General features: G+C 40.3%; 2 protein-coding genes across 2 annotated transcripts; one reads left to right on the top strand and one right to left on the bottom strand.

Moving 5' to 3' along the window:
* Nucleotides 1-19,879: 19,879 nt before the first annotated feature.
* On the bottom strand, nucleotides 19,880-20,453 carry LOC101600600 (proteasome subunit alpha type-7-like). Its single transcript, XM_045140871.1, is given in 2 exon segments — nucleotides 19,880-20,008; nucleotides 20,010-20,453. Coding segments are annotated over 2 exon segments (519 nt in total). The 5' UTR covers nucleotides 20,400-20,453.
* A 12,462-nt stretch (nucleotides 20,454-32,915) lies between these two features.
* On the top strand, nucleotides 32,916-130,776 carry Pdk3 (pyruvate dehydrogenase kinase 3). The gene is made up of 12 exons (XM_004669996.2): nucleotides 32,916-33,152; nucleotides 61,550-61,691; nucleotides 69,880-69,951; nucleotides 77,299-77,483; nucleotides 78,409-78,498; nucleotides 102,511-102,588; nucleotides 114,050-114,126; nucleotides 115,477-115,578; nucleotides 116,137-116,247; nucleotides 121,582-121,695; nucleotides 123,757-123,896; nucleotides 130,099-130,776. The coding sequence occupies exons 1-12, from the start codon at nucleotides 33,047-33,049 to the stop codon at nucleotides 130,127-130,129; spliced, it is 1,248 nt and encodes a 415-aa protein (XP_004670053.1). The 5' UTR covers nucleotides 32,916-33,046; the 3' UTR covers nucleotides 130,130-130,776.
* Nucleotides 130,777-131,495: the final 719 nt, after the last annotated feature.

Here is a 131,495-nt window from a genome sequence, read left to right as displayed (position 1 = left end):
CCTGGTGCCCTTACCTGTAAAATGGGTTAATAAAAAGTACTTATATCATGAGGCCTGGCACCAAATAAACCAATAAGTGCTAGCTTTTACATAGTGTTATCATTTTGATAATGTCCAAGGATATGGAAAGAAACAGATGTGAATTCTCTATGCCAACCTGAGGTCATCAGAGAGAATTCCACCCTCTCCCCAGGCCAGGTTTGACTCTTAAATAATGCATAGAAATTGGCAAGAAGGAGACAATATTCCCATCTGAGGTAGAAAAGAAGTCTGTGGCTCACAAGCTAGGTGTAAGGAAAGTTCTTAAATGATTTGTATTTTTATCATAATCGCTTCCATGTCAGAAAAATAGACAATACATTTTGGGATATATTGGTAACATATTTGAAACATACATGGAAAGCACAATTTTGTTTTAAGTATGACCAGAGTGCAAAGAAGTTACAAAGAGATTATGATGTCTTCAAGTCTCTCCAGGAGGCTAGAGACCACACTTTGGAAATTGTAGTAGTCTATTATAACAAGATACTCAAGGCCATGAGAGCTGGAAAGATGGCTTTATGGTTATGGCACTTGGCTGCAAAGCCTAAGGGCACACGTTCAATTCCCAGTACCCACAAAATATTAAAAAATGCTGGGTGTGGTGGCACACGCCTTTAATCCCAGCACTCGAGAGGCAGAGGTAGGAGGATCACCATGAATTCAAGCCCACCCTGAGACTACATAGTGAATTCCAGGTCAGCCTGGGCTAGAGCGAGACCCTACCTTGAAAAAATCAAATCAAATCAAATCAAATAAAAATAAAAAAAAATAAGTCATGAGCTGGCAAGCTGGCCCAGCCCTTAAGTGCACAAGGGCCTGAAACCACCTGAGTTAGAATCTCCAGAACCCATATAAACCGCTGGGAGTGGCCATGCGGTCCTGAACCCCAGTCTGGTGAGGAGCAAAGACTGGATACTTACTCTGGCTTGTGAATGAGAAGCTTGGGATTCAGTAAGAGATTTGTTACAAGAAAAGAAAAAGCAGGTAGTGGACTGTTGAAGGGTATTAATACAGAAAATCTGGGGTTCCTCACCAATATACCAATATATGCCATTGCATTGATATGAAATGAGAATTTTGGGGTGTCCCTGGATTATTATCTCATGAATTCAATGAATTGAAATCCACAGACTAGACTGTAAAGTTTACAGACTATTAGATTAAGAGAAGGAACGAGGAGAACATGTAGAGCTCCTGCCCATCAGCAGGCAGGAAGGGGTAAAGCACACAGAGAGACCCAAATTGAGGTCACTTATAGATTATGAATGGAGACTGAGCTAACCAAATACAATGCCAGGTTCAGGTTTAATCATTCTAGGAATCTTAATTCTAGGAAAGGGGGCCTCCTGCTTAAGGAGGGATCAAGTTAAGTTTATGGAAAAACAGATCTAGGGAACTTCTTTAGGCAAGAGATAAGGAGAAACCAGAATCTTCTCTGACCTCTAGCAAAGCAGAGACTGCAAGAGCAGGCTCAAGGACACTCCCTGCTTTTACTTTTGGGGCTCAGTCATCCTAAATTGCCTCATTATGTTTTCCTCCTGCTGCAGGCGAGTGCACAGGGCACCACATTAGCACATACATATGCATATTCAATGTACACTAAAAATAATAAAAAGAAATCATTACAAAAATCATTGCTGAGTTGGCTATATCCTAGACTCTGGCCTCACTTGCCTTCAACAGTGCCATCTAATAGACACTCAAGTATGTCAAACAAGGCAATCCTGATAGATATGTTTATTCAGGGCTAGAGAAATGGCTTAGTGGTTAAGGTACTTGCCTTCAAAATCTAAGTACACAGGTTCAATTTCCCAGTACCCACATAAAGCCAGATGCACAAGGTGGCACATGCTTTTGGAGGTCATTGGCAGTGGCTAGAGGCCCTAGCATGTCCATTCTCTCTCTCCCTCACTCCCTCTCTTTTTCTTTCTCATAAATAAAATATCAAATATTGAGCTGAAATATTGACTTACTGGTTAAGGCACTTGCCTGCGAAATCTAAGGACCCAGGTTTGATTCCCCATACCCACATAAGCCAGATGCACAAAGTGGTGCATAGGTCTAGAGTTCTTTTTCTCTCTCAAATAAATAAAAATAAATTAATATTAAAACAGAAATGTTTATTCAGCACGTTGTTCAACTTCCTTTCAGTGTATTCTGATGTATGTCCAGCTAGAAATAGGAAAAACTACATTTCCCAGAATCCCTTGGAACTGTGTAATTTAAGTTCCACCAATCAGATGTGGTCACATGAAGGAAATTGAGAACCCACTAACTGGAGTGGGGAAAGAGGCAAGGTGGGAAGCTTTTGTTTTGAGAGTACAGGTTTTGACAAGTCCCAAGTGTTTCTGAAGCCAGTGTTTCTAGCAGTGGCTTCCAGATTTTTCACAACTACATCTGAGGGCAGCAATGCTGGGGCCAGATGCTGAGAGGGCACCTTTCTGATTTGCTTACACAACTCCTTCCTGAGGGTGGTGGCTTGGTGTCAGGAGAAATAAGTTCACATTTTTTTGGTGTTTGCCTGTGGTGTTCTACACCCAGATCGCACTAACTTTTCTTCAACAGCACTATCTAGTGTAGTGGCCAGCCCCAATTTCCCTGTGGTTTTTCTCCCTTCCTCTGGCCCTTTGTTAGTCATCTGGTTCCCTGAATTGAATTACAGAACTGGAGTCTTTCTTACCTTCCTTCCTGGAGGCACTTGGAAAATTTGCTTGACATGCAGATTTCCTGCCCTCTCCACACTTAAGCAAATCTGTTCATTCTGCCTGTAAGCTCTTTGGTTTCTGTTTCTTTAATTTAAAGGGAATTTACCTCCTCAGACACCTCACCACCATAAAGTGATGCCTCAGGTCAAATGATCTAGGTGAACTAACTGCAATGGAAAGACAAGAATTTCTAGGTAAATTACTAAGGAAGCCAACTGAGTTAAAAGTTAGCAGGTGTCTTTTAAAGTGGAAAAATACACACACACACACACACACACACACACACACACACACACACACACACGGATACAGAGTAAACTGTATGTTTGAGTGGCCTTTGATGTGCTGGGACAGAGCAGTGGCACGTACTGCAGTCCTAGACAGTCACCCGATCTGCAGTAATGTGGCCTAGTCCCCCTGTACACAGAAGTCTGAAATATAGCCCATGGCCCACTTGCTGAGCTTCCACTCTGCCCAGGAGTGCAGGTACTTCTCTGTAATCCCAGCACTTAGGAGACTGAGGTAGGAGGACCACAAGTATGAGGGTCTAGCCTGGACTACATTTCAAATTCCAGGCCAAACTGGGCTACCTAATAAGACCCTGTCTCACAAATGGAAGAATTGTCATGTGGTGGTTTGAATGCAAATGTATGTCCCCCAGAGTCTTATGTGCTTTTGATTAAGATTAAGTTTCCTGGGCTGGAGGGATGGCTTAGAGGTTAAAGGACTCAGGTTCAATTCCTCAGGACCCACGTTAGCCAGATAGATGCACAAGGGGGTGCATGTGTCTGGAGTTCGTTTTCAGTTGCTGGAGGCCCTGGCGCACCCATTCTATCTCTCTCTTTCTCTGTCAAATAAATAAATAAAAAGATTAAGCTTCCTATTTGGTCTTCAGTGGGTGGAGTTCTGCTGCAGGAGGAATGTCACTGGGCCAGAGGGTTGCTTGCTGGCTGTTGGTAGTACATCTCTGCTATGGATGTACAGAATTGAGCCAGCTTCCTCCACCATGATGAAGCTTCCCCTGGAATCAGTCAACATGAAATAAACCCTTTCCTCCAAGAAGCTACATCCAGTCTGGTGTTTGTCTCAGCAATGAGACAGAAACTGCAACACCTCACTGATGATTCATAGGGACAGCCCTAGTTCCAGGTGATGGGGCAGAAAGGAGCTGGAATGTAGCCAATATCCAAGCCTCCTGACACTCAGAGGGTGTGTTCCCCACTCCCTCCAAGCAACAAAGGGCACAGGTGTGTGCAGAGCTGTTAGCCTGCCCTCTCTCAGCTCTGCATGAGACAGCAGTTTGACCTCATGTTACCAAATCACACAGAACAGGCAAGACGACAATGGGCTCTGTTATTGTTTCCTCTGCCAAATGTTTGCATGCCATAAACTACACCATACGAGCTCTGCAATTATTTCTCGAATTTTAAAAATTGCTTGAGAAAGACTATTTAATCCCTAGAGAAGCTGTGTGGAGAGAAGGAGAGGGAGAAGACAAAGTCCTCTGAGAAGACAAACCACGAGTTTCCCTTCTCAAGTGACTAACTTCATTGGGTCTTTTGTTCCTTGCCCAGGAAACATGTTGAACAAGTATAAAACTAGATCAGGTTCTTTGTAGAAATGCTTTGAAGGTACCAAACCCTATTGTTATAATAGCAACCCACACAGTTTTTTATCCATAAAGAACAGATAACGTTAAAATTGGGTGTACTGGTGCATGTCTGTAATTCTAGCACTCTGGAGGTGGAGGCAGAAGGATCAAAAGTACAAGGTCATTCTCATCTATACACAGTGAATTTAAGGCCAATATGGGTTACATGAGACTCCTTTTTAAAATAAAAAAGTTAATTACTCATGCCAGAAGCTTCCGGGGGCATTGAGCCCTTCATCATGCTGTTAAATAAACAGCGTGGAAAGGGGTGTGGAGAAGCCTGTGTTGACAACAGCACCAGCTCAGCTCCCGTGCATTAGAAGGCAAGAACAAGAGCAATGAAGGGGATGGCGAGATGGCTTAGCAGTTAAGGTGCTTGCCTGTGAAGCCTAAAGACCCGGGTTCAATTCTCCAGGTCCCACGTAAGCCAGATGCACATGGTGGCACATGCATCTGGAGTTCACTTGCAGTGGCTAGAGGCTGTGGTGCACCCATTCTCACTCTATCTCTCTTTCTCTCCCTCTCTCTGTCCCTAATTAAAAAATCTTAAAAAAAATAAAAGAGCAGGCTGGAGGGATAGCTTAGTGGTTAAGGTGTTTGCCTGCAAAGCCAAAGGACCTAGGTTCGATTCCTCAGGACCCACGTTAGCCAGATGCACAAGGGGACACACGCATCTGGAGTTCGTTTGCAGTGGCTGGAAGCCCTGGTGTGCCCATTCTCTCCCCCTCTCTTCCTCTTTCCCTATCAAATAAATTAATTAATTAAAAAAATAAAAGAGCAATGAATGTCCACTCAAGAGAAGATAATAGCGGCTGGAGAGATTGCTTAGTGGTTATGGCACTTGCCTGCAAAGCCTAAGGACCCATGTTTGACTCCCGAGGTCTCATGTAAGCCAGACACACAAGGTGACACATGCACAAGGTCACACATGCACACAAGGTGGTGCATACATCTGGAGTTTGATTCTCTCTCTTTGTTTCTTTCTGTCTCACTTGCTCGTGCTCTTTCTCATAATAAAAGGGTAGTCTGTTGTTGGGCTGGCCTCCAAAAAATAAAGAGGATAGGTAAAACATGAGTCTATATTATTTTTTTTTGAGATAGGGTCTCATTATGCAGCCTCAGTTGATCTTGCACTCCCAATCCTCCTGCCTCAGGCTCCAGAGTGCTGAGATTATAGGCAAGTGCCACGAAAAATCACCTTGATGGAAATTCAGGCATAATTGTGAGTCAAGCAGTGCATCTGGGCTGATGAGATGACTCAGTGGTTAAAAATGTTTGCTTGGGCCAGGGGGTCTGTATTAGTGAATATTGGTGGATTAATATGTTTCTTTAGTTTAAACTGCTTGCTTATCATATTTTGCTGCAATTTGATCAAGTATTAGAGAGCCTCACTTGGACTCATCCTTTCCAAAGAGTTTGCAACCATGTCAGTATGCTGGGGCAGATTTTTTTCTTTTTTGAGGTAGGGTCTCACTCTAGCTCAGACTGACCTGGAATTCACTATGTAGTCTCAGGGTGGCCTCAAACTCATGGCGATCCTCCTACCTCTGCCTCCCAAGTGCTGGGATTAAAGGCTTGTGCCACCATGCACACCTGGCTCCATAGTTATTTTTTTGAAAAAAATCTATATCAGATCATCTAAATGTGAAGTAATTATCATCCACAGTGGAGGGAATTTTAGAAATCCATGTTTGTAGGCCTGCAGAGATAGCTAAGTTGTAATGTCCATGCCTTGCAAGCAGGAGGGCCTGAGTTTGACTCCCCAGAACCCACCATGGCTCAGGAAACATTGCGAAAGAAGGAGCAGAAAGATTGTAAGAGCCACAGAGTGCGTAGATATACCCTGAGGCACAGTCTTCTGCTACCACATAGGGACTGACTGAAGCCTTCATGAACCCACAGTGAATACCATAATCCCCCTATGAAAGGATCCAAGGGTAATGAGAGTTGGAGCAAGGGGACAAAATTGTACAACCCAAGCTGGGTGTGGTGGCTCACACCTTTAATCCCAGCACTCGGGATGCAGAGGTAGGAGGATTGCCATGAGTTCGAGGCCACCTTGAGACTTCATAGTGAATTCCAGATCAGCCTGGACTAAAGTGAGACCCTACCTCAAAAAGTGTACAACCTGTTATATATTAAATATTTCTTTAAAAAACTAAGGGCTGGAGAGATGGCTTAGTGGTTGAGGTGTTTGCCTGCAAAGCTAAAGGACCCAGGTTTGACTCCTCAGGACCCACATAAGCCAGATGCACAAGGGGGTGCACACATCTGGAGTTTGTTACAGTGGCTGGAGGCCCTGGCATGCCCATTCTCATTTTTTTTTCTCTCTCTCCCTGTCTATTTCTATATATTCCCCCCCCTCTCTGTCTCTCTCTCATAAATAAAAGTAAAATATTTCTTTAATTTAAGGGCTGGAAAGAAGGCTTAGCAGTTAAGGCACTTGCCTGCCAAGCCTAAGGACTCAGGTTTGATTCCCCAGGACCCCCATAAGCCATATATACAAGGTGGTGCATACGTCTGAAGTTCTTTTGCAGTGGCTAGAGGCCCTGGTGTGCCAATTCTCTCTTATTTGCCTCTCTCTCTCATATAAGTAAGTAATTTTTTTTTTTAAATTTGGGCATGGCGTTGGTAGCAATACAAGCTTGTAATTATGATGCTCATGAGGCAGAGAGAAATAGGTGAATTCCTGGGGGTTTGCTGGTCAGCCAGTCTAGCCTAATTGGTGAGCTTCAGGCCAATGGAAGATCCCATTTCAAAATATTGAGGTAAATGGCATTACTGAGGAATGATAAACAAGGTTGTCCTCTGGCCTCCATGTACACACATTCATGCCTGCACATACACACACACATAAAGAAATTTATGGTGATATTTTTTTTGCTTATAAGAATAATGGGAGAGGACTTCTGACATTCAAGGGTAGGGCTCAGAAATTTTAGGAAATGAAGTTGTCTTATGTTCTAAATAACTTTGACATATCCTATTTAAACAACACAGGCCTTGTAGAAATTGAAATATGGGACTGGAGAGATGGCTTAGCGGTTAAGCGCTTGCCTGTGAAGCCTAAGGACCCCGGTTCGAGGCTCGGTTCCCCAGGTCCCACGTTAGCCAGATGCACAAGGGGGCGCACGCGTCTGGAGTTCGTTTGCAGAGGCTGGAAGCCCTGGCGCGCCCATTCTCTCTCTCTCCCTCTATCTGTCTTTCTCTCTGTGTCTGTCGCTCTCAAATAAAAAATTTTAAAATTAAAAAAAAAGAAAAGAAATTGAAATATGTTTGCATTTAGTTTTGCTTAAAATTTTCTAAGAGTTGTTCAGTATGTTGGGAAGTCAAGGCAACATGAGCAGCAGTTTTTTTTTTGTGATTGGACTTACAGAGATGCTATGATTAAGCTCTTGACTGCTTTTTTACATTTTATTTATTTATTTTTGCTTTTTTAAAATTTTTTTATTTATTTATTTGAGAGCGACAGACACAGAGAGAAAGACAGATAGAGGGAGAGAGAGAGAATGGGCGCGCCAGGGCTTCCAGCCTCTGCAAACGAACTCCAGACGCGTGCGCCCCCTTGTGCATCTGGCTAACGTGGGACCTGGGGAACCGAGCCTCGAACTGGGGTCCTTTAGGCTTCACAGGCAAGCGCTTAACCGCTGAGCCATCTCTCCAGCCCTTTTTTGCTTTTGTTTTGTTGGTGGGGTTTCACTCTAGCCCAGGCTGACCTGGAATTCACTATGGAGTCTCAGGATGGCTTCAAACTCATGGCGATCCTTTTACCTCGGCCTCCCAAGTGCTGGGATTAAAGGCATGCGCCACCATGCCTGGCAGTCCCTTTCATAACACATATTTAGTAGGTCCATGCACAAACTCCAAAATGAAATTCATAGGCGAAAATACATGTCCTTATACATAATTGTGAAAAGCCACCAGGCATGGTGGCGCACGGCTTTAATCCCAGCACTCAGGAGGCAGAGGTAGGAGGATCGCCGTGAGTTCGAGGCCACCCTGAGACTACATAGTGACTTCTAGGTCAACCGGGCTAGAGTGAAACCCTGCCTCGAAAATTAAAAAAAAAAAAAAAAGGATCATCAGGTCTGAGACTACTAATCTAAATAACTAATCCTTAGAATATGACAATACCCATCCTGTCCCCAAACTCCTAGCCTATCTGCTTACTATGTGATGTAAAAATATTGTTCAACCATGCCCTAGTCCATACTGTTTATGATCTACAATAACAGTTTTATCCATTTTCTTGATCATAATCCTTATAGCATTGCCATTTGTTCTTTGGAACATTTGGTGCCCTCTTTGCAAGGCACATAATCAAAAAGTCCAGCGAATCAAATCTTTAAGGCAGTTTTATAATGAAGTGAGCACAAGTTTCCTTGAGTTTAGAATTTTCTCCTGAGGAATTTGGAAGCAAGCATTAACAAGCACATCTATTTGCTGTTATGCCATACACATTGGCAATAAACACCCTGGAAGGAAAATAAGCAGTTCATGTTATGTACATAGTAACAAAAAAATAATATATAGTTTGGGCTGGATTCAAATATGAACCTACAGATCATGTTGTCAACACCGTGAAAGAGAAAAAAATGTGTATCAGTGAACAAGCCTGTAATAAATATGCAGGTTTGACCTTTGACAAGATTGAAAAGTAGCTAGTATTTGTTTCCAGCACGTTCTTTCTCTAGTAGCCTTTCCTCTTCATACCACCCCTCACATCCACAAGCCAGAGACCTTCAGTCAACATAAAATAACAGGCATTTTTTGAGCTACTTTGGTATGCTAGGCACTGTGGTAGACACCATGAAGTTCTTTTTGGATTTAGTGGAGTGTGGTTGTACATACTGATAATTCTAGTATTTGCAATGTTCAGGCAGGAAGGCTGCAAGTTCCTGGCCAGTTTGGGCTACAGAGCAAGACCCTGACACAGACAGACAGACAGACAGACAGACAGACAGACACAAACCAACCAACCAACCAACAAACCAACCAAACAGTACCAATTCTCTGTGGATTTGAAGCTGTCTTCCTGTCTGAAAGGATTTTGTGTGCATGTGTATGTGTGTGTATTCATGTGTGTGCAAGCGTACATGTGTGTACACCTGTGTTATGGAGATTAGAGTATAACCTCAAATATTTTTTAATTTAATTTATTAGTTTTCTTTTCAGCAAATACAGGCAGTTTGGTACCATTGTTTAGGCTCATCTATGATCTACCCCCTCCCATTGGACCCTCCTTGTTGATGTAAATGGGTTGTGCATTGTGGAGTTAGCCCCCAGTTATTGGTATGATAAATGTCTCTGCAAATCATGACCCAACATGTGACTCTGACATTCTTTCCGCCCCCTCTTCCGCAAAATTTCCCTGAGCCATGTTGGGTTCATTTTTGGTCTGCTTCAGTGCTGAGGTGTTGGGGGCATCTGAGGCTCTGGCTCTCTGATTTGGTAGGAGTTCATTTTTCTCTGCATTGGTCTCCTTCCCCTTTGTGCTGGTATTCGGTTCACAGGAAAACATCACCCTTGCTTGTTTCGCCAATTGTCCTTAGTTTCAGTTGGGCCCCTTTTGAGGTATGTTGGGGCAGCTCTCTTCTTAGGATCTTCATCTATCTGAAAAAGAGAAGCAGATTCTCCAACGGAGAGTAAGTTAGCACCCGGAAAATTGAGATAACATTTACTTTTTTGATAGACAGTTTGATAGGTGTAGGCCCTCTTGTACCCCATGATTGATGGTAGCTTGATATTGGAGAGTGGGCTTGTGTTTGGGTATGGTTCTGACTTGTTTCCCAGCTCCAGCTATGGGTCTAGTACCACTGAGTGGATCAGTTAGCCAAATCAAGAGCAGTTTAACCTCAAATATTGTTCCTCAGACACCAAGTACCTTTCTTGAGAAAGTGTATCTCATTGGCCTGAGACTCACCAAGTTGGCTAGACAGGCTGACCAACAAGCCCCAGAGATCTTGTCTGCCTTCCAAGTCCTGGGCATACAAGTGAACCACCATGTTTGTTTGTTTGTTTGTTTTTAACATGGGTTCTCATCTCCTCATGCTTACAAGGCAAACACTTTACTGACTGAGGTGTCTCCCTGTCCTATAAAGGATTTTAATAAACCTCTTCTCTTCTTAGTAACTATAGAATATCTTAAAAGCAGAGGAGCTATTTTGTTTGTTTGTATGTATGCGTGTATGTATGTATGTATTTGTGTGGTGTGTATGTCTGTGTGTGCAGGTACACTTGCCTATGTGCGCATATGAAGACCAGAGGTTGATGCCAGTATTTCCCCAATTGCTCCTCACCTTAACTTTGAGACAGAGTCTCACTGAACCTAGAGATGACAGATTTGGTGAGACTAGCAGAATAGTCAGTAGTTAAAGGCAGGTTCCACCATGCTGGACATTCACATGGGTACTCGGCATCTGAAATTAGGTCCTCATGCTTATGTGGCAACCATTTTATCCACCAAGCAACCTCATCTCCCCAGGTCAAGTGAGTGACTTTTAGAAATCAACATAGGATTTACACAAGGGATAGTGACTGGGAAGGGACACAGGACCTTCTGGGGAACTAGCAATGTTGTATTTATCTTTTTTTTATTATATTATAAAAAATATCTAACATGGAGCCGGGCGTGGTGGCACATGCCTTTAATCCCAGCACTCGGGAGGCAGAGGTAGGAGGATCACTGTGAGTTTGAGACCACCCTGAGATTACATAGTGAATTCCAGGTCAGCCTGAGCTAGAGTGAGACCCTACCTCGAAAATAAAACAAAACAAAATCTAACATGAAATTTACCATCTTAAAATTTTTGATGCTGTTTCAGATGGAACTGAGGGCTTCTTGCTAGGCAAATGCCCTACTACTTAGCTATATCCCCGGCCTTTACCATCCTAACCTTTCAAAAGTAATCAATGTAGCAATATTAAATATATTCAAATTGTTGTGAAACAGATCTCCAGAACTTTTCCATTGTAAAAATAAGTGTTGAAGTTTTATACCCTTCTAGTTGGCACTACTGATGGCCTGCTTAACTACCTCATAGTATGATAGAGAAGTTGAGAGGGAAATGACTATATTCAGAAGAAGCCAGGTGGAGGAGGTGGCCTCCCTTTATAACAACCCACTCTGAGAGGCCAGCATCCCCAATGTCCTCATTATTTTCTACTAGGCCCTGTCTCTTTTTTTCCCCCTTAGGACATACTGTTTTATTGGCAATTTTAAAAAAAATTACAGGCCCTACCTTTTAAAGGTCCCCCCCACACCACCAATTTAAGAGTTCTGCTCTAGCCGGATGTGGTGGCACACGCCTTTAATCCCAGCACTCCGGAGGCTGAGGTAGGAGGGTTGCCGAGAGTTCGTTCCACTCTGAGACTACATAGAGAATTCCAGATCAGCCTGAGCCAGAGTGAGACCCTACCTCGAAAAACAAAACAAAACAAGCAAGCAAACAAACAAACAAAAAGAAGATTTCTGCTCTAAGAACTATGCTTCTAGCACATGAGCATTTCAAGGATACACCTGGACCATATCCAAACCATAGCAACTAGGAATTAATTTTGTTTTACAATGAGACCAGCTGCCTCATGCTCCTGCTGTCATGCCTTCCCGGCCATGGTGGACTGTATTCCCATGAACTGTAAGCAAAAATAAACTCCTCCTCCATTAAAAAAAATACAAGGCTTGCTGGGCGTGGTGGCGCACGCCTTTAATCCCAGCACTCGGGAGGCAGAAGTAGGATGACAGCCATGAGTTCGAGGCTACTCTGAGACTACATAGTTAATTCCAGGTCAGCCTGGGCTAGAGTGAAACCCTACCTTGAAAAAACCAAAAAAAAAAAAAAAAAAAAAATAGAAGGCTTTCCTGAATATCTTGCTAGGGGCTCAGAGGTTCACTTCAATCTTGTTACAGTTAGTTTTCTGGAGACATGGGTAATAGAACCTGCTCAGGCTAATAGTGCATGGACTACAGACAGGAAGGACAAAGGACTTCTGAAAGGCTTTATAGTGACTTGTCCTGTTTTCAGTATTCATCTGTAGAAACTCTTGATATATGTAAATATGGGTTACCATTGAAACTACAACATTAATGCTACTGGGGAAAACAAATTACTCAACACTCTGCCCTTCATCCATCAAAGCAAAGGTGCCCAAGATTCACTGGAGGTGAATGGGGGCAGAAGCTCTGACAGTCTATCAAATCACACAATTCCAGAGGCCCTGTTAAAGCCCTGCAGTTAATTCCAAGTCAGTGGAAGGCATGCCCAGCCAGATCAGTGAAAAGTTGAAGGTCATGGTTTAAAAATCACAAATTTAATTGAAAGTATATAATAAGGATGATTCTAGAAAAAATAAAGTTTTACAAGGCATATTTAAGAGTTTATTTTTAAAATCAGAAGAAAAAAGCTAGGTGTTGCCGTGCACATCTATAATCCTAGTACTTGGGAGGCTGAGAAAGGAGGGTTGTTGCATGTTTGAGGCTAGCCAGGGCTAGGTAGTGAGCATGTAGGCAGCTTGAGCTGTGAAGCAAGACCATGCCTCAAAAAGTCAGCATAGTTGCATATAGTTAAAGGCAAATGACCTTTAAACATTTTGCTCTTAGACATAGGCAAACTGTATATTCTCTATTCTATGTTCTTTTTATACCATTTTTTAGTAAGCTTATCATTTATAGAAGGTTTCATATAAGCTTTGGTCTATCTTAGGTCAGATAATCACAAAACCTTAAAACAGTTTACTCTGTGGAAGCTGTAAATGTTATTGGCTGGATATGCAGACAGCCAATATGCTCAATTGCAACAGCCTTGACTTATGCATTCCTTGGATGGCTTACTAGCTATGTAGGCTTTCACTTACTCATCTACAAAGACAGACCAGATGATCTCTAAGTTTCCTCCAAGTTCTAAAACATCATGAATGCATTATATTCTAGGTATGTTTCTCTCTCAGAGTTAAGAGGGCTCATAACAACCAGCCTAGAACTTTTCTCAAAAGTAATGAAAGCATTTTAATAAATATTAGGAGGCAAAGTAAAGAAAATGTTCCCGTTTTTATTCTTGCCCCCTTAGAAATGTTTTGTTGAAATAATCAGGATGTGGATAAACACTGGAATAACTATGCATTCATAACCTCTGGGTGGGTGCAAGAGTTAAAGAATTGACAGTCAGGCTGGAGAGATGGCTTAACAGTTAAGGTGCTTGCCTGTGAAGCCTAAGGACCCAAGTTCAATTCTCCAGGTCCCATGTAAGCCAGATGCATAAAGTGGTACATGTGTCTGGAGTTTGTTTGCAGTGGCTAGAGGCCCTGGCACACCCATTCTCTCTCTCTCCCTTTCTCTCTGTCACAGATAAACATAAATAAATTTTTTTTTAAAAGAATTGACAGTAGGTTATTGTAAGGAAAGTAGATGCCATGAGAATAAAAAAGCACATGTCTTAGCTTCTACAAATATCTAGAATGTGTCTGTTGGGAACAAGAGATTAATCTCCAATTAGCTCATTCAGTGCTACCAGAAGTGATGTCTTCTGTTTGATTTCCCTCATCGTCAGGAAAGTGTGTAATGAGAATTGTAATGAGATGAGAATGAGGGTTCCCACTCTTCTCAACTCTGAGGTGGATGTGCATTGTGGTGCATAGGTAGTATTTTGATGATCAAGGTACATTAGTATTCATGCCAGCTAGGGAAGTTTTTATGATACAAATTATTTACATAAATGAATCTCATTTTTTAAAGTAATTGTACCCTTTCTAAACATTGTCCCACAAATTATAGATGTATCTAAAAATGTTCAACCATAGATTCTTGATAAAAATTTCAGATAAAGACACCTTGTGATTATCCCCTTAGCCAGGTTTTCAAAAGAATGTGACAGGCTAGACAGGAGACTTAAAGTTAGGAAGCTAGACATGAATGTCACTTCAGCTGCTTGGCTGGGTCTCATTCCTTTCCTATGGCTCTGCCTCCCCGTCTCTGCCCATTTTCTATTTTCATAACAAAATACCTGAGACCTGGTAATTTATAAGGAATGGAAATTTCATTAGTTCACAGTTCTGGAGGCTCATCTTTATGAACTCACTCTTCTGCGTGTTCTTCTTTTTATTCTCCTAGTGTTGGAGAGACATTGTGTCTCCAGGAAGACTGAGTAAATTAAAATGTCATTGCAACTGATTCTTGTACAATGAATATGCAGTGGCACTTCATTGGGAATGCAGCCAGTCCTGTGAGCAGACAAAGGACAATGAGATAGAGTTAGACAGGCTAGTTGATGGAAAAGCGTGAGAAAGGTTACAGGTAAGTCACCTACCTATAAGAAGCTGAGAAGGCTCTTAGAAAAGCCAAGAGTTGCCCTGGGTAAAAGGTTAAGGGGAAGGGAGGAAGGTTCCTCTATCTTTAAATTTACTACTAAAATCCAGCTTGCACTTAATCCAAATAGAATTCCTTGACCATGTGACTGGGAGCTATATGTAGGAGTGAAACTTTCTCTATGCTATGAAACCACATAGGAATGGGAATGGGCACTTGGGTTATGCTGTCAAACAAAACTTACCTGAGACTAAAGTGATTCTCTTACTGTAACTAGTGACAACATGAATGTTGAGAAGAAGAAAAATGCACTGAGAGAATGAAGCCATTTTCAGGACAAGGAATAAGGGGGTTTATACAAGGAGTTATACCCAGCGAAACAAAATGCAATCCTTTAAGTTGGTGAATAAAAAATTGGAGTGATTGGAGAATAATCCCAGTGTTCTGAACTTGGTTTTGAATAAAAACATAGCTTTTATTTGTAGATTTTGAAGCAGTTATTTTACACTTTTCTATTTCCTTTATCCCTCAGATTTTGAATTTTTTCTCTCAAGTAAAGTAAAGTAAAATAAAATAAAATAAAATAAAATAAAATAAAATAAAATAAAATAAAAGATTCTTCTTGTTATTGGGAAAGTACTTGTCCTAACTAGTCTAGCTGCAGGTGACTGTTGACATCAGTAAGTAATTTATTCTTGCAGTCAGTGCTCTTCTCTTAGACTCATGTCCTCCTTTTCAGAGATCAGCAGAAGCCCAGGCTTCTTGCTTTACATGTGAAGAACAGGGTGAAGAAAGGTGAAGCAATTGTCCTAAACTCAGAACCAGTGAGTGGCAGATCTGGACCTGGCACTTCAAGGTCAGATGTTTACTTACACTATGCTGTCATGCTGAAATATATTGGAATAACAGCAGTGGCCCTCTGTAACTGAAATATGACTTAATCCTCACAACAATCTTATAATGGAAGCTCTGCTACTCCAATTTCCTATTTTTCAGATGCGATATATTAAAGTTCAGAGATGTTAGATAATGCAGCTATTAGAGTGAATAAATGATGACATTGCCTAACCTTGAGGGATGGCCATGCAGGGATTACTGGTACCCAGTGGCCCAAAAAGTGCCAAAAGGTCCACCCAACTATGATCATCAACCTGACTTCTTTGTTGTAGTAGCTAAAGGTAACAGTGTAAGGCACTGCCAGAGAAGAGCAAAGCCTTCTTTGTTGTCTTTTTGATCCGTGGGAAGGGAAATTATCAGAAGCAAGGATAGTATTTTGATTCGATAGGATGACACTGGTCAGCTAGAGACAATGTGAAGTGGTCTCTGGAGGGATAAAATGAAAGCAGGTACCACTTAGCTTATACCTGTCTATAGAATGAGTCTGAATTTCTGAACCACTGATTGGGCTGTTGTATTTATGGAACTTGATCAGTATGCACTTACAGACCTTGATGTTATAACTATTATTTGGAAAGGGAGGCTGCACAGAACTGAATTAGTAGTAATCCTGGACTCAGAATACATAGGCCTATGGCTGGTCTGCTTTTAAAATAATTGCATAAATATGAGCACTCATGAAAATCCAAACTAAGTATTAGAGCATTTGCTGAGGCATTCTGATACCAGAGTTTGATAAAGAAGGCACAAATGAACAGGATGTCTCATTTAGCCACCAGAGAAGGAGTTAGTAATTCTATAGATTTAAACACTCTCATGCTTTTCTTTTGGTTTTCGAGGTAGGGTCTCACTCTAGCCCAGGCTGACCTGGAATTCACTATGTAGTCTCAGGTGGGCCTCTAACTCACAATGATCCTCCTACCTCAGCCTCCTGAGTGCTGGGATTAAAGATGTGCACCACCATGTCTGGCTCATACTTTTTGTGTGTGTAATGTGAGGTGGTGTATGGGTATGTGTGGTGTGATGTATGTACATGTATTTGCTCATGCAGCGTCCCATGCACTTACCTGTGGTGGGGTGTGTTCATCTGCAGTGGCCAGAGAGGGACATTTCCATTGCTCTTCCACCAGTTCTTACTTGAGCAAGAGTCTCTTACAGACCCTGGGGCTTGCTGTTTTTATTTTTCCCCAAGAGCTCTGGTCTCTGCTCCCAACAGGTATGACTAGTGTCACATGCATGGCCATGCCCAGCTGTTTGTGTAGGTCTTGGGAATAGAACTCAAGTGGTCTCTTAGGCACCCTTGGGTCCTCATGCTTGCACAGGAGGTGCCCTTAACTACTAGCAATATCTCCAGCCCTCTTGTAACTTTTGCTCCAACCATTCCAATTATTTATTTACAAAGAAAGGTATATAGATCAATTGAATGATATGTAGAAAGGAAGGAAGGAACGAAGAAGGAAAGAAAAAGGAAGGAAGGAAAGGTGAGAAATAAGAAAATTTAAAAAAAAAGGACAGAGCCAGAAGCCACCTAAAATGTCTCTATGACACGTAACCATGACATACGTCTTTGTAATTCTGAGTGCAAAAGTTAGTTCCATAAATCTCACAGTACTCTTCTTGGCTCAGTGCTAGAGATTGAACCTAGGGTGTTATAGATGCCAGACTCTACCACTAAGCTACATTCCAAGTCCTTTCTTAAGCTTAATTAAATTAAATTAAATTAAGCTTAATTTAAAAAAATTTTTTTGAATTTTTGAGGTAGGGTCTTGCTCTAGCCTAGACTTACCTGGAATTCACTGTGTAGTCTCAGGCTGGGCTAGAATTCATAGTGATCCTCCTACCTCTGCCTCCCAAGTGCTGGGATTAAAGGTGTGCACCACCATGCCTGGCTTAAAAAATATTTTAAAATTGTGGGCTAGAGGGATGGCTTAGCTGTTAAGGTATTGGTCTGCAAAGCCAAAGGACCCAGGTTTGATTCCCCAGGACCCATGTTAACCAGATGCATAAGGGGGCGCACATGTCTGGAGTTTGTTTGCAATGACTAGAGGCCCTGGCATGCCCATTCTCTCTCTCTCCCTCATCCTCTGTCAAATAAATAAATAAATAAAAATAAAATATTTAAAAATATTTTTAAATTGTTTTTATTTATTTTAGAAAAAGACATACGGAGAAAGAAGCAGACACACAGACAGAATATGGGTGTGCCACGGCTTCCTGCCACTACAAACAAGCTCCAGACGCATGAGCCATTTTGTGCACCTGGCTTTACATAGGGATTAGGGAATAAAACCCAGAAGGCCAGGCTTTGCTAGCAAGTATCTTTAACCACTAAGCCATCTCTCCAGCCCTTAATTTAAAAAAAAATTATCTATTATATTTTTAGCATACAAAGAATTAAGTTTCATTATAGTATTTTTTCAGATATTTTTGTTTCCCTTCTCCCATAGTCTCCTTGCTCCCTGCTTGAAGATGGAACTGGAGTCCATATTCCCACAAGACATGCACTGTTCTAAGCCCATAAACACTTTGATATAAGGATGGATGAGGACAAGAAGAATAAGACAACAAAACGGAGGAAGGACTACCTTGAAAGAGGAGGGTTTTCAGTGGAATAGGGGCAGGGAAGATGGTACAAAAGATAACTGGATGGGAATATGACCAAATTACAGCATCTTCATATATTATAGTTCCCACTATAATTTTTAAAAAAGGAAGAGAAAACTCATATATAGATACTATTTCCTTTTCAATGTGTAACTTTGAGACAGTCTCAGTATGTTGTCCAGGCTGGCCTTGAATTTACTGTGTAGTGCAGGAAGACCTTAAATTTGTGATTCTTTTGCCTTAACCTCCTGGAGTAGCTGGGATTATAGGCCTGTGCCACAGTATTCTTTTTATTAAATTCCAACCAACTGACATTAAATCATATAAGCATTCATATGTGTATGATAAAATTATATTTCATAAAATTTAGTGTTATGTATCATTGAAATGTTAGCTACCTGTCTCTCTTGCTCTGAGGGACTGAAGTGAATCCTGCTCGTGCTCCTATGCTCTTCCCCACCCTCTCTTAAATCCCAGAGCCCATCACGTTTGTAAAATGGTATCCTCTTAGGCCCCTCTGCTGGGTGACTCTAACTCCCATGCTTCTGCTGAGCTCTTCTTAAAGCCACCCCGAGTTTTCATCCAGCCTCTCCTTCTCTCCCTGCCACAATTACTCTGCGGGGTTCCAGATTCTTTTGTTCACAGCTCCAACTCTAACTTGTGTCTTAAAATATATCAAGTTACTCTTTGGGTATGAAAAGCATTAGAGGATAAGCTAGTAAGATCATCCTACTGCACCTAAAACTTTTTGCACATAGCTGTCTTTTCCTCTTCTTCCTTCTCCTCCTCCTCTTCCACTTCCTCTTTTTTTAATTTGTTTTTTGGTTTTTATTTTTATTTATGTATTTGAGAGCGACAGACACAGAGAGAAAGACAGAGAGAGAGAGAGAGAATGGGCGCGCCAGGGCTTCCCGCCTCTGCAGACGAATTCCAGACGCGTGCGCCCCCTTGTGCATCTGGCTAACGTGGGACCTGGGGAACTGAGCCTCGAACCGGGGTCCTTAGGCTTCACAGGCAAGCGCTTAACTGCTAAGCCATCTCTCCAGCCCAACATCCCCATTTTTTATCCTTAAAAAAAAAAGAGGGGATGGACCCAACATCCCCATTTTTTATCCTTAAAAAAAAAAGAGGGGATGGACCCAACATCCCCATTTTTTATCCTTAAAAAAAAAAGAGGGGATGGACCCAACATCCCCATTTTTTATCCTTAAAAAAAAAGAGGGGATGGACCCAACATCCCCATTTTTTATCCTTAAAAAAAAAAGAGGGGATGGAGAGATGGCTTAGCGGTTAAGCGCTTGCCTGTGAAGCCTAAGGACCCCGGTTCGAGGCTCGGTTCCCCAGGTCCCACGTTAGCCAGATGCACAAGGGGGCGCACGCGTCTGGAATTCGTCTGCAGAGGCGGGAAGCCCTGGCGCGCCCATTCTCTCTCTCTCTCTCTGTCTTTCTCTCTGTGTCTGTCGCTCTCAAATAAATAATAAATAAAAAATTAAAAAACTATAAAATTGCTGATGCAGAAAGACAATGCGACATAAATTCTCTAAAAAAAAAAAAAAAGAAATGGGGATGTTTATTGGGCACTCAGGGATGGGCAAGAGGATGGGAAGGAAGGCCTACATGTCACCACAACTGGTTCATGATTGAGTTTAAAAGCTGCTCCAATCTTATTTCATCATGATGCTACTTCTGTTTCTTCTTTTCATTTTCTTCTTTTTCTTTTTCAATCCCAGCAACATATTTCTTAATTTCTTCAGAATTTAGAATCTTGAGGGGCTTATCTCACCTCATAACAGTAAGTACAATGTTTTTTGCCACCTGACTGGACCACTTCCAGGAGTGCCTTGATCACCAGCTTGATGGTCAGGTCATCTGTCTCGATGGCTTCATCAGTGTAGTTCTTTTCCAGGAACTCACATACTGACTTGGTCCCCCGGCCTATGGCATTGGCCTTCCATGCATGATATGTGCCTGAGGGGTCTGTCTGATAGAGCCTGGGAGTGCCGTCAAAGTCAAACCCCACAATAAGGGCAGAGATGCCAAATGGTCTGCGCCCGTTGCTCTGTGTGTAATGCTGCTTCAGACTGCTGATGTAGCGGGTGATGTCATCCCCTGTGACCGGGTCCTCCAGGTGACTCTGGCACTCTACCCGGGCCTTGTTGATGACTATCCTTGCATCTGCAGTGAGGCCTGCAAAGGCCATGCAGACATTGTCATCCAGAGCACAGATCTTCCGCCCTGTTCTTTCATCTTGTAGTTTGGCCACTGATTTTTTTTTTCCACACCAAGAACAACAATGTCCCTTCCTGGAACACCAACATCGCTGCAAAGCCAGGTGAGTGTGTCCGGAAGACGACACCACCTATTCCAAGCATCGCTAAGGTCCCTGAACAACAGCCCAGGCTAGTTGACAGGGGCCTGCCGGGAACAAGAACCCAGGGTCTGAGGGACAGGCCGACCCAGAAGCGGCCCGTCACCGGCGCAGGGCCGACGGGCCGAGCCGCCCTTTATGCAGGACGCCAACCCAGGGCCCGGCCGGGGAGACAGGCACGCGGGTTCACTTCCTCTTTCTTCTCCTGCTTTTAGGTTTTTTCCTTCATAAAACAGAATGTCAGTGCTGGAGAGATTGCTCAGTGGTTAAAACTCTTACCTGCAAAGCCTACCAACCCAGGTTTGATTCCCAAGTATCCATGTAAAGCCAGATGTACAAAGTGGCACATACATCTGGCGTTTGTTTGCAGCGGCTAGAGGACATGATATGTCCATTCTTTCTTTCTCCCTCCCTTTCTTTCTCTACTTGCAAATAAATAAATATAAATATTTAAATATAAAATAAAACACAGACTCTTATAGCCCAGGCTGGCCTGGAACTACTGATGCTCTTGCCTCTAAGTGCTGGGATTATAGGCATGCACCACCATGCGCAGCTCAGGAATCTTTCTTTAATGGAAAAAGTACTAATCTTCAACAGCATCTACTCCAAGTTTGGTTAGATAAAAGGAAAGTAGTGTCGTATCACAGATCCTGTGTTTGTTAATGTAACACCAAGCACTAGCAAAGTGTAGTAATACATTTTTTTCAGTAACCCTCATCTATAAAAATCAACTTCATTTTTATAGAACATGCCCATGCTCATTTTTATTGACAACTGCATATATGCATATAATGTATTTTGATCATAATCCCTTCCCACTACCCTCTCTTTTTTTCTTTTGAGGTAGGGTCTCACTCTAGCTCAGACTGACCTGAAATTCACTATGTAGTCTCAGGGTGGCCTTGAACTCATGGCAATCCTCCTACCTCTGCCTCTCAAGTGCTGGGATTAAAGGTGTGCTCCGCCACACCCTGGACCCGACCCCACTATCCTCTCTTAACTTCCATCCCTGTCCACCCTCCATGAAATGCCTTCCTCTTCCCAACCTATTCCTCCTCTACCTGATGTCTCTTTTTTCTTGTGTCCACGTGGGTGTGACTACTGAGTTTAATTAGGGATGTATGGTGGGGGATTACTGACAAGAGAGCATGGCTATACATTGCAAAAAAAAAAAAAAAAAAAAAGGTCTCTCTCTCTCTCCCTCTCCCTCCCCCAACAACCATTGACTCCTCAGGGAGAGATGGGAGCCTCATGTTCTCCTGCATCATCCATGAAAGAATGTTTATGGATCCAGTACTGTTTGAGTCTTGTGCAGGTTATGATAGTTACTGTGAGGTCATGAATGTAACTGCTGTGTTATGTCTGGACAACAGCGTTCCACAGCATTCCTCTCAATCCTCTGGCTCTTACACTCTTTCCCTTCCCTCTTTTGTGCTATTACCTGAACCTTGGAGGGGGTGATAGAGATCTGTTAGTGATGAGCACTCCAGAGTCAGTTATTCTCAGCATTTTCATGAGCTTTGAGTCTCCTCCATAGTCACTGCCATCTGCAAAAAGAAACATTGGTTTGGTGTCATTTCCCCTGCTTATATAGCTCTTCAAGAGGAAGGCCCTGGCAACTGAATAACACTGAACAATGCTCCAGTGTTGAATTTACTGGCATGATTACTGCGAGGATTAAAACTGCACCCAACACAGCTTTGGCACAGAGAAGCCCTGTGCAAATGCTAGGATTAGAAGGAACACTGTAGTGTGTCTATTATAGAACTGTCCCATAGAAACATACTACGTGAGGCACAAATGTGAGGCATACATGTAAATGGACATTTTCTAGCAGACAAATTTTAAAACATGTAAAATAAACAGATGAAATCAAAGCTAATGTTATCATTTCAACATGTGGCCAATATAAAAATAAGAACCTTATTACAAATAAGTTTCTATTCTTTTTCATAGTAAGTCTTTGAAATTGGTGTGAATTTTCTTTTCTTTGGTTTTTCAAGGTAGGGTCTCACTCTAGCTCAGGCTGACCTGGAATTCACTATGGAGTCTCAGGGTGGCCTTGAACTCACGATGATCCTCCTACCTCGGCCTCTCAAGTGCTGTGATTAAAGCGTGCACCACCACGCCCGGTGTATTTAGTACCTGAAATGTGGCTGGTCAGAAATGAGATGTATTAAAGGTATAAAATTCACACCAATAGCCGGGCATGGTGGGCAGAGGTAGGAGGATTGCCGTGAGTTCGAGGCCACCCTGAGACTCCATAGTGAATTCCAGGTCAGCCTGGGCTAGAGTGAGACCTTACCTCAAAAAAAAAACAAAACAAAAAAACCCAAACAAACAAACAAACAAAAATCAAGTACTAAATACTCCATGTAGACAGTGGCATTGTATTGGTAAGTATAGTTCTAATCAGATTAAACCTTAACTTTTGAATTCTGTCTTTTTATGGTTTGTTCTACAGCACATCTCAAACTGTGGGAGATACTCAGACCTAGTCCTGTTCCCTTAATATCAGTAATTTATAGTTGTTTCATGCATCAGATGATACAATGGAAAAATTATTGTAGAGCAGGAAAGAATGGCTTTTTTCTTTTTCTCAAAGCTTTCAAATGTCGAGAAATTTAAAGTATAGGACTGAGAAATTTAAAGTACAGGACTGGGCCATGTGAAAAGACTTGAGGCTGACAATGAGTCTCCAGTCTCCAGAAGCCCTCCTGGTAGCCACATAGCCATCCCTGATAGAAATCATAGCATCTTGAAAACTCACCTAAGGTCATTTTCAATAGCAGTGGTTATGAGGATCAAGGGCAGGAGTGGAGCTGTACCTTAACAAACAGCTTGAGTAGGTCAAGACTTTGTTAGCATTTCATTCTGTTTTCTTGTACACCTTACTCATGAAAAAGTTGATGTGCTCTTTTCATAGCTGAAAAGAAACTTGATGCACAATTTGGCATCTTGCTTTGCCTCAATTGTTAGTGGTTTCATTTTCTATGTTCTCATGTGGACCTCATACAGTGAATCTTTAATGACAAAATAAGTATCCATTCAATATGTGTGCCCTGGTTTTAACCATTTTCCTTTATTGTTTTCCTTCTTCTGACTATTATAGAGTATAATTTTTGTTTCAAAACAGGCACAAGAAGCATTATATTACTTTATTTTTTAATATTTATTTATTTGAGAGAGAGAAAAAGAGGCAGAGAAAGAGAGTGAATGGGTGCGTTAGGGCCTCTAGCCACCACAATGAACTCCAGACGCATGTGCCACCTTGTGCATCCGGCTTTAAGTGGGCCTTGGGGAATCAACCCTAGGCCCTTTGGCTTTGCAGGTGTTGCAGTCAGGTTCACATTGCTGGCAGCAATCACCCGACCAAGAGCAGCTTTTGGGAAAAAAGGGTTTATTTTGGCTTATAGACTTGAGGGGAAGCTCCACAATGGCAGGGGAAAATGATGGCATGAGCAGAGAGTGGACATCACTCTCTGGCCAACATCAGGTGGGCAACTGGAAGAGGAGAGTATGCCAAACACAGGCATGGGGAAACTGGTTATAATACCCATAAACCTGTCCCGACAATACACTGCCTCCAGGAGGCGTTAATTTCCAAATATCCATCAGCTGAGATACCTAGCATTCAGAACACCCAAGTTTATGGGGGCACCTGAATCAAACCACCACATTCTGCCCCTGGCCCCCATAAATTGATATCCATATGTGATATAAAATTCAATGCATTCAGTCCAACTTTAAAGTCCCCATAGTTTTTAATCAATCCCAACAATGTTCAAACATCCCCATATCCAAGGTCTTTTAACAGAGACATAATACCAAAAAAATCCCCCCAAAACCCATAATGGCACAGAATAAACACTCATACTGCAAAAGATGGCACTGAGCATAGCACAGAAATACTCAAGCAATACAAAATTTAAACAGGGCAAACACCAAACTCTCTAGCTCAAAGTCCAACAACTCTAGTCAGTGACAAGTCTCCAAATCTGACAATTCTAATTAGTAACACATCTCTGGAGTTCCAATTCCATCCCTCCAGCTAGGCTAGTCACAGTCCTGGAAAACTTCATCTTTGACAGTCATCTCGTGGTCCCAGCATCTCACTGGGTTTCCACTGCAATCCATGGTTCATCCTCATGGCTCCATGGGGTCTCCAAGCAGGCATCCAGCAAAACTGGTTCACATTGCTCATGGCCATTTCCAAACCACAAGATCATGTTGCAAATTCAATGATTCTTTCCTGCATTTCTTATACTCCATAATACCAGGTGGGGTGCCAATTTTTAATCCAGGGGTTAATAAAGCAGACTTTGAAGAACAGGACACTCTTTGAGCACTCAGATCCCTTCAAAAGAGTCTACATTCTTCCTGTTGCCCCAGTGCAGGTCAGCTGGCCCAGTCTCAAAGTTATAATCTCTCATACAATTGCAGCTGAACAGGCAGAAGTTTCACCCCAAAGCAGCTTTTGGGGAAAAAAAGGTTTATTTTGGCTTACAGACTCGCTCCATGATGGCAGGAGAATATGATGGCATGAGCAGAGGGTGAACATCATCCCCTGGCCAACATAAGGCTGACAATAGCAACAGAAGAGTGTGCCAAACACTGCATGGGGAAGCTGGCTATAACACCCATAAGCCCGCCCCCAACAATACACTCCCTTCAGGAGGTATGAATTCCCAAATCTCCATCAGCTGGGAACCTAGCATTCAGAACACCTAAGTTTATGGGTGATACCTGAATCAAACCACTACAGCAGGCAAGCACCTTAAGTGCTGAGCCATCTCCCCAGCCCTACTTTTTTTTAAATCAAACTAAACTTGAATTGAAATGTCCATGTCAAGAGCTAGCAAGACACTCAATGACAAACATTAGTGGGGGGCTTGTCCTGGTGTATATGTGACATAGTGTCTGGAAAATGCTTGGTTTGAGAATTAGGACTTTGATTTTAAGCAATGTATATCTAGTAGGGCTGGCCTAAACTACAAAGGAAATGTACCAGCCAATCATGGTGGTGCACATCTTTAATCCCAGCACTTGAGAGGCAGAGGTAGGAGAATCGCTATTAGTTTGAGGCCAGCATAGAACTACAGAGTGAATTCTAGGTCATCCTGGGCTAGAATGAGACAGTGCATCAAAACAAATGAAAAAAATATGGAGGTCTTGGGATTTGTTCGATTTAGTAATCTCACATAATTGAGAACCTGTTTCTTCCTACTTCTCTGCTTTACACAGGTAGCCTCCCCTTGGTCTCAAGATGGTTGTCAAGTAGTGCTATATGCTTTCTGTGTTCAGAAATGGGAAGGAGGGAGAAAGAGGGGAGGAGAGATGAAGAAAGCCACTTCCAAACTGGGTGTGGTGGCACATGCATTTAATCCCAGCACTCGGGATGCAGAGGTAGGAGGATCGCCTTGAGCTCAAGGCCATCTTGAGAATACATAGTGAATTCCAGGTCAGCCTGGGCTAGAGTGAGACCCTACCCCAAAAACCTAAAAACCACTTCCACAAGTTTCAAGCCCCTAGGAAATATCTTCTTTCCTACTGGCCTAAATATTTCATCATGTGTCAATACTTGAACTAAGAGCCATGTCCAGCAGTGAGAATTAAGGTCATTAGTTTTCCGGTTGACCCAGATACCTTTTCATTGTTAAGGACAAACAACCCGACCAGAAGAAGTCCATAGAAGGAAAGGGCTCATCTCCCCCTACAGTTTTCTTTTATTATTAATTTTTTTCCGTTTATTTTGTGAGCAACAGAGAGAGAAAGAGGCAGATAGATAGAGAGAGAATGGGCGTGCCAGGGCCTCCAGCCACTGCAAACGAACTCCAGATGCGTGCGCCCCCTTGTGCATCTGGCTAACATGGGTCCTGGAGAATTGAGCCTTGAACCGGGGTCCTTAGGCTTCATAGGCAAGTGCTTAACCACTAAGCCATCTCTCCAGCCCTCCCCCTACAGTTTTGAAGGGAAGCCCTGCTACAGTAAGAAAAACACTGCACAAGCAGAAAGCTGGCCTACATCATCACATTTCAGTACGGTGACAGTAGAGAGAGTGGGCCAGGCTAGCTCTGGCAAGGGTTGCTCGCCTATAGAACTCCAAGGCTTGTTCCCAGCAACATAACTCCTGCAAGGCTCTAGATTCCAAAGACTTCACCAGCTGCAGATTAAGTATGAGGCTTAGTCATATTCACATGAGATTATGGGAATACTCTACGGTCAAACTACCACACTCATATATATCTTTATTACAACTAAACTGGGCATTTTTCTCCCTAAAGCACATATAATCCATGGAGAAGTGAACAAAGGTTCCAATAGTTACCAATAGAAGACACAATGAATGATAGAGATTACCAACATGTCTCATATATCTTCTAATTTCTGTTTTCAGCCCTTGAAACCAAAACATTGCCACACAAAAAAGAGCTTATGAAACTTGCAAGTCACAGGATCTCATAGCCCACAGCCCAGGCTGTGCTGTCTTTTAGTTTGGGTAAGACAAGCCACTCTTTTATTTTGCACCTCCCAGAATAGCATAAAACAAAAAATTTTGCTCCTCAATAAGTTATCCTATCACACCATTCCTGTAGTTAAAATATTTGAGAAGAGAAAGACTACTATTGTAGTTACCTTCTCATTGCTGGCACAAAGCACCCAACCAAAATACGATGATTGGAGGAAAGTTATTTATTTGGCCTTACAGTCTCTAGGGGAAGCTTCATGATGGCAGAGACTTTACATCACCTCTGCTGCAGGTGGAAACAGTAGCAAGAGAACAAGCTGAATTATAGCAAAGGGAAACAGGCTATAACATCCCTAAGCAGGCCACCAACAGCATACCTCCTCCAGCAAGGCTTCACCTCCACAGTTGCCATTGGCTGGGGACCAAATATTCAAAACACATGAGTTTATGGGGGCACCTAAATAAAACCACCACAGCTATTAAGGCTGAAGATCCTTCCTAGTTAGATAAAAGGGTTAAGCATGAATGGACTTCAAGATTTCAACAATCCAAATTCCTTTGTTAAGAAAATTTAGAGTCTAAGCTAGGCATGGGGACCACATCCCCATAAACCCAGCACTCAGGAGTTTGAGACTGGAAGCTTTTTAGTTCAAGGCCAACCTGGGCCACATAGAAAGACCCTGTCTTGAAGAAAATCAGAATCAGGAATGGTGGTGCACACATATAATCTTAGCATTCAGTAGACCACAGCAAGAGGATCCAAGTTCAAGGCTTTTGGGGGGCAACTTGGTAATACCTTGTTTTATCAAGGCTTTTTTTGGGGTGTCAAAATAAAAATAAAAAAGGGCTGGGGATATAGTTCAGTAGTACATATGTTGCTTGCCCAGGACATGCAAAGTTCTGGGTTCAATCCCAAGCACTGCAAAAAAAAAAAAAAAAAAAAAATTCTAGAATCTAGACCCATAGAAGGAAAAAGCTGCTGGCTTCCCATCATGCACATATTTGATTCAAGATTTCAATTTAGTACAATGTTATTAATTAATTCTATCATTAATTCATTTTCAAGATCTCACTTGCCATTCTTCTTTATGAATGTGTGTGTATGTATGTCCATGTGTGTGGGTGCATGTATGCATGTGCATGTGCTTATGAATGCACATAAGAGGACAGAGGACAACCTCAGGGGTCATCTTCAGGAATGCCATACACCTCCTTATAGACAGGATCTCTCACTGGCCTGGAACTTATCAATCACTGTAAATTGGCCAGTGAGCTCCAGGGATCCCCTAAGTCTCCACTTTTCCAGTGCTGGAATTGCAGGTGTGTGCCACCACATCTGGCATTGTTTTTTTTTTTTTTTTCTTTTACTTTCTCCCCTCCTTCCACCACCCCACCACCACACCTGCCATTTAAAAACTAATTTATTTGGGCTGGAGAGATGGCTTAGCGGTTAAGTGCTTGCCTGTGAAGCCTAAGGACCCCGGTTCAAGGCTCGGTTCCCCAGGTCCCACGTTAGCCAGATGCACAAGGGGACGCACGCGTCTGGAGTTCGTTTGCAGAGGCCAGAAGCTCTGGCGCGCCCATTCTCTCTCTCTCCCTCTATCTGTCTTTCTCTCTGTGTCTGTCGCTCTCAAATAAATAAATAAAACATTAAAAAAATTTTTAAAAAAACTAATTTATTTGAGAGGGGGGAGAGGCAGATAGAATGGGTATGCCAGGGCCTTTAGCAACTGCAAACAAACTCCAGATACATGCTCCACTTTGTGCATCTGGCTTACGTGGGTAAGGGGGTATTGAACCTGGGGCCATAAGCTTTGTAAGCAAGCGCATTAACCAGTAAACCATCTCTCCAGCCCCACTTGCCATTTTTCTAACGTAGGTTATTGGGATCAAACTGTGGCCCTCATTTTTGTGTGTGTGTGTGTATGAAGGAAATACTTTGCCAACTGACCCAGTCTTCACTTCCTACTCTTAAAATTGAAAGACAAGCTGGAGAATCTTGAAAGCATCAAGATGCCCTTCAATAGGTGAATTGATAAGCAAACTGTGGTATATCAATGCAGTAGAAATTCCATCCCTGAGCCTTGGCAAGAACTGAACTATCAAGCCACAAAAAGATACAGAGGAGACTTTTGTAATACAATTTTTTGTTTTGTGTGTGCATATGTGGTGTGTTGTGTTGTGTGTGTGGTGTATCCACATGTATGTTCTGATGCATATGTCCCTTGTACATGTCTGTGGAAGCCATAAAATATCAAGTGTCCCTATTCTGTTGTTTATTAGCTTGTTTCCTTGAGAAGTCTTCAAGTAGCACATGTGCCGAATGTTTTTGCAGTGGCTAGAGGCCCTGGTGTTCCTTCTCATTCTCTCTCTCTAGTTGTCTCTCTCTCTCTCAAATAAATAAATATGTAAATAAAACACTTTAAAAGATGTCAGTTGAGAGTGAAGAGGAGGAAAGGGCGAGCAGGCTTTCATATTTCAGGGAAGTGATGCTGGAAGTATTCTGTACTAAATCCACCAACTAGATGATGAGATAATCAGGGTTCTTTTTTCTCACCAATATCATGCTACTTTAAATTTTGGGTTTGGTTTGTATCATATTATGATTTCACAAGTGCCCATTATTGCATGAAATCTTCAAAAAAGCCTCCATTACCCTTGTTCCCCACTTAGAGATGCTGAGAAGGAATGTAATTTGAAGTAGGTTTAAATTTTATTGGTCTTTATTTATTTGATAAATATCTGTTGCAAATTTAAATCATGACTGGTACTTCTATTTGACACTAAATCTAGTGTGGAAGATGTGTATCAAGGCATTTCTCAATGTTTGGAGGGCTAAAGTGGGAAGCTACGTAGTGGTGGGAATGGTTGGACTTCCCAGCCAGGGAAGACTTCCCTTGGTATTTGAGTGACTACCTGAGATCTGAGGCACTTGCTAGGAGGAATAGGGAGTTGGGTTAGATGGTGGTTCTCACACTAGGAACAGACATGTCAGAATCACCTGGACAGCTTATATAGTAAACTATTTTTGCATAACAAATAATCCCAAACTTAAGCAGCTCAAAACAACAAACATTTATTAGAATAAATAGTGAGAATTTCCGAGGCCCAAGAGTCCAGAGGTTACTAGCTAAGTGGTTTTAACAGATGGTCTTTTAGAGGTTAAAGTGAGATCTGAATTAAGGCATTGACCAAGGCTATGCCATCACTAGGCTGCACAGTAGAAAGATCTGCTTCCAAGGTGAGGTATGGGAGAAAGGGTTTAGGGAGCACTAGTATGATACGTTTATTATAATTCATGAACCAATATTTATATAATTATTACATAAACATGGCCCAAACTCTAGAATGCCCTAGTCCTTAATATCTCTTTTTCTCTTCTAGACTTCCATCCATGAGAGCATAATGCATTTATTACCATGTATTTCAGTGGCCTTCCCTTGTGTGACATTTGCTCATATTTTCCTTGTTTTTATTCAACTTGATAGTTGTGAGTCATATTAGTCAAGTATTCTGTGGGACTTCATAGTTTCCTAAACCTGAGTGTGACCTCATCACTTCTGGCCAGAATCTGTTAGAAGATAGTACTAAGCCTAGTCCACGCTCAGGGCGAGGGTATTAAGCTCCCTCTCTTAAAAACAAAAAAACACAAAAACAAAAAACCTATTTATTTGAGGGAGGTGGGGAGAGAGGAAGAGGCAGATAGGAAAAGAGAGAGAGAATGGGTACACCAGGGCCTCTAGCCACTGCAAATGAACTCCAGAGGCACGTGCAAACTTGTGTATCTGGCTTACGTGAGTACTGGGGAATGAAACCCTTGTCCTTAGGCTTCGCAGGCAAGTGCCTTAACCACTAAACCATATCTGTAGCCCTAAGCTCCATCTCTTGAAGGCAGGAATATCAAAGAATTTGTGTCCATGTCTTTACACCTTCCAATGCTTGCTGAAACACAGAGCCCTGGGCCCCACCCCCAGACTGTTGGATTCAGTAGGACTGCAGCAAGGTTTACGAGCTTCCAGATGCTGTTGTTGCTTCTGGTCCAGGGATTTCACTTCAAGAACCACAGGAAGGCCTGTATAAGGCCTTGTTGTATGTAAGGAATTTGAAAAAAAAAATCAAGATGTTTTTCTTTCAAGAGATCCAATGATAACCACAACTGAAACCACTGTTAGTTTCTGGTCTTTGTGAGTATCATGTACAAAAGTGATGAATGCCTTATGTCTATTCAGATCTGATTTTATTTGATTGTCATAAACATCAGGGAGAGAAATATTCAATCTCTATCTGACATTAAAATAACTGGGACACAGAAAGACTAAGAGATTTGCCTTAGATCACACAGCTAGTTAATGACAGAACCAAGTTTAGGGCTAGGTTATTTGAGCCCTGTGCCAACCCAGTTTCCATTATACAGGGCTCTTTCATATTGTTCTACCTTTTAGGACTGTGCCACCTTTTGAAGCAAGGAAATGCATGTATAAACATAATGCAGGCATAAAACCTAAATTGCCACACACTAGTAATCTCAGTGATAAATCCAGTCCCATCAGACCAAATGAGTGGTTTCTAGTTGCCTTTTTACATATCCTTAGCAAGTAGTCTACTTTTTTAAGCTCGTGTTTATACATTATTGAAAATTAAATGAATGAAGCCTGGTGTGGTGGCGCACACCTTTGATCTCAGCACTCGGGAGGCAGAGGTGGGAGGATTGCCATGCGTTCAAGGCCACCCTGAGACTACATAGTTAAGATTCAGGTCAGCCTGAGCTACACTGAGACCCTACCTCAAAAAAAAAAAAGTGAGTCATGGTGGAAATGGGGAAATGGTTAAAGCAAGCAATATTCACATATGTATTAGGAAATAATGATTTTCATAATACTGAGCCTGAATTCAAGTTGACCCTTATGTATAGAACACCTAATAGTATAAGCATAGACTTCTGTCCAAAAGTGGTGGTAGTGGTGATGAAACTGAGTCAGGGTATTACAATGGTAAGGAGGGTGTGAAATCAGTCATTTCCATTGGTGGTGGTGGACATGAAAGTTAATTTACAATTCATTCTGTTCAACTGCGTTGGAGGTGGAGGGCAGGGCGGCAGGAAATAGTGTTAATGACTGTGCAGTGGATCCTATCCAGGGTTGGAAATGTTGGGAGGGGCATGGAACAGAAGTAGTGACTTCAGGATCTTGTAGTTATTGACTTAAATACAAAGAGGTCCAGGAAACCGATAGCAATCTGGTTCAAAGGTGTTCAGTAGAGTGAGGGTAAGAGGACAGGGGGCGGGGCTCCTGATGTCATGAAACAGAGGTGTGATATCACAATGCAACTTGTCCAGTGGCGCTGGAGAGGGTAGACTCAGTAGTTTACATCTAATTGTGTCTGAAGGGAGGCAGCAGGGCTGGAGGGCGCCCCTATCGTTAAGGCGGTCGGGGCAGGGGCAAAAGAATACGAAAATGAAAGTGTAAAGATGCAAAGAACCATCTAAAGTGTTCCAATCAGCTGATCCGGGTAAGGCTTTCCGGAAGGGGGGGGGAAGAGCCTGAGAAGGGCCCAGGACAGCAAGGTCCCGAGCGTGGGCTCCCAGCATCCTCCAGGTCTCGGAGCACCTCGGTTACCTTTCGGCCTTTGGAAGAGCTGATCTGGGGCGTGACCGGCGGGTTTAAGAAAGCCTGGGCGTTGGAGGTGACCAATCAGCAGCGCGCGCGTGCGGTCGCATGCCTTCAGCGCCCCCAGAAGCCCCAGAGCCTAATGTACGTGCGGAGGCCGACCCCTCCTCCTTTGGGCGGGGCTTAAGAAGCCGCGGGCAGCAGGCGGCCCGGATGCTGCGGCTGCTAGTGCTGCTGCTGGTGCTGTTGCGGCGGCGGCGGCGGCACTGGTGGCGCCGAGGCCGAGACCGAGGCTGAGGTAAAGCCTCGGCCGGCGCGTCCCCTCCACGCGGCTCAGGTGTGCGGGCCCTCGCGGCGCGCGTCTGGACGTCTCGGCGGGCTCGCGCGCTGTTCCGGCGAGGATGCGGCTGTTCTACTGGCTGCTCAAGCAGCCCGTGCCCAAGCAGATCGAGCACTACTCACGCTTCTCGCCGTCGCCACTCTCCATCAAACAGTTCCTGGACTTTGGTGAGTGTGGCGCCTCGGGCCCCCCATAGCCCCCGGGTTTGTGAGGGCGCCGCCATCCCGGCCCGCCGGCGGGCTCTCTTTAACCCCTGGGCAAAGTCCGTGGGAACCCCAGGCGGCGCCGGAGGGGTGTCTGGGAACCCTCTTCTGAGCTGGGATTTGGGGAAGCCGAAGGCCAGGGCCTGGCACCCTCACATGCCGCCGAGGGTTAACCCGAGACACAGAAACTGCATCTAAGCACCCTCATCCCAGACAGGACTCCCCAAACCTACCATTTCCGCATTGGCTTCAAATGTACTTGACTGAAACCTCACGTCCTTAAAACTTTAGAGCGAATGTGAGGGGCTTCTAAACATTTTTATTTTTAGTAGTGCTTTTTTTTTTTTAAACAAGTGGCTAAGATGTGTTTAGAAACACCTTGAGATTAAATAAATCATGCAATAGAATTTTGATCCTTTTCTGCTGTTAAAGTGTCCTGTAGCCAAGAGTGGCAAGACTGGAACTGTAGTCTTCATAATGTTAAATGAAAGCAGTCAGAGGCCTGGGCTGCAGTTGCATAAGATGTTGGCCAGGAGTTGTCCTGTGGGTTCCTGGCATCACAGCAGGATTCTAGGACAACTTTAGCCTGAGTATGAGCACCTTTTGCTGCTCCTGTTCTTTGGCATCCTGTCCAATCTACTCCTACCCCCGTGGGATGGGCTGATAGGCAACATCCACCAGTTGAAATGGGAACACAGAACACCCAGGCTCCCATCCTGCCTGAGGCCTAGCTTAGATGGGAATCGATTCTACCGCCTTCTGTTAACTGAATGGATCTGGTTTCCCCAAAGGATGTCTTTCCAACTCCTGCTGGCTGAATGCTGCTGGGAAAACACCTGAGAGTGAAACAAAAACTGGAATTCAGCATCTCTGAAGAGCAGCAAAGATGTTCTAGACTGTCAAGAGACATCGGTTTATATAAATGAAATTTATATAAATATCAAGGCATGGTGTCATTTGGGCTTACAAAGTACAGAGTAAGGTAGAACATTCTGGGATGATCTGGTATACAAAATGTGATGTCCATACTTAGAAACGACAACAATTAGGATTGGAAGAGAGATTTAAAAAATATATTTAAAATTTATTTACTTATTTATTTGAATGAGGAACAGAGAGAGTGAGGGGGAGAGAGAGAGAATGGGCGCGCCAGGGCCTCCAGCCTCTGGAAATGGACTTATGTGGGTCCTGGGGAATCAAATCTCAGTCCTTAGGCTTTGCAGTCAGGCACCTTTACTGCTAAGCCATCTCTCCAGCCCGAGAGGTATTTTAGAAGTCAAGGTGCCAAAGACTGGTGATGAAAGTCAAAAGTTCAGCGCAAAGTGGCCTTTGCATCTTGAACTTCACTCTCAAATGTTTTGCACTAATTAGGTACTTCTGTCTCTCTCTTTCTCTCTCTGGCTGCTTGAGAATTTGAGAGGTTTGAAGCAGATCCTGACTTCAGGGCTTAGAAGGAGAATGTTGCCATTGTTATAAATTTTCATCTCCAATTTATGGGAGATTATTCTGAAAGTATGAACCTTTCTTTGAAGCAGATCAATTTACAATCAAAAGAACAAAAGGAATCCTGAATCTCAATTCATCCCACCCTCAAAGTTTGCCAAAAATCTAATATTGTGTTTGAAATTCCAGTTATTTCTATTGCAATGAGTGCCTACTGGTGTTAATAGATGTTTTGGCAAGGTTGTGATTTGAGTAGGAAAACCACAGCAGGGGGATAATATTATCGTGGATAACCTATAGGTGCAATATCTGGAAACAAATGTTCACTACTTTAAAGCACTGAGACCAGTTGGTTTCAGGCCAGGGCCTCATGCACTAAAGTTCTGATGTCAGTGGCATGGGGGTGGGTATACAGCATTGACATTTTTAGACAATCCCTGAGTCATTTTAAAAGCATCATCAGGGTTAAAAATCACTAAGTAGGTGCTCTTCTGTTTGATCTACTACCTCTCTTTCATCTGTATGCAGTATTCCTCTAAGATCTTTAAAATCATAAGTTTCTTGAGTTGTATCTTTTCTGGAAATATGGCCTGCCACCCTGCAAATATAGTAAGAATAGCAGGTGTTTTAAATGGGTTATTGAGTTACAAAGTCAATACCGTAGTGCATTCCAAAGGGTAGGATTCTTTTTAAAAGTGATTTGTTCTTATTTTTAAGAGGGAGACCAAGCAATTTGCCTCTGCAAATGAACTCCAGACACATGCCTTACTTTATGCGTCTGGCTTCACATGGGCACCAGGGAATTGAACCTGGGCCATCAGGCTTTGCAAGCAAGTCCTTTAACTACTGAGTTACCTTCCCAGCCCCCAAATGATATATATTCTTTTTGGCCTGAGATTGTAGTCATGTGACTCCCAGCTGAAAAGATACAAAAAGGCATGGGCAGAAAAGGCCTGTTTCCTAATTCTGTCCCCTAGCTTCCTTTTTTATTTTTATTTTTGCATAAATAGCAGCTTAATACCTTTTTCTGGACCTGCTTTTTGTTTTTAATTTTTGTTGGCATGTGTATGTGGTGTGTGTCTGCCTACAAGCAACCAGAGGTTGACATTGGATGTCTCCCTCAGCCTGTTCACCTTATTTTTTTGAGAAAGGGTCTCTTGTTGAACATAGAGCTTACCAATTAGGCTGGACTAGCTAGCCAGCAAGCACTAGGGATCCTCTTGTTTTTGCCTCCTCTGTGCTGGGATTATAGGAAGTCACTTCTGTGCCTGGCCTTTTTTCATACATGGGTGCTGGGTGTGTGAACTCAGGTCTTCATAGTTATATGGCAAGCACTTTACCTCCTGAGCCACCCGTACCTTCTTTTTAAACTCATTACATTATAAAACTTCCCATATATGTATCTATAAACTTTCTTTTACATTTTTATGACTTCTGAGAGCTCTGTTATGTGATTGCAGTGTAGTTAGCCAACTTCCTATTGTGAGCTTGTAGGTTTGCAGCCTTTGCTATTGTGTACATTGTAATTTCATGTATGTCTGAGTGTACATAGAGGTCAGGTTCCTAAACATGAGCTTGCAACATCTGGAGGCTGTGTGTTTATCATTTGATAAAAGCTGTCCCATTTCTTCCTATACAGATTGTCTATTTTGCTGCTCACTAGAAGTTTACTTTTGTAATAGTCAAGAGATTCTTCCCCCCCCTTTTTTTGCCAATACTGGGGATAGAATCCAGGGCCTTGAGCATGTTAGTAAAGTGCTGTAACAAACACACACACACACACACACACACACATATCCAGCCCAGTTATCACACTTTTTCTTTTTTTTTTTTCAAGAGCTCCAGATGCCTACACCACTTTGTGCATCTGGCTTTACATGGGTACTGGGGAATTGAGCCTGGGTCCTTAGGCTTTGCAGGCAAGTGCCTTAACCATTGAGCCATCTCTCCAGTCCAGTTGCCAAACTTTTAAAAAACTTTTTTGATAACTTCCATACATACATACATGATCATAGTCCCCTCCCACCATCTTCCTTTCCCCCCCTCCAGAATCACTCCTCCAACTGAATTCGTTCTTCTTTCCAATAAGTCTTCTGTTTTGATCATTTTAAACTCCTTTTTTAGGTACAGTTGTCACATTTTTTTTTCAAGGTAGGGTCTCAGTCTAGCCCAGGCTGAACCTGAATTCACTATGTAGTCTCAGGATGGCCTTGAGTTCATGGTGGTCCTCATACCTTTGCCTCCCGAGTGCTGGAATTAAAGGCATGCACCACCATACCTGGCTCAGTTGTCACATTTTTTTGAGATAATTTATTTTTATTTCTTTGTATCTGTGTGTGTGTGAGGGGGGGGGGGAGAGAGACAGGAGGTGGAGGACAGAATGGGTGCGTTAGGGCCTTCAGCCACTGCAAACAAACTCCGGATGGGTTCTGAGGAATCGAATCTAGGTCCTTGCGCTTCATAGGCAAGCACCTTGACCACTAAGCAATCTCTCTAGCCCATTTGCCATACCTTTGATAGTGTAAAAACAGTATCTAGAAAGAAATGTTTTCTTTGTTTTGGCTTTTTTTTTTTTTTTTTGGTTTTTCGAGGTAGGGTCTTACTCTAGCCCAGGCTGACCTGGAATTCACTATGTAGTCTCAGGGTGGCCTTGAACTCACGGCGATCCTCCTACCTCTGCCTCCCGAGTGCTGGGATTAAAGGCGTGCGCCACCACGCCCGGCTGTTTTGGCTTTTTTTTATTGTGGAGAATAGTAAACATACATAGGAGTAGCAAGAATAGTTTGACAAACTTCTAGGACATTACATTGATAGCCACATGCTATTTTTCTGTGCTTGTGTGTGCAAGCTGTTGGATTTTCTTCTCAAAGTTGTGCTTGGGCTGGAAAGATGACTTAGTGGTTAAGGTACTTGCCTGCAAAGCCAAAGAACCCAGGTTTGAGTCCCCAGGACCCACATAAGCCAGATGCACAAGTTGGCACATGTTTCTGGAGTTTGTTTGCAGGGCAAGAATTGTGTACATTGTAATTTCATGTATGTCTGAGTGTAAATAGAGGTCAGATTCCTATACAGGTATGGTGGTGCATGCCTTTAATTCCAGCACTTGGGAGGCAAAGGTATGAGGATCACCATGAATTCAAGGCCACCCTGAGACTACATAGTGGATTCTGGGTCAGCCTGGGCTAGACTGAGACCCTATCTCGAAAAAAAAAGTGACAACTGTACCTAAAAAAGGAGTTTAAAATGATCAAAACAAAAGAATTATTGGAAAGAAGAAGGAATTCATGTGTGTCAATTCTCTCTCTCTCCCCTAAATAAATAAATAAATAAATAAAATATTTTTTAAAAGTTGTGCTTATTTCAGAAAGATAATTTTTACTTTTTCCACATCAACACCTATTATTTGAATTAACTGTTCTTTAAAGATTTGAAACAACAACAACAAAAAAAGATTTGGTGTAATATTCATATGAAACTTTAAGCCTAGTGTGTTTGGGGTTATATTGCTTCTGACAAGCTTCTCTATTGTGGTATTGACCTATGTAGATTTTCTGTCTCTTATAGAGTCTACTTTGATATATATATTTTAAATTATCATAGTAGTAACCAAGGTTTTTCACTCAGTTTGGATAGATGGGATCAAATCATCTCTTTTTAATTTACTTTTTGATACAGACTCTTATTATGTAGTCCAGACTGTCCTCAAATTCGTGACCCATGTCCTCCACCTTCTGAATGCTGTGTGTACTACCACATCTAGCTTAGATAGTAGTCTCTTAGCAGTCTTAATTTTCCTTATATCAATTTCCTCTTTATTTTTTAGTTTTGTCTTTGTTCTCCTCTCCCCCTTCTGTTTTTAGTCAGGGTCTCACTTTGTAGCTCAAGATGGCTTGTAACCCTGGGTGATCCTTCTGCATCAGCCTCTTTAGTATTGGAATTATTTATTTTTTTTATATTATTTATTATTTTTTACTTTCATACCTTTTGTCTTCCAGTTCATTAATGCTTTTTTTTTGTTTGTTTGTTTTTCAAGGTAGGGTCTCACTCTAGTCCAGGCTAACCTGGAATTCACTATGTAGTCTCAGGGTGGCCTCAAACTCATGGTGATCCTCCTACCTCTGCCTCCTGCATGCTGGGATTAAAGGTGTGCACCACCATGCCCGGCTCATTAATGATTCTTTTGTCTTTATTAGTCCTCTCTGATCTCTTCAGGTTCATTTTGTTCTTTTTCCTTTAAAAAAAATTGGCTACCTAGTTTCTTTTCTGTCTGTTTCAGTTCTTAAGTCTACCATCTATCCATGCCTGATTATTGTATTAGCAGCTGATGTGTTTATTTGAGCCCCCTCATCTCTTCTGCAGGTACATTATGTATATTATGCTTAGTTTTGTTGAATTAACAGAGAATGTTTTCTGAATTCTTCTCTAATTTATTGTTTATCTTTGTAGTCAAGTCAGGTAATTTCCTGTGAAATTTCCTTGGGCAGCAAAATGATTGTGCTCATGTTACAGTTATATAAGATATACCTTATTAATTATGCTACTAGGATCTCCTATCTACTTTTATCTACTTGATTTGTCACAGGTCAAACATGAGAGGAATTCGAATCTCCTAATATGATTCTATATTTCCATTTATCCTTTAGTGCTCTTCTGTCTTATGACTGTTAATATAGGTTTGATGTGTATGAACTGCTCTGTCTTCTCTCTGAGTTACAGCCTTTAGCATGACTGTGCTGCCCTTTTATCTGTTGGATGTTTTTTGGCCTAGATTAAAACTTACTTGACATTGAGGTCTAGTTCCTTATTTTCTTGATTGTTTTTCCTGATACTACCATACTATCTTTTAATTTTCAGTATTTCTGAATTACTTAGCTGTAAATATTTCTCTAAATATCAAGTTATTTTTCTTTTATAATCATTTTTTTCTTCTTATGTGATAAGTTTAATGTATATATATGTATTGATTGACAGATCTGTCATCTGTAATGTAAGCATCTGTCATTTTCTTTTACCTCCTGTTTTCTGTGTCTTAATTTTTGTGCCATGTCACCTATATTTCTTGTTTCTGTCTCCTTTTAGTTTATCCTAAATTACCTCTTTCCAGAGTTTGGGTGTTTGCCTTTTTGCAACCACTCTTCAGTTTTCTCACCTCAGTTTTATCTGCACAAAGTAGGTGCTCCATAAATGGCAATTACTCCATATAGAGACCATCAAACATTATGTTCCTTTAACTTAGTTGTTATGTAATAACACTATAGAAGTTTATAAGTTTAAACTTCTATACTAACCCCGCATAGAAATATACAATCTTCCAAACAAAACTATGAAAAAGCAACCTCTTGGGCAGTCCTGTTCTCTTCTCAGAACATCATACTTTTCTACCCGAATCACACTGGCTTTGTGAACCATAGAGCCATCATTAGTTATTTGAAGACAACAACCAGTTTCCTTATTCTTAACTACTATTGAGGTCTAAGGTCCCAGTCTCCTTCTGCTTTCTTTTTGAAAGTATTTTAAGATTCTAATATCCAATGAGAAGTTGACTTTGGTCCTAAATACCTGCTCTTTGCCAAGTCTCAGTTTTTCAAGTCATTTTGCTCCTTGAAGCTTGATTAGCACTGGAGAGAACAGTGATTTCATTCCTGGAGAGGATGAAAAGATTTTTAAAAGACTGTATTAGGGAAAGGGAAAACAATCCCATCATTCTCTCTGAGCATGTTTGTTTTGTATCTTTACATGTGTAGAGAGAGATCTTTTCTGTAAGCAGAAAGGTTTTTCTACTGTGAGGGGTTGCCAAGAATTATACCAATTGTTTGGAGACAGAAGCCAACTATTCAGAATTAAAGGAGAAGAGAAAAATTTAGGTTCTAGCTATCTTATATAGCTTATTGCATCTTGGTCAGTATTTAAAGTTAAAAAAAAAAAGATCTAGCTTTCTAGCCTTTATAATCAAATAGGGCTAGGTTTCTAAATACCCTGGTTTTTTAGGCTCTGCAATATCTTTGAGCGCCCAAAGCTGTAGCTCTGGCTCCATTGCTTTTATAGCACTTGAGTATGGCTCCTGTGCTTTAAAATATTTATTTTATTTTATTTTATTTATTTGAGAGAGGGAGAGACAAAGAAAGAAAGAGAATGGGTGTGTCAGGGCCTCTAGCCATTGCAAACAAACTCCAGATGCATGCTCCACCTTGTACATCTGGCTTACGTGGGTACTGGGGAATTAAACCTGGATTCTTGGGCTTTGCAGGCACACATCTTAACCTCTAAGCCATCTCTCCAGCCCCTAGGTTTTTTTTATTTTTTATTTATTTTTTTTATTTGAGAGCGACAGACACAGAGAGAAAGACAGACAGAGGGAGAGAGAGAGAATGCGTGCGCCAGGGCTTCCAGCCACTGCAAACGAACTCCAGACGCGTGCGCCCCCTTGTGCATCTGGCTAATGTGGGACCTGGGGAACCGAGCCTCGAACCGGGGTCCTTAGGCTTCACAGGTGAGCGCTTAACCGCTAAGCCATCTCTCCAGCCCGGTTTTTTTTTTTTTTTTATGAGCATGCAAAGTAATGGATTTCATAATGGCACTTCCATATATTGTTGATGCTAATCTTCCTATCCCCCCTCTACCTCCTACTCTCACATTTTCCTATCCTCAGACTCTCCCCTTCTGCTTTCATGTCACATGTATTCTATTATTCTCTTTTTTTCCTCTCTCCTCTCAAAATCTTTTGTACTGTCTCACAGTCCTCTTTCTAGTTTCATGACTTATACGCTTACTCACACATGCACATAAAAATTAAAATCTAGGGGTGGGGCTGGAGAGATGGCTTAGCGGTTAAGCACTTGCCTTGCCTGTGAAGCCTAAGGACCCTGGTTCGAGGCTTGATTCCCCAGGACTCACGTAAGCCAGATGCACAAGGGGGTAAACGCATCTGGAGTTCGTTTGCAGTGGCTGGAGGCCCTGGCGTGCCTGTTCTCTTTCTATCTGTTTTTTCTCTGTCTGTTGCTCTCAAATAAATAAATAAAAATAAACAAAAAATTTAAGATCTAGGATGTACAATGAGAGTAAGCATTATGTGTCCTTCAAAGTCTGAATTTTTTCACTTGGCATAATAATTTCTAGTTCCATTCATTTTTCTACAGATGTCATGATTTTATTTTTTTTTCTATGGCTGAATAACATTCTATTGTGCGTATGTATCACATTTTATTTATCCATTAAGCTGTTAATGTTCAAATAGGCTGTTTCCATTTCTTTTTTAATTTTGCATGAGTGATAAGTGTGTGTGGTGTGCTTGCACATGTGTGCATGTGGGCGCATGTGCCTGCTGGTGAGGATGTCCATTGTGCATGTGGAGGCCAGACGCTGATATCAGGTCTCTTCTCCCTCAATTGCTGTACACATTATTTTCTAAGCCATGGTCTTTCACTCAACTCAGAGCTCACAGATTTGTCTAGACTAGCTAGCCAAGCATGTTCAGAGGATTTTCATGTCTCCGTCTCCACAGTGCTGGGGTTACAGTCATGTGTCTCCATGCCTGGATGCTGGATGCTGGGGGTCCAAACTCAGCTTCTTAAGCTTGCATGGCAAATATTTTCCTGACTAAGCTATCTCCATAGCCCCATCCACTTCTTAGCTGTTGTGAATAGTGCAGCCATAAACATGGATGTATGGGTATTTCTGTGGTGGTAGAATTTACAATTCTTTGGATATATGGCCAGGAGTGGTATGACTGGGTCATATGGTAGATCTATTTTTAGTTTTTTGAGGAACTTCAATAGCGGCTGCACCAATTTACATTCCACCAACAGTAAGGGCTCTTTCAATGGGAGTCATAGCTTCACTTACTGATGTCTGGGTATTTTCCTTCTATTAAACTTTTGGAAAAACAGACTGTTGGCAATATTTGGGAAACACTGGTTTTGTTATTAGATGGAATTACAGAATATCACTACTTTTTCTTTATATTATATAGGCATTCAATTATTTTACTTTACTGATGACCCTGTCTCAGAATGGCAAAACCCTTTTAGGAATACTCTGGTCTAAGATAGGTTGTATAACTATAGCCTGGTCACCTCTTTTTTTTATTGTCATCTTTTAATTAATAGACTTTTTTTGAGGCAAAGTCTCACTCTAGCCCAGGCTGACTTGGAACTCACTTTAACTCATGTTGATCCTTCTGCCTTAGCTTTCCTAGTCCTGGGATTAAGGGCATGTGCCACCATGCCCAGCTTTAATAACTTAATAGTTTTAGTTTTGCAGCAAAATTCTACAGAAAGTATGGAGAGTTCCCATACACCTCCCAAACACTGCCTTTCCTACCTTCAGCACTCTGCACCACTGTGGGATACTAGCGAACTGACATCGAGTCCAGAGTTTGCGTTAGGGATCATTTTTGTTGATTCTGTGAGTTTTGACAACACCTGTTTTTCTACATCAAGTGTTACTGGGACATTGATACCCACTCATTACACACTGTATGTTCTTTGGGTTCTTCCACAACAGCAGAGTTGAGTGGTTGCCAGAGATTGTATGGTACACAAAAGTCAAAGTGTTTATTGTCTGGTCCTTTAAAGAAAACTGCCAATCGCTGTCCTGAGACAGTTCAGTCCTCTGTTTAAAGAACTGAGCAATGATTGCTCTTAGTTTGCATTTAAGTGATAAAGCTGCCCTGTATCTCACTAACACTCAAGTTTGCTTATCTGAAATGTGACTTTTCAGTTGCCTCAGACTTTTCCAGATAATTTGGTAGTTTACCTATAGAGTGTTTCTGAGTAGAATTACCAACGGAATGCCTTTGAGGGATTTTATAGCTTTAATTTATAAAGCTGTCAGCGAAGTTTAAGTGCACTAGTTTATCCAATGTACAGCCAAAATAAGTTTTCCTGAGTTTACTTACATAATAGGTAACATACAAACTAAAATATATATTTTTTTCCTTGCTTTGGGTATTTTGCCTGAATTTTTAAAACTTTTTTATTTATTTGAGAGAGAGTATATGTGAGAGAGAAAGAGGGAGGGAGGGAGGGAAGGAGGGAGAGAGACAGAGAGAGAGAGAATGGGTACACCGGGGCTTCTAGCCACTGTAGATGAACTCCAGATGCATGTGCCACCTTGTGCATCTGGCTTATGTGGGTCCTGGGAATCGAACCTGGGTCCTTTGACTTTGTAGGCAAGTGCCTTAACTGCTAAAGCCATCTCTCCAGCCCTGCCTCAATTTTTGCTGTGTGTAAAGTGTCTTTGAACTACTAGAATCTAGAGTTTCAATCATTTTAAAATATTTTATTTATTTATTTACTTGAGAGTGAGAAAAAGAAAGAGTACAAGGGGGAGAGCGAGGAAGAATGGACACCTCAGGGTATCTTGCCATTGCAAATGAACTCCATATACATGCACCATTTTGTGCAGACAGCTTACATGGGTACTGGGAAATCAAACTTGGGTCCTGAGGCTTCACAGGCAAGTGCCTTAATTGCTGAGCCATCTCTCCAGCCCATGGGGGTTTAACCATTTTTATGATTTCCTTATATATACTGATAGACTAGTCAACTAGGAACATACTGACTAGCACAGTGCTGAAAATGTCCTAACATGACTCTGGGTAGATTGAACTAGTATTCTTTTGGCTTTCCACATTAGCATATAAACTGGAATTAAAACTAACATTGAAGATTGACATTATCTTCAACTAGCCCATATTGTTTTTGATGGCATGGAGAGCTCATTTACCTCCATATTTTTCTTCTTGACAGAATTGGGTTTGGTCTCAATCTACATTAGGAATCTTCATATCTCTCAAGAAGAACCCTGTACCTAGTCATTGTTTAATATTAACCCTGAGATTATACCTTCTGTCACAATGAGTTATAAAAATTGTAGTAAACAATTATGTTTCAATAGGTCAGTATTTCATTTCCCTGTAGTTGAATAATTTGAGTCTTGACTTATGGATTATATCATTTCCCTAAGAGCCACCCAGCAATTGGGATTTTTTTAATTTAAAAAAATTATTTTATTTGAGAGAGAAGAAGATGATTGATAGATAGATAGACAGATAGACAGACAGACAAACAGATAGATAGATGGATGATAGATAGCATGCCAGGGCCTCCAGTTGCTGCAAACAAACTCCAGATGCATGTGCCACCTTGTGCATCTTGGCTTATGTCGGTCCTGGGTAATCAAACCTGGGTCCTTTGGCTTTGTAAGCAAGCACCTTAGCTGCTAAGCCATCTCTCCAGCCCTGCGACTTTATTCTTAGGCTTGATCTGGGATTCTGCTTTAACATTGGAGTTGTACTAATGCTGTATTTCTTTCTTACTCCTGTATGGAGGTCAGCATACAGTACTCTTACTGTTGGGAACAAATTATTAATTCTTCTACATTTTTCCACATCATGAAGTTGAATACTTCCCCATGTATTGTTGGTCAGAAACAATAGGACCCTTTGAAACTTGCAGCATGCCTATCTTTCTCCAACAACTGTTACATTTTTATAGTGCTGGGCATGCTCAGGTTTCTGAGTATGCCACCATGCTGCCAGACTTCTGAAACTTTTCTTTCATCTGTTCTACTAGTATATAATGTTTCCTTAAGTAGCAGATATTTCCTAATAGCTGACTGTGTATTATTTATCAGTGAGTTCATTTTTCCTGGTTCTGCAGTTAAATTACAAAAAGAAACAGTCATTGTTCTATCACTGTCCCTGTATTTGTCACATAATGTGCCTCAGACTTTATTTGTGTTAAACCCTTCTGGAGAAGGCTACTTGCCTCACAGTGAATCCCTTATTGTCAGTAAATTCCCTTTCCTAGACACCTTGCCCATTCTTTGGTTAGTGCTGTTTATACATTCTTTACATATTTAGATGCTGTCTCTGCCCTAAGTGCTCAGTCTTCTTGCTTCTTTAATCTGAACTTGGCTTCAGTGAAGCTGTTCCAGAAGGAACTTAAAATAGACTCTGGAGTGTAACTTAAAAAGATTTAAGTCGTTAAAACTGGCATTTACTGAATACTTGACAATGTTTGGTATAAAATAATGACATTATTTGATTCTCACAATAGCCTTGTCCATTTCACAAATTCTGAATAGCAAACAAATTCTGAACCAGTGAAAATTATGGTAGCATGATATTTTGTTTCAGTTAACTTTGTCATCTTACCACTCCTTTCTAGCTGAGAATGTAGTTTATAGATGGAGCATGAGTGACACCGGAGAAAAGAACCAAAAAGTGCATTGTTAACCCTTATCATTCAAAGGTACAGCTAATTTCCTGTGTGAATTTGTTTAGTTTTTAACTTCTCCATCTAGGATCATCTAAAAAAAAAAAAAAAAAAGGAAAAAATCTTGTGTACTGTGATGGTGTTTGTGGCCAGTTTCCTGAGAGGTAGAAACAAAATTCAAACATGAAAATAAAAGACTAAAAATACATAGGTAACTAGAGCAGTTTTTGCACGCTTAAAACACTGCCAGCATGTTATCTTGAACCTTTGAGTTTTATTTGCTATGGTACACTTAAACTTACTTGGTACTTTACTTTTCAGTTACAATCAGAAAATATTATTGAGTACTTACAATGTGCCAGGTGCTGTGATAATGGATCTGAGGAATCCTGGGACCTCCAGGGCATAGAACTCAGTGATTAGGATAATGGCAAAAGGGTTTTCCAAGTAGAGAATGCAGGCAGCTCTTCAACACACTTCATTTCATTTCCCTTGGGTATATATCTAGAAGTGAGATTGCTAAGTCATATAGTATTTTTTGTTTTTGAAGAACTTCCATATGGTTTTTTTTATTTATTTACCTATTTGAGAGTAACACACAGACAGACAAAGTGGCAGATAGATAGAGAATGGGTGCACCAGGGCCTCCAGCCACTGCAAACGAACTCCAGATGCATGCACCTTGTGCATCTGATTTATGTGGGTCCTGGGGAATCGAGCCTCGAACTAGGGTCCTTAGGCTTCATAGGCAAGTGCTTAACTGCTCATCTCTCCAGCCCCCCAAATAGTTTTTCATAATGGCAGTGATCTCTTAAGTTCAGGAGTAAGTTTTCTCAAACAAAGAAAAACTATTAAACTTCTCATACAGTGAAATACCACTACTAGACATGAAGTAAAACAATGATTTTGAAAATCTACTGAGGTTCTTAAGTGATTCTTTTGAAGAACATATCAATCATTTGATAATTCTCTACTCATGTTGCACACTATTGCTTTTGAAGGACTATTCAGTTAATCATTGTTTTGTCATGATATCTCCAATAGTAAATTATTTGTGATTTTAAAATTAAGTGTTTTCAAAAGATTGAGATCTTATAAATATAACTGGAGAAAAGCAATCAAAGAACGAAATATTTTCTCAGTTATATTTTACCCATCTGAAGATCACTAATGGAAAAAATATATATATCACAGACCCCAACATTTATTTGACAGTGTTAACAAAATAACAACATTATCAGAAAATCCTGGATCAGTGTGTTGGTTTTTGGTGCCTTGCTAGACCCTTCATTGTTCTCTTTTTCACTCCTTTATCTTCATACTACCACTGTCAAACCAATCTCCCTCCAATTGTAAGATGTGGACAAAGATAGCCTTCAAGTAATCCAGACAATAGATTATATTTTAGGGAGCATTGTTTTGGTTGTTGGAGGAGATCATGGAAGATGTCCTCAGCTGTCTGCATTAATTTTAAGGTAATTATTATCAGATGGCTTCATTAACTATAGAAGTAATTATTTTTCCTCTGTCTATAAATTAGTTGAAAAGAAGATTAAAGACTCACCCAAAATATCAGCTACTGTGGAAAAATCCTGTTTGTTAACTTTTATCCTTAGTTGGCCAGGTGAATGCTTCTGTCACCTCTTGAAGTATCCACCACAGAGAGACTCCCTAAATTAAGCTGAAAGTCATTTGTATGCTTTGTCTGTCCTTCCTGTATTTTGGTGAAAGTAGAGATTCATGGAACCTTCCTAGACAAGACAAGCCTTATCTGTTGCACATGTAATACCTATCTCCAACTTTTCAACAAAAAAGGCAGAGTATAAAAAATGAAGGGAGTAGGGCTGGAGAGATGGCTTAGCGGTTAAGTACTTAACTGTGAAGCCTAAGGATCCCAGTTCGAGGCTCAGTTCCCCAGGACCCACATTAGCCAGATGCACAAGGGGGCGCATGCATCTGGAGTTCGTTTGCAGTGGTTGGAGGCCCTGGCGCGCCCATTATCTCTCTCTCTCTCTGTCGCTCTCAAATAAAGTAAAAATAAACAAAAATTGTTTAGCTGGATCAGTGGTAGATCAGAGTGGTAGAGTATGTGTAAGATGCTGCAAAACTCCTGGCACCAAAACATACAGAAGGGAAGTAAAGGTCATAAAACTAGAAGTAAAACTGAACATTCATGAGAATATTTAAAGTTAGTGACTTTTATATTCATTAGTCAGAATTTTCCAAGCTCCCTACTTGTTCCCCCTTTATCATCGTCTAAATGAGTACTAGGGAATTTTTTTAATTGGTAAATTTGAATAAAAGGAATAATATAGAGAAATGTAAAAATATATAGAAAAATCAAAATTGAGATAAACCAAGTGAGTAGAGAAAATGAATAATTTTTGGATAAATAAATAATTGGAAAGAATTACTTGAAAGCCTTTTTGAGAGAACATTCACTTAAAATCAAAAGTTTTTGGTAACTTTATAATAATAAAATGGTTGTTAGAACTCTTGGACTTAGGCTAACATTAATTCAACATTAATATCTAGGATGAAATGCTTTCAATATATATGAGGAAAACCACAAAAGGGTTGTAAAAATCAGACATGTTGTATTTATTTTTAGGTCGCTAATTAACTAAGTAAAAAGGACTTCATTCTCCTGATATATGATTAAGGTATCAAGGAACAAAAAAAATGTCCTTAAAAAATGAGAACGTAGGAGGAAAACCTTAGGGTTTTCCGATGCTTTGTTAGATCTACAAATTTCTGAAAGCATGATCTAGTCTTCCAAGAAGGACTTAAAATATTGAATGGTAAGGGCATCAAGCATGCCTTCATGAATTTTTTTGTTGTTTTTCAAGGTAGGGTCTCAGTCTAGTCCAGGCTGACCTGGAATTCATAATGTAGTCTAAGGCTGACCTCGAACTCACAGCGATCCTCCTACCTCTGCTTCCCAAGTGCTGGGATTAAGGGTGTGTGCCACCATGCTTGACCCTTCATGATATATATATATATATTTTAAAAAGTACGTAGAGGGGCTGGAGAGATGGCTTAGCTGTTAAGGCACTTGCCTGCAAAGCCAGAGGACCCAGGTTCAACTCCCCAGGACCCACGTAATCAGATGCACAGGGTGCACATGTATCTGGAGTTTGCAGTGGCTGGAGGCTCTGGTGTGCCCATTCTCTCTCTCTCTCTTTCTCTCTCCCAGCTTATTTCTGTATCTCTCTAAAATAAATAAGTAAATAAAATATATATTTTTTAAAAAGTACGTAGAGTTGTCAGATGGGCCCAGGGGCCCTCACTAATTCAGAATGTACTCATGCTGTCGAGGCTGACCACATGTTTGACTGTCTGCTCTTGCGTCCGATGGCATGAGCCTGCTCTTCTATGCTTTAGGAATTTGTCAGTGTTCAAATGCACTTTAACCTTCACTGAACCTTTATGAAAAGGTGCTGTTCTTGTACATGGTTACAGTGAGATGTAGAAGGTTAAAGAAATTTGTGAGTGGTTAAGATTCAAACCCAAGTCTAACCCCAGCACCTAACCATGTCATTACTGTCCTATAGGACCAGAGTGAAGTACCAAAGTTTAGGCATGGAAATAACCCAGTTGGGAGAGTTTAGAAAGAAGTACAAAGGTTTGGAAAATTAAAATTCTGTAAATTTTATTTTAATTTATTTTTATTTTATTTATTTGAGAGAGAGAGAGAGAATGGGCATGCCAGGGCCTTCAGCTGCTGCAAACGAACTCCAGATGCATGTGCCATCTTGTGCACCTGGCTTATATGTGACCTGGAGAATCAAACCCACATAAGCCAGATGCAAAGTTGCACATGCATCTGGGGTTTGTTTGCAGTAGCAAGAGGCCCTGGTGCACCCATACATACTCTCTTTCACTATGTCTGCTTGCAAATAAATTTTAAAAAATAGCTGGGTGTGGTGGGGCACACATTTAATCTCAGTACTAGGGACTACAGATTGAGTTCCAGACCAGCCTGGGCTAGAATGAGACTCTGCATCTGTAAAATATTGAAAAAAATAATAAAACAAGCCTGGTGTAGTGATGTATGCCTTTAATCCCATCACTTAGGAGGTAGAGATAGGAGGATCTCTGTGAGTTTGAGGCCACCCTGAGACTACCCAGTGAATTCCAGGTTAGCCTGGGCTAGAGTGAGGCCCTACCTTGAAAAACCAAAAATAAAAATAAAAAAAAGGAATCAAGAGTGTTTTTTTTAATTTTTGATACTTTTGTACATGTATATGGTAAATAGTGATCTCACTCTCTCAATTACCCTTTCTTTTCCCTGTCCCCTCCCAATAAAACCCTTCTCTTTAGATCCCATCCTACTTTCATGCATTGTTTTTTATTTGTTTGGCTTTTTTTTCCTTGACCCACTAAGTTAAATTAGGATTGCTTGCATGAGCATGGGCAGGAGGTTATTTACTGCAGAATGGGAAACACTTCAGTGGCTATATCACTAAAAGTCATGACACCCTCTCACTCAGCAGTCAGCCATTGATACTATTTTGAGAGGTGTGAGGTCTCATGGATCCCTCCCTCATCTATGATGAAATAGTAACAGGCTCAATCTTATACAGCTAACCACATCTTCTGTAAGTTCGTGAGTGTAGTGGACTTGTCATATCTAGAAGACAGTGTTCTCTCGCCTCCCTTCCAGTCCTCTTAGCCTTAGCATTCTTTCTGCCCCCCTCTTCTACCAAAGTTCCCCGAGCCTTGGAGGATATATGGTGTAGCTGTCATGTTTCAGGCTTGAGCATACAAATTGCTTAATCTTGGTGACCTTTCCAGTTATATATCTTTGAAATCTTCCTTTTGCATAAAGAAACTTCTGTATGGCTGGAGAAATGGCTTATCAGTTAAGGTGATAGCCTATAAAACCACAGGATCCAGGTTCTATTCCCCAGGACCCACATAAGCCAGATGCTTCTGGAGTTCGTTTTCAGTGGCTGAAGTCCCTGGTGTGCCCAATTCTTTCTCTATGTCTGCCTCTTTCTCTCTCTCTAATATAAAAATAAAATAATTTAAAAAAGAAACTTCTGTACATGAGGCTGTGACCAGTACCAATCTATGGGGACAAACAGATATTTAGAAGATAACAGTATTGGGTTTCCCCTCTAAGGCCCAAGTCCCTACCCACAGACTTTTGGCCAGATTTATAGTACCAGGTATGATTTCCCTCCTGTAGAGTGGACCTCAAATCCAATCAGAAAGCAGTTGGTTACTTCCATAACTCATGCCACTTGAACCAGTTGGATACATCTTGGCTTACAGGTTGGTTATGAGAGTTTACCAACTATGAAGGATTGTTGATGACTTTTCTTCCAGTTTGTATAACACCTTTTGGCATGCAGACAGGTAGCTGGTATGGAGCAAGCTGTCAGTTGTGTTCCATCTTGTTTGTCTTTATGTCTGGTAACCAAAATGTGTTGTGTCTTCAGCAGTAGACTTGCTGTCTAGTTTTGGTGAGTAGCCAAGAGCAACAACAATAGCCAATATTGTTTTAGGGACATCTGTGGGCTTCTCATCAACTACTCATTGGGAGGTATCTCATCCCTGGCACTGGATTTTCAATTAATACCCTGTGGCCTCTGGAGCAGTTTTACCCATTTAGGGGATCCTGGTTTAAACTTTTTTTTTTTTCTTTTTCGGAAGCAGAGTCTCATTCTAGTCGAGGCTGACTTGGAATGAGCTGTGTAGTCCAGGCTGGCCTTGCATGTACACAGTCCTCCTACATCAGCTTCCCTAACGGTGGAGTCACCATACCTGGGTTAAACACTTCAAAACTTATATTTTAATTGGCTTTTTTTGTTTTTGTTTTTGTTTTGTTTTGTTTTGTTTTTGGAGGTAGGGACTCACTCTAATCCAGGCTAACCTGGAATTCACTATGTAGTCTCAGGGTGGCCTCGAACTCACAGCGATCCTCCTACCTCTGCCTCCTGAGTGCTGGGATTAAAGGTGTGTGCCACCACGCCTGGCTTTATAAATTAGTTTACCAAATAGTAGGTTTCCATATGGCTTACTCACATGTCCTTAGTTTTGGTTCATCTTCCCACCATCCCTATCACTCCATCCTCCCACCCCATCCATTCTTAAACCTCTCCCTTCTACCTCCTACGTGTTCTACTACCCTCCTTCATAACCACTGTTTCCCCATGGCCCTTTCCCAGCTTCCTGGCCTTGACAGACACTCATTCTGCCTGAAACCCACTAATCTAGAAATTCGAAGCTAAGATCTACTTGTGAAAAGAAACTGCAGCATTTTTGTTTCTGAGTCTGGGTTACCTCACTCAATATGGTCTTTTCCAATTCTAATGATTTTCCTGTAAATTTCATAATTTCATTTTTCCTGGCAGCTGATAAAACTCCATTGTGTATGTGTACTACTCCTTTATAATCCATTCACTAGTTGCTGGGCATCTATGCTGATTCTTTTTCCTGTCTATTGTGAATAAAGCAGCAATATACGTGGCTGAGCAAATATCACTGAAGTAGAATTTAGAGTCCTTAGAGTATATGCCCAGGAGTGATATAGCTGGGTCATATGGTAGGCCTATTTTTAGCTTTTTGTGGAAGCTCCATAAATATTTCCATAATGGCTGCACCATCTTGTATTCCTACCAACAGTGAATAAGAGAACTTCTGCCCACATCCTTGCCAGCATTTGTTATCATTTTTGTTTTATTTTTCTTTTGGATGCTAGCCACCCTGACTGGAGTGAGATGGAGTCTCAGGGTGGTTTTAATTTGCATGTTCCTGATGGCTGAAGATGATGAACCCTTTAAAAATGTTTATTAGCCACTTGTACTTCTTTTAAAAATGCATATTTATTTATTTATTTATTTATTTGAAAGAGAAAGAGGCAGATAGACAGAATGTACACACCAGGGCCTCTAACCACTGTAAATGATCTCTAGACATATGTGCCACCTTGTGCATCTGGCTTTATGTGGGTACTGGGGAATTGAACCTGGGTCCTTAGGCTTTGGAGGCAAGTGCTTTAACTGCTGATCCACCTCTCCAGTCTCTGTATTTCTTTTTTTGAGAACAATTTGTTCATTTCCATAGCCCACTTTAATTTTTTTTAATTATATTTATTTGCAAGCAGAGAGGGAGAAAGAGAGAAGAGAGACAGAGAAAGAGAGAGAGGGGGTCCGCGGGGGGAAGAGAGTGGGCATGTCAGGGCCTCCAGCCACTGCAAACAAACTTCAGATGCAGATGTCTTTTGTGCACCTGGCTTACATGGCCGCTGGAGAATCAAACCTGGGTCCTTTAGCTTCGCAGGAAAACACCTTAACCACTAAGCCATTTCTCCAGCCCCACCATAGCCCACTTTTTGATTGGGTGGTTCATTTTCTTTGTGTTTATTTTTTGAGTTATTTTAAATACTCTAGACATTAATCTCCTGTCAAACGTATAGCTGACATTTTCTCTCATTCTGAAGGCTGGAGCAGGATGTGGTGGCGCATGCCTTTAATCCCAGCACTCGGGAGGCAGAGGTAGGGAGTCTCACCATGAGTTTGAGGACACCCTGAGACTACATAGTGAATTCCAGGTCAGCCTGAGCTACAGTGAGACCCAACCTTGAAAAACCAAAAGAAAAACAAAACAAACAAATAAACAGTAAGCCATTCTGAAAGCTGCCTGTTTACTCACTTGATAATTTATTATTTTTTAATTTTTTGAGGTAGGGTTTCATTATAGCCCAGGCAAACCTGGAATTCACTCTGTAGTTCCAGGCTATTCTTGAGCTCACAGTGATCCTCCTCCCTTTCCCTCATGAGTGCTGGGATTAAAGGCATGCACCACCATGAACAGCATCATTTGACACTTTCTTGTGCTGTGCAAAAGCTTTTTAATTTCACATGTAACATTTATCAATTGCTGACCATATTTCTTGATAATCACTACCTGTATACCTATATAATATAATGGACTCCCTACTTTCTCCCTTAGCAGTTTCATGGTTCTGGTCTTTGAACCATTCAGAGTTGATTTTTGTACAGAGAGGTCTTGTACATATGGATATCCAGTTTTCCCAGCACTATTTGTTGAAGACATTGTCTCTTCTCCAATATGTATTTTTGGCATCTCTGTCAAGAACGGTGGCTGTAGTTGCATGGACTAATATCTGGGTTCTGTTTTCTATTCTATTGGTCTATTTGTCTTATTTTTTGGGGGGTGAGTACCATGTCATTTTTATTGCTTTGGCTGTGTAGTATAACTTGAAATCAGTTATGTTAATACCTCTAGCAGTATTCTTTTTGTTCAAGATTGTTATGTCTACATGGGGTCTTTTGTATTAATATACAAATTTTACAATTGCTTTTTCTATAACCCTGTAAAAATGATGCTAGTGCTGGGTGTGGTGGCGCATGCCTTTAATCCCAGCACTCAGGAGGCAGAGGTAGGAGGATCACCATGCGTTCCAGGCTACCCTGAGACTACATAGTGAATTTCCGGTCAGCCTGAGCTAGAGTGAGACCCTACCTTGAAAATAAACAAACAAAATATGGTGCTAGACTTTTGATTGGGATTGCAATGAATTTGTAGATTGCTTTTGGTAGGATGGCCATCTTCACAATATTAATTCTCCCAATCCAAGAGCATGAGATGTTTATTCTATCTTCTAGTGTTTTCTTTAGTTTCTTTCTTTAGTGTTTTAAAGCTTTATTGTAGAGGTGTTTTATTTTTTTGACACTATTGTAAATGGGATTTTCCCCTGAATTCTTTCTCTGTATGCTTATCATTGGCATATAAGAAGGATACTATTTTTTGTGTGTTAATTTTGTGTCTTACCACTTTGGTGAGAGTGTTCATTAGCTCTAGGACTTTTCTAGTATAGCCTTTAGGGTCCCTTATGTATAGAATCATATCTGCAAATAAGGATACTTTAACTTCTTCCTTTCCTATATGTATCCCTTTTTATTTTCTTCTCTTGTCTTATTTTTTTGTGGTGTTTTGAGGTAGGGTCTCACTCTAGTCCAGGCTGACCTGGAATTCACTATGTAGTCTCAGGGTGGCCTTGAACTCTTGGCGATCCTCCTACCTCTGCCTTCCAAGTGCTGGGATTAAAGGCGTGAGCCACCATGCCCAGCTTCTTATTGCTCTAGCTAAGACTTTGTACAATATCTTAAGAAGCAGTAGGAAGATTGGACACCCCTGTTTTGTTCTAGAACTTAGTAGGAATGCTCTGAGTGTTTTTCCATTCAGCATCATGTTGGCTATAGGTTTTTCATAGATAACCTTTATTAAGCTAAGTTCCTTCTATTCCTAACTTTTCCACAACTGTTACAAGGGAATGTTAAATTTTGTCATTTCAGATGATTATATACTTTCTGCCCTTGAGTCTATATGATTATTACATTTATTAATTTTTATATATTGAACCATCTGCATCTGTGGACTGAAGCACATCTAATTATGGCTAATGATTTTTTTGTGTGTTCTTGAATTTGGTTTGTAAGTATTTTTTTAAATTTATTTGCAGAGAGAGAAAGAGGCAGATAGAGAGAGAGAGAATGGGCGCTCCAGGGCCTCCAGCCACTGCAGATGAACTCCAGATGTGTGCACCCCCTTGTGCATCTTGCTAATGTGGGTCCTGGGGAACTGAGCCTCGAACCGGGGTCCTCTGGCTTCACAGGCAAGCAATTAACCGCTAAGCCATCTCCCCAGCCTGGTTTGTATTTTATTGAGAATTTTTGCATCTGTATTCTTTATGGAAATTGGTCTATAATTTTCATTTTTGGTTGTCTTTATTTGGTTTTGTATTAAAGAAAGAGTTTGTAAATACTCCTTCCTTTTATATTAAGTTGGGAGGTTTTTGTTTGTTTGTTTTTTTGTTTTTGGTTTTTGGTGGTAGGGTCTCACTGTAGCTCAGGCTGACCTAGAATTTATTATGTAGTCTCAAGCTGGCCTTGAACTTAGGTCGATCCTCTTATCTCTACTAGGATTGAAGGCATGTGCAGGGAGTTTTTTTTTTTTTTGTTGTTGTTGTTTTTTAATTACTGTTTCAATCTCATTACTTGCCTTAGATCTGTTCCCTTTTTACTTTTTTAAAAAATTTTTATTAACATTTTCCATGATTATAAAATATATCCCATGGTAATTCCCTCCCTCCCCACCCCCACACTTTCCCGTTTGAAATTCCATTCTCAATCATATTACCTCCCCATTACAATCATTGTAATTACATATATACAGTATCAACCTATTAAGTATCCTCCTCCCTTCCTTTCTCTACCCTTTATGTCTCCTTTTTAACTTACTGGTCTCTGCTACTAAGTATTTTCATTCTCACGCAGAAGCCCAATCATCTGTAGCTAGGATCCACATATGAGAGAGAACATGTGGTGCTTGGCTTTCTGGGCCTGGGTTACCTCACTTAGTATAATACTTTCCAGGTCCATCCATTTTTCTGCAAATTTCATAACTTCATTTTTCTTTACCGCTGAGTAGAACTCCATTGTATAAATGTGCCACATCTTCATTATCCACTCATCTGTTGAGGAACATCTAGGCTGGTTCCATTTCCCAGCTATTATAAATTGAGCAGCAATAAACATGGTTGAGCATGTACTTCTAAGGAAATGAGATGAGTCCTTTGGATATATGCCTAGGAGTGCTATAGCTGGGTCATATGGTAGATCAATCTTTAGCTGTTTTAGGAACCTCCACACTGTTTTCCACAATGGCTGGACCAGATTGCATTCCCACCAACAGTGTAGAAGGGTTCCTCTTTTTCCACATCCCCACCAACATTTATGATCATTTGTTTTCATGATGGTGGCCAATCTGACAGGAGTGAGATGGAATCTCAATGTAGTTTTAATCTGCATTTCCCTGATGACTAGTGACATAGAACATTTTTTTAGATGCTTATATGCCATTCGTATTTCTTCCTTTGAGAACTCTCTATTTAGCTCCATAGCCCATTTTTTTAAATTTTTTTAAAATTATTTATTTATTTATTTGAGAGTGACAGACACAGAGAGAAAGACAGATAGAGGGAGAGAGAGAGAATGGGCGCGCCAGGGCTTCCAGCCTCTGCAAACGAACTCCAGATGCGTGCGCCCCCTTGTGCATCTGGCTAATGTGGGTCCTGGGGAATCGAGCCTCGAACCGGGGTCCTTAGGCTTCACAGGCAAGCGCTTAACCACTAAGCCATCTCTCCAGCCCCCATTTTTTGATTGGCTTGTTTGATTCCTTATTATTTAACTTTTTGAGTTCTTTGTATATCCTAGATATTAATCCTCTATCAGATATCTCATTACTTGCCTTAGATCTGTTCCCTTTTTACTTTTTAAAAAATATTTATTTAGTTTGATAGAGTGAGACAGATATACACATACCGTGGCCTCTAGTCATTGCAAAGAACTCCTGATGCATGTGCTGTCTTGTGCATCTTGCTTTATGCTATGGAATCAAACCTGAGTCCTTAGGCTTTGTAGGCAAGCATCTTAACCACTGAGCCGTCTCTCCAGACCTGTTTCCTATTTTGTATTAAAAACTTTATTAAGCTGGGCGTGGTGGCACATGCCTTTAATCCCAGCACTTGGGAGGCAGAGGTAGGAGGATCGCCGAGAATTCGAGGCCACCCTGAGACTACAGAGTGAATTTCAGGTCAGCCTGAGCCAGAGTGAGACCATACCTTGAAAAACAAACAAACAAAAAACTTTATTAAAAAATTTTATATAACCTCCCACCATCTTCTTTTGTCCCCCATTTCCTCCCTCTCCTGAACTCCCTCTCCTTTCCAACTATTCCCTCTTCTATTTTGGTGTTTTGTTTTGTTTTTTTTTTTTTTTTGCTTCATCATCCATAACAACATCTTGACAAGTATGAATATTATATAGTCATGTGCAGGCAATAAACAGCTTCTGTGAGGTCATGAATACGGCAACAATTTGTATCTAGAAGTCAGCATTCCAAAACACTCCTCCCCCATCCTTTGGCCCTTACATTTATTTCATCATCTCTTCTGCAGTGGACTTTGAGCCTTGGAGGTTATGATAGAGATGTCTTACTTAATGCTGAATACTCAACTGTCACTTTTTGGTATTTGGATTATTTTGAGTCTCCCCAGGAGTCACCACCATCTGAAAAGAGAAGCTTTCTTAACCAAAAATGAGAGCAACACTAATATGGGTGCAAGCATAAATATTAAGAAGAAAATTTCCTGGGTATTATATATCTATTTATCCAAACAACAATAGTAGTTTCCCTCCTAGGGTTTAGGATCTCCCCAGCTGTAAGATTTCGACAAAGGTTTTCAATATCAGGCATATGTTCCCTCCTGTGAAGAGTGCTTCAAATTCAATTAGAGAGCAGTTGGTTAACCCCATAACAGACAGGCCACCATTGCACCAGTTGGCACATCTTGCCTGGCAGGGCCCGTTGTATAGATCATCCACTGCTGGTTAAGACTGGTGATAACTTTTCTCCCCCAGCAGGCTACATAGTATGATTGCTAGTGAGCAGAGAGGAAGTTTCCAACTCATGATTTCTCATGTTCTACAAATGAAGAATGGTGTCTTCAGTAACAGAGTCTTACTATCTAGTTCTGGTGGGCAACCAAGAGTTTTGGCAATAATATGTATTGTTTTATGGTTTCAAGGGCCTCTCTGACCAACAATTCATTTAGCGGTATCCCACCCCAGGCACTGGGACTTTTCTGTAACAACATATGGCTTCTGGGTACAGTGTTGTCCACTCCTGTTTAAATTATTATCTCATATTGGTTTAACTTGGGTACATCTTATATAATGGGAAAATCATGTATTCCTTTTAACTTACCCAATTTAGTGGAGTATCATTTTTTTTTGTTTTGTTTTGTTTTTAGGGATAGGGTCTCTAGCCCAGGCTGACCTGGAATTCACTCTGTATTCTCAGGGTGGCTTTGAACTCACAGCGATCCTCCTATCACTGCCTCCTAAGTGCTGGGATTAAAGGCATGCGCCACCATGCCTGGTAAGGAGTATAGGTTTTTAAAGTATGTACTTATGAGTTTTTGAATTTTGTTGGTATCTGTGGTAATGCCTCCCTTTCATCTCTAATTTTATTAATTAGGATCTTCTTTCTTTTGCATAGTGTGGCCCAAGGCTTGATAGTCTTGTTTACCTTTTCAAAAACAAACTTCTAGGCTAGAGAGGTTGCCCAGTAGTTAAGGCACTTGCTAGCAAAGCCTAATGAACTGTATCAGGTTCCCCAGTACCCACATAAAGCCAAATGCACAAAAGGGCACATGCATCCAGAGTTCATCTCTGTCTCTCTTTGCAAAATAAATAAGTAAATTAATAAATTATTAAAAAAAAAAACAACTGCTTGCTTCATTGATTTTTGGGGACATTTTTCCATTTGTACTTCATTAATTTCTACCTTGATCTTAAGTATTTCCATCCATTCTTTTTGGGATTGGTTTGTTCTTGTTTTTCCAAGGCCTTCAGGTGAGATTTGTTATTTGAGATCTCTCTGACTTCATGTCTACTAGTGTTTGTTTTATAAAGTTAGGTGCCCCTGTGTTCAGTGTATATATACTTAGGGTTGTAATGTCTTCTTGATGTGCTGTCTTGATTAATATGACTTGTCCTTTATGTTTTCTGACTAGTTTTGGTTTGAAGTCTGTTGTCAAATATTAGAATAGCAATGCCAGATTTTTTTCTTGTCCCATTTATTTGTAATATTTTGATGTTGAGATTTCTGACAGTAAAAAGCTATATCGTCTTTTATGATCCAGTCTTTAGCCTGTGCCTTTTACTTTTATTTTTTGGTTTTATGAGGTAGGGTCTCACTCTAGTCCAGACTGAACTGGAATTAACTATATACACTCAGGGTGGCCTTGAACTCACAGTGATCCTCCTACCTCTGCCTCCCAAGTGCTGGTATTAAAGGTGTGTGCCACCACGCCCAGCTAGCCTGTGCCTTTCATTTGGGGAATTGATACCATTCATATTAAGAGTTATTATGGAAAGATGTGAGTTAATTACCTGTTGTGTTGGTGATTTTGTGTTTTCTTTAATCTTTATTTGCTTGAAAACTGACTTGGCATTGATTATTATTTCTCCCTATAACCTCATGAGTGTGTATATCCTTCTTTTCAATCTGAAGTATTTGTTCTAGTATCCTCTGTAGAGCAGGCTCAGTGGTCATTGCCTTCCACCTTGTTTGAGGCAGGGTCTCTCATTGTTCTCCACTGAGTTCATCAGGAAAGATGGCTATGAGTTTTTGGAGATTCTCTTATCTGTCTCCTGTCTCACCATAGCAACACTGGAATTACAGACATTTGTGCTACTGCTTCTGACTTTATGTGGATTCTGAGGATCTGAACTCAGGTACTCATGCTTGAGTTACAAGTGTTTTGTCCCCTGAGTTGCCTCCCCAGCCCCCAGTTTTTAACTTCTAACGTATGCATAGTAACCAGCTTTGTACATATTAATCATGTTAGTGGAATAGCATGTAATATTCATATGCATATATTACATAGTGTTTAAATCTGGTTAAGCATATTTATCTCCTCAAATAGTTGCTCCTTCCTTTATGGTGAAAATTTCCAAAATCTTTTTTTTTTCTAGCTTTTGAAATGTACAGTACTTAATTGTTATCTCTGGTTACCATATTGCGTAATCGTAATAGTACAAGCACATCAGAACTTATTTGTCCTATTTAGTTTTTGCTTAGTAGCCATTGATCTAATTCTCCTCCTCCCCACTATCTGAACCTCTAGAACCACCATTATACTCTCAACTTCTTCTATAAGGTCAACTTTGGTAGAGTGCACATATGAGTAAGCTCATGTAGTACTTGGTTGCTGGTCTGGTTTATCTCCTGACTTTCTTAAAATATTTTATTTATTTATTGGAGGAAGAGAGACAGAAGGAAAGAAGCAAATATATAGAGAGAATCAGTTTGCTATGGCCTCCAGCCACTCCAAACGAATTTCAGATGCTTGCGCCATCTTGTGCATCTGGCTTATGTGGGAACTGGGCAATCGAATTTGGGTCCTTAGGCTTTGCAGGCAAGTGCCTTAGCCACTAAGCCATCTATCTAGCCCCTCACTGACCTTCTCTGTAGTCAATGCTATGTGTACCCTTCTTGGGCATCCTACAGTATATCACTCTACCTGTGAGCACATGGTGAGTTATTTCTCTGGCATATAGGAGCCCTATATCTCAATCAGACCCTCATTTGGGTCCACAAAGCCTCTAGACTCTTGATTCCAGATTTGCAGAGCTATGATTCTTAAAGAAATGCATTGGAAGAAAAATTTTATAAGACAGTTGGCCCACAAGAGATGCATATTTATGGAATGAATGGATCTGTCACCTCTTGGAAACCCCTATGAACAGGAGTGGGTTTACATGTTGTACTATTTTTGTATTTGGCAGTTTTCTCACAGTGTTTATTTGAAAACAAGTTCAGCTTATATACCAGGCTACTTTTATGTTGCTGCTAGTAATGCTAGGAACATATTTGTGTAAAGAAAAAACAATGCTTTCAGGGTTGCCTCTTAGAATAAGTGTTCTTTTTTCTTCTAATTATGTTATATTCTGAAACTTGCTATTTCAGAGAATAAAAACTTAGCTAGAGACTACAGGATTATTAATTTTCTCTTCCCGACTCTAGAATTGTGTTATCATGAGAATACTTTATTTCTCTAAATGTTAATCCTGTGGAATATTTTTCATGTCTTAATAGGGAGAGATAATGCATGTGAGAAAACTTCATATATGTTTCTACGAAAGGAACTTCCTGTGCGACTGGCTAACACAATGAGAGAAGTTAATCTTTTGCCAGATAACTTACTGAACCGCCCTTCAGTGGGGTTGGTTCAGAGTTGGTAAGTAAATACTTTGGCTTAAGATGAATTGGGCCACAGTGCTCTGAATATTTGGCGTTGGAACCATTCTCAAACCAATGTGCAAATGATGCCTGTCTAAGAATGAGTCATTCAGGATTGCTAGGTTTCCCAAGCCATTAAAATCTTTAAAACCAGCTCCACAAAGGTAGTGGTAGATACCTAGGACACTCAAAACTCATCAAAGTAGAAATCCAGAGGTTGCAGAGAGCTCAGCACTAAAGGAGAATTATAATACACCTGCCAAGGCTCAGGGAACATTGAAGAAGAGGGGCAGAAAGATTTTTTAAGAGTCACAGGGTGGGAAGGAGCATCCTTAGACATTGCCTCCCCCCACGCCCCAGAGACTGGCTGATGTATTCATTATGGTACTGTGAACACTGAGAAACTCACTGAGGAGACCCCTCAGTGGAAGGGGGTTGGGGAGAGGGGATATAAGAGGATAATCTGAGGGAAATACAACCAACACACAATTTATTCATACAGTAAAATTTGTAAGTAACAAAAATTATTTTAAAATATCTTTTCTTATAGCCACTCGTATAAAAACTATTGTAATGGACATATTCTAAACAATAATGGACATTTTCTTGCCTTTTGAATTTTTCTGCTGTAGATGTGATTATTCATTGAAAAAGATTAGAAAGTAGATAACGTTATATAAAAGAGTCTAAAGGAGGAGGATTGCTGTGAGTTCAAGGCCACCCTGAGACTACATAGTGAATTCCAGGTCAGCCTGGGCTAGAGTGAGACCCTGCATTGTAAAACCAAAAAAAAAAAAAAAAAAAAAAAAAAAGAATCTAAAGGAATAACAAGCTGCCTTCCTTTGACTAGGAAGATGTTTCTACTTTCATTAAGTCTCAGCTTTTCTCTTTTTGTTTTTCTTTTAAAGACCTTCAATGAAGGTAAATCTCTTTGTAGAAAAAAATAAGTCATTTAACCTCAGATTGGAAAAATATCATCTCCATCCATGCTTTGTTCTTTGTAAAATCTTAACAGAGCAAAACTTAAAGTCAAAACACATATACATTGGATATGTAAGCATATGTTACTTTACTGAGGGAGTGGAATTTGAGACAGAACTTGCCACTAGCTAAACTGCAATCAGTGAGTAGTAGGCTATAAGAACAGGTGGTGTGTGTCTTTGTATTTTTATTTTGTTCATTTTTTATTTATTTATTTGAGAGCAACAGACAGAGAGAAAGACAGATATAGGGAGAGAGAATGGGCGCACCAGGGCTTCCAGCCACTGCAAACGAACTCCGGACGCATGCGCCCCCTTGTGCATCTGGCTAACGTGGGACCTGGGGAACTGAGCCTCGAACCGGGGTCCTTAGGCTTCACAGGCAAGCGCTTAACCTCTAAGCCATCTCTCCAGCCCAGGTGGTGTGTCTTTGACAGGGACTACTATACATGCAAGAAGTATTTGCATGTCTCTGCTCTGTTATAAAAGCCTGGTAGCCGGTTGTGGTGGTGCACGCCTTTAATCCCAGCACTCAGGAGGTAGAGGTAGGAGAATCACTGTGAGTTCAAGCCACCCTGAGACTACATAGTGAATTCCAGGTCAGCCTGGGCTAGCGTGAGACTCTACCTCAAAAAGCCAATAAATTAATAAATAAATAATAAAAGCATGATAGGTGTGCCTGGAGAAAGCAGGAAGATCTTGTGGGCCAGGTGACAGTCCTGTATTCAAGCAGAGATGGTGCTGTAGGAACACATAGATGAGGTGGAAGGTGTCTGCTGTGGTCTTGCACTGTTGCTTGATGGGCGTGGTGGAATGGAGTGGTGCAGGGGACAGGGAGAGCATCTTAGGAGGAGAGAATACTGTGGGCAAATACAAGGAAAGTGAACTATTCATCATCTTGAATTTCTAGAGTTCATGGTGGTCTAGTCACTGAAAGAAAATGACCATTCAGCAGTACTATAATAAATTCTCCAGGCTAAGATTGAATCATGAAAGAAAAGCACTATTTGGGATGGTCTAGAGGTACAGTAGCTAGTTGCTTTCCCAGTAAAGCAGCAGCTCTTGACTGAGGAGCAGAGTCCTTAGGATGTTGAATAGATAAAAGAGACAACGACCATGGCTTTGACATCATAGTTGCACCCTGTTCTGGATTCAGAGCTTGTTTGGAAAGGAAGGAGCAAGACATGTTTTCATGAGCCCTCTTGATTGTGTCAAGACCATCGTTATCTGAGACCACTTACCTGAGACCACTATGGTGGAGATCCTAGGTAAGATCAAGCCCTTTGATCCGGTTGGTGATAGCACTTAAATATTTCCCATTGCTTATGTAATAGTTAAATTAGGGGCTTCAAGTTAAATCGGTGCCTCTGCTGTGGTTTCCAGTACCAATAGTCAAGTCTCTGATTCTCCACACACCCACTGGGTGTTCAGCGACTCAGTTCAGTCCTGATACTACATGTCTGAAGTTAGCACAGCCCCCATGGCTCAGTCCGTTAAGTCAGATCCCTTCAGATGACAACTGTTAGTCCTAGCTTACCTGTAATTTGAATGACTGAATGGACAGTTAATTCTGTGACCCTATTCTGAGGTTCAATAATTTACTAGAATGGATCACAGAACTCAAAAAGCACTTTGCTTATATTTACAGTAAGGTTGTATAAAATAAACTCAGGAGTAGCCAAAGGGTGCAAATATAGGGCAAGATGTGTATATAGCTACTGTGTTTTCTCAGTGCATCTCCCAGCACCTCTCTACATGGTCAACAAAATTTTTCATAACTTCCATTTCAAGAGTATTTTCTATAGTTTAATCTCCTAACCCCTTTTTTCCCCAGAGTTTAAGGGGGAAGATAGAAGGTCTATATTGCAGTCAGGTTCACATTCCCGGTAGAAATCACCCAACCAAGAGCAAGCAACTTGTAGGAAAAAGAGGTTTATTTTGGCTTTTAGGCTTGAGGAAGCTCCATGATGGCAGGGGAAAACGGTGGCATGAACAGAGGGTGGACATCACCCCCTGGCCAACATCAGGTAGACAATAGCAACAGGAGAGTGTGCCAAACACTGGCAAGGGGAAACTGGCTATAACACCCATAAGCCCGCCCCCAATAGTACACTTCCTCCAGGAGGCATTAATTCCCAAATCTCCATCAACTGGAAACCTAGCATTCAGAACACCTAAGTTTATGGGGGACACCTGAATCAAACCACCACAGTCTAGTTCTCCAATCTCCCCCCCCCTCTCTCTCTCTCTCTCTCTCTTTTATTTCTTTTTGGTTTTCTGGGCCTTTGAAGTAGTGTCTCACTCTAGCCCAGACTGACCAGTAATCCACTGTGTAGTCTCAGGCTGGCCTGGAACTCACAGCGATCCTCTTACCTCTGCCTCCTGAGTGCTTGAATTAAAGGCGTGTGCCATCATGGCTAGTTTCCAGTCTCTTTGTCTTTGTCTTGAGCAGATGCAACTTGAGGCTATATAGAAGCTCCACCCTCAGTTACTTCATTAGCATAAACTCAGGTCTTGTCAAAAAGAGCTCCTTATGTGAAATAAAACATATTCTTATCATTCTGGAAAGGGTTTTAGGAACTGTGCCAGGAACTAGGAATGAACACCGATGCATGTTTGCATCATAGCCCATTGGTAAAGTGTAGCCTCAAACAAATTGCTACATTAACCCTTTTCTTGTAGCTTCACTCTTCTATATCCACTTTAAATATTTTATATTTATTTATTTATTTATTTGACAGAGAAAGAGGGAGAGAGAGACAGAGAGAATGAGAATGGGCACGCCAGGGCTTCCAACCACTGCAAACGAACTCCAGATGCTTATGTCCCCTTGTGCATCTGGCCATTGTGGGTCCTGGGGAATCAAACCTTGGTCCTTTGGCTTTGCAGGCAAATGCCTTAACTGCAAAGCCATCCCTACATCCCCTATATCCACTTTAAATTCATGCATGCTGTTTCTTCCTTTTGTTTTTTACACATTCCAATTTGGAAAATAATTTTCTGGGGCTGGAGAGAGGGCTTGGTTGGAAAAGTGTTTGCTGTGCACACATAAGGACCTGAGTTTGGATCCTAACATCCAGATAAATATCAGGTGGGTATGGCAGCACACTCATAATCCCAGCACCCAGGAAGTGGAGGTGGAATTCCTGTGGCAAGCTGGTTAATTAGACCAGCCAAATTGGTGAGTTCTTGGTTCATCTTGTCTCAATAAATAAAGTGGAAATTGATTGAGGAAAACATCTGACATTGCCCTTGGCCTCCATATGTACACACATATACCTGCAAACACGCATATGCCAATATGCACACACACATGCAAAAAGAAAAATAATGTCTTACTTGAAAATGGTGTCAAGACTAGTAGAATTGTCTTGTATTTTCATCTAGAGACCCTGATTGTTAGCATTTAGTTACATTTGTTCTGTCATCTTTTTTTGTTGTTGTTGGTTTTTCAAGGTAGGGTTTCACTCTAGGCCGACCTGGAATTCACTCTATCCTCAGGGTGGCCTTGAACTCACAGCAATCCTCCTACCTCTGCTTCCCAAGTGCTGGGATTAAAGGCGTGCGCCACCACACCCGGCTATCATTCTTATTAATATTCATATTTTCTGTCTCTTCTCTACCATAAAGGGGAAAAAAGTCTCTTCTTTCTTTCCTTCCATAAGAGGGAGGAGAGAGAATGACTCTTTTTCCTCTCATATGAGGAGAGAGAATTTGAATATGTGTATGTTACATGTTTGTGTATATGTATGTGTGTATTGTGCAGTACACGTATATGAAAATAAAAATGTGAACATTGTAAGAATGAAAACGGAGTTGCTTGTGTCAACCTTAAAATTAACAAAGCTATGCCGGGCATGGAGGCACGCGCCTTTTATCTCAGCACTCAGGAGGCAGAGGTAGGAGGATCGCCGAGAGTTCGAGGCCACCCTGAGACTACATAGTGAATTCCAGGTCGGCCTGAGCCAGAGTGAGACCCTACCTCGAAAAATCGAAAACCTACAAATAAATAAATAAATAACAAAGCTAGGAGTTAGGAAGGCCATGATTAATCTCCTGACCCCTTACTTCCCCAGAGGTTGAGTGTGAGACTAGGAGGTCTACTTCTCCAGTCTCTTGTCATGGTCTTGAGCAGCTGCACCTTGAGGCTATATAGAAGGCCCACCCTTACTTACCTCATTAACCTAAATTCAGGTGTGATCAAAAAGGGCTCCTTCTGGGCCAACCTGTGCATGGTTGCCTGATAGTAACTGTCACAGAAGATTCTGATGAGCCATAAGCTTGAACAAGGCCATTGCAACCTTATGAAGAAAGTATTTCTACAAGAACATCTGGGCAGCAGCTGTTAAACGTCCAGTTGGTGCCATACTTATTACTATTAATCATTGTAACCAAAGATTATTTTTTCAAAGTCTCTGATATGGGGCTGGAGAGATGGCTTAGTGGTTAAGGTACTCACCTGTGAAGCCTAAGGACCCAAATTCGATTCCCCAGATCCCACATAAGCCAGATGCACATGATGTTGCATGTGTCTGGAGTTTGTTTGCAGTCACTAGATACCCTGGCATGCCCATTCTCTCTCACTCTCTCTCAGTCTCATAAATGAATAAAATAAAACCCAAGCTGGGTGTGGTGGTGCACGTCTTTAATCCCAGCACTCGGGAGGCAGAGGTAGGAGGATTGCTGTGAGTTCAAGGCCACCCTGAGAATACATAGTGAATTCCAGGTCAGCCTGGGCTAGAGTGAGACCCTACCTGAAAAAAAAAAAACAAAATAATAATAATAAATACAAAAAAGTTTTTTAAAAATCTGATATGATCGTCATGTTTTCTTTAAAAATTTCTCCTTGCCTCAGCTCCTTTAAATAAATCCATAGCTTACTGCAGCACATTCCTCTTAGGTGCCACCCACCTTTGCTTGATATAGGGTCTACATTTGGCCAACTAGGCAGATATTCCAATTAGAGGTACATGATTTTCTGCTTTGGGGCTTAATATACCCTGAAATAATTATCCTCTTCTAATCATTTCTAACAATAACTCACTGTCTCTGCTTCCGCAGTATTTGGATTATGGGTGCACACCATCATGCCTGGCTTTTTTACATGAGTAATGAAATCCAAGGTAGTTCTCTGCTGTCTACATACATGAGCACAGGTGTGCGCGTGCGCACACACACACACATACATTAAAGGAAAAGAAAACCACAGTGATTGTCATTCAGGAAGTTTAACATTGATGCAATAATATTTTCTAATAGGTAGAACTTAGCATTTTACTAGTCAGCGTAATAATGTTTCTAGGTTTTAATTTTTTCCAATTTTCCCTCTCACTTAAGAACCCAGCTCATAACAATGCGCTTGTGTGTCCTTGTAATTTCCTTTTTCTTTTTCTTTTTTTTTTTCTTTTTCGCAGTAAGGTCTTACTGTAGACCAGGCTGACATAGATTTCAGTATGTAGTCTTAGGTTAGCCTTGAACTCACAGGGATCCTCCTACCTTGGCCTCCTGAGTGCTGGAATTAAAGATGTGTGCCACCATGCCTGGCTCCCTTTCCTTTTAAAAGCAAATGTTATGTATGACTGTGAGCCTACTACCATCCACTTAGCTATACTGTGGCTTTCTTGATTTCAGGACAGAAATCCCAGTATAATCTTCTTCGTTTATAATGTTGCTCTTGAAAGGACCGACTATCCCCTTTTGAAAGGACTGGAGGCCTGCCTAAGTTTGCTTATGTGTGGCAGGGCAGATAGCATCACTAGGGCTGTCCAATTCTGGTATCTTAGGGTGTTTTGACTTGGTGATTTCAGTAATACTTAATTTAGACTTCTGTGTCCAGAAACAAAAGCAAAACCCCCAAACCTGAATATCAGTACATTTTAGTCTCAGATAATCATAAAGCTTATGTGAGGCTAGTGGATCAAAATATCATTCCTGTTTTTGCATTTCTAATAGTAATCTTAGTCACTGGAATGTCCTTATCCTCTAATAGGATTAGTGGTGATTAATTGTTAGAAATGATTAGAAGAGGATAATTATTTCAGGGTATATTAAGCCCCAAAGCAGAGAATCATGTACCTCTAATTGGAATATCTGAAGCCATACTGGATCCAGCAGGTCTTGGCTGAATGTAACTGCTATACAAATGTACCTTTCTGAATCCCATTTTTTCTGTGTTTTGCAGATATTAATGCTGTACACATTTTTTGTACTGATCCTTATTGAGATATGTCATGAGTAATCCAGAAGCTGTTTCTGAAGGGACTAAGATGAATTTTCTGATGTGTGTTGATGTAGTTAATTTAACTCTGAATAAGAGTCTTCTCTACTTTAGTTTCTGAATTTTTGGTATACATTTCTGTGTCAGATGTATGCTTTTGGGTAATCAAGCTGTATACTTGAAATTCCAGTTAGGATGTGTTTGTAATGGCAGACATTGTAGCTGAACCTGGCTTGTGCATCTAACTGGAAAGGCCAGCTGTAGGATGAGCTTTCAATGTTGGTTGAAATCAGATTAGAAGGCTCTCCAGGCCCCGATTTTTGATAGCATTGTCATCATTTGCAGGCTAGATTCCCTCTGGGTGGCACACTGGCTATAGCATGTACAGATTTCATACCCATGTAGTACACTATATAAGAACAGAACACGTTGATTTCTTTCCTAGAGTATTCCAGCAAAGCCTTTCTTCTTCTTTTTTTTTTTGTTCATTTTTACTTATTTATTTGAGAGTGAGAGAGAGAGAAAGAGAGAGAATGGGCACGCCAGGGTTTCCAGCCACTGCAAACGGACTCCAGACACGTGCGCCCCCTTGTGCATCTGGCTAACGTGGGTCCTGGGGAATTGAGCCTCGAACCAGGGTCCTTAGGCTTCACAGGCAAGTGCTTAACTGCTAAGCCATCTCTCCAGCCCGCTTTTTTTCTTTTATCAGATTGAGACTGTAGGTTTATTCCTGAGTCAGTCCCTGTGTTCAGGGGAATGCACACAGTGTTAGGCCTGGATCATTGAATTAATGAATAATTAGTGCCAAGAGAATTGACCAGAGATAAACAGGGCCACGTACCTCCATGCTTTAGAGGCGTCAACTTCTGAAGCACTTGAGCTGCTTGCAGGGATAGGATGAAACCTGAGTGAAAACGGGGATTGCTCTTGGGAAGAGTGAAAAGAAGAATGGTGTTGGATAAGCAACTAACACAGTAACTCTTTTTTAGGTACATGCAGAGTTTTCTTGAACTTTTAGAATATGAAAATAAAAGTCCTGAGGATCCACAGGTCTTGGATAAGTAAGTATGGAATCACTAAACTGAAGGTAAAAATATCTAGGTAAAGAAACATTACAGAGGAAGTGGTAGATTAAATATGAGTGCTGTTCTCACTGCTAGCCAGAGAACCTTCTCCAGGAAGGTGGTGATAGATACTGAGGAGACTCAATCCTTCAAATTAGAGGCTTCTGAGAACTCAACACTAAAAGAGACTTATAAAAATGCCCCCCCAGGCTCATAGAATTATGGAAAATGAGTGGGAAAGCATTGTATTCGTAAAAATGTTGTATTAATGACCCCACAGTGAATACCAATAACCCCACTGAGGAGGGCCCTCAATGGAATAGGAACAGGGAAGGAGAAATATAAGAGTATAACCCAATGGGAAAATGACCAATTTGCAAAATGCTCATATACTAACATCCTCAAAAAATAAAGAAGGGTCTGGAGAGATGGCTCAGTGGTAAAGGCATTTGCCTGCAAAGCCTAATGACCAGATTCCATTCCCCAGTGTCCATGTAAAGCCTGATGAGGTGGTGCATGCATCTGGAGTTCATTTGCAGTGGCAGGAGGCCCTGGTACACCTAGTCTCTCGCTTTCTCAAATAAATTTTAAATAAATAAATAATATTTTGATAAATGAAACTCATCACTTTAGAGTCAAGAATTAAAATTCTGATGAATTTTAGTTTTCTTTGCATGTAATGATGTTAATTTTTATTATTTTTTAAATTTGGATTAAGAATTCAATTTACTACACAAGAAATAATAATACCTCAATTAACAACTCATGACTCAATTCTTAATACATTTAGTCATCGTGAAATGGGCATTACTATGAACATTGCAGTAAATGTTCCATCTAGTGGTAGTTTTAAGAATGCAGTGGCCTCCATATATACATAAAAAATCTACCCATTACTTTTCAACTTAAACATTTTCTTTTCTGATGAGGCATTACAGTTGAGCTCAGAAAACTATGATGGTTTTATTTTGGATAAAAATAAAATATTGTTGTATATAACTTAATGAATTATGTTAATACCATTATGTACTGCTAAATTCTCATGTTGATAGAAAATATTTCTGTTTTCCATTTTTATTTAGCCAGGAAGCCTTAACCCCAACTGTGAGTAGATTTAAGTATCTCCTTCACCTTAATTTCTTCCTGTTTTGTTTGTACATAATGAATCTATGTGGTAGGGCTGCTGTGCTGAAATATTTTTTAGTATAATATAATCTTATTCCACTTAGTTGTGAGATATCTGACATATAGGTATTCCATAAAAAGAACTAGGAGTCTAGAGAGATGGCTTAGTGGTTAAGGAGCTTGCCTGTGAAGCCTAAGGAGCCAGGTTCAATTCCCCAGTACACATGTAAGCCAGATGCACAAGGTAGCACATGTGCCTGGAGTTTTTTGCAGGGGCTAGAGGTCCTGGCATGCCCATTCTTTCTCTCTCTCCCTCTCTCCCTCTCTCTCCTTCTTTCTCTCCCTCCCTTTCTCTCCCGCTTTCTATCTCTCACTCTAAAATAAATAAATAAACTAAAATTAAGAATTAAAAAAAGAACTAGGGAAATCATATTATACAAATAACCTTAGGGACTATTTAACCCAGACAGCTGAATTCACTGACAGGGAAACGAGTCATAGATGTGGAAAGACTTGTTTAAGATTATGACACTACATAGCAGAGCTGGACCTATGAGCCATGGTTCCTTCCTCAATACACTTGGGCTTTACAATCGACTATACTGACAGAACGGTTGGTTTGAGCCAGATGTAAGTAGCTTAGGTTTAGTTGTAAATTAAGATATAAAGAGAAAAAAAAAATCACTGACCTGTTTTCCTATGCTTCTAGATAATTCGTCTAATGGATCTCGGAAATGTGAAAGGTATAAGCATTTGATTAGAACTCCAGATACAGTAGTTTCCTTGATGCTATCCTTTGAGGCAGGATCTCACTATCCCAGGATGACATGGAATTCACTCTGTAGCCCAGACTGACCTCAAACTTAGAACTTATGGTGATCCTCCTACCCATAGCCTCCAGAGTGTTGGGATTAAAGTTGTGGGTCACCATGCCTGGCCATGGATTTGATTTCTTGAAAGTTAATAGCTAGGAACAATTTGATTAGCTAAAATCCCCCAAATTAAGGCTGGTGTCTAGCTCCATATTTGAGGACATAAATTTAGAGAGGTACAGAATATTGAATGTTTGCTGTATTTTTCTAGCATTTGGTTTCTATTTTTAGAGCAGGTTTTCAGTCAGGTTTAATTTATGTAAATGGAACTTGTACAGTTTATGCTGCTAGTTAAGGAGTTGGGATTTAAGCCTAGTTCTATTGATGAAGGGAGGAGCGGAAGGTAAGTGAGTGTCAGGGTTGGCCTTAGCCAAAGGTTATATGAGATCACCAGCAGAGGAATAAGTTATGTAAAGCCATCATGTTGGTTATAATTAGAGTTTAGAAGGACCTGGGATTAGTTTATCATTGAGAAAAATAACAATTTTAAGTAAGAAGAAACAGCCCACCTTTCCATTACCAGAGTACGATTGTTAACATTTTCCCCTAAGCATGCATATTTTATATGTGTAAAATAGTTTTTATAAGAATTAACTGGGTACACGGGCTGGAGTGACAGCTTAGCAGTTAAGGCGTTTGCCTGCAAAGCCGAAGGACCCAGGTTCGATTCCCTAGGATCCATGTTAGCCAGTTGCACAAGGGGGTGCACATGTTTGGAGTTCATTTGCAGTGGCTGGAGGCCCTGGCATGCCCATTCTTTCTCTCACTCCCTCTTTCTCTGTCAAATAAATAAGTAAAATTGAAAAAAAGTTTAAAAAATAATTGGGTACATTACAGATCTGTACCATTATTAATAATTTCATAATATATTCTTGCATCACTTAATGCCAGGGATAAATTAAGAGAAATGCCTCATTAGGGAAATATGTGTTTGTGTGAACACTGTAGTGTGTACTTAAAAGATGACTACAACCTTATGGAGTGACATAATCTTCTGGGACCATTGTTGTGAGGTCATTGAAATGTTGTTAAGCAGTGGGACCATCCATAATATAAGTCCTTCTGTAGGTAGTTATGCAGTTTGACCTTCTGTTGGACATTAGACTGGTTTGTAGTTTTCTTTCTTTTTTTTAAAATTTTTCAAGGTAGGGTCTTGCTTTAGCCCAGGCTGGCCTGGAATTCACTATGTAGTCTCAGGGTGGCTTCAAATTCATGGTGATCCTCCTACTTCTGCCTCCTAAGTGCTGGAAGTAAAGGCATGGGCCACCATGACCAGCTGGTTTGTAGTTTTCTGACTACTACAAACAATGCTTTATAAAACAGCTTTTAAGGTCTTGAGAGATGGCTCAGTGTTTTAAGTGTGCTTCTGGTGCAAATATGAGGACCTGAGGGGGCCTGAGAACTGCCCAGGTACGAAGCCTCAGAACCTACATTAAACAGTTAGGAATGCCTACCTGCACCTGTAACCTCAGCCCTGCAGGGGATTTTTTTTTTAATTTTTATTAACATTTTCCATGATTATAAAATATATCCCATGGTAATTCCCACCCTCCCCACCCCCACACTTTCCCGTTTGAAATTCCATTCTCCATCATATTACCTCCCCATTACAATCATTGTAATTACATATATACAATATCAACCTATTAAGTATCCTCCTCCCTTCCTTTCTCCACCCTTTATGTCTCCTTTTCAACTTACTGGCCTCTGCTACTAAGTATTTTCATTCTCACGCAGAAGCCCAGTCATCTGTAGCTAGGATCCCCATATGAGGGAGAACATGTGGCGCTTGGCTTTCTGGGCCTGGGTTACCTGACTTAGTATAATACTTTCCAGGTCCATCCATTTTTCTGCAAATTTCATAACTTCATTTTTCTTTACCGCTGAGTAGAACTCCATTGTATAAATGTACCACATCTTCATTATCCACTCATCTGTTGAGGGACATCTAGGCTGGTTCCATTTCCCAGCTATTATAAATTGAGCAGCAATAAACATGGTTGAGCATGTACTTCTAAGGAAATGAGATGAGTCCTTTGGATATATGCCTAGGAGTGCTATAGCTGGGTCATATGGTAGATCAATCTCTAGCTGCTTTAGGAACCTCCACACTGTTTTCCACAATGGCTGGACCAGATTGCATTCCCACCAGCAGTGCAGAAGGGTTCCTTTTTTTCCACATCCCCGCCAACATTTATGATCATTTGTTTTCATGATGGTGGCCAATCTGACAGGAGTGAGATGGAATCTCAATGTAGTTTTAATCTGCATTTCCCTGATGACTAGTGACGTAGAACATTTTTTTAGGTGCTTATATGCCATTCGTATTTCTTCCTTTGAGAACTCTCTATTTAGCTCCTTAGCCCATTTTTTGATTGGCCTGTTTGATTCCTTATTAGTTAACTTTTTGAGTTCTTTGTATATCCTAGATATTAATCCTTTATCAGATATATAGCTGGCGAAGATTTTTTCCCATTCTGTAGGTTGCCTCTTCCTGCAGGGGATTTTGAAAAAAAAAAAAAAAAAGGCAAGATCCAGGATCAGTAACATACCCCAGCTCTAAGAATGAGCACTCAAATAAAAGTGGTGGAAGAGCAATGAAGCAGGACACCTGGCTTTCTGTTCTGGCCACCACAAGCAAGCGCATGGGATACTGCAAGAGCACATACATGTGCATGCTCCACGCACCGGACACACACTACGTCTCTCTCTCCCTCCCGCTCTCCATCCCCTTCTCTCTCTCTCTCTCTCTCTCTCTCTCTCTCTCTCTCTCTCTCTCTGTCTTTCACTCATACACACAGAGAACAAGTTTTAAAAGTAGCTGTCCACCTTGTCCAGTTGTTTCTCTGGCATCAATCCTGGAAATGGAATGATGTTCTTTGGGCTTTGGATTCATGTTATTTTATGTTGTTTGCCTTAGGAACAGTTTAGTCTAACTCCCATACTCGACTAACACTAGCTATTATTTGTTGTTCTGATGGAGAATAGTATCAGATTGCCTTAATTTACTTTTCTTTTGGTGATAGTAATTTTATTGGCATTTAGGCTTGCTATTTTTTATAGATTTTTCATTAATATCAGATCCTTTGCCTCATTTTTTATAGGTTGTTGATATTCATGTTCACTAAGTATAACAACACTGGTAGATATATATTCCTGGTTTCATTTTGTTTCTTATTTATAATGTGTGATATATACTCCTGTAGGGTTTCTGAAATTCTACATAATCATAGTCTTTATTTCTTTATAGCATTTGTTTTTGCCTTTAGGAATAAGCTTAGAGAAGAGCCTTCTTTACCCCAGGGTCATATACTTAATTCACTTGATTTTTTTTTTTATCATTTCTGTGATTTCACTCTTATATTTTAAATAAAATTTTTGGCTTAAGGCTTTAAGTTGGCATGTGTTTTAAATTGTTAGCCCACTGTCCTAATAGATTATGCTAATTTGATTATTTCCTTACTGATGTGTACGTCACTTTCTTTTTAAAATATTCTTGTTATTTATTTTATTTTATTTAATTTATGTATATATTTTATAGTCTTGTGTCCCTTTACTCCTGGTCACTATTTCCCTGAGGGCCTGTCTCAGTAAGGTCCTTGGTGTTCACTGTGGAGTAATTAGGGCCACTGTCAGTCTCGGGAAGGGGTCTGTACCTCAGGATATTTCTATACTTCCTGTGGCTCTTTCAGTCTTTGTGTCCCCTCTTCCACAACAGTGAACCTTGGCAGGAATGTTAGCTATTTGTTCTTGGAATTGAGTTTTCTGTAGACTCTGTATTTCTCTTATGATGTGTTTCAGTTCTCCACTGTGTTTATTGCTGTTTCCCTGGAGGTGGTTATCAGGCTAGCATTGGGTGCAATGCTCCTCACTGCTTCTTCTGCAGATTCTTCTGGACCCTGGTAAATGTGGTAGAGGTGACATATCTTGTGGTAGGCATATGACTGTCTTTTCTTATCAAATTAAAGGATCTTGGATCTCCCCAGTATTCTTTGTCATCTTCTCTCTTCCCTGAAGTTCTAGTATGGTTATAAATCCGTTATCTTAACCTGAAGTCATATCACTTTCTACCTTGGGGCTAGCTCCTTACTTTTTAATTTTTTATGTTTTCATTTTTATTGATTTATTTGAAAGTGGCAGACAGAGAAAGAGGGAGAGAGAGAGAAAGAAGAGAATGAGAGAGAGAGAGAGAGAGAGAGAGAGAGAGAGAGAGAGAGAGAATGGTTGTACCAGAGCTTCCAGCCACTGCAAACGAACTCCAGATGCATGTTGCTCCCTTGTGCATCTGGCTAACGTGGGTCCTAGGGAATAAAGCCTCGAACCAGGATCCTTAGGCTTCACAGGCAAGCGATTAACCACTAAGCCATCTCTCTAGCCCCAAGCTCCTTAGGTTTTACTTAATTTCATTGACTTGTCTTTCTGTTCTTAAATTACTATATTTAATATGTATTTATCTATGCATATTTATAGTAGTATAACTTGAAAACATTTCCTATTGGTGTACTTTTATTCAGAATGTTGCTGTGTTGCCCAGTCTGAACTGAACACCTGGACACAGTGGATCCTCCTGCCTCTGCCTCCTGAGTGTCTGGAACTACTGGCATGTTACGCTGCTCCAGCAAATAAATTCATTTTAAGTGAGTTTGTTATATCTATATTTCATCATCATATTTTTGCTGCAAGGACTTTATTTTAAAATTTTGCTTCAAAAATGTTTGTCATTCCTTATTCATGTAAGAAGCTAATGCTTTGAAACTCCATTAATAAATTCTACGAGTATTTGGAAGGCTTGTCCTCATGTTTTCATGAGAAATACTGGTATGCTCTGTAATTCTTTATTTGACAGACATTTCTAGAACTTGGAGATAACCACTTACCCCAAAAGTCTAAGCATTTCTTTTAAAAAAAAAAGAGCATTATTTTTCCTAGAACCTTTAACTTTTTGCATTTCTGAAAAAATAATTTCTGTAGGATGTTTCAAGCCTAAACTTGGTCAATGCTTTAGTTTTTTTTAAATATATTTTTAATTTATTTGATAGAGAAAGAATGGGGAGGGGAGGATGGGTGTTCCAGGGCCTCTTGCCACTGCACACATCACTTTTTGGCTTTACATGGGTACTGGCGGGTCAAACCCAGATCCGCAGGCTTTGCAGATAGTCACCTTTAACCACTGATCCATCTCTCCACTTCAGTGTTTTAGTTTTTTATGACCACTTCCTTTTGTTACCTAACGAGAATACTGGTTCTACTTATAAAAATATCAGCAGGTAACTAGACAGGTGGGAAGTTTGTGTACCAGACCATGAAATATGAATACTGACCACATTCTGTTTTTGTTCCCACACAGCTTCTTACAAGTTCTGATTAATGTTAGAAATCGACATAATGATGTGGTTCCTACGATGGCCCAAGGAGTAATTGAATACAAGGAGAAGTTTGGATTTGACCCTTTCATTAGCAGTAACATCCAGTATTTCCTGGATCGGTTTTATACCAACCGCATCTCTTTCCGTATGCTTATTAACCAGCACAGTAAGTTGGGTTGTCTAATTTTGAAAAGGTAACCATAGTAATTTTTCCCCAAAGTATCCAGTTACTTCATTTTAAATTTACTGACCTACATTTTAGCTGCAGAAATTTTATTTCTAGTTCAGTTTTACTTCAGTGAATTCAGTCTATTGAAAAAGCTGTTAAGTCGATATGCTGATTAAAAGGCTCTTGTGATTGTATATTAGAGACAGGACTGTTGCCTAATTTTCAAGCCTCGGCTGTGGCATTACTTAGGAAGCCAATGGGATAGCTTTAATGGCAGCCTGGTATACATCTCTGAATACTTCCATGTGTCTCAGAGTATCTAGGACATTATGTGTTTTTCTTTTTAGTTTTGAAAGCATAAATACTGAGAATATTGAACTGCCATGTTGTCAATATTGGCAATTCATCCTTTACTTCAGAGTGATAGATGCAACCTAAGTTAGCAAGATTATAAGCCCATCTAGTTAGAAGAAGAGGTTCAGTGGAAGGGAGATGATGGTGGACGGGAGAAGAGAAGGTAATATCAGAAGATTATAAAACCAGAAAATAAAAAAAGATTATTAGTCCATGATCCCACATTGAGAATTTTAGTCCATTCTCTGGGGTGATAATACTGATAGACACCCTAAAAATTTTCCATAAAGAACTTTTTGCCTCTCTTTTACTTTGGTCATTTTGTTGATTCCATCCACTTTATCATCCTTGTTCAATCAGAGAATGGACAGAGCACTTTTATTTTACTAGTTGGATCTTTCCTCACCCATCATTTGGATATATTCCATTGCTCTAAGTCACTGTGGATTCTGAAATAAGTTTTACAAATAAAAGATCCTTTGGTACTTACAAACCTCTCTATTTCTGTGCTTGACTATCCCAGCCTGCTGTATATCCGACTTTCCCCTTCTCTTTTGTGTTCGTTTAGCACTTCTGTTTGGTGGAGATACTAATCCTGCCCATCCTAAACACATAGGGAGTATTGACCCCACCTGTAACGTGGCTGATGTGGTGAAAGGTAAGGAGACAACGCATTGTCATAGCCTTGTGGTTTATTTGAGGCAGCTAGGTTGTAGGGTTGTGTTGCTGTGTAGTCTCTGATTGTTGGGGCTATCATAGGCCCAAACCACATATCCAGATATGAAATGTTCCTTCTAAGCAGTTCAGGAAAGGATGTATAATTTCTAATGCTCACAATATTAATTTATACTTTATTGATCAGGGTCAAATAGTAATAATCATTTAAGTAAGATTCTGTTTTCTGACTTCCTTGTCATAAAATGAGGCTGAATTCATGTTTGTAAAATCTAAGTATCTTTCTGTACATACTTCTACTGATAAGCCCAAGGTAGACACTGTGCCAATAGCCTCAAGATAGAATGGTCATAACGCTCCAGGGCACAAGGCACTTAAATTTGAGCAACAGATTTCCCATTATTCATTTGAACTGAATGAAGCCAGACTAGTTGGGAGTGATTCACCAGGTTCTTATAGTTCCTCAGTTTTCACTTTGTACAGCCTCAGGTTTCCAGCCTGTTCCCTTCCCCAGATCATCTCCCTCCTCTAAACACTCAGCTGACAAGTTTTCATGAAGGATCTTGGTTGCTTTTCAGCAGCCATCTGGGCAAGTGTTTACCCTGTGCTATCTTAACCTCTGTTTGGTCAGAAAACTTTACTCATGTTCTTATGTTCTAAAGTGAATAGGCCTAGCCCATATGATATGTGTGTTTTTCTGTTGAACTGTAATCAATTTAAGGTCAGATCATATGTCTTAATTTGTTTTGTGACTCCCATAGATATTTGAAGTACCTGTGTAAATGGTCTATAAATATTCATTGGCTTGATAATTGTAAAACGTTTTTATTAAAATATTTTATTTTTATTTATTTATATGAGCGAGGCAGAGTGGGAGAGAGATTGGGCACTCCAGGGCTTCCAGCCACTGCAAACAAACTCCAGATGCATGCGCCGCCTTGTGCATCTGGCTTACATGGGTCCTTGGTAATCGAACTGAGGTCCTTTAGCTTCAAAGGCAAGTAAGTGCCTTAACTGCTAAACCATCTCTCCAGCCCTAATTTTAAAACTTTTGATAACTTACCTTAAAAATTATTTATTTAGACAGAATTCTCATATTATACACTACCCTCATTTCAAGTGTACGTCAACACTTGTGGCTTCATATATTCACGGTTGTGCAACTATCACCACAATCCAATTTTACAATGTTTCCTTCACCCTCCAAAGAAATCCTGTGCTCACTATCAGTCACTGCCTACAGCCTTCCACCTTAGCCATAGGCAACTACTAATCTACTTCCTGCTTCTATATAGATCCTCTTATTCTAGACATTTCATATAAAATACATAAAACAGATAGTATTTAGTGATTGTTTTCTCTCAGTATGTTTTCAAGTGTAATTTATTTTGTAATGAAGTACTGCATTTATTTTGTTGTGGTTGAAAACATTTCTTTGTTTGGGTCTAATGCTGTGTTTTTTCATCAGGTGATGGGCATATGGGTTAGCTGAGTGATCTTAGACATTGGGAACTTCATTGGGACACAGGAACCTCATTGGGACTCAGGTTCTTCATCTGTAGTATGGCACTTTGGGGCTTTTATAAGCCTGTTGGAAATTTAAATACTAGGCATTTCATATTAAATATTTTTAATTTTTAGGTCAGATGTTAGAGTTATACCTTTAGAGCTATAGTACCAAGAGGTATTTACAAATATGTGTATATGATATTAAATGATGGGGTTTTGCTTCAAATTATGCCAAAGATAGAGAATGAAACATACTGGGCATATGCTGACAATTGTTGAGGGGATTGATGAACACATGAGGATTCATTATGCTGTGCTGTACATTTTGGAACATGTTTTGAAATTCTTGTTGAAATTTTGAAAATGCTCATTTTATCATCTCATTATTTATTCACAAATAAAGTCACTGATTTTTAGGGAGGTTTTAGCTAAGAACTTCTGGAACTTATAAGTACTGGAAATTTTATGCAAATGTTAGTAGTACACAGAGATTAAATGATACAACAATGAATGAAAGGCTTTGTAGGGGAATTTACTAACCTTATTCTTTTTTAAAATTTTGTTTATTTATTTATTTGAGAGAGAGAGAGAAAGAGACAAATAGAAAGAGAAGGAATGGGTGCACCAGGGCCTTTAGCCACTACAAGCGAACTCCAGACACATGCAATACCTTGTGCATCTGGCTTAAGTAGATACTGGAGAATGGAACCTGGGTCCTTGGGCTTTGCAGGCAAGTGCCTTAACCACTAAGCAATCTCTCCAGCCTTACTGACTTTATTCTTAAGGACAAACAAATAATGCTTTATGGCAGCTACTGCTTCCACTGCTCTTATCATTGTACTCATATCACTGTCAATAACCCATACATAAAGTTTTCAAGATCTAACAGAAGCTTTTGCATTATTCCTCTTAACGACAAAAGTTTTGGACCAAAAACTAATTGAAGAATTCAGAATAATTCAGTACATATTTGAAAGAAAAAAGTCTGAAAGTTGATGCCTGTAGTCTTATCTTTTAGCCTTCCTATATCAGTCAGATTTCTGCCGTTGTGACAAAATACCCAAGAAAAATCACCTGAGCAGAATAAATATTTATGTTGCTTTACAACTGCAAAAGGTTCAGTCCATCTTTGCCCCATCATTTGGGGCCTATGATAAGGTAGAATGTTATGGAAGGGAGTGTGTGATAGAATAGCTTATGATGGGCCTGGAGAGATGGCTTAGCAGTTAAGATGCTTGCCTGCAAAGCCTAAGGACCTATGTTTGACTCTCCAGGTCCTACATAAGTGGCACACTGGAGTTCAGTTGTAGTGGCTAGAGGTCCTGGTGTCCCAATTCTCTCCCTCCCTCTCTCTCTCTCATAAAAAAAGAAAGAAGATGGTTGGAAAATAAAAAGAAAGGAAGTAGAATCTATTATCCTCTTGAAGATCATGCCTCCAGTGACCTCACTTTCTTCCCCTAAGCCCCACCACATAAAGGTTATGTGGCCTCCAAATGAAACCACAGGTAGGTGCTCAAGTCTTCAGCATTCAGGGATCTTTAAGATCTAAAGCATAATGCACTTGCTTTCTTTGTCTCTTTTATTCACAATTTCAATCCCTTCCTTTCTCCCCTCTTCTAGTACTCACAACATTTTTTTTTTTTTTGGCACTGCTAAGGATTGAACCTAGGGCCTTACACATGCAAGACAAGTGCTCTACTACTTACCTACATACTTTTTTCTATGAGATAGGATCTCACTAAGTTGCTTAAGATGGCCTTGCATTCACTGTGTGGCTGAGGCTGGCTTTGAACTTGCCTTCCTTCTGCCTCAGCCTCTTGAGTAACTGGGATTGCAGGTCTATACAACCAGGCCTGACTCACTCCCAGGTTTATCCTAACTCTTTGCCCTGTGTTTTTCTTTTTAACTTTATGCTCAGTAGAATATTGTGAATAAGGCTTACCATACCCTGTAATTATTGCTCATGTAATCATACCAATCATATTTTTGCAATAACTAATGCCTAGATTCCTGGAAAAGCTCTAGGAAATGAGTCACTCCCCATGCCTTTGGTGGCTCAGAATTCCACTTTGTCCAACACAGAGACATAGCACATTGCACTCAGGTGGGGAAGAGAGATTGACATGCTACCTCTTCCTCTGAGCATCTCAGTGGTTTTCCTCTCTCAGTATCCTCTTCCCTTAGGGTAAAAGGCAGCAGAAGGTGGTTTCAGATTCCAAAAGTGCATAGTACTGTGAGGCAGCATCCACATAGTCAGTGTTGATAGCACCCTTCCTTCCCTTCATAAATCATGCATACAGCCCACTAAATAATCTCAGCTTATATTTTTAGAATGCTTTTTGTACCTGAGAAGGTAAAATGACTAAATGTCACTTACCTGTGCTCAGATTTTTAAAAACAAATATTTTATTTTCATTTATTAGAGAGATATACAGAGAGGGAGGAAGAATGAGCATGCCAGGGCCTGTAGCCACTGTAAACAAACTCTAGACTCATGTGTCACTTTGTGCATCTGGCTTACATGGGTTCTAGGGAGTTGAACCTTGGTCCTTAGTTATCGTAGGCAAGCAACTTAACCTCTAAGCCATTGCTCCAACCCTTTACCAAGAATTTTGGTGTAAGTTGTAGTACCTGTTATAACTAATTAGTTTGCTGAAATATAATTTAAGCCAAAAAAGAGGGCGTTTTTCCTTATTAAAACCAAGTTGAGGGCTGGGGATGTAGTTCAGCTAGAGTACTTGCCTCTACATCAAAAAATGTGTGAGGCTGGGCATGGTGGTGCACACCTTTAATCCCAGCACTTGAGAGGAAGAGTAGGAGGATCACTGTGAGTTTGAGGCCACCCTGATACTACATAGTGAATTCCAGGTTAGCCTGGGCTAGAGCGAGACCCTACCTTGAAAAATGAAAAAAAAAATGTTGTGTGGTTAAGAAAAACACAAAACAAAGTCTATTAAAAATAAAATGAGGGGGCTGTAGAGATGGCTTAGCGGTTAAGCGCTTGCCTGTGAAGCCTAAGGACCCCGGTTCGAGGCTCGGTTCCCCAGGTCGCACGTTAGCCAGATGTACAAGGGGGCGCATGCGTCTGGAGTTCGTTTGCAGAGGCTAGAGGCCCTGGTGCGCCCATTCTCTCTCTCTCCCTCTATCTGTCTTTCTCTCTGTGTCTGTCGCTCTCAAATAAATAAATAAAAAATATTTAAAAAAAATAAAAAATAAAATGAGGGCTGGGTGTGGCTGCACATGCCTTTAATCCCAGCACTTGGGAGACAGATGTAGGAGGATCACCATGAGTTCAAGACAACCCTGAAACTACATAGTGAATTCCAGGCCAGCCTGGGCCAGAGAAAGAGCCTACCTCAAAAAAACAAAAAAAGGGCTGGAGAGATGGCTTAGCGGTTAAGCGCTTGCCTGTGAAGCCTAAGGACCCCGGTTTGAGGCTCGGTTCCCCAGGTCCCACGTTAGCCAGATGCACAAGGGGGTGCATGCGTCTGGAGTTCGTTTGCAGAGGCTGGAAGCCCTGGCGCGCCCATTCTCTCTCTTTCCCTCTCTCTGTCTTTCTCTCTGTGTCTGTCGCTCTCAAATAAATAAATAAATAAAAATTTAAAAAAAATAACAAAAAACAAAAAAAGGTTAGAGAGATAGTTTAGTGGTTGTTGCAGTCTGGGTCGCATTGCTGTTAGAAATCACCTAACCAAGAGCAGCTTCTGGGAAAAAGAGGTTTATTTGGCTTACAGGCTCGAGGGGAAGCTCCATGATAGCAGGGGAAAATGATGGCATGAGCAGAGGGTGGACATCACCCCCTGGCCAACATAAGGTGGACCACAGCAACAGGAGGGTGTGCCAAACACTGGCATGGGGAAACTGGCTATAATGCCCCTAAGCCCGCCCCCAAAAATACACTCCCTCCAGAAGGCGTTAATTCCCAAATCTCCATCAGCTGGGACCTAGCATTCAGAACACCTAAGTTTATGGGGGACACCTGAATCAAACCACCACATTCCGCCCCTGGCCCCCATAAACTGATATCCATACATGATGTAAAATACAATGCTTTCAGTCTGACTTTAAAAGTCCCCATAGTTTTTATCAATCTCAATGATGTTCATACATCCCCATAGTTTAAGATCTTTTAACTGAGCCATAATACCAAAATATAACCTCAAAAAACCCAGAATGGCACAGAATAAATATTCACACTGCAATAGATGACATTGGGCATAGCAAAGAAACATTCAACCAATACAAGATTTAAAACAACCAGGGCAAACATCAAACTCTGTAGCTTCAAGTCCAGCAACTCAAACCAGTGACAAATCTTCAAGTCTGATAATTCTAACCAGCAACAAGTCTCTGGCATTCCAATTCCGCCCCTCCAGCTAGGCTACTCACAGTCCTGGAAAACTTCATCGGGGCCGGCAGCTCCTCGGCAGCCATCTCATGGTCCCGGCATCTCCACTGGGTCTCCACTGCAAGCCACGGTTCATCTTCATGGCCCCATGGGGTCTCTATGCAGGCAACCAGCAAACCTGCTTCACACTGCCCATGGCCATTTCCAAAACACAAGACCGTGTTGCAAACTCAATGACCCTCTTTCCAGCATTTCTTATACTCCACAATACCAGGTAGGGTGCCAATTTGTTAATCCAGGGGGGATTAAAGCAGACTTTGAAGAACAGGACACTCCTTGAGCACTCAGACCCCTTCAAAAGAGTTGACATTCTTCTTGTTGCCCTAGCGCAGGTCAGCTAGCCCAGTCTCAAAGGTTGTAATCTCTCAGTTGCAGCTGAACGGGCAGCAGTTCACCCAAAGATTTTCCTTTCTGTGCCATATCCTTCTGCACACACCAGTTCATTTCTACGCAAAGCAACCCTGCACAACTTCTCAGGACATGGGCACAAGAGCAAGCTTCTCACACAAACTGCTAGCCCAGTCCAGGTACAGCTCTTTCTCACCCTCATAAGCCAAACCTCACAGTCCATAGTTCTTACTGCATTCAGGTCTTAGAGCTCAGACCAGAATAGTCCATTAAGCTGTACTTATACACTGCAAGGCATCTCTTAGGCCAGGGTTTCAACTCCTTCCACTTTCCTCTTGAAAATCAGCTCCAAAAGGCTGAAGCCACATAGTCAGGTGTCTAGCAGCAACCCCACTCCTGGTACCACTTTACTGTTGCAGTCTGGGTCGCATTGCTGTTAGAAATCACCTAACCAAGAGCAGCTTCTGGGAAAAAGAGGTTTATTTGGCTTACAGGCTCGAGGGGAAGCTCCACGATAGCAGGGGAAAATGATAGCATGAGCAGAGGGTGGACATCACCCCCTGGCCAACATAAGGTGGGCCACAGCAACAGGAGGGTGTGCCAAACACTGGCATGGGGAAACTGGCTATAATGCCCCTAAGCCTGCCCCCAACAATACACTCCCTCCAGGAGGCGTTAATTCCCAAATCTCCATCAGCTGGGACCTAGCATTCAGAACACCTAAGTTTATGGGGGACACCTGAATCAAACCACCACAGTGGTTAAGGTGCTTGCCTGCGAAGCCTAAGAACTCATGTTCGAATTTCCAGGTCCCATATAGCCAGACATGCAGTGACACAAGCACACACTGTTGCATATGTGCCACAAGGGGCCACACACATCTAGAGTTCGTTCAGAGCAGCTGAAAGGCCCTGGCATGCCTATTCTCTCTCTCAAAATTAAATAATAATAAAAAATATTTGAAAAACCACAAAAAGTAAAATAAAAATAAAATGAGCCTGGGAGGAAAAACTAGCAGAAGATGGCAGAGAAAACAAAGAAGAACCAAGATACAGCATGGATACTGCTCTTACTTCTAGCCTGACAACCAGCTCCAGGGTGATGGTGACAGACATGGTATTCAATCAAAACCCATTAAAGCAGAAATCCAGAGGCTACAGAGAATTCAACACTAAATCATACTGCCAGCAGGCCTGCTTTGGCTCAGGGAACATTGTGCAAGAGGGGCAGAAAGATTGAAAGAGCCACAGAGTGGGTAGGAATGCCCTGAGACATGGTCCTCCCCACCACCCTACAGGTACTAACTGAGGTCTTTATGACCCCACAGTGAATACTGTAACCCCACTGAAGAAGGCCTCTACTACAATGGGAGCAGGGTTGAGGGGATAGAAGAGTATAACCTGTTAATATATAAAATAATTTTTAATTAAAAGGAAAAAAATGAAATTACTGTAGGAAAATTATTAGATTATATGACAGGAAAGCAAAAATCGTAAAAAGAATCAAGTTGCTTCATAAGTATTAGTGTGTTGTCTCCCTCCCTCCCTCCCTTCCTTCTTGTACTGGAGATTGAACCTAGAGCCTTGGGCAGGCTAGGCAAGCACTCTACCATTGAGTTATATCCTCAGTGCTCTTTTCAATTTTTATCATAAGATGGGCTTTTACAAAACTGCTCAGGCTGGCCTTGAACTTATTCTGTACTCCAGGCCTTGAACTTTTTTTTTTCTTTTTTGAGGCAGGGTCTTGCTCTATCCAAGACTGACTTAGAATTTACTATGTAGTCTCAGGGTGGCCTTGAACTCAAGGCAATCCTTCTATTTCTGCCTCCCAAGTGCTGGGATTAAAGGCATGCACCACTATGCCCAGGTAGGCCTTGAACTTTTGATCCTTCTCCTGAGTAGTTGGGATTACAGGCCTATGTTATCAGCTCTGGTGGTTAACTCTTTCAAAAAGTAGTAATTGAGGGCCGAAGAGATGGTTCAGAGGTTAAGGCACTTGCGTACAAAGCCTAACAAACCCAATTTGATTCCCTAGTACCCACATTAAGCCAGATGCTCAGTGGTACATGCATCTGGAATTCGCTTGCAGTGGCTGGAGACCCTGGCATGCCCATTCTCCCTGTCTCTCTTCTCTGCATCTCTCTTTCTGCTTGCAAATAAATAAGTAAATAAAATTTAAAAAGTAGTAATTGGACTCCATTGATATGATATACTTTTTTTAATTTAATTTAATTTATTAGTTTTCTTTTCAGTAAATACAGGCAGTTTGGTACCATTATTTAGGCTCATCTGTGATCTACCCCCTCCCATTAGACCCTCCTTGTTAATGAAAATGGGTCGTGCATTGTGGAGTTAGCTCCCAGTTATTGGTATGACAAATGTCTCTGCAAAGATATGATACACTTTATACAAGAAAGATGACCTAGGACTCTAGTTTCATCTGTTATTCAAAGAAAAGGCTGTATGCTTATATAACCTGATTTCTCAAATAATAACCTGTATTCAGGTGTGTATTTTAAATTTTATTTATTTATTTAGGTAGGGTATTGCTCTAGTCCAGGCTGCCTGGATTTTACTCTGTAGTCTTTGGATGGCCTCGAACTCATAGTGATCTTCTTACCTCAGCCTTCAGATGTGCATTTTAACATAATTTTATGATTTCCAATATAATCTTAACATTTTTTGGGGGTACTCATCTAAATCCTCTTTCCAGTTGGGCTTCATAGGAGGACTAATACTATAATAATGAAAGTACTCACTGAAAAACATAGAAAATATAGGAAATATGGAATAAATACTATTGGGCATTGTTGGTTTTGTTTCTTTCTCTTTTTTTTTGCAGTGTTATGGATTGAACCCTGGGCCTTGCACATGGTAGGCAAGCACTATACCTCCAGCCCCAAAATACCCATTTTTCACAACCTAGTGAGAACATTGCTTTGTACATTTGTACCTATGACAGACTTACAGATGAGTGTGTAACTGTAGATACTGTGAATAATCTTTGTCTCTATGAAATTCATAGTGTTGGTATATTTTCCCATCTCTAACACTGGCAGACGACTTCAGGTGGTTGTGATGAACTTCCAGACCAGGCACAGTTATGGAAGAAGGGGTATTTATTGAAGCTTACAGATCCAAGGGAAGTTCCATAATGGCAGAAGAAGTTGGCCTTCTCTTAAAGAACCAAGCAGAGAGAGAGAGAGAGAAGCCTCAAACAACAACAACAAAAAAAAAAACCCGCAAAAAACTAAAGTTACACCACACACAATCATATTTAGGAATTCCAGGTGGAACTCAGGAACTTTGCATATCTTTAAACTGGAATTCCAAATCTACCACCACACCTTAGGGCTAGACCCTAACATATACCCAGTGACATCTCCAGCCAGGTATCTGGAACTCTCAAGAAGCTTTAATAAACCTCCTGATTCTTTCTGGGGGACATTTATTCGAACTACCACAAGCACCAATGCTCAATCACATACCTCCTTTCTGCCTGCGTAATAGTAGTATCCTGCCTCTGTGGAGCAGTTACTCTTCTTACCCTGGCAAAATGGGTGAAGCAATACAGAGGGGAAACCTGGAGGTCTTTTTGTTCCCTCCCTACATAGTAAAGCAGACTTTGATAGTCAGCTTCCTGCTTAATTTCCTATGGGCCTTACTCTTTATTTTTTTTTCTTTGAGCACTTTAATACTTGAAAGTATCGCAAATTGGTCATATTCTCATCAGGTTATATTCTTCTTTTCCTCTCTCCATCCCCTGTTCCATTGAGGGCCTTCTTCAGTGGTATTATCAGTAATCACTGTGGGGTCATCAATGCAATAGTCAGTCTGTTGGGGGCAGAGAGGCAATGCCTTAGAATACACCTTTCTACTTTGTGGCTCTTAACATATTTTCTGCCATCTCTTCTGCAAGGTTCCCTAAACCTTGGTGGGAATGTTATGTCTGTTTTAGTGTTGAGCTCTCAACAGCTGCTGATTTTCTTTTTTTGTTGTTGAGTTTTGATGAGTTTTGAGTCTCCTCTGTTTCTACTGCCATCTCCCCGGAGAAGGCTCTTAGGCTAGCAGTGAAAGCAACACTCAGATTTAGTCCATCACATCCTTTGTAATGTTTTTGGGCCTTGGAAGATGTGATAGAGATGACTTATATCATGCTAAGCAGTTATATTTCTTTTCTTTCTTTTTAGTTAAATTAAATAAAATTAATGAGAGACAGAGAGAGAGAACTGGCACGCCAGGACCTCCCACTACTGCAATTGAACTCCAGATGCATGTGCCACCTTATGCACCTGTGTGACCTTGCGTGCTTGTGTTACCTTGTGGGTCTGGCTTACATGGGGCCTGGAGAATTGAACATGTATCCTTAGAATTCACAGGCAAGCACCTTAATTGCTAAGCCATCTCTCCATCTCAGATTTCTTTTCTTGTTGTACTGATAGACCATGGGTCTCTCCAGTACTTACCGCCATCTGTAAAAAGCAGATTCTTTAGCCAAGCAGCATGAATCAGAGGGGATATGAATAGGCATTTAGGGGCTGGAGAGATGGCTTAGTGGTTAAGGCACTTGCCTGCAAAGCCAAAGGACCTAAGTTCGATTCTCCATGACCCATGTAAGACAGAAGCACAAGGTGGTACATGCGTCTGGAGTTTGTTTGCAGTGGCTGGAGACCCTGGCATGCCCATTGTCTATTTGCCCTCTCTTTCTCTCTCAAATAAATAAACAAATAAAATTTTTTTAAAACCTAATTGTTTAAAACAATAGGCATTTAGAAGACTTTTGATAGGCATAATCTCTCCTTTTTGCCAAAAAAATTAGTGGAAACTTCCCTCTAGGATCTATGACCTTCCTATGGCTTCTGATTTGGTTCTCAGTACCAGCCATGGATTTCCTCCCATTGAAGTGGGCCTCATATCCAACTAGAGAGCAGTTGATCACCTCTATAACCCTAGAATAGAACTGTTGCACTGATAGGGACATCTTGCCTGGCTTGTTGATTTTGTACCTTGCAGGATCCACTGCTTGTTCATGCTATTAACTTTTATCTCCCAGCAGCTTGCATAGCACTTTCCAGCTAGCCAGCAGGGAACTGGCTTCCATCTCAGTTCCTGCATGATCTTTCAGTGTCCTGAGACCACAGCTATGGGCCTGTGGTGGTTTGATTCAAGTGCCCCTTGTAAACTTACGTGTTCTGAATGATAGGGCCCCAGCTGGTGGCAGTTTGGAAATTGGAGTCTCTAGAGAAGATTGGTTGTTGGGGACAGGCTTATGGGTGTTTAGCCAGTTTCCCTTTGCCAGTGTTTGGCACACTCTTGTTCCTGTTGTCTACCTTATGTGGGCCAGGGGGTGATCTCCACACTCTGCTCATGCCATGGTTTTTCTTGCCATTATACTTTCCCTTCGAGTCTGTAAGCCAAAATAAAACTTTTCCTCACTCAAGTTGCTTTTGGTGAGGTGCTTTCTGCCAGTAACATGAACCTAACTACAACAGAGCCATACTCTTAGTTTTCTGAGTATGCAACCACATTAGCAGAAGCTCTTGCTCAGTCAAAGCCTGAAGTAGAAACAAATAAGGCAGAGAGTACCAAAGGACAAAAGTCCTCAAAATTCTTCTGGCTTCTAGTGGAAAGGCTCCAGTATCTATATCCTCAGACACCCCAGAAACTATAATCAGAAAGCCCTATAAAGCTCAAGCCTCACTCCCCAGTACTCCCAGGTGTTGCAAAGGCAATGGCTGCCAGCTTCCTTTTACCTTAGTGAAGCCTTCTGTTTCCTTCCTCCCTTTACAGCAGTTGGTGCTCTTGCACTGGCTTTTTACCTTCTTGCACTATCCCTTGAGATTTTTCAATCACTCAGCATCCCTATAGCCAGTACTTTTTTCTTCCTTTTAGTTAAGAAGCTTGAAGTAGATTTCTTTTAAGTTTTTAATTGATTTATTTATTTATTCACAAGTAGAGGGAGGGAGAGAATGAGTACACCAGGGTACTCACTATCCACTGCAAATGAACTCCAGATGCATGTGCCACTTTGTGTATCCGGTTTCAAGTTGGTGCTGGAGAATTGAACCCAGGTCTTAGGCTTTGCAGTCAAGCACCTTAACCACTGAGAAATTCTTGAACACTGAGATAGATTTTTTTGTATGTGTGCATAGGTGTGGTGCGTTACTGAGTTGTGTGTGCACACATGTATGCAGATGTGTGTATGTGTGTAGGCCAGAGGAGAACTTCCAAGTGCCCTTCACTATAATTCAACTGTGTACTCCTTGAGACAGGTTTGGCCTTTCAACCTGGAGCTGCTGGCATTTTTTTTTTCAGGTCTTTACCTCCCCTTCACCACCAGGAATAGGGTTACAGACATGCATGACAACCCCCAGCCTTTTCTTTTTACATGAGTTCTGAGGGAATTGAATTCTAGTAGTCTTGGGCCCTCGAGCTTAAACAGAAAGTGATCTTAAATGCTGAACACTTAAGGTAGGTTTGATATATCTACTTATACGTTTCTCAGCTGTTAAGGACCTTGCATTGTTTAATCATAGTTAAATGTCCATCCCAAATGACCCTGTGTGCATGGGCATGCATATACAGACATATATTTCATAGCCTTCATAATGAACTAGCATTGACTGATCTCATTTCTTTCTAGATCTATTGAGACAGACTGCTGAAGACTTTTATGTAGAAGACTAGGGACAGTATTTTTGGTTTTGACTAGATAGTTGTATAAGTATGTAAAAGTAGAGGTACATCTAGCATAACATTAATTGAATGTGCAGAACCTGAAGCATGCCTCTTTGGGGCTTATTTGGCACATTAATATATACCTTTACACATTTGTAAATTATAGACTCGGGGTAGAGAATACTGGAATTAGTGTTTAAAGCAGGTCCTATTATCCTTTGGGAGTTTGCCTTCCATGGTGTCCCCTTTCATTGTCAGAAACCAGGAAATCAAATGGAAAATCCTGTGCTAAGATTTTTTTTTTTAAGGTACAAACTTAAATCCTTATTATAAAAGTTGGCTCTCACAGAGATGCTAACTTGCCTGTGTTGTTCCCATATGCTATTATTGCGTTGCATAATAGCATACAAATTGCCTCCTGAGAGCATGGCATTTTTGTTCAGAAATCATACCTTATGCTCTCACTTTGGACTCTTCAGGTTACAAGTAACAGAGACCTACTTAAGCTAGCTTCAGCATAAGTTTATCATAAGATTATCATAGATCCTATGATAATCCAAGGATAGGAGGCAATTTATAGTTGGAGCTATAGACACTGGCATTGGGAAGATAAAACAAGTTTGTTTTCTGGGTATTATGCAACTGATGATGTGAAGGCACAGCTTTTCCATGTTTCTCTGCCTGCTCCATTGATCTGTTTTTCCTGTGTCCCCTGGCTGAATTGGCTGCAGCATCTTTAGGACCATGCTGGAAAATTCTAGATCCTATCTCAGTGTGTGCCCTTTTTACTTCTTGGGTTTTTGTCTGTTTGTTTGTTTTTTCGAGGTAGGTCTCATTCTAGCCCAGGTTGAACTGGAATTCACTCTGTAGTCTCAGAGTGGCCTAGAACTCATGGTGATCCTCCTACCTCTGCCTCCTAAGTGCTGGGATTAAAGGTGTGTGCCACCACGCCAGGCTTGCCCTTTTGACTTCTGTCTTGTCTGGTGAACTTGAGTGTTCCCATCATAATTTTCAAAAATATGAGTTGTTTTGGGTTTAGCTTATCTTGATTTTGGCAGTGACTATAAGTTTCTGGAATCTAGTCAGCTTGGAGTGTTTGCCCCTACATTATTCTTTCCTCCCTTCTCCTGTTTGCTGTGGTTTGGGAGAGCAAAGAGGGGGAGCTTACTGCTTAATAACAAACTTGTGATTTCCACTCAAGAAGGGTTTGGGTAAGTAAGATGCTGACAGACATAGCTTATTAGAATTTATTTGTAACCTGAAAAGGACTTCTAACAAGTGGCATATTGATTCTGGAAGTGTCTTTCTAAGGTAACATGTAGGTCAGTGTAGTTTTTAAACCTCCACCATGGATGGCCAGGGCCAAAAGGTGAATGTATAGATAGATTGTCAACCTCATCTTCAGATACTTTAAAAATGAAGTACCCAGTTCAAGTGTGGCTCCACAAGTAGGTGAACATATGGCTAAAGGGTTGAATCATTTTAATTTTGGATTTTTTGTATAGTTTTTTTTTTTTTTTTTGAGGCAGGGTATCAAATAGCCCAGGCTTTCCTCAGACTGGCTAGGTAGCTAAGGATGATCTTCTCTGATCATCCTGCCTCCACCTTCCAGTGCTGCAATTATAAACATGTGCTACAATGCCTGGCTCTGAATCATTGACTTTGATGAACCTCATATGAAATGATACAGTTAAGAAAACATCTGCAGGGCTGGAGAGATGGCTTAGCGGTTAAGCGCTTGCCTGTGAAGCCTAAGGACCCCGGTTCGAGGCTCGGTTCCCCAGGTCCCACGTTAGCCAGATGCACAAGGGGGCGCACGCGTCTGGAGTTCGTTTGCAGAGGCTGGAAGCCCTGGCGCGCCCATTCTCTCCCTCTCCCTCTCCCTCTATCTGTCTTTCTCTCTGTGTCTGTCGCTCTCAAATAAATAAATAAATAAATTTTTTTAAAAAAAGAAAACATCTGCATTGGGTTGTGCTTCTAACTCCCCATTGCTAAGATTACAGGGATGTGCTGTCAAGCCCAGTAGCATAGATAGCCTTTTAAAATTTTCAATATTTACAGTTTGGCCATTTTAACTTGGGGAAGAATGTATGTACCACACTCATTATTCTATTAATTTCTTATTGCCATTGCAAACAGATTCTTCCTCCCCCTGCCCCCCAGTAAGGTCTCACTGTAGCCCAAACTGACCTGGGACTCACTCAGTAGTCCCAAACTGGTCTCAAACTCACAGTGATTCTCCTACCTCTTCCTACTGAGTGCTGGGATTAAAGGCGTACACCACCACACCCAGCTGCAAACAGATAACTATTACTTTTTTGCTTGTTTTGACTTGTTATGGGGACTTTTTTCTTTTGAGACAAGGCCTCCAAAGAGCAGCCTAATGCCAGGTATGGTGGCACACGTCTTTAATCCCAGCACTCAGGAGGGAGAGGTAGGAGGATCACCATGAGTTCAAGGCCACCCTGAGATTACATAGTGAATTCCAGGTTAGCCTGGACTAGAGTGAGACCCTACCTCAGGAAAAAAAAAAAAAAAAAAAGAGAAGGTATCCTAGGCTGGCCTTGAACTGTCTACGTAGCTAAGGACAATGACTGGTTTTATGTGATGCTGGAAATTGAACCTAGAACTTTGTGCTTGCTAGGGAAGCATTCTGCCAACTGAGTTACAACCTCAGCCCAATAACAACTAATACTTGTGTTTAGTGGCAATAATTTTATAACATTTCCTTTTAGAGATTAGCAGTAAATATTGGCTGAAATGTATTTCAGTTAAAAGTAATTTGGCAGTTATGTTTTATGAAAATTTTATTTCTAATTTTTTTTTTAATTTGAGAGCGACAGACATGGAGAGAAAGACAGATAGAGGGAGAGAGAATGGGCACGCCAGGGCTTCCAGCCTCTGCAAATGAACTCCAGACATGTGCACCCCCTTGTGCATCTGGCTAACGTGGGACCTGGGGAAGCGAGCCTCGAACCGGGGTCCTTAGGCTTCACAGGCAAGCGCTTAACTGCTAAGCCATCTCTCCAGCCCTTATTTCTAATTTTAAAATAGGAAGTTTTTAATTTTTAGAAAATTTATGAGGGACTTCTGATGGGAATTTGGGGTGTCTTTGAGAGCATTGAAGCCTTATCTCAGCTTCCGGGTTAACAGTAACTCAGGAGGTAGGGCCCTCGAAGATCCTAGTCACATAAAGCTTGTAATGAGTCAGTGCCCCCCCCAGATTCTTGTCTTAAGAATTTTGATGATTGAAATCCACACACCAGAAGATATGATTTAGAAAGATTTTATTATAGCTTAGGAGAGGAAGATCTTAGATTTAAAGGAAAAAATGAAATGCATGACTCTTGCACCATCTAGGCAGCAGCAGGGATCCCAGAAAATAGGAAAGCCCACCTTAGAGACCAGGATTTGGGTCTTTTTTGTGATCTCCCTGAATGGGTGACTGAACTGCCCAGTTTCCTCCTGATGCCAGGTGTCTGGGTGCTGTCAGGCTCCCAAGGAAGGACTAATCCCTACACATTCCTTTCTTTCTTGGGATAGGAAGAGATAAGAACAGAGGCACTTACTCACCTTCTCTGGTGTGGTTTTACAATAGGAGATAAGACAGTCAAGGCCCAGGCAAAACCACAGAGGAAGGGTGAAGGAGACAGATACTGAGGATACTCAACACTTACCCAAGCAGAAATCCAGAGGCTCCTAAGAGCTTATCACTGGAGGAGACTTACAATATACCCACCAAGGCTTAGAATTTTTCAGAAGAGGGGCAGAAAGATTGTAAAAGCCACAGGTTGGGATGTCATGCCCAGAGGCATTGCCTCCCCTAGTAACTGCTGTTCCCACAATGCATAAATCACAACCCCATGGGGAATGCCAGAAACCCCATCGAAGAAGGCCCCCAGCAGAATGGGGGCAGAGAGGAGGAAAAAGATGGTACCAATACATGATGTATCAGGCCCAAGGACACTTCTCATGTGTAGCCAAGAGAAAGTCATTCACTTTGGGGTTCCTGTTACCCTTCAACTGCCTCCCTTCCTGGTAAGATGGTGGGATTCAAGCCATGTTTGAGAGATTGGAGGAACAAATGCACTAACACAAAGGCTTTAGGAAGGCTTCTCTACTCAGCAAACCTACCTAAGCTGACTCCAGTACAGAGTAGCAGCTGTGAACTAGGCCAAAAAGATCTGTTACTTCAAATGTTACAGGTCACCACAAGGCCAGCCAGCTGCACAGCCTGCCTGGTACAGAATAAACCCACTCTGGAGAAGAAGATGGGGAAGTCTTTGAGTCTCATTCCTAATGAAACTAAAAGAACCTACACAAGACAAAGGAACCTGATTGAGTGCGGGGAACAAGTAAGGGGGTGGGGGGACATCCATCGCCACAAATGCCCAGGTCACAGCAAAGAAACTCAGAGGAAGGAATAATAAACCACCACAACACACTCTCAAATTCTCAACTCGTCTGTAGCAGGAGCAGAATAGGAGAGAGAAACCCAAATCAAAAAGATTAGAGATAACATGGAGTTGTTACAACAGACCCAATCAATTCAAATACAGCATTAGATAATTCTTTGAAAACATATTCTAAAAAGCTGGGAAACCTGGGCCACACAAATTTCTGATCACATGTAACCTCCCAAAGTTAAAAGGATGATATAAATAACTTAGACCCACTAGAAACAGTGAGACAGAAACTAATTAAAAGTCTTCCTGCAAATAAAAGCCCAGGACCAGATGTATTCACTGTGCAATTCTGTCAAACTTTAAAAGATGACCTTCTCACAATATTCCACAATATAGAAAAGGAGAGAACACTTCCAAATTTATTCTACAAAGCCAGTATTACCCTCTTCCCTAAACTGGATAAAGACACAACTGAAAAAGAAAACATCCATGTGGTGGTGCACGCCTTTAATCCCAGCACTCGGGAAGCAGAGGTAGATAAATCACCATGAGTTCGAGGCCACCCTGAGACAACTTAGTGAATTAGGGGTCAGCCTAGGCTAGAGTGAGAACCTACCTCGGAAAAAAAAAAAAAAGAAAGAAAGAAAACAGGCCAATTTCCCCAATGAACATAGATATAAAAATCGCCCACAAGATTCTTTCAAAGTGAATTCAAGAACACATTAAGAATATTTTCCATCGTGACCAAGTGGGATGCAAGCTTGGTTCAACATGTATAGATCAGTAAATGGTAGTATACCTCATAAATTTAAGAATAGAAATTGCATGATCAGTGGATGCAGATAGGATGTTCAACAGAGTCTAACATGCCTTTATGAGGAAAGCCCTGGAGAAAGTTGGAGTAGATTGGACATCATATGTGACAAACCCACAACTAACATTACATGGGGGGAAACTGAGATGATGTTCTTTAAAAACAGAACTGCAAAATTAAAAAAAATAACATGGCAGTTGTCAAATGGACTAATGAATTGAACAGAAGCTCACAAAAGAAAAAAATGGCCAATGAGTACTTTATAAAGTGTTCAATATCTCTATCCATCTTGGAAGTATAAATCAAAACAACTTTGAGATACCATCTTCCCAATCAGAACGGCTATCATCATGAAAACAGACAACAAATGCCAGCCAAAATGGGAGAGATGGGGTAAAGAGGAACCCTCATCCACTGTTGGTGGGAGTGTGGACTGGTACAGCCATTATGTAAATCAGTATGGAGATATCTCAAAAGAGAGAGAGAGAGAGAGAGAGAGAGAGTGTGCATAAACCTTTAAGGACTCCATGAGATACTTGAGCATTCATGTTGAAGCTCTGTTCACAGTAGCTAAGAATTGGAGTCAGCCTACATACCCAGTGACAGATGAATGGATAATGAAAATGTGGCACAGATCTACAGTAACAATTCTATTCAGCAGTACAGAAAAATGAAATTAAGGAATTTGCAGGAAAATGGATGGACTTGAGAAGAGTCATACACGTAAGTCACAATAACTCAAACTCAGAACAGAACTGCATGTTCTAATATGCGGGTCTTAGCTTGTAATATCTATGAGTTTATAGTGGAGAAAATTTGGACAAAACCTGTAAAGGTAGAACTGTGATCAGAAGTGAACATGACAGCCAGAAGGGAGGAAGATACTGAAGGGGGAAGTAGGAATGGGGAGGCTGGAGATGGAAGGGGCCAGGAATCAACAAAAACAAATTGTATTTGAAAATGCCAGAATGAATGATACCTAAATTTCTATATGTCAGCTAAAGTAATAATAATAAATTTAGCATACTTTAATGTCAGCATTTTCCTTTATACTATCCATATATAAAATTTTCAATTAAAATACTCAAAATAAAGCCTTATATAAATTCTGTATGGACTATTCTAAACAATTAGGGATGGAAGAAAATGTTTTCCACTTGCCAAAATATGTGACTAGAATTCTGAGTTTGTAATTCATTGATATATTTTTATAAAACTAAATGTCCATATGCATCAAAAAAGAAAATTACCTTGTATTTTATGATAGTTGTAAAGGAAATTTTCAAGCTAGTAGTTTTATTTTTGTTATAGTGTGACTTTTTAAAAGTTTCACTACTTCTATGTTACTTTACTTAGCCAGTGTGATCTGTTTCAGGGCTATCACACACCCCAGGATACCATAATCATTTAGGTCTTGGGGCAGACAATGGTAGAACTATGTGACTCAGCCTTGACTCTCTAAGCAAGTGGTCACCAAATCTAGCTTCAGAGTCAACTTAAATGTTTTAAATATCAATTCCTGGGCCTCTGAATTTCCAGGAATTCATTTCACAATGTGTCCTCTTTAAACTTGGTAAAGAAGTCTATGCACAGCCATGTTTGGGAATCACTTCAGGGCTGTACTCTTCAATCTAATTTAAAGAAAACTTTCAATTTGACTGTATGTTGAAAAAATTATCAAGAGTCAGAGGATTGTTCCAGTCAGCAAATGCTTAGTGTTTTGTTTTGTTTGTGCAGTGCTGAGGATTGAACTCAGGTCTTACATGTGGTAGGCAAGTGCTCTACCACTGAGTTGCATCCCCAGTCCTTTAGCCAAATGCTTATGCACATGTTGTATCCAAGACATTGTGGCATGCTGTTTTGTCACTAAGGCTGTCTTGTATATGTATTGTGATGTCTTGAGTTTTTCCAGCGTGATAAGTAATACTTAACTACAGCACTGATACACTATTCTTACATGTGGTCATAGGAACCGCAGTGGGGCTTTAAGTTTGAAGTTGGCTGCTATTCAGGACTCTTCTTTTGCATGCTATATGTGTGTATTATGTCTCAGTGTTTGGTCATACTAATGGCAAGGCTAATGCTGTGGAAGAGCACACTTAGTAGATTTAGTTTCTTTTCCTGTTTTATAACAAAGGGAAATTCAGCATTTCTTTGTCTTTATCTGGAAGAGTTGAGGAGTTGTTCTGTATTACCTTTGTACAGTGAAGCATTGTTTTTTAAAATTCTAGTATTTGAAGTCTTGAAGTTTATGGTCAGCTTTGTGCTATCACGTCACTAGGTGGAGATATAGCATTGTTTGGTGGTATAGCTAAAGGAAAAGGAGGGAGTCTTGATTTGTCTTCATTTTACATAGTATTTTACAGATAATTGATGAGGTTTATTATATCCTAGAAAGAAACATTAATTTCTTAAAGAAATTAGTATGGTTTGAACTCCTTTCTTTTTTTCACAGTTAAAATTTAATCCTTCCTTAAATGTTTGATCAATTCTTTTTAAAACTGTTTCCTCATCTTCTGCCATTTCCCTTTTGCTTTCTCTTTCTGTTTTATCTTGTCAGAACTAGTCTAAGGTCTCTTTGTTTCTTTATAGTAGCTTAGTTCTAAAAATTTAATAAGATAATGAGAATTTTTAGTATGGGGACCAATAAAATTAGATAATAGAATATAAAATTCTAATTTGATATCAATATGAAGTAATTGAATTTATAGTCTGAACATTCTCTGTTCTTTGTGTTATTTTAGGTTAATAATGTCATATCTTAACATTTTAGTTCTATGAGGATTATTTCTCTTCCTTTCTTCTTCTTTCACCTCTTGAATCTTAAACAAATATCTTCTCTATGTGCAGTATTGAGGTGGGAATATAAAATAAATCCAAGTTTGTCTCCAGAAAGTTGATATGTACTTGAGAACATTACAAGTACTTCCATGAAATGTTATAATATAATTTAAATATCAGACTTTTTTAGAAACTATAACAGTGAAACTTTAAAACATCATGTTTTGAGAAATAGCTTGGAATTTTCAAGCATTTTAATGTAGACTTACCATATGATCTAACAGTTTTCTACTTCTGGGTATAGACTCAAGAGAAGTGAAAGCATGTTCACACAGAAACTTAGATGTGAATGCTCACAGCAGTATTGTTCATAATAACAAAAAGGTGGAAACAAATATCTGTCAGGTCAGGAGTGTATAAAGAAAATGAAAGTATGGTATATTTGTACAATGACATATTACTGAAATATTTTTATTTATTTATTTGAGAGAGAGAGAGAGAGAGAGAGAGAGAGAGAGAGAGAGAGAGAGAGAGAGAGAAATGGGTACACCAGGGCCTCTAGCCACTGCAAACAAATTCCAGATGCGTGTGTCCCCTTGTGCATCTGGTTTACATGGGTCCTGGGGAGTGGGATCTGGGTCCTTAGGCTTTGCAGGCAAGCGCCTTAACCACAGAGCGACCTCTGCAGCCCACTAAAATGTTTTTATACTGTAGAATATAAAATATGGGTTAGAGTAATGATGTTACAACATAGGTGACCCTTGAAAACATTATACTAAGAGAAGCCATTCACACACACACACAAAAAAAAAATATTAGGATTGAATTTATTTGAGCTGTTTAGAGGTAAATCTGTGAGGGACAAAGTACATCTATGGTTGCAAAGAATGACTGCTAATGTTTATGGGACTTTTGTAGTGATGAAAATGTTGATTATGTAGATGATGGGTAGACAACTTAGCATATATAGTAAATACTGATGAGTTCCCTGTATACTTTAAATGGATGAGTTGTATAGTATGAGATTATATAAGCTACGAACAAAATGTAAGACACAACAAATATGACCTCTGGTTGATTTTTGTTGTTTCCTTTCCTTTTTTTTTTTTTAAATGGCTGGCAGTTCAAAAAAGAAGGTAGTATATGTCACAAGGTATTTTTGCTTTCTAAAATTGATTCCTGCCCTTTGAACTTCCTAAATTTATTTTGCTAGCTATTTTCATAATGTCCTTGATTTTTCTTATCTTATATCTTTTATCTTTTCCATTCAAATGCAAACTATTAAATTAAAAAAAAAAGGCAAGGAATGGTGTGCCACACACTTGTAACCCCAGTGTTGGGGAGGTATAGATAGGAAGATTCCTGGGCTTGCTGGCCAGCCAGTAGAGCCATGTTGGTGAATTTCAGGACAATGGGAGACTTGCCTCAAAAAAAAAAAAAAATGACAGCTGGCTGTGGAGGTGCACACCTTTAATCCCAGCACTCAGGCAGAGATAGGAGGATCACTGTGAGATCAAGGCCAGCCTAAGACTATAGTGTAAGATCCAGGTCAGCCTGGGCTAGAGGGAGACCCTACCTCAAAAAAACAACCGAACAAAAAATAACATGTGAGGGCTGGAGGGATGGCTTAGTGGTTAAGGTGTTTGCCTGCAAAGCCAAAGGACCCAGGTTCAATTCCCCAGGACCCATGTTAGCCAGATGCACAAGGGGGTGCATGCGTCCAGAGTTCGTTTGCAGTGGCTGGAGGCCCTGGCACACCCATTCATTCTCTCTCTTTCTCTGTCAAATAAATTAAAAAAATAAAATATTAAAAAAATAACACCTGGGATGAGATGAATAACACTCAAGATTGTCCTCTGGCTTTCACACACATACACATACACTGGTACAGATGGATATGTGTGCAAGTACTTGTGTGTGCACACATGCACTTGTGTGCACACACACACACACACACACACACACACACGTAAATTTATATAAGCCCTAAACAGCTATGTTTAACTTCAAGGACATTTTAAAGTGAAAATTGGGCTGGAGAAATGACTCAGCAATTAAGTTGCTGGCCTGCAAAACCTAACAACCCTGGTTTGATTTCTTAGTACCCACATAAAGCCAGAAACACAAAGTGTTGCATGCATCTGGCGTTCATTTAGAGCAGCTAGAGGCTCTGGCATGCCCGTTCTCTCTGTCTGCTTGCAAATCAATCAATAAAAATATTTTATTTAAAAAGTGGAAATGGTGACTCCAGTAATTTAAACTGTATGTCTCATGAAAATGTATTTATTTGGCAAGTACATAGTAATGTTTATTTACAAATAACTATCAAATCATAAGACCGTTAATATTTTTTAATTACAAATATCTTTTGCTATAATTTAGTTGTAGTTCATGGTTTTCAGAAGTGTATACTCTTGAGTTTATACATTTTCATAAAAATACTTTTTTCTTTTATTTATTTTTTTGATAGAGAAAAAGGTAGATAGAATGGGCACACCAGGGCCTCTAGCCATTGAAAACGAATTCCAGACACATGTGCCACCTTGTGCATCTGGCTTACGTGGGTACTAGAGAAATGAAACTAGGTCCTTAGGCTTTGCATGCAAGTGCCTTAACCCCTAAATACCTGTTAACAATTTTTAAAAAGTTAAACAAGCCAGGCATGGTGGTGTATGCCTTTAATCCCAGCACTCGGGAGGCAGAGGTAGGAGGATCACCGTGAGTTCGAGGCCACCCTGAGAGTACATAGTGAATTCCAGATCAGCCTGAGTTAGAGTGAGACCCTACCTCAAAAAAAAAAAGGTAAACAAGTGTATACTTGCCATATAGCTGTCTATACTGAGTTATGACTCTGATCTTGATATGTAATTATTAAAACTAAAGAAAAAAAATATTTAAGTCGTAGTAATATGTTAAAGGAAAAAGGTCAGTTTAAAAGGTGGGAGTTGAATAATTTTAAACCATTTTTAGACAGTCTATTTTATATGGACACATCAACATGCTTGTACCTATGGCATTGATGTAATAATGGCTAAACTTATCTTTCTTACAGATGCATATGAAACGGCCAAGAAGCTGTGTGAGCAGTATTACCTGGTAGCCCCAGAGCTGGAAGTTGAGGAATTCAATGGTAAAAGAAAAACCATTTGACTCTTAAATAGAAAGAAGCTAACTACACCACTGATTATATCTGATGTGTGTTTTAGAGAGATCCTTAAATGCTGCTGCTTTTTTGTTTTTTGTTGTTGTTTTCTTGAGGTAGGGTCTCACTCTGGCCCAAGTTGACCTGGAATTCACTATGTAGTCTCAGAGTAGCCTCAAACTCACGGTGATCCTCCTACCTCTGCCTCCCGAGTGCTGGGATTAAAGGTTTACACCACCACGCCTGGCTGATGCTGCTTTGTTATCTTTTATAATGTTTAAAAACTTTTTCTGAGTGGCTGGGAAAATGGCTCAATGGTTACATGCACTTGCTTGCGAAGCTGATGGCTTAGACCCACATAAAGCCAGATTTACAAAGTGGCACATGCATCTGGAGTTCATTTGTAGTGACAAGAGACCTTGGTGCACCCATATTTTCCCTTCCTTTCTCCCTTGCTATGCTCCCAAATAATAAGTAAGTAAAATATTTAATCTTTTTTTCCAGTGGCTAGGGAGATAACCTAGTGGGTAAAGTGCTTGCCTTGCAATCAGGAGAACCTAAATTTGATCCCCAGTATCCATGTAAAATGTCAGGCATGGTGGTGCCTAAACTATAATTCCAGCAGAGGGGGGTGGGTGGTAGGCAGAGGCAGGTGGATCTCTGCAACTCACTGGCTAGCTAGTCTAACCTAATTGCTAGCTGCAGTCCAGTGAGAGACTTTGTCTTACAAAGAGATGGATGCTATTCCTGAGAATAATATTAGAGGTTTCCTGTAGGCCTGTACATTCACATACATACATGTGCATGCATGCCCATAGATACCACACACACGTGCAACAAATTTCTATACATAGATTTGGTCAAGTGGGAATATTATTGTAAGTAGTTTTTGTACAGGGATATGTAATGTATTAGATTGCCAAGTTCTTTAGCATAGAAATAATCAAGGCAAAAAGGTTCACAGAGTTATAAATAGGGCTTTCAGAAATTAACGCAAGTAATTAATAAACATGAAAAAGCCCTTTTTTTCCTGCTACCCCACAGGGACTGACTGAAGCCTTCATGACCTCACAGTGAATACCATAACCCCTGATGAGGGTTCCAGGGAAACAGGAACAGGGGCTAGGGGATAAAAGAGTATAATCCCTTATATATTAAAAAATTAAAAACAGTATGTAATATAATAGTAATAAAATGATATAAGCATTTAAAAACATATAAAGAAATGTTTAACTTTACTAATTAAAGAAATGCAGACAAAATACAGAAAATGGCTGGGCATGGTGGTATATGCCTTTAATGCCAGCACTTGGGAGACAAAGGTAGGAGGATCACCAGTAGTTAAAGGCCAACCTGAGACTACATAATGAATTCCAGGTCAGCCTGGGCTGGAGTGAGACCCTACCTGAAAAAAACCAAACAAAAAAATGCCACTTTCATCTTTCAAAATGACAATAATTTATACATTTTAATACTTTGCTGTTGAGCATGGCTTCTTTAGTCCCAGCTATTCAGGAGGCAAGAGGATAGCTTGAGCCCAGGAGTTTGGGGCGAGCCTAGACAATAGAGCAAGACTCCCATCTTTAAAAAACTCATTTAATGTTTTTAATTTGTGTCTAGAAACATTCCTCACCAATAGCACATGAAATTTGTTTTATTACTTTAAATTGGTATAGTTTTTCTGAAAAAAAAATGATGATAAAAGTTCTCTCTCTGACTTTAGCAAATTAAATTAGCAGTGGTCATATTTGTTTGATCCAGGAAATTAAGCTTCAGAAAGTGTATTAAATAGCCTGTATATCCATGACCTCACAATGCCTGACACTACCTACACAAAACCATAAGAGGAGGAAAAGACCATGACATCAAAATAAAAGAGAGGCTGATTGAGATGGGGAGGGGATATGATGGAGAATGGAGTTTCAAAGGGGAAAGTGGGGGGAGGGAGGGTATTACCATGGGATATTTTTTAATAATCATGGAAGTTGTTAATAAAAATTTGAAATTAAAAAAAAGGAAGCCGGGTGTGGTGGCACATGCCTTTAATGCCAGCACTCGGGAGGCAGAGGTAGGAGAATTGCCATGAGTTCAAGGCCAGCTTGAGACTATATAGTGAATTCTAGGTCAGCCTGGGCCAGAGTGAGACCCTACCTCAAAAAACAAACAAACAAAAATAATATATATGGGCTGGAGAGATGGCTTAGCGGTTAAGTGCTTGCCTGTGAAGCCTAAGGACCCTAAGTTCGAGGCTTGATTCCCCAGAACCCACGTTAGCCAGATACACAAAGGGGCGCACATGTCTTGAGTTCCTTTTCAGTGGCTAGAGGCCCTGACACGCCCATTCTCTCTATTTGCATCTTTCTCTTTCTGTCCCTCTCAAACAAATAAATAAAAATAACAAAAAAATAAAAAGGATGTGTGTGTGTGTGTGTGTGTGTGTGTGTGTGTGTGTGTGTATTTTCTTAACCTTAACTGCTAAGCCATCCCTCCAGCCCTAAAATCTCCCTTTCTATCACAGTTTAAAAAATATTTTTAGGGGTGGAGAGATGGCTTAATGGTTAAGGCATTTGCCTGCAAAGCCAAAGGATGCAGGTTCATCTCTCCAGGACCCACATAAGCCTCTGGAATTTGTTTGCAGTGGCTGGAGGCCCTGACATGCCCATTCTCTCTCTGCCTCTTTCTCTGTCTCTCTCTCTCCCTCTTTCTCAAGTTAATAAAGTATTTTAAAAAATATTTTTATTAGAGAGATTGCTTAGTGGTTAGGGCACTTACCTGCAAAGCCTAAGGACCCAAGTTCAATTCCCCAGTATCCATGTAAGCCCAATGCACAAGGTGGTGTATGTGTTTGGACTTCATTTGCAGTGGCTGGAGGCCCTGGCATGCCCATTTGCTCTCTCTGTCTCTCTCTTTCTCTGCCTTTCTCTCTCTGTCTCTGAAAACAAGTAAATAAAATATTTTTAAAATATTTTATTTATTTAATTGCAATGAGAGAGAGAGAGAGCGAGAATGAATATGAGCACGCCACAGCCTCTAGCCACTAAAAAGAAATTCCAGACTTCCGGGCCACTTTATGCATCTACCTTTACTTGGGTATTGGGTCACGTGGGTACTGGGGAATCGGACCTGTGTCATTAGGTTTTGTAGGCAAGCCATCTCTCCAGCCCCATTTCTATCACATTTTGAAGTGCCTTCTTCCATTAGTAAAATAAATGAAGTCTGGTACTTATAGGTAGCCTCTCATTTTCTGTTGCCTTGGGGACTGTATTTATGATTTACCTTTATAAGTTCTTGAGTGCCCAGTCTCTGTGAGCATGATTTAAGAATGTGTTTTAGCTCTTATGGGCTCCATGGTAGAGAGGCTAGTCTTGAACACTGTTAGTAGATATTTTAGCTTTGAATTGAGAGAGTGCTGACTTGGTGTTGAAGAGTCAGATCCAGATTTACGTGGATTCACTTTGGAGAGCCTTTTGAAACTATATAGAATCTCCTTTCAGTATACTTCCATTATACAACTGGTGCCTTCAAAAATAGAGTGATCTTAAAAGCTGGGCGTGGTGGCACACGCCTTTAATCCCAGCATTTGGGAGGAAGAGGTAGGAGGATCACCGCGAGTTCAAGGCCACCCTGAAACTACAAAGTTAATTCCAGGTGAGCCTGAGCCAGAGTGAGACCCTACCTCCAACTCCCCCTCCTGCAAAACAAAATAGAGTGATCTTGCTTGCTGTCTATCCTTCAGAATGAGTGAGATTGTCATTAATCTGTAGAAATCATGTCACTCCCTGAGGATGGACATTCTGTTAGTTGAGCATATATATATTTTTTTGCTTCTGAATTGTTAGTTTTTTTTTTCTTTCCCAATGTGGATCCCTAAGTGAGGAGTAAGTAGGGTTATGTGGGATATACAGTGGGCACACCATCAGTATTCATGGGTCATCACTAGAATTCCAGATATTGAGGGAAAGCTATAGAAAAATTTCATTGTCAATTTTGTGGCATACTAACAGGAGCAAATAACAGAATCTTGTTTTCTGTGTGTTTGTGCTATTTGTACATTTGAGTATGCATGTTGACATGAGTGTGTGCGCATATGTGTATACAGGTGTATATGCATGTGTGTATGCATGTGGAGACCAGAGATTGACGTAGGGTGCCTTCCTCAATTTCTTTTCCACTTTTTTTTTTTTTTCGAGGTAGGGTTTCACTCTAGCTCAGGCTGACCTGGAATTCACTATGGAATCTCAGGGTGGCCTCAAACTCATGGCGATCCTCCTACCTTTGCCTCCCGAGTACTGGGATTAAAGGCGTGCACCACCATGCCCGGCGTTTTCCACCTTTTTTTTTTTTTTTGAGACAAGGTCTCTTGCTGAACTTGGTACTCATTTATTTGGCTAGACTAGTTAGCCACTAAATTCTGGGGATCCTCCTGTCTCTACCTCCCCAATATTGGGATTACAGGCACATAATACTTTCACCCAGAATTTTACATGGGTTCTGTGGATCCAAACTGAAATCCTCATGCTTGCACAGGAAGCACTTTGCCCCTTTTGCTGTCTTCCCAGCCCCAACAAAATCTTGTTTGTCTTAGGTCATGTTTTTAGGTCATGTTTATTTCATTATTTCTTTTTGCTGCTGGGGACCTAGGCCAGGCCCCAACAGATGGTAAGTATTCACTCTACCACTGAGCTACATCCCAGGCAAATTTCAAATATTCCTGACTACCCGTCTGTGGCAGCCCATGACTGGCTTCTCCTAAGTCCGGAAGCTTGCTGTTATTACTAAGTTTTCTATCCATGCAGCAAGGCAGCATGACTTAGGGAAGATGCGAACCCACAGCTCAGCAGGTAATAGACATACAGCATGGGTCTTAGGTTGCTCAGCTTCTTCATTTCACACTTGCCTTGAGGGGTGGTAGAACAATGGCTCTAATGCCTCAAACACTGCACTGGACACATACTGCATAGGTTGTAAAAGGTGGCTACTAGAACTCAGTGTTGATATGGGCAAGATAAAACTCATTTGTCTACATTGGCTTTTCCTATGGGGGGAGGTGTGGATCTTTAGCTTTGTGTTTAATGAGAAAGATTAAAACTTTCAATCCATACCATGTGTAATTTACTTTATGGGGTTTTTTAGAAAGGGTATGTGTTGTGTCTGGAGAGATGGTTGAAAGGGTGAGAGCACTTGCTGTGCAAGCATAGGAACCTGCGTTTAATCCGCACACTTAAGAAAAAGCTGCACATGATGTTTGTAATCCCAGTGCTGAGCAGAGCAGAAACAGGAGGATTCCTGGGTTCCTTGGTCAGCTAATACTGAAAAATGGGGAGCTCCAATTTCAGTAAAGACACTATCTTTGAGAATAAGGCAGAAGAGTGACAGAGGAGGACATCCAACATCTTCCTCTGGCCCCTGCACATGTGTGTCAGGGCATATGAATCTGCATACACCACAGTTACTACACACACACACCAAAAAGAGGAAAAGGTATATGTCTATCCTATGACCTTTGAGATCTAATAGAGACATGGTCTTATTTTCCAGGCTGGCCTTAAACTAGCTATGTAGTTATGAGGATAACCTTGAATTTCTGACTCTTTTGCCTCCACCTTTCAAATCCTGAGATTGCAGACATGTGTCACCATACACAATTTATGGGGTGATGGCAATTGAGCCCAGGGCTTTGCATATACAAGACAAACACTCCACCAACTGAGTTGCAGACCCCATGTTGAATACTTTTATAGATACTTTAAAAAGGTTCCATATACAATTTAAAAGCCATTATTGGGAGTTCTATTAACACTGAGAAATTTTTTTATAATGATAATAGTTAACTGTATTGACTAATGTGTGAAAGACTCTGTTTACTACTTTTATCACCATTATCTTAAGCTTTATGAAATAAGTACTGAGCCAATTCAGAGATTGAACACTGAGGTCCTGATGGATTATTAGAGCTGTCAAGTAAGAGTCAGGACTTGTTCCCAGTGAGATGTTGTATTGTTTTTAATATAAGCCTTTTCCATTGATGTTGAAGGTTAATCTTTAGTGTGCTACAACTTTTACATGCATTTTCCCTGCTTAGCCTCCGGTTTCTATTCTTCATTCTTATAGGTAAACTATCTGAAAAAATGACTGTAGCTTCCTATTGACCTTTTATTAAGTGTTGCTTCAACTAATGGTATTTGGGGGAATAACTAGGCAAATAGAAACTTTGTTATTTCTTAAGTCTAAATCATGTAAAACCTAGACCATTTTTTCCATTGACTTTTAAAAATGTACAATCAGATGGAAAGTTCCTATTTCATTTGTCTTATTTTAGGAAGCCAAAAAACATCTATTAAGCATCCAGTACTTAACAACCATTAGACCCAAGAAAGAGATGAGTCATGGCCAGAAACATTTTCCATGATTTATTTATTTTTAAATATTTTACCTATTTATTTGAGAGAGCAAGAGAGAGAGAGAGGGAGGGAGAGGAAGAGAAAGAGGCAGATAGAGAGAGAATGGGCACACCAGTGCCTTCGGCCCCTGAAAAAAACTCCAGGTGCATGCACTACATTGTGCATCAGGCTTACATGTATACAGGGAAATCAAACCTGAGTCCTTAGGCTTCACAAACAAGCACCTTAACCACTAGGCCATATCTCCAGCCCTATTTTATTTGTTTAAAAATATATTTATTTATTTTAGAGAAAGTAAGTGCCAGGGCCTCCAGCCATTGCAAACTCCAGATGCATGTGCCACTTTCTGCACCTGGCTTTACATGGGTACTGGAAAATGGAATGCAGGCCATCAGGCTTTTCAAACAAATACCTTTAACCACTGAGCCATCTCTCCAGACTTTATTTTTTGTTGTTGTTTATTTGTTTGAGAGAGAGAAAGGAAATGGGCATGCCAGGTCCTGTAGGCACTGCAAATGAACTCCAGATGCATATGTGTAAGTTGCTTTACATGAGTATTGGGATGTTGAATCCAGGGCAGCAGGTTTTACAAGCATGTGCTTTTAACCACTGAGCCATTTCCCCAGCCACTGGCATGGTTTTTTCTTTTCTTTTCAAATTTTTCTTAGCAACTTCCATGATTATAAAAAATATCCCACGGTAATTCCCTACCTCCCCCCACTGTGAACAGACAAACAAACAAACACCAGAGACTACATGGCTTAAATGATAAACATTTACCTCTCAAGGTTTTAGAGGCTGGAAAGTCTGAGCTAATGGTGCCAGCAAATTTGGTGTCTTATAGAGTCCCACTCTCTGGCTCATAAATGGCTTCTTTTTTTATGTCCTTACATAAAGGAGGGTCCCACATAAAGGAGGATACCTGGGAGAGCTCTTTTGAGGCTCTTTTATATGAGCACTAATCCCATTCTGAGGTTCCATCCTCATGTCCCACCTCCTAATACCCTCACCATAGGGAAGTATGTGGAAATATGCTGACTGGTAAACCAGAGCAGAAGCAACCACTAAGGAAGGGGCTTCAGAAGAAATGATGAACGCTTTGCCAGATTATCGTGGCAGGACTCTAGGAGCAAAGCTGAGTGGTACAAAACAATGGGAAGGAAAAGCCAAAGGCTGGGAGCTTCCTAAGGAAGAGGTGAAAGGAAATACCAACTGAACTATCTCCCTAGCCCATATTCTTGTTTTTATTTATTTATTTATTTATTTATTTATTTATTGTTCTTTCAAGGTAGGGTCTCACTCTAGCCCAGGCTAACCTGCAATTCACTAGGAGTCCCAGGGTGGCCTTGAACTCATGGTGATCCTCCTATCTCTGCCTCCCAAGTGCTGGGTTTAAAGGCATGCGCCACCATGCCCGGCTAGCCCATATTCTTAAATAAGAATAATACTTAACTGACAGTGAACTTACCTATTGTAATATTTTTTTTAAAAAAAAAGGTTATTCTACTTACAGATTCTGAGAGAAAATGATTTTAAACCCAGAATTCTTTATCTAGCCTAAGTGAATTAGAGATAACAGGAATGAGAAATCTGTCTCCCATGCATACCTGAGGAAGATTACTTTATTAGATCAATGTGTTTTATAATGTAGATGTAAGAAATAGGGAAACCAGGGCTGGAGAGATGACTTAGCAGTGGTTAAGGTACTTACCTGTGAAGCCCAAGGACCCTTCAATTCCCCAGGACCCACGTAAGCCAGATACGTAAGGTGGCACATGCATCTGGAGTTCATTTGTAATGTCTAGAGGCCCTGGAATGTACTTACTCACTTTCAGTCCCTCTCTCTTATAAATTAATATAATATAAAAAATAAATAGGGGAACTATTCTAGAACCTCAGAGATAATTAAAAAATTTTTTTTGTTCATTTTTATTTATTTATTTGAGTGTGACAGAGAGAGAAAGAGACAGAGAGAGAGAGAGAGAGAGAGAGAGAGAGAGAAAACAGGTGTGTCAGGGCTTCCAGCCACTGCTAACAAACTCAAGCGTGCGCCCCCTTGTGCATCTGGCTAACGTGGGTCCTGGGGAATCGAGCCTCGAACTGGGGTCCTTAGGCTTCACAGGCAAGCACTTAACCGCTAAGCCATCTCTCCAGCCCCTCAAAGGTATTTTTAAGGTGATATTCATGTAGCATATTTACGTAGCAGTTGATTCTCATATGAAAATTTGGTGGGGGGGAGGCTGGAGAGATGAGGTTAAGAGTGCTTGCCTGCAAAGCCTAAGGACCTGGGTTTGATTTCCTAGTACCAATGTAAAGACTGATGCACAATTTTGTGCCTATATATGGAGTTCATTTGAAGTGGCTAGAGGTCCTGATGCACTCGTTCTCTCTCCTCCCTCCTCTCTTTCTCTCTCTCATCAAATAAATAAATAAAATATTTAAAAATTTTTGAACAATAGAAAGAACATACAAAAGAAGCTGGCAGACCTTGGTGGTACAGTGAGGAAAGCATGGCTCTTGTTGGATTACACAAGAGGAGAGTAATTAGACACACCAGGAAAAATGCACAGCTGTATAGGAAAGACACGGACTGAATGTGTTATCGTCTAAAATGGTTGGCATGATGTTAAGGAGTTGGAAGTGTATAAAGAGAATTCAGTTTACCTTAAAACAGCATGTTTCTCTCAAGGGACACATGAGTTTTATTATTAGACATTTTAGGAAGGAAATGATACTGTTCTGGGTACTCTATAGTGATTGGTATTTAGGCAGGTATAGTAGTACCCAGCACTACTGACTTTTAGCTTTCTTAAAGGAACCTGTAGGAAATATATAGAATAGTTAACTAGGGATGGAGAACAGAATGTAAATACAATCAGGAGACTGCAGCTGAGTCTGGGTGTGGGCAAGAGGAGTTAGATGGGAAAACCTGAAAGGTGTTTTTCTCTTCTTCTTTTAGAAAAGTTTAAGTCAGGGGTTGGGGATTTAGCTCAGTGGACAAGCGCTTGCCTAGCAAGCACAAGGCCTTGGGTTCGGTCCTCAGCACCGGAAAAAAAAAAAAAGACAAAATCACAAAATGTCCAAAAAACCAAAAAAAACAAGGGAACTATAAAACTTTAAGTCATTTGAATATATTACTAAATAATTGTTAGTAACTATTCATCAAGAGATTCAGATTTTTGAATCAAAAGCTTTTGGGGGCAAGAAACAGCTCATTGGCAGAGCATTTTCCTGGGATGTTTGAGACCCTGTGTTTGATTTCCACCCCTCTGAAAAAATGCTTTTGGTCTGCTTATATTAGCTAGATTTCTGTTGTAATGACCAAAAAAAAAAAAAAAAAAAAAAAAACTTGAGATAAACAACCTAAAGGAGAAAAGATTTATTTTGGTCCATGGTTTGAGAAGTTTCAGCCCATGATAACTTGGTTCCACTGTTTTAGGACCTGTAGCAAAGTAAGACATCCTTCCAGAGAGTTTTTGATGAAACAAAACTGTTCACCTCATAGCAGCCAGGAAGCAAGGAGAGAGTGGTAAAGAGAATGGAGTTCACAGATCTATTTCAAGGGCACTATCTAATCTAACTTCCTCACACTGTGCCTCAACTTCTAAAGGTTTCACTTCCTATGAGCATCACAGGATGGCAAGTATAGCTTAACTCACGGCTTTTAGAGGAACCAAAGAGAACCAAACTGTAATATTAGATGTCCAGTTTTAGTGTTATTTCTGTTACTGTGGTCACATTAGCCTCTCCAAAGCTTGTTTGCCCACCTATAAATAACACCACCCATGCTATGAACCAATAAGTATTATCATAAAGATATAGTTTGATAACATATGTGGAACCTCATTTTAAACTAAGGAGTGAATGAATATTAACTTTTAATTGATACTGTTGTCAATTATTTTATTAGAGAAAGGACTTAGGTTGGAGTTACAACATGGGTGTGTGCGTGTGTTCTACTTGAGAAAGTTCTTGTGGCTTAAATATCTCAAGTAATTTTACCTCAGAGAAAGGACTATATTCTGTGTCTCCTCCCTTCCTCATGCTGTTTTTAGTGTTTAACATGTGATTCAGTTTCCCAGATTTTCCTCAGAAGATCTTTTATTCAAGGAGAAAAGACTGTAGAACTCTAGGGGTTTAGTTGCTAGTATAATGTTATATGAACTTTATGGTCGACTTTACAGTATGCCTTGGTTGTCTTAACAATGGTGTTTAATACTGCTTCTGTCAGTCTTTTATTTGTCTCTGTGATAATGAATAACAACTTAAGGGAAGAAGGGTTTATTTAGGTTCACAATTTTAGATGTTTCAGTCCATGGTCTTTTGGCTCCATTGTTTTGTACTTGTTGAGGCATACTGTCGTGGTAGCAGGACAGTGTGATGCTATTCACTTCACATCAGCCACGGCATACGGCAAAAAAGGGGCTGGGAACAAGATGCAACCTTAGCAACCTGTGTCCTGCAGTCAGGCCCCGTCCTCCACCTCCCAATAATGCCATTTAATTATGACCCCATCAGTGGATTGATTATTGACTGGATCAGAGTTCTCTTGATACATTCACTTTCCCAAATCCCATCAACTGGCAACTGGTCAAGCCTATAACATATGAGTCTTCAGGAGATAGTTCAATTCAAACTGTAATGTTTCTGTTAAGTCCAGTTCATTAGTCCTTTTCCTTTGTATCTTATTCCCCCAAATGACTACTGGGGTCAGTGGCAGGTCTGGCCCCTCAATTTGAAAAATGCCAAGTGATATTTGGATGCCTTTATGAATGTTTATAACATCATGCCACAGGTGGTAACATTTCAATTTTGCTCAATTAATTTCAAAAGGCTTGAGTGATTTGCCCAAGATCACAAAGGAACTGGAATTCACCCAAAGTTTTGACTTTGAAGCATGCATTTTTGTTCATCATGCCTCTAGACATGGGGCTGTATATTAGCTTTCTATAAAGTTCTATTTTATGGGAAAGTCGAATGCAAGCATCATTTTTGGTTTTCTTCTAGTTAGAGTCCTTATTCATTGATGGTTTTGTCTCTGTTTTCAGCCAAATCACCAGACAAACCTATTCAGGTCGTTTATGTGCCCTCACATCTGTTTCATATGCTATTTGAGTTGTTCAAGGTAAGTGGAATTTAAAAACATGGAAGGAAGCCTTCATTTTAAATTACTTTGATTCTGGGCATAATGGATTCATTAGATTAGCATAAGAAAAAGGTTTTGCATAACCATTTTAAAAATTCTATTTCTGATATCCTGTGGGCTTTATAATTTGTACACTGTGAGATGAAAAATTGCTGTGTACAGTATAGTTTTGTGAATATAGTATATATTGATTTTGAAACTCAATAGTACTTAAATGACTTTACATAAAATCCATACTGTTTTTCCTTCAGTTATGAGGTTAGAGATGCTTTTTAGTTTTCAAACCTAGAAAAGGTTTGATTTGGAGGTAGCAAAACAAAAACATGTTTGTACATAGCTGTGCTTCTGAGCATTGACCTTGCTGATATATTAGTTGTTTGAATCCTGGGAGATTTCTGTAACAGTCCCACTGTCCAAATCAATTCAGAAGATCTGACAAAGGTAGAAGAGAAAAACGTGGAGCCTGGACCAAAAAGTACAAAACAAAACTCTTTTCAGTCTCTCTGTGGCCCACACTGTTGCTTTTGTTCCCCAGTAGCTAGTGGAGTTACAGTAGCCAGGTTACAGGGACAGTGTGTTGGAGCTCATTCATCTCTTCTAGTGCATAAAACAAACAAAAAAAAAATTTGAACACCTGAAAAATCAGCTCTGCGGATTTGCTTCCAAAAGTGAGAATGTTACTGATGTAACACTAAGGTGGGGATGGGCATTTGGTTGTGAACTTTGTTCAGCAGCTGTGGCTTTTTCAGAATTTATTTTTAACTGGTATTTCTCCTGTTTTCAGCCCAATGATTAATTTTCGTGGAAAGCTTTTTTTGCCTTCTTTAGAGGAAAAGTGTTCCATAAATGCAACTGATAAATAGGATTTAAAGTGCACAAATCAGTCTCTGCAGCCTCATCACATGTGATAAAAACATTCCTCTGAGTTGAGTTGAATAATTTAGAAACCATAAAGCCAAAAGAAAAATGGAATGAAAGAAAAAATAAAAACTGAGCATGTGGCTAAAGCAAGATGTAAAATTAAGCATCAGGAAAATTTTCTTTGATATGAACACATGTTTATCCAAGCTCTTGATGGGGAAAATGCCCCATAAACCCAAACTGATATTAGCCCTACAAAATAGTTGTTGGATATAAGTAATCTTGTGTGTTTCTTTTTTTAAAACATTGTGGGGCTGGGAGTGTAGCTGGGGGAACAGTTCATGCTTTGCATGTGTAAGACCCTGAGTTCCATCACTAGTACCAGAATCAGTCGATAAATTTAATTTAATTGTAGTTTGGAAGTTGGCAGTTTTTTTTTTTTTTTTCAAAAAGGCCTTATTATTTTAGAATTCAATGAGAGCAACAGTAGAACTGTACGAAGATAGAAAAGAGCGCTACCCAGCTGTTAAAACCCTTGTTACTTTGGGTAAAGAAGACTTGTCCATTAAGGTAACTGCTTTATTATTTGCACATGTACTAACTACCAGTCGATTTAATAGTATGTAAACATTGAGAATTCAGTGTCCCTCTGAAAGAAAATTGACATTTAGCAAGTGTGTTATTTCTAAGTACAGTTGTGTATTAATGCTTCAATCACCACTGAACTGACAGTGGTGCCCATGAGAGTCTATTGCCTAGTGACATTGTAGCTAGTTTAGTTAACATAAACCCACGCTATGATATTTACATGATGATCTCACTTAGTAACATCATCTCTCAGAATGTATCCTGTCAGTAAGTGACGCATGACTGTATTGTGCTGAACTCTTGGCATGTTACTCATTGAAACTTAAGTAAGAAAGATCTCGAGCCCAGGCCTGTCAGGTTCTCCTGCAGTCCTCTGCCTCCTTTGTTTATACCACTTCCAAAGGAGCCAAATGTCTATGGGACCTCAAAGCCCTTATACATTTTAGAGCCCCCTAGTGTATACTTTACTTAATGAACTCATTTCATCCTGGTAAGCATAAATTGACTCCTCTTTTCTTTTTAACATTTTGTACATTACAGATAAGTGACCTAGGGGGTGGAGTCCCACTTCGAAAAATAGACCGGCTTTTTAACTACATGTACTCAACTGCCCCTCGACCTAGCCTAGAGCCTACAAGAGCTGCCCCCTTGGTATGTATGGCAAACTGCTGTGAAAGGAAATGTCATTAGCATGGGGTGCAAAGCTGCCCACTTGCCCAGGTGGTTGCACTAGTCTTGCCCTGTATGGTTGAAAGGAGGGAGACCTTTTTGCCTTGGCCACTTCTTTGTGAGTTCTATGATCTTAGAGTTTTTCTCTAATTGTCTAAGAAACGCTTTGAGGTGAGTGCTTCACTCCAAAGTACAGAGAAAAAGCATTTCACTGTGGTAAGGTTGCTACTGGTGGGCCATTTACATCCTAGCGCCACCCTTGGAGAGGTGGAAGCTACCAGTGGGTGAGCAGAGGGACATGTAGGGTGTGTGCCTTCAGCTAGGTCCTGGACACTTGGGTGCTGCAGACCATAGAGGCCTGAGTCATCTGTAGCCTTTGGATATCCACCATCAAATTTGTTTATATAATTAAAATGTTTAATTATGAAAACATTAAAATGTTCACATTAAATAACCTAAGTACAGAACATAGGTGGTATATGCATTTTCAGAGCTTTTTCTGTAGCACTCTGGAAATAACCTTCAGCCCTATTAAGGCAGTGAGAAAAGCCTCTGGTTACCATGGCAGCATTAAGATCCTGGTAGGGCCACACTTTCTTTCCCCGCTGAGTGTTTCTAATTGACAAACAACAATTGAACCCTTTGTCATTAAACACAGCAACGTATCTATCAGTCTGCAAAATGGCTCAGGGTATAAATTAAGTTTCATTTTAAAGTCCTACCTAACTGATAAGCACCTAAGATTATATTTTATTTGTATGAATAAAATCAAACACTTTGCATCGTTATTTGAGGCAGAATTTGTTAACTCAGCATGTGGAAAACAGAAGAAGTCATTTATATACGATTCAAGAGAATTCTTAAAAGATCAATTTGGGAAGGTAGTGCCTTGGCCAGGTTCTGGTATCTGCTGAAGTTAATATCAGAAGAAAAAAAGACCCTACAAACAAATCTTGCATCTTTCCTGGTTGTGTAAAAAGAATACAAATGATGTATCCCAGGTCTTAAAAATAGTATCCTAAAGAATGGAAGAGAACTTTAAATATTTATCCACCTTCCCATTATGTAGATACGGAACTGAGGTTAGTTAGCAAAGCCAATTAAGGATAGAGCTGGCACGGCCCTGGCTATGTCTGTGTTCTTCCCAGTACACTCTGTAGCTTCTCCTTTGGAACAAATGCTTCCACTGGCATTTCTGTCAGTTAGTAAACTGCCCTCAGTTTTTTGTTTGTTTGTTTGTTTTTGTGTTTTTTGAGGTAGGGTCTCACTCTAGCTCAGGCTGACCTGGAATTTACTGTATAGTCTCAGGGTGGCCTCGAACTTACAGTGATCCTCCCACCTCTGCCTCCTGAGTGCTGGGATCAAAGGTGTGCACCACCATACCCAGCTCGCCCTCAGTTTTAAAGTGAATACACAGATACATACTGGTAGAAAAAGAATTTCCTGTCCCAGTGGCTTAGTTTTACACAGCTGTGTATATTGCAATGAGTGTATTATGCCAGAAAAAGACATGTTTGTGTCTTTCCACAATGCCATAGTTTTTGAATAACAATAAATTCACAGGCTACATCAGTTGCTTTCATTGGCTGCATTTTGTTAAGTAGTCCTTATTTCCCTTGATAATTGGCCAAGGCAACACATGTTCTTTTATTTCTATCTTAATTATTAATACTCACTCTTAGATCACACATTACATATCATGATAATCATATATCTATATGTATATATGTAAGTTGCAGAATGGCTACAGAAGGGTTAAAGAGGCTTCAACAGAATTCAGTGGGTTTAAAGAGACCTTGCTAGAGGCTGATCAGATGCAAAGAGAATCATGGCAGTTGGTTACATATTAAGGAGCCCAGCTGGAAAGCTCTGCTGGGGGTGACCAGAGCTGCTGCCAGGTCACTGAGCTGTGGGACCATGCAGCCATCAGAGTTGAGTTAAACTGTAGTGGCATAGGATGCCAGGGGCAAAGTGCAGGACTTTGGAGGCTTAGGACCAGTCAGGCAATTAAAGTCGGCTATGTCAGCAGTAGAGACCAAGTTGAGGTAAAGGCCCAGGGACAGTCAAGAGTTCTGTGCTTGTTGGTTCTTTGACACACACACTGGGTGGTCAGATGACAGGTCTGGGGGGGGGGTCATTGCCATCATAGTGTCTAGATTAGGGTGTTGTACCCTTCTTTGGTCTGGTATGTTTGATAGATCCCTGGGCCTCATTTTGCTAATATGACTTTAATATGCCCATGTGCTCCTATGTTCTCAATCTCCTCTGATAAGTTTATGGGTGAGGCCTTTTTCTGTGTCTTGTGGGTGGTGCTGGACACGCACAGTGAGGCACAGGGTCATCCTGCTTCTGCTATTGCCCTCAAAATGGAGCTAGATGTTGTGCTGTAAAACAGAATCACCCAGGGCAAGACACAGCCCAAAAGCCACTGCTTTGCACAATACGGAGTAATTCAGAGCGGAGCACAGCTGGATCTCCACATGTATGCCTTGCTTTCTTTTTCTATACTTTTTGGTGCATCTTCCAGGTATCTTGTTGACCCTTTGGCGCTTAGGGAAACCATGACTGAACTTTACTAGATCAAGGTAGAGGCCTCTTTACTGATTGCTTCAGGCTCTAGGCTCCCCTGCCTCCTCATAGGGACTGCTATCATCTCTACTGTGCTCCACTGAGGATAGGATCTGGGCCTTGCTTTGAGGCAGATGGCAGATTTCTTTGGGTCTTTTCCTGGAGTACAATAGTTTCTTTGGCATGGTTACTTCAGTCAGTACTACAAGATATATCCTCTCTACTTCTGGACACATTCAATCAGATCTGGAACCCTTAAGTAACTGAGTACACTGTTTCTTCTGTCCTTTCACTTAGACACAACCTTGAGGAAATGAGGTGAGAGGCCAGAAAATGGCAGAAATTCATGTACTTTGGTAATCATGGTAGTCATAATACCAGCCTCCATTTCACTATATGTTTTTATTATATCATCCTTATAACAGCTTGGAGGTGAGCTGTTCATAGTAAATAAGTGCTAAGTAATATATAGTAAGTAAACAAGTAAGTAACAGCTTGGAAGTGAGCTGTTCATTTACTGTAAACAAGTAAATCTTGTTCATAGATTTACGTAGAGGTGATGAAGGTTGCTGGTATAGAATCCCCTCTACCTACCCATATGTACCACAAAAGTTATTGAATTTAGTCTGTTGTTCTTATTCTTATCAGTATCTGAGCCCCTTATGAAAAATACCTGTAAATAGTTAGGTGTGCTGACTCACAACATTTTTTTTTCAAGGTAGGGTCTCACTCTAGCTCAGGCTGATCTAGAATTCACTATGTGGTCTCAAGGTGGCCTTGAATTCATGGTGATCCTCCTATCTCTGCCTCCCCAAGTGCTGGGATTAAAGGTATGCACCACCATGCCTGGCTGACTCACAATTTTTTAATCCCAGAATTTGGGAGGCTGAGGAGGATTACCATGAGTTTGAAGCTAGCCTGGGCTGCAGAGGGAGTTCCAGGTCAGCATGAACTATCGTGAGACCCTTCCTCAAATCAAAACAAAAACCCTGTTGTTAACTGGCAGTTTGATGACATAAAAATATAGGAAGGTATTAGATTGTTTTTTTTTTCTAAAAATATGTACTACCATCTGTCAACATACAGTAGCATTTCCATAACCTTAGGAAGGCGCCTCTAAGAAAATCATCTTCTGTTCAGTGTTTTGGCTTTACTATTGGTAGACTTCAACTCCTAAACTATTAATTCTCACTGGAGACATCAAGAAGATCTGATTAAATAGAACTTTGAAATGAATGTGGTTTTGTTTTGTCATCAGATCAAATTCCACATGATTTAGGATTCACTATTAAAAGGTAACCCTTAGGACTAGGAATGTAGCCAGTGGTAAAATATTTGCCTAGCATGCACAAAGCCTTGGGTTTGATCTTCAAAACCACATAAACCAGGTGTAGTAATGCATACCTGTAATCCCAGCACTCTGGAAGCAGAGGCATGAAGGCCAGAAGTTCACGCTCATCCTTGGCTACATAGTGATTTTGAGGCCAGCCACATGACACCTTGTTTCACAAAAAAATATATTGTTTCACAAAAAATTAAATATATAAGCATTATTTATATATAACATATAGAATACATATGTGAATGTATTTGCTGCCACTGAATTTACACTTAAAAATGTTGACATTAGGGCTGGAGAGATGGCTTAGCAGTTAAGCACTTGCCTATGAAGCCTAAGGACCCCGGTTCGAGGCTCAATTCCCCAGGACCCATGTTAGCCAGATGCACAAGAGGGTACACACATCTGGAGTTCGTTTGCAGTGGCTGGAGGCCCTGGCGTGCCCCCCAGCCTCTTTCTCTGTCTCTTTCAAATAAATAAAAATAAAAAAATTTAAAAAACTATTGACATTAAATTCTATATTGCAAATAGTTTATAACAGCAAAAAGATATAAAGCTGTTAATCATAGAATAACTGTCAATATTTTATATCAATGAGGAAAATAATACAATGTTTACTATATGTTATAAATATATAACATATCTTTATTATATAACATGTAATGAATATATAGTATCACATGACACATAATATACTACTAAGTTATATAACACATTATCTAAAGTAATATCCACAAAGCTATATCAATAGCAATATCTGACTTGGGGAACTACAATGATCTCTCATTTCTTTTTTCACTTACTTATGTTTCCTACTTTGTCTTTCACAATGCACATATACTACCTTTCTACTAACAAAAGGTTTTATTTTTTCAACACAAGGGGACAAGTTATGATATATATTTGTTTCCCATGTACTCTCTGCCCAGCTGAACATGTTCCACCTGCATACAAGCATCTGGCTACCTGTAGCACACAGCTTGGCCACTACCACAAACAAAACAGGAAAAAAAACCCAGGGCTGGGCAGATGGCTCAATCAGTAAAGTGCCTGCCTTGCAAACATGAAGACCTGAGTTTAATCTTCAGAACTCATGTGTAAAACACACACACATCATCATCATCATCAACAACATAAAAAACAGATGTGGTAGCTTGATTTTCTATTCAAATGAAGCCAAAATTTACTTTAAATTGCTAACAAAACCTGTTAGTCAAAATTTGAAATTTTCTGTTGTTATTCAAACTAGTGAAGTGCTTTATTCGGTGTGAAAATAGATTATTTGCCATATATAAACACATACATCATTATCAAGGTTCAGTTATATTTGTTTGATTTAAACATGAATTAAGAATCTAATATGTAGCATTTGTGTCAGTCTCACTCTATTAATTTTCTTTTCTTAATAGGCTGGGTTTGGTTATGGCTTGCCAATTTCTCGACTGTATGCCAGGTATTTTCAGGGTGATCTAAAACTATATTCCATGGAAGGAGTGGGAACTGATGCTGTCATTTATTTGAAGGTATTCCATTTTATTTCTATGAATATAAAAGATACCTACTTGTTAGGTCTAAGTTTCAATAACTAACAAAATAGCACTGTATCATCTTTTACATTCGGCTCTAATTCATTTGCATTTCACATGAAAACCATGCAATATCTCACCCTTGATGTTTATAATTTTTTAAAGCATTTTTATTTATTTATTTAATTGAAAGAGAGAATAGGTGCAACAGGGCCTTCGGCTGCTGCAAATGAACTCCAGATAAATGTGCCACCTTGTGCATCTGGCTTATGTGGGACCTGGGGAATTGAACCTGTGTCCTTTGACTTTGCGGGCAAGCACCTTAGCCACTAAGCCTTCCCTGCAACGCTTATTTAATTTTTTTTTTTTTTTGTGAGATAGGGTCTCACTGTAGCCCAGGCTGACCTGGTACTCTGTAGTCCCAGGCTGGCTTTGAACCTATGGCAATTCTCCTATCTCAGCCTCCCAAGTGCTGGGGCTGAAGGCATGTAACAAACACCATGACTGACTCTTATTAAAAAACAAACAAGGGCTGGAGAGATGGCTTAGCAGTTAAGGCGCTTGCCTGTGAAGCCTAAGGGCCTAGATTCGATTCTTCGGGTTCCACATTAGCCAGATGCACATCGTGGCACATGCATTTGGAGTTCATTTTCAGTGGCTAGAGGTCCTAGTACGCCCATCCTCTCTCTCTCCCCCTCTGTATCTAATAAATAAATAAACAACAATAAAAAACAACAAAAAAACCCTTTTATTTATTTGAGAGAGAATAGGTATGCCAGGGCCTCTAACGGCAGTGTAAAAACTCCAGACATATGCACTACCTTATGCATATGGCTTTCCATGGGTCCTGAGGAATAGAACCTGGGTCCTTTGGCTTTGCAGGCAAGCACCCTAACTGCTAAGCTACCTCTCCAGATCCCATTTCTTTGTTTCTTTTTAAAATATTCATTGATTTATTTGAGAGAAAGAGAGAGGAGAGAGAGAGAGAGAGAGAGAGAGAGAGAGAGAGAGAATAGGGGCACCAGGACCTCTAGCTACTGCATAAGATCTCCAAACACATGTGCAACCTGTGTATCTGGCTTTTTGTGGGTCTTGAGAAATTGAACCTGGGTCCTTTGGCTTTGCAGGCAAGTGCCTTAACCACTAAGCCATCTCTTTAGCCCCCATTTCTTTGGTTTTTAACTTTGCAATATATCTTGCAGATCTTTCCATATCAGTTTATATAAAATTGAACTGAGTTCATGTTTTTAACTGTGGCATAGTGTACTACTATAAGCAATACCATAATTTAATCAATTATTTAAATGCTAATACATCTAAATGACATGCTTCATGTATTTTCAGCCTCTTGCATGCTATACAAGCTCTCCAGCACTGAGTTCCATCCCTAGCCCCTAAATTATGTGATATTTGATATTACTTGATTACATAGGTTTTATAAATCTGGTAAGAATGAAATTTTATTTCTTCTTGGGCCTTTTGGGGTAGCAACTACCTAGTGAACAATAATGTCTGATTTTAGAACATATTGTTAAACCTACTGAATATCTCAAACAGTATTAACTGAATTAAAATGTATTTTGTTCCTGTCATGTGTACTTTAGTACTGATTTTGATTGAATGAGAAAATATTTTGATTAAAAAGCTTTAGGTTGGGGGCTGAAGAGATGGCTTAGTGGTTAAAGCACTTGCCTGTGAAGGCTAAGGACCCAGGTTCAATTCTCCAACTATCCATATAAGCCAGATGCATTAAGTGGCACATGCATCTGGAGTTCGTTTGCAGTGGCTGGAGCCCCTGGCATGCCCATTATCTCTCTCTCTCTCTCTCTGTCTCTTCCTCTCTTTCCCTTTCTCTCTTAAATAAATAAATAAATAATTTTTTAAAAAGCTTTAGGCATTTTTTTCATAGCTACTCTTAAGTAAACCTCTAAAATACAATTTTAATGAAATTACAAAAATGCACTTTATGACTACTGGTGTTTTAAATATTAAAATCTTTGTATTTCATATATGAAAAATAGCATTATGTACCTTTGGTGTATGTATTTTTTCCAATAGGCTCTTTCAAGTGAATCATTTGAGAGGTTGCCAGTTTTCAATAAGTCTGCGTGGCGCCATTATAAGACCACACCTGAGGCTGATGACTGGAGCAATCCCAGCAGTGAACCAAGGGATGCATCAAAGTACAAGGCCAAACAGTAATAAACCATTTTTACTTTCATTATAACATATCTAATATGTCCCGAGAATGTACAAGCCAGGCAGCTGAACAATATTTTACACCAAAAATACTTAGTACTTTGTCATTAGAAAAACAAAGTCATCCCTAGAGAAACAAAGATTGGAACAGACTCTTCATGTCAGGCCAATGGAAACAAGACTTGTTTAGCCAGTGTCACCATTTGAATAAAAGTCCCACTGTTCTGGGAATACTTGCACTGTGAGCAGGGTTTTATCTTGTCCTGAATTTTATTCCCAAAGCAATAAGTTTGCAGTTTGTTTTCATCCTTAAGAGATTGACAGGAAGATGCTTACAGAAATTCTGTGGTGGAGACTGAAAAAATGATGTTAAAATGATCAATCAAGATAAAATATAGTGGCTGGGGAAGTGGCTTAGCAGGTAAGGTGCATGCCTGCAAAGCCTAAGGACTCATATTCAACCCTTTAGATCCCACATAAACCAGAAGCACAAAGTGATGCAAGCACACAAGATTATACAAGATCACACACGCACAACACAAGGGGTGCACATGTCTGGAGTTCAATTTTAGTGGCTGGAGGCCCTGGTATGCCAATTCTCCCCCACCACACACACACTCTCTTGCATAAAAGAGGCCAGTCTGTTTGTCTTGCCTCAAAAAAAAAAAAAAAGAGAGATAAAATATAGTATATCAATACAATGGAATGTTGTTTGGCCTTAAAACGAAGGAAGCTCTGAGAATATGCTTCACTGTTGATGAAACTTGAAGCACAAATACTGTGCTATTTCATTTATATAAGATGCCCAAAGTAATCAAATTCATTGAGTTAGAAAGTATAAGAGTAGATGTCAAGACTTGAGGGAAAGGGAATGCAGAATTGTTAATGGGCACAGAGTTTCTGTTGACAATGATGGAAAAGTTCTTAACAGAGAGAGGTGATATTTGCACAATAGTGTGGATGTACTTGCTCCCATTGAGTTATATTCTTAAAAATAATTGGCAGTAAGTTCTACATTATGTATTAGCATTATTCTATAATATTAAGGAAAATAATCCAATCTTTAGTTTCAGTACTTTTTTTTTAACTTGTCTACCCTTAAGCTCCAACTCTACTAACAAGCATTAAGTTTATGCTTATTCAATTTAAAATAACCTTTTGTACCACTGATGTCCCCGGGACGGCACATGATACTGGTGGTAGGAGGCCACCTCATAGGACATGAGAAGCGACCAAGACACACTGTCAGTCCAGCTGTCTTACTTTTCCATGTCAATAACAGTCATCTCTAAAATTTTCCTTATTTGTCCAAACTGGGACCCATTTCAGGACCGCATAGCACATCTGGGTAGTCTCAAGTTGTTTTTCATCCTAGAAAATAGTGTGAAATGTCCATGTCAATTGCCCTGCAAAATGTCCTCAAAATATTTAGTTTAGTCCTCATGCCCATGTTTACTATAAACTAGGAATTTATTCTAAATGTTCTCTGTGGAACATTTTTTTTTTTGCAGGAATATTCTGTTTGCACTGTTGCAGAGTTATTTGTTAAGACCCATGATATCTAGTTGAGCAACCATCAGAGATATGAAGATAAAACTTAATTTTGGGGCTGGAGAGATGGCTTAGAGGTTAAGCGCTTGCCTGTGAAGGCTAAGGACTCCGGTTCAAGGCTCGATTCCCCAGGACCCACGTTAGCCAGATGCACAAGGGGGCGCACGCATCTGGAGTTCGTTTGCACTGGCTGGAAGCCCTGGCGTGCCCATTCCCTCTCTCTATCTATCTGCCTCTTTCTCTCTCTCTCTCTGTCACTCTCAAATAAATAAATAAAAATGAACCAAAAAATATAAAAAAAAATTTGGTGATGGCTGGCTGACCCTTCCATGTTATACTTTCTCCTTTTCACTTCCTACTCTGTGTGGTATTTTTTGGCACTATAAAAAGTATATACTTACCCATCAGCCACTCATCTAATGGTTTTTTACCCTAGTTGATCATTTTGGCCTAACAAGGATACCCACTTTCACCACTTTTATTCAACACAATATTGGAAGTCCTAGACTGAGCCTTTAGGCAAGAGAAAGAAATAAAGAATACCAAAATTGGAAAGGAGGAAGGCATACTGTCCCATAAATAGTTTTATTAATCTTTGTAAAATGATGTTTTTTTTAATTTTTTTTATTTATTTATTTGAGAGTGACAGACACAGAGAGAAAGACAGATAGAGGGAGAGAGAGAGAATGGGCGCGCCAGGGCTTCCAGCCTCTGCAAACGAACTCCAGACGCGTGCGCTCCCTTGTGCATCTGGCTAACGTGGGACCTGGGGAACCGAGCCTTGAAGCAGGGTCCTTAGGCTTCACAGGCAAGCACTTAACCCCTAAGCCATCTCTCCAGCCCTGATGTTTTTTTTTTAATTAATGCACTTTATGTATTTGTGTGTGTACATGTGTGTGTATGCATGCACACGTGTACATACCAGGGCCTCTTGCCCCTGCAAACGAACACTTTTTGTGTCTAACTTACATGGGTGGCTTTGGAACTGAACCTGAGCTGGCAGGCTTTACAAGCAAGCACCTTTAACCTCTGAGCCATCTCCTAGTCCCATAAAAGATTATGTATTTTTAAATATTTTATTTATTTGAGAGAGAAAGAGGCAGATAGAGAGGGAATGGGCACACCAGGGCCTGTAGCCACTGTAAATGAACTCCAGACACATGCACCACCTTGTGTATCTGACTAATGTGGATACTAGGGAATCAAACCTGGGTCCTTAGGTTTCACAGGCAAGCACCTTAATCACAGCCACCAAGTTAGGTTTTTGTTTTTTTTTTTTTTTTGCTTGTTTGTTTGTTTTGGGTTTTGGTTTTTTGAGGTAGGGTCTTGCTCTGCCTCAGGCTGACCTGGAATTCACTATGTAGTCTCAGAGTGGCCTCAAACTCATGGCAATCCTCCTACCTCTGCCTCGAGTGCTGGGATTAAAGGGTTGCACCACCATGCCCAGCTCCAAGCTACATATTTAAAAAATATTTCTTTAATACCTACTTGCAACATTCACCTATAAAAGGAAGCTTTTTCTCAACTAAGACCATATAGTTTCCTTGAAGTACAGTTCTTTGGATAGATGTTAATTTTTTTCCTTTACATTTAATGGGAAAATTTAATGCCCTGTGATCCATTTTTAAGGCAAGAAGTTGAAGTTAAAGTCACCTTAAAGAATGGTAAAAGAGTTATTTTCAGTCTTTTTAAAACATTATAGATTTAGTAGCATTTCATTGCTTTGATATGTGATACTCAGTTCTTTTATAGAAGTATGACATTTACTAGTAAAGCATACAAATCTTGAGTCTATGGCTAAATGTATTTTTATATCTTTAAAAAAGATTTTTTGTTTATTTTTATTTATTTGAGAGCAACAGACAGAGAGAGAAAGAGGCAGAGAGACAGAGAGAGAATGGGCGTGCCAGGGCCTCCAGCCACTGCAAATGAGCTCCAGGTGTGTGCGCCCCCCTATGCATCTGGCTAACGTGGGTCCTGGGGAATTGAGCCTCGAACTGAGGTCCTTAGGCTTCACAGGCAAGCGTTTAACTGCTAACCCATCTCTCCAGCCCTATTTTTTTATATCTTTTTAAAAATTATTTATTTATTTATTTGAGAGCAACAGACACAGAGAGAAAGACAGATAGAGGGAGAGAGAGAATGGGCGCGCCAGGGCTTCCAGCCTCTGCAAACGAACTCCAGACGCGTGCGCCCCCTTGTGCATCTGGCTAACATGGGACCTGGGGAACCGAGCCTCAAACCGGGGTCCTTAGGCTTCATAGGCAAGCGCTTATCCGCTAAGCCATCTCTCCAGCCCCTATTTTTTTATATCTTTATAGCACACCAAAATACTCCTTTCTAGGCAGAAGGTTCTCCCTTCCCTCTTTACCATATGACAATTTTCTTGACTTTATCACTGGGCATTATCTTTTTAAGCCTAAAACAAAAGGAACATGTAGTATGTACCCTATTTGTGTCTGGACTCCTGTGAAATCCAGCCATGTTACTGCACATAGCACTTGTCCTTTTATGCTGCATAAATTGGTACACCTTTGGATAATGGGAGCTATGTTGGCCCAAGATGATATCTGAAGCTCATCCTTATCCTGGAATCAGCCACTTCCCATTTCCTTACAATGGATATTATAGGGACCCTAATCTCAAAGTTGGGGTACTCAATATATTTTTTCTAAGTCCATTTTCTAGATCAGTGTTCTAGGGTGACACACACATCTGTGCACCTAATATACTCATACTTTGATTCTATTTTAACATTACATTATTTCTCTGAAATATATTTTATTACATATTTCTTCTTACCATAAAAATAATTTACATCTTTAATATAATATTCATCTTTATATAATTTATATAATTTGTCATTATAATGTAATAGACATCTTTAATGTAGAAGAAAGATATTTATATGCAAATATAATTTATATAGCTTTTTAATTTTGTGCTATTATGGTAAGCACTGGTCTTTTCTGATGAGCTACTATAAGGGTAAAGAATATCTATACTGTTTATTATTTTCCCTCAGAGATAGCAGGAGGGGACTTGCCTCCACCACATTACTTATCTCAAATAAGAACTATAAAGGGATTTGGGGGTAATTTTTTCCCCTGGAAGGACATGTGCAATACAAGGCTTAAGTACTTCTCTTTTTCTGTTAGTTAACTTAAACCTCCACCCCACACACATGCCCATTCTCAGCCAAGAATAAACTGATGAGTTTGAAATACTTGTATCTGATCTGTGATTCAATTTTCATTCTCCATGCAAACCAAATATAGCATATTCTGTGACCAGTTAATTCAAACTGCTGCTTGGATAGGTGGAGTAATTTGGGTAGCACAAAAGCCATCTTTTTTTGTAATGCAAAATGGTATTTATTTTGCTCTGCTAAAAGCCATCTCTAATAAAGCCATTTGGGATGTGAAAAGGTTTTAATTTATCCCTGTTTATAAGGTGTTTTTTATTAAAAATAAACTCTTGGTTAAAAGGTTAAAAATTCAGGTGTGGTGGCACAGGGCTGTAATGCCAGGACTGGGGAGGCAAAGGTAGGAGGATTGCTGTGAGTTTGAGGCCAGCCTGAGACATAGTAAACCTCTTCAAGAGCTTAGCACATTGTATACTAATTAAGAACAAGTCTTAATTTCTAACATTTTGTTTGCAAATAAATTTAAGCAAAGTTGAAGTTCTAAAATGGTTAGCTTGATAAATATAATTGTTAAACTTGACAAATGGGATAATTGGTAGAGATCTCGAAAACTGAGCGGGGATGGTAAAGTAGGTAAAATCTAAGAAGAAATATTCTCTAGATAGTTTTAAAAGCTTTTTTAAAAAGCTTTATTGAGACAAATTCATGCACCATCCTTTAAAAACATGTAACTCGTGCTGGAGAGATGGCTTAACGGTTAAGCGCTTGCCTGTGAAGCCTAAAGACCCTGGTTCAATGCTCGATTCCCCAGGACTCACGTTAGCCAGATGCACAAGGGGGCACATGCATCTAGAGTTCAGTGGCTGGAAGTCCTGGTGCACCCACTCTCCTCTATCTCTCTCTCTCTGCCTCTTTCTCTCTCTGCCTGTCGCTCTCAAATAAATAAATAAAAATAAAATAAACAAAAAACTTTAAAAACATATAACTCATATGTTTTTAGTATATTCAGAGTTTTTTAACCCTCACCACTAAGTTTAGAACATTTTTTACGTTAAGAAGAAAGCTCACAGCATTAGCAGTTCTAATCAAGTTTTTTTTGTTCATTTTTTATTTATTTATTTGAGAGCGACAGACACAAGGAGAAAGACAGATAGAGGGAGAGAGAGAGAATGGGCGCGCCAGGGCTTCCAGCCACTGCAAACGAACTCCAGACACATGCGCCCCCTTGTGCATTTGGCTAACGTGACACCTGGGGAACCGAGCCTCGAACCAGGGTCCTTAGGCTTCACAGGCAAGTGCTTAACCACTAAGCCATCTCTCCAGTCCATCTAATCAAGTATTTGACTGAGAGTAAAGAACTGTTGCAAATGTTGCACTAATAATTAAATGGTATTTTCCATAGTGATTATAGGAAATAATTCTGAGTAAAAGGAATGGTTTTTGAATTATCACTGTAACTAAAATAGAAGAAATTATATACTAACTCTGAATTATTTTCTTTATAGGGACAAGATCAAGACTAATAGAACTTTGTAGAACACTGAGTGCTTTGATCCTCTGTGCGAAGAAAGATTACCTTCTGCAAGTCAACTAGAGAAATTTCTTCTACCAACTCTAGAGTGTGGCACATAGTTATCCCCAATGCTTGAATACGTATTTCCTCCATGCAGGCTCCACATTTGCTAGGAGCCCTTCCTGTAGTTACTTTAGTCAGCTCTTCCACTAAGGTAGTAATGAAGTAATTTTTCATGTTATCTTGCTATGGTGGTGGTGGTACCTGTCACAACAGAGCACGAGTCTCCTTAGAGCTCTTGAGTTCATATACTCTCTGTCTCATCATGGAGTTTAGTATCTGAAGTCTTTCCTGTATTCTGAGCTTCTTCTACATTCTGGATGCAGTATATCCTACTACCATATATGTCTCAAACCTCTGAAGAGTGCCTGGGGAGTCTAGAAGCAGAAGGCATCAGCTGAGCACATTTTGAAAATCCAGTCCCAGGACTTTCCTGTCCCACATGCATCCTTCCTCCACTGCGTGATTTAGACTTTTCTACCTTCTATCTGATTGTGTTCTCATTATGAGGTATGGTACTTTTGTTAGATCTTACCCATCTCTGCATCGGGTTTCCATTAAATTTTCGCTTGTATACCTTCATTCCATTTATTAAAGCATTCCAAAAGTTGTCTTGGAATTTTTCACTTAACAACTTGACTTCCAGAGATCTTAAGTGAAAAACTGCCTTCCATTCAATATCAAGCTTGGAAGAGTGGGAAGTGCAGTTTGTTTAATATTTTATTTTTATTCATTTATTTGACAGAGAAAGAGGGAGAGAGAGAGAATGGGCATGCCAGGGCCACCAGCCACTGCAAACAAATTCCATATGCATGCACCCCTTGTGCATCTGGCTAACGTGGGTCCTGGGGTATCAAACCTGGCTCCTTTGACTTTGCAGGCAAATGCCTTAACCACTAAGCCTCCATAAGAGTTCCACAAATCTGATTGTATATCTTTGTCATATTATATTCCTTTGCAATTGTCTAAGGAATTAGAAGTCCCCATGTGATGCACTTTACTCATAAGACATAACCAAAGGGTAATGTTCTTTTCAATTTAGTTTGAAAAATGCCATAGGTCTTCCTAATTTTCGTTGTCATTGATTTTTAGTCAGCTGGAGAAATGTCCACTTAATCTGATTTTCACATTTCTTTACTTTTTACTAAACGTTGTAAGTAGAACTTAGCAGAGGACTTGGGGTAAGGAAAAAGGAATAATGTTATATTTGCCCTTAATAATAGAAGTCCAGATTCTAGCCAGTATCTCATAGAACTCAATAGGATGTGTTTCACATACATGCCATCTACTTGGACTTCTACCATCTTTTAATGTCCATATAAATGTTTC

This window comes from Jaculus jaculus, chromosome X, assembly GCF_020740685.1.
Source record: "Jaculus jaculus isolate mJacJac1 chromosome X, mJacJac1.mat.Y.cur, whole genome shotgun sequence".
Classification (NCBI taxonomy): domain Eukaryota; kingdom Metazoa; phylum Chordata; class Mammalia; order Rodentia; family Dipodidae; genus Jaculus; species Jaculus jaculus.
The sequence above is the reverse complement of the archived record's forward strand: the minus strand, read 5'-3'. Positions and strand labels throughout refer to the sequence as shown.

Excerpts from the sequence above, each read along its gene's own strand:
- Pdk3 (XM_004669996.2), top strand. The coding sequence starts at position 33,047 with ATGCGGCTGTTCTACTGGCTGCTCAAGCAGCCCGTGCCCAAGCAGATC. Across the intron at positions 115,579-116,136 it reads AAGAAGACTTGTCCATTAAG|ATAAGTGACCTAGGGGGTGG; the intron begins GTAACTGCTTTA and ends TGTACATTACAG. Across the intron at positions 123,897-130,098 it reads TCAAAGTACAAGGCCAAACA|GGACAAGATCAAGACTAATA; the intron begins GTAATAAACCAT and ends TTTTCTTTATAG.